The sequence below is a fragment of the Mesocricetus auratus genome, unplaced genomic scaffold (genome assembly GCF_017639785.1).
Source record: "Mesocricetus auratus isolate SY011 unplaced genomic scaffold, BCM_Maur_2.0 Super-Scaffold_100008, whole genome shotgun sequence".
NCBI lineage: Eukaryota > Metazoa > Chordata > Mammalia > Rodentia > Cricetidae > Mesocricetus > Mesocricetus auratus.
Genome location: NW_024429192.1, coordinates 11935160 through 12054906, shown reverse-complemented (window position 1 = coordinate 12054906; position 119747 = coordinate 11935160). Strand labels below are relative to the sequence as shown.

The 119747-nt window shown below is 41.9% G+C and overlaps 3 protein-coding genes across 8 annotated transcripts; 2 read left to right on the top strand and 1 right to left on the bottom strand.

The window, feature by feature from the left end:
* The first annotated feature begins 29885 nt into the window (after window positions 1-29885).
* Jam2 (junctional adhesion molecule 2) lies at window positions 29886-76280 on the top strand. 4 transcript variants are annotated; one of them, XM_013116223.3, is made up of 11 exons: window positions 29886-30397; window positions 51308-51376; window positions 56963-57070; window positions 59109-59261; window positions 61067-61263; window positions 63107-63206; window positions 64541-64648; window positions 67711-67726; window positions 68346-68387; window positions 70742-70784; window positions 72022-76280. In XM_013116223.3, the coding sequence occupies exons 1-11, from the start codon at window positions 30331-30333 to the stop codon at window positions 72052-72054; spliced, it is 936 nt and encodes a 311-aa protein (XP_012971677.1). In that variant the 5' UTR covers window positions 29886-30330; the 3' UTR covers window positions 72055-76280. The 4 variants fall into 4 exon arrangements, with proteins under 4 accessions (XP_012971677.1, XP_005073921.1, XP_040606488.1 ...); XM_040750554.1 differs by lacking the exon at window positions 29886-30397 and adding an exon at window positions 32097-32193; XM_005073864.4 differs by lacking the exon at window positions 68346-68387 and having other exon boundaries at window positions 29890-30397.
* A 1993-nt stretch (window positions 76281-78273) lies between these two features.
* Window positions 78274-84115, bottom strand: Atp5pf (ATP synthase peripheral stalk subunit F6). The gene is made up of 4 exons (XM_005073861.4): window positions 83979-84115; window positions 81148-81325; window positions 79077-79201; window positions 78274-78400 (listed from the first exon to the last, which is right to left on the bottom strand). The coding sequence occupies exons 2-4, from the start codon at window positions 81309-81311 to the stop codon at window positions 78363-78365; spliced, it is 327 nt and encodes a 108-aa protein (XP_005073918.1). The 5' UTR covers window positions 81312-81325; window positions 83979-84115; the 3' UTR covers window positions 78274-78362.
* Window positions 83886-116138, top strand: Gabpa (GA binding protein transcription factor subunit alpha). 3 transcript variants are annotated; one of them, XM_040750553.1, is made up of 11 exons: window positions 84581-84711; window positions 86042-86086; window positions 86676-86778; window positions 89943-90087; window positions 95642-95726; window positions 97634-97879; window positions 105714-105908; window positions 108777-108830; window positions 109633-109773; window positions 109988-110180; window positions 113178-116138. In XM_040750553.1, the coding sequence occupies exons 3-11, from the start codon at window positions 86702-86704 to the stop codon at window positions 113404-113406; spliced, it is 1365 nt and encodes a 454-aa protein (XP_040606487.1). In that variant the 5' UTR covers window positions 84581-84711; window positions 86042-86086; window positions 86676-86701; the 3' UTR covers window positions 113407-116138. The 3 variants fall into 3 exon arrangements, with proteins under 3 accessions (XP_012971658.1, XP_005073919.1, XP_040606487.1); XM_013116204.3 differs by lacking the exons at window positions 84581-84711; window positions 86042-86086 and adding an exon at window positions 83886-84161; XM_005073862.4 differs by lacking the exon at window positions 86042-86086 and having other exon boundaries at window positions 84573-84711.
* The last annotated feature ends 3609 nt before the right edge of the window (window positions 116139-119747 follow it).

Below are 119747 nucleotides of genomic sequence, written 5' to 3'. Positions count from 1 at the left end.
TGTCCTAAACTTTAAGGTAAGAAATGTAAGTTTCGACTCAACCATTTTACTAGGCTATGTCTCATGCGATACCCTGATTAGGCCTGGAATGGTGATGCACCTCATTGCCAACCCTCCTCAAGGAGGCTTAAGCAGGAGGACCTGGCCTGGAGAAACTGGAGCTATTTGGCAGACGTTTCCTCATCAACGACAAAAATTCTAATTCAAACCTGGAAACGTGTACGAATGCCTGTGTGTAAGTGCGAGTACGTGCGTGTTACGTCCTTAAATGCACTGTGGTTCCCCTGGAAGCTTTCAGTTTCCTTAGCCTCTTAAGACACTGTGTCCATTTAACGCCACCTACAAGAGCTATGATTTGAACTCAGAGATCCGCTTGCCTCTGCCTCCTGAGTACTGAGACTAAAGGCTACATGCCATCACACAACTTCAGGACTGTTTCTCCTCCCTGTGGTAGTCTGAATGTAACTGGCCCCAATAGGCTCACAGGGAGTCACACTATTAGGAGGTGTGGCCTTGTTGGTGGAAGTGTGTCACTGTGGGGGAGGGCTTAGAGGGCAGAGGGCGTATGTATATGCTCAAGCCACACCCAGTGCCAAAGTTCACTTCCTGTTGCCTGCTCAAGATGTAGGAACTCTCAGTTCCTTTTTCTGCACCTTGTCTGGCTGTATGCACCATGGCCCGCCATGATGATAATGGACTGAACCTCGGAACTATAACCCACCCTGTAGAAGTGAACCCCACAAAGCTATCCGCCCATGAGGGCGGGGACATGTAAACTGACACAGGTAGATATAAAAGGAAGTGAAAGGAAAAGGAACCTCCCTTTTCTCCTGGAAGCCAGCCATGCTTCTAACTCCTGGTTTGTGCGACTCTCTCTTTCTCTCTGGTAAATAAATGTATTGTTTTCCATATAGCATCGAATATCGTTGATACCACCCAATTAAATATTTTCCTTTATAGCAATTGCCATGGTGTGGTGTCTCTTCACAGTTTAGAAACTCTAACTTAGATACGCCTTTCATTATTTTCTTTCAATTTAGCATACAACATACTGTGTGTGTTACAGTAATTTCATGTCAGTAAAGATTTCCAACTGTTCCCCACGCCCTCCTGTTTCAGACTTGCTGACTCTCGCTCAGATTGCCCACTCTTTGCTAACTCTGTGTTTCTAAGCTGTGTGTGGCTGGGCACCTCTGAGGAACAGCTACAAAGGCAGAGCTCACTGTGCAAGGATTTTAGTAACAGACAGAAGAATTAAGATATAAATACTAAAATGCACCAAGTCCTTAGTAATGTTTAAAATTAAATGACAGTAGGGAATGAAGGAAAAGATTTCCTTACCAAGAAAAAAAAAGAGCTAGATAATAAATGAAAAAGAATCATCGTTCTATAGCTATCCATTTCGGAACCAGTTCAGGTGTTGGAAATTGTTACGGAATGTTAAAGTAAGAGGAGTTGCCAAGCATGTTGGCACACGCCCTTAATCCCAGCATTCAGGAGACAGGGGCAGGAGGATCTCTGTGAAACTGAAGCCAACATGGTCTACATAGCAAGTCTCAGGCCTGCCAGTTACATAGTGAGACACTGTCTCAAAAACGGTAAAATTAAATAGGCAAAGTCTGCTTGGCATCATTCATAGAACCTTTGTGCATGTGTGTGGGCATGCATGTGGGGACCAGAAGTCAACTTCGGGTGTTCCTCGAGCATTACCCAGCTTGTTTTCTGAAACACGATCTCTCACTGGCCTGAGGCTCACCAAACAATCAGGCTGGCTTGCTATCTAGTCCCGGGAATTCAAATCTACCTCCCAGTGCTACACTTAAAAAGATGTGCTTCCAAGCCTACCTGCTGTACATGGATTCTAGAGCTCCTATCAGCTCCTGATGGTTGTGTAGCAATCGCTTTACTGATTGAGTTATCTCTCTAGCCCTGAAATCCACCTAATCTTATCACTTAAGCAGTCACAGAGCAACAGATGTCCATTTTCAATGAGGCAAATTTTGTTTGCTATCTCTAAAGCCTTTCTTTTTTTTCAAAACTTTGCATTTTTAATCCCAACATTTGCTTTTGCATTTTGAATTATTAAGCATTCATTTGAATGAAGAATTTTTAAAAAACTGTTAGAAATGCATAGTGAATCATTTTCATTACAGGTCTTTATACACCACACACACACACCACACTTTTATCTTTTTTTATATCAAGGCTCTATTTCCATCTGATTTCAATGACAAAAACTTCTGTGAAATAACACAAGATAAAAGCAAATTTAAAAATATTCCCTCTCGCTGGCATCCAAATGGACTTTGGGAGCCCATTCCACATGGAGGGATGCTCTCTCAGCCTGAACACATGGGGCAGACCCTAGGCCCTGACCCAGATGATATGACAAACTTTGGAGATCCCCCATGACGGGCCTCACCCTCCCTGGAGAGTCCAATGGGGATTGGGTGGGGGACAGGGAGGGTTTGCATGGGGGACAGGGGAGCAGGGGAGGCAAAGGGAGCTGTGACTGACATGTGAAGCAACCCTGTTTCTAATTTAAATAATAAAAAAGTAAAACAAAAATTTTCCCTCTCTACTGCTGCATGACTCTATGAAGTTGAATGGTGTGGTTCCTCTACTATCTTTCTTTATCAATTCCTTTGAGAACTGAGTTGGCTGTGAACCTGTCTGTATATGTCCAACGTCCCTGGAAAGATAAAAGGCAGTTGAATGTATAAATGTACACAAAGCCTGGGATATAGATGAGTGGAAGAATGTTTGCCTAGCATGCCATAGCTAGGTTTGTTCCCAGCACTGCAAGAAGATTTTTTAAAAAAAGTAAAAAAAAAAAAAGAACAAAGATGCACAATGCAATTGACTCCATCGATTGTCGTTCCTGTTTATATCATGCCTGTTCTTCCTTAAGCCGTAAGAAAATCTTATCAGTTCTTTCCTAATACTAAAGAGGGAATCAAGGGTATAAACCATCAAGGTATAGCATTTCTTGTAGATAGTATTTATTCAGTCTCACTTTACAAAAAGATAGATAATAATGTGCATACGAGTATGTGTGTTGAGTTTTCTGGCATATATGCATAAACATAAATAGTGTTTATTTAAAATGATGATGAATTCAGTAAGTGGTGAAAGTTACAAATAAAATCACAAGTCGAAGAGTAGTGCAGATAACTTATTCCACTCCTCCCCACAGTTAGTAGCCAGAGAAAGTGAATCATAAAGGCACTGGTATTTGGCTCAAGGTCATCCAGAATGCCAGTATGGCATCTGGGTTTCTTGGAAACACTAGAGCATGCCAAAAATGCCAGAACTCCTAAAGCATGTGGCATGTGGTCCTTAAACCATTTAGAATTATCCCAGCGTGTGAAAGTCACATAAAAATCCTTTGCTTCATAGTTTGGAGGGAACATCACAAGAATTCCCACTCCCATTTGTTTAAGATTTCAAAGATGTACTAATTTGTCAAACACATGTTCATAGGAATTTTCTCTGAATGAAAGAGACAAATATATTCCCTTGAGATGGCAACCCCCCACCCTTCTTCAGATTGAGAAAGCCTATCAGACCAATCAGAATACAAGCTCACGAAGAGTCTTAGGATGGAAATACATGGGTTCTGGAGAATCGAGTTAGTTAGAGTTTCTTCTTCTTCTTCTTCTTCTTCTTCTTCTTCTTCTTCTTCTTCTTCTTCTTCTTCTTACTACTACTACTACTACTACTACTACTACTTCTTCTTCTTCTTCTTCTTCTTCTTCTTCCTCTTCTCCGTGTATGTGTGTGTGTGTGTGTGAGAGAGAGAGAGAGAGAGAGAGAGAGAGAGAGAGAGAGAGAGAGAAATATTCCTCTGAATCCCTTTATCTTAGTTCCATAAGGTACCATTTGTCAATTGTTCTTAATGCTACTGGGGTCCTATTAAGAAAGCTCTTTTCTGTGTCAGTAAACTGAATTGTGATCCCTAACCTTTTTTCTTAATTATTCATAATCTCCTCATCATTTTCTTGTTGCTTTAAATTCTTGACCCACCTTTCCTTGTCCGAAACTTTCCTGCTATCCACCCTCTCCCCACCATGAAATTTTGTGGAAAGAGATTAGTGTAGAAAGAGAAGCATCTATCTACAAAAGAAGCTCATTTGTAGGAAGACTGGAAACCTCTACCCACCCGAACTACGTATAACTGATGGAACATTTGAAGACAAGCCCATATTCTCCAAATATTGGACTCTGTGTGAATGACTCATAAAAGGTGAAGATTCCTAGATCAGGGGCTTTGAATTTCTAACCTTTCCCAGTTCTCCAGTCCACCCCCAACCTTGGAAATGCTCTTTAAAAAAAGCTCTCTCTGGAAGGAGAAATAGTCTTCCACTGAGATAAGCTCCCTAACTGGTTATCCAATACCAAGCCTTGAAAACATATATATATATATATATATATATATATATATATAAGAAATATTAAAAATACTCTACCAAACCGTGCATTGGTGGCTCATGCCTTTAATCCCAGCACTCATGAGGCAGAGGCAGGAGGATCTCTGTGAGTTCGTGACCAGCCTGGTCAACAAGAGCTAGTTCCAGGACAGCCTCCAAAGAAGAAGAAGAGGAGGAGGAGGAGAAAGAATAATAATTTGGGAGCAATAAGTATCTATCTGTCCTTCTGTCTATTTTTTTTCTGCAAAGGTATGTTGAAGAGCTTGCTTATAATATATGAACTTACCATTTTGATAGGACTGCCAAGGCAACCATTAAGGGCTTGTAGAGACTGGCTACATTTGCTTCATCTTTGAGTTTGTGTCTGAGGTCCAGGATCACACTCTCCCAGTCTTCCACCTTCCTTATTTCATACGAAACAGAGTTTTTCAAGCCCAGGCTGGCACTGGCCCACTGGGGTCATCCCAGACTGGCAAACTCAGCCTCAGTCTGTTTGAAAAGGTTGAGGCCTATCTCTAGCTCTCCTGTTACATTTTGCGCCACACAATCACACACTTTGGCTAGAATAAACTCACCCACCTGGACTTGCTTAGTACTTTTCTCTAGAGTCTTCTCTATTAAGCTTTTTTTTTTAACTTTTTCTTTGTTTCACTTTGCACAATCACCACTCTATAAAAAATTCAAGCATTAAAACACAGAGAGAGAGAAAGTATGAAACCCATCTTTCTAATCACTTCATTCTCTCGCTGTAGGTGACCCTCAGCCCCAGATTTTAAAATCTAACCACTGCACCATACATTATTTACATCATCCAAGTAAGTCTCCAGGAAGCAGCAAGACAAGGAATTTTTAAGGACATCGAGAATAAAGAAGCAGAACAATTCTCTCTGTGACAACTGTGGGAGTATTTTGATAAGTGTTGGCAGCAGGGCAAGGCATGTGATGTAGAGAAGGAAACCTTGGCATTCAAACAAACAAATAGTTTGGCGACAGTTTCTTAAATTTCTGCCGTGTTTGCAAATGCCAGTAACAATTTCTCAGACTGCAGAGTTGCTGCATGTGACAGGTTCGAGAATGCTTTACACAGTTTTCACCAAATAATTCACTCTTCCAAATTAATAATTCCATGGACCCTTTGAATAATTGGAACTGCTAAAGCTAAATCCATGCTTGGGCTTTCTATATTTAACTTGTGTGTTTTGATGTTCTGCTATAGACTCTGAAACAAGTCAGGCGGCCAAATGGAATCTTATATAACTCAGTGTTTTTGTGTGATTGTGGGGAGGTGTATGCTCACACGGTGTACCTGGGTGCCTGTGGGAGTCAGTGGAAGAGTTGAGTGTCTGTTTCTCTCAACTTTATAGCAGGGTCTTTCACCCAACCTGAAGCCTGCTACTTAAGCGAGGTTTCCTGGCTAGTGTGCTTCCAAGGACCTGTCTATCTCTACCCCTGAAACAGTGGAGTTCCAGGCACACATGGCCATGCACAGCTATTTACCTGATTGCTGGAAATTTGAACTCCAGTCCTCTTACTTTCAAAACACGTGCTCTTTGCCTCCAAAGCCATCGCACCATCCCCAATTCAATCTCTTTTTGCTATGTATGTAGTTAGTAAGTGGGTTGCATGCCATGATGTGTCTGTAGATGCCAGAAGACATCTAATGGGAGATACTTCTTTCCTTCCACCAAATAGGTTCTGTGGACCAAACTTAGGCTTAGTGGTGACTGTCCTTACCCAATGAACCATCTTTCTGACCCCGAATTCAGTCTTCATAGGTTTCTATCATATTATTACATCTTCAGGCTAAAAAGTACTTCCTAAATATACAGACGTACCTGTCTCCATTTTAAAAGCAGGCAAACTGAATGGATATGTGATGAAAATCCTGACCGTTGAAAATCCTTACTGCTGGCACTCCTCTCTGCAGTTCCTCCAGGAATGTGGTATGCCTTGAGTTTATTTCCAGGGAAGAGTCAATTCTAGTGAATTCAATTTGGACTTTCCCATGCCCTCACTCCAAAGGTCATGAAACCAATGGAGGGTTTCTGCATGCTATCAAGTATATCTAGTCCAATAATACATTCTGAAACTGGGGAAATAGCTACAGGATAGACTATGGAACACACTAGGCTCACAGCAAAATGCAATCAAGCTAAAATTCAATTGATTTCCTGACACCATAACCTCCTGTTCTAACCATGGGAGGGCAAGTGTCAGTGTGGAGCCAGTGACCAAAGTCCTTTAGTTCCTCAAAGGTCTGATGACTTATTCTTTTCCTATGCTCAATTCCCTAGTAAAAACACACCAGTTTAAAAACAAAAAAGGCTATTGGTCTTCAGGGTCTTAGCCCAACCACGGAAGGCTGTGCTGGGTCTGAGGAAGGGTAAGTGCACAGCTCGCCCATTCCCCAGCCTCAAGGGATCCTGGAGACAATCAGATGCAGTGGGGAGTCTAGAGAAGCAGGAACTCTTTTATTGCCCCACAGCAAGCATCTTTTAAAGAAGCATGCCACGGAGCAGGAAAACAGTCAGCCAATGGCTTTAACGGTCAGCCTATCATACACCTAGGCGCCTTATGCTTTACCTAGTGAATACAAGCCAACATCTCAGGACTCGCCCTCCTGACTTCCCCTCGGCACCATCTTTAACTGGCTCATGTGCCCTTCATTGGTCCTTTGCAGGAAACTAATGGGAAGATTAAAAGTATAAAGTCTTCGTGTTAGAGCCCTTTATCAAGTGTCGCTCTTGCTCACTGGAAGAGTTGTGGATCTATTGATTGGCTCAAATCTGAAAATGGATGGAAGTTGTGTATTAGTTGTTTTTCTCATAGATGTAACAAAATTCTTGACTTAGGAGAGGAAAGATTTGTCTTGCCTCACAGGTCCAGAGGTTTCAGTCCATCATGATGGAGAAGGCATTATGAAAAGGCGGGGGGGGAGTTTGAATTGGCTGCTCTTCGCATCTTAGATTTGAAAGCAGACAACACAGACAAGAATCAACACTGGGTAGAACCAGGCGTCCCATCCTGGTGACCCACTGCCACCAGGTAGGGCTCATGTCCCTAGCTGGGACTTCAAATTACATGAGCCTATGGGGGATATTTCACATTCAATACATACCAGTCTGTGACTATTTTATGATTTACATTAGACCAAGAAAGAAGGTATACAGATTATGTTTCACTTTCACAAACACCATAATCAACCAGCACCACAGCAGGTTTGAACACGGCAGCTCATTCTGAGTGCTGCTTTGACCCTACTGTCCATCACATAACTGTAACCACCATCTGGCCTGTGGCGACTGAAAGCATCCCCTTAGCCCTGCTACCCACGGACCCAATCATCCTCGCTGCACGGGTTTCCTGAGTCAGTAATTGCAGTTTCCACTATTAAATCTTGCCCACAGAGAAAGGCCATGAGATGTACAAAGTTTCCAGGGCCCCCCTCACAAATATATTTCTCACCGTCATTGTGAAATGTGTCAGGTTGGCCTTCTCGGTATGGGGGAGTAGATCTAAACCGAAAGATTCATTCTAACAGTCCAGTCTTCCTAAGCCTCGCCATCACTCAGCACTAAAAACTGGGGGCGTCTGATCGTCTACATCTCACTCACAGTGGAACGCCTGTGACCCATGGCTCAGGCGGACAACCACGAGGTTGGAGCCCTGTTTGTTCATATACTCATTCATTTGTTTTCTGTGCAACAACGCTTTTTATTCGTCTCTTAATTGACACGTAGTAACTCTACTTTTTATAGGACATAATGTGTTTTAATAGATTTGAAGTGGTCAATTTGGGATGTTTAGATTTTCCCTTACTTGGCCACGTATCGTTTCTTTGTATGAGAACTCTGAAGACCCTCTCTTCCGGTTATGTGAGTTATGGGATACAGCGCTGTTACCTGCGATCACCCTTCCACGTGGTAACACCAGAGTGCATCCCTCCTCTCTGGCTCGGATCCTGTACTGTTAACTGCACCCCCAGTCATCCCGCACCTACCCCACCCCCAGCATCCACCCTGCTGCTCTCCGCTCCTCTGCACTCAGCTTCCTCGGATTTAATGTGAGCAAACCAAGCAGTGTTTGCCCGTCTGTGCCTGGCTTCCTTGTGATCACCAGGACCATCTATGTTATTGTAAATGACAGGGTCTCACCCTGAGAATCCCTGCATTTTGTGCACGCAAACCTTGTCTATTCATCTGCCGGTGGACGTTCCGGGTAGATTATGTGTCTTGGCTATTGTGAACAGTGCTGCATTCAACCTGGGGATTCGGGTATTATTTTGGCATACCTGTTTCAAATCCTCCAGCTATATGTTGAGTAACAGGGTTGTTGGATCCTATGGTGTAGCTCTACCTTTAGCATTCTGCAGACCCCCATCCGGCTTTCCCTCGCTCACTTCATTGATTTCTATTTCCGTCACAGCGTACAGGACCTCCTTCTTTGCATCCTTGCCACCATTTGCAATTTAGTCCCCCTTTTGATTGACATTGGAAATTCTAATTTGGGTGATCAATGTTGCATTGTAGAACATTTGCATCGTGAAGAGGCCTGGTGATACATATGGAGCAAGCTGACATACTCTCTGACTGTTTTCTGTGTGAGAGTCCCTTTGAACAGCCAAAGATACAGAACCTTGTCCTAGAAAGCTCACATTGATAGATTTGGCTGGCTCTAACTTTCTGTTCTTCTCACCACTATCCCGTGCCCTTAATGTCCACATGGTGATGTATAGCTGATGTCCCAATTATTAGTAACTGATTATTAAGTATTTAAACAGCCTTGTAGACTGACTTTTTACTCCTCCAAGTTTTATGAGATTTTACAGTAGTTTGAAGCAGTCTGTCTCAAAATTTTTTCTCATTTTACCACTCCCCAAAATTGCATTATTTTGTAGTTGTGTGTGTCTACTGCTGCATACGCATGAGAATATGGAGAGTGCATGCCTGTGTGTGTGTGTGTGTGTGTGTGTGTGTGTGTGTGTGTGTGTGTGTAATCCAGAGGACAACTTCACCTCCTTGGACACAGGACCTTTTATTGGCCTGGAATACATCAACTAGGCTGGACCGGCTGGCCAGTGAACCCCACGGGTCTGCCTGTGTTTACCCTCCGCATGGCAGGGGTCACAGCAATGGCCACCACACCTGAATTCCTTATGTGGTTCTAGGAAAGGTTCTCAGACATCACTTTAGAAAACAAGATAAAACCAAGGAGAACCGAAGTGTCTGCTTTTTCTCCCCAGTTACCTTGCCCTTCGAGGCTGCCACAAAAAAAGCTGAAGTTGTTTTGGCAGCAGTCATTTGCCTTGGATCAAACAAAGAAGTAGAGCCAGAGATAAAGACAGTTTACTCGTGAAAATAGAGAGCAGTTTGTTTTGAACCAAGTGTGAATATGAGTAACTCTGACCCAGGAACACAGACTTAAATTTCCTGGAGTGACCTACCCCACTACGGAAAAGGTTGCATGAATTTTATATGCGAAGGGAGACGCCATCCATCCTCACACATAAACAAAACACTGATGGGGCAGTAGGGAAGTAGAACCCAGCAGACTTGGAAGCCTCTTCTGTGCATTTTAGTTGCCATGGCATTTTTATTGCAGCTTTAAGGATAGAGGTGTGCTATGCTTAGAAGATACGAGTTTACCTATAAACTCATAAAGTAAGGTAGCATCTGAAAGTTAGCGTAAGCACTTTAAAAGCCCTGAAATAGCTCTAGAACGGTTAAATCTATGGCTCCACAATCACAGAGTTCCAAGCCGAAGTCATTCTGCAGGATCTTTAACATTCTGCAGAGAACTGCAGCTTCATAAACATGGCAAGCCAGCAGATTAGCATAAGGAAGAAAAAGGGGCACCGGGTAATCCAGTATACTAAGGTTTCTTTTTTGATGAAGATGGGGTTAATTAATTAATGATTTTTATGTGTGTTAAATATCTTAGACCTACAGGAAAGGAGGAATAAATTGCATAACCATTGCCATGTAACCACCTGCAGTGCTAGTGTGTGGATGCTGAGCCTGATTCCATATGTGATAGCATCAGGGACAGGACCAGTGGGAAGTGATTAGCTCATTGGGTAGCATCCTCAAGAATGGAACTAGAGCATTTATAAAAGATGCCCTGGGCAGCTGCCTTTCCCCTCCTACCAATGCAATGGAGCACATACCTGGCAACATATCAAACCTCAGCAGCTTCAAAAAAATTGGAATAACTCCATGTATCTTATCAGACCACCATGTTTTAAAGTTGGAATTCAACAACAACACAAATTGCAGAAACCCTGCATATTCATGGAGATTGAATAATGTGCAATTGCACCACTCCTGGGTCAAAGAAGAAATTAAAAAAGAAATTAAAGACTTCCTAGAATTCAATGAGAATGAAGACACAACATACCCAAACTTATGGAACACTTTGAAAGCAGTGCTAAGAGGAAAGTTCATAGTACTAAGTGCTCACACGAAGAAACTGGAGAATAGTTACACTAGAGAATTAACAGCACAGCTGAAAGCTCTAGAACACAAAGAAGCAAACTCACCCAGGAGGAGTAGACACCAGGAAAAATCAAACTGAGAAAATCAACAAGATGAACAAATCTTTATCCAAATTTAAGAAACGGCAGGGTGTGAACATGCAAATTAACAAAATCAGAAATGAAAAGGGGGACATAACAACGGACACTGAGGAAATCCAGAGAATCATCAGATCATACTTTGAAAACCTGTACTCCACAAAATTCGAAAAATTAAAGGAAATTGGCAATTTTCTGGATAGCTATCACTTGCCAAAATTAAATCAAGAACAGATAAGCAATTTAAATAGGCCTATAACCCCTATGGAAATACAAGCAGTCATTAAAAGTCTCCCAACCAAAAAAAGCCCAGATCCAGATGGCTTCAGTGCAGAATTCTACCAGAAATTCAAAGAACAGCTTATACCAATTCTTTTCAAAGTATTCCACGCAAGAGAAGCAGAAGGGTCTTTGCCAAACTCTTTCTATGAGGCTTCAGTAGCCTTGATCCCCAAGCCACACAAAGACACAACTAAGAAACAGAACTTCAGACCAATATCCTTCATGAACATTGATGCAAAAATACTCAATAAAATACTGACAAATCGGATTCAAGAACACATCAAAACAATCATTCACCACGATCAAGTAGGCTTCATCCCAGGAATGTAGGGATGGCTCAACATATGAAAATTCATCAATGCAATCCACCATATAAACAAGTTGAGAAACAAAAATCACATGATCATCTCACTAGATGCTGAAAAAGCCTCTGACAAAATCCAACACCCCTTCATGATAAAGGTCTTGGAGAGATCCGGGATAACAGGAACATACCTAAACATAATAAAAGCTATATACAGCAAACCAACAGCCAACATCGAACTAAATGGACAGAAAATCAACGTGATTCCACTAAAATCAGGAACAAGACAAGGCTGTCCACTCTCTCCATACCTCTTCAATATTGTACTTGAAGTTCTAGATAGAGAAATAAGACAACAAAAGGAGATCAAGGGAAAACAAATTGGAAAGGAAGAGGTCCAACTTACACTATTTGCAGATGATATGATAGTTTGCATAAGTGACCCAAAAAACTCTACCAGGGAACTCCTGCAGCTGACAAATACTTCCAACAAAGTGGCAGGATACAAGATCAACTCAAGAAAATCAGTAGCCTTACTACATACAGATGATAAAAGGGCTGAGAAAGAAATCAGAGAAAAATCGCCCTTTACAATAGCCACAAACAACATAGAATACCTTGAGGTAATGCTAACCAAACAAGTGAAAGACCTGTATCACAAGAACTTTGAATCTTTAATGAAATAAATTAAAGAAGACACCAGAAAATGGAAAGATCTCCCATGCTCTTGGATAAGTAGGATCAATGTAGTAAAAATGGCAATCCTGCCAAAACCAATCTACAGATTCAATGCAATCCGCATTAAAATCCCAGCACAATTCTTCACAGACCTTGAAAGGACAATAATCAAATTTATATGGAAAAACAAAAGACACAGGATAGCCAAAACAACCCTATTCAACAAAGCAACGTCTGGAGGCATCACCAGCCCCTGATTTCAAGTTCTATTATAGAGCTATCGTCCTGAAAACAGCTTGGTATTGGCATGAAAACAGACAGGTAGACCAATGGAATCGAATTGAACACCCTGATATTAACCCCTACATGTATGAACATCTGATCTTCGACAAAGTGGCTAAAAATATACAATGGAAAAAAGAAAGCATCTTCAACAAATGGTGCTGGCATAACTGGATGCTGGCATCTTGAAGAATGTGGATAGGTCCATGTCTATCGCCATGCACAAACTTAAGTCCAAATGCATCAAAGACCTCAACATAAATCCAGCCACACTGAACCTCATAGAAGAGAAAGTGGGAGGCACCCTTGAACGACTTGGTACTGGAGACCGCTTCCTGAACCTAACACCAGTAGCACAGACACTGAGGTCAACAACAAATACATGGGACCTCCTGAAACTGAGAAGCTTCTGTAAGGCAAAGGACACAGTCAGCAAGACAAAAAAGGCAGCCCACATACTTGGAAAAGATCTTCACAAATCCCACATCTGTCAGAGGGCTGATCTCTAAAATTTACAAAGAACTCAAGAAGCAAGGATCCAATTAAAAAGTGGGCTACAGAACTAAATAGAGAATTCTCAATAGAGGAGTCTAAAATGGCTGAGAAACACTTGAGAAAGTGCTCAATATCCCTAGCCATCAGGGAAATGCAAATCAAAACAACTCTGAGATACCATCTTACTCCTGTCAGAATGGCTAAAATCAAAAACTTCAATGACAGTTTATGCTGGAGAGGATGTGGAGAAAGGGGAACACTCCTCAACTGCTGGTAGGAGTGCAAACTTGTACAGCCCCTTTGGAAATCAGTATGGAGATTCCTCAGGAAAATGAGCATCAGTCTACCACAAGACCCAGCAATTCCACTCTTAGGCATATATCCAAAAGATGCACATTCATACAACAAGGACATTTGTTTCACTATGTTCACAGTAGCATTATTTGTAATAGCCAGAACCTGGAAGTAACCTAGATGCTCCTCAACTGAAGAGTGGATAGAGAAAATGTGGTACGTTTACACAATGGAGTACTATTCAGCAGAAAAAAACAATGCAATCTTGAAATTTGCAGGCAAATGGATGGCAGTAGAAGAAACCATCCTGAGTGAGGTAACACAGTCACAAAAAGACAAACATGGTATGCACTCACTCATATATGGATTTTAGACATAGATCAGGGAAGTGCCAGCCTACAATCCCACTGCCAGAGAGTCTGTGAAACAGAACCTTCATCCAATGACTGATGGAAGGAGAGGCAGATAGCCACAGCTAAACACTGAGCTGAACTTGAGGAACCCAGTGACAGAGAGGGAGGACTGATGAGCATAGAGTCAAGACTGAGCTTGTTTAACCTGCATAAACAGTTGACCTGAACAAGGGGGAGCTCTTGGACCCCAGACTGACAACTGGGAATCAGCATGGGACTGATCCAGACCTCTTGAATGTGAGTGTCAGTGAGGAGGTCTAGGCAATCTATGGGTATTTATCCCTGGAATACAAATGGACTTTGGGTGTCTATCCCACAATTAGAGATGCTCTCTTAGCCTAGACTCTTGGGGGAGAATCTAGGCCCTGCTCTGGACGAAATGACAGACTATGGACACCCCCATGGAGGGCACCACCCTCCCTGTGGAAAGGTATGGGTATTGGGGAAGAGGGGATTGGTGGGAGGGTGTAGGAGGAAGGAAGGGAGAGGGACCTGGGATTGACATGTGAAGCAACCTTGTTTGTAATTTAAATTTAAAAATAAAAAATGTATTTTTATCAAAAAAGGTAATAACATAAATAAAAATGAAACTACAACCACCAAGAACAACATCAAGCAAAAAACAGAGAGTAAATGTCCAAGCCATAAGTAACAAGTGCTTTGCCTGCATGGTTCCTTCAAGGTCAGAAGAGGGCATCAGCTCACCTGGAAATGGACTTATGGATGGTTACGAGCCACCATGTGGGTACAGGAAATCAAAACCTAGACCTTGTGCAACCACGGAGACATGTCTCTAGCCCACTTCCTGGTACTCTTAGCCTGGTCAAAAACCACAGCTGGCAGAATCATAGGCCCTAGGGGAGAGCTGACTGCTTTATTCGTTAAATTGCCACAGCATTAAAATGCCTTGTAGACATTTATGTTTATGCACACAGACCACTGCTTCTCTGTCTTAATCAGAAAAGGACCAAAAAAAAAAAAAAACAAGAAAAAATTTTTCCTCAAATGGTGGTGAACATAGAAATTCACATCTTCTCAAGGTGCTGAGAATGAGTGACAGTTATTTATATCACACCCTTTAAGGTTCAGGGGACTCAGAGAGAGAGGACAGAAAGAATATTTAAGAGCCAGAAGATAGGGAGATGGCCGGGCGTTGGTGGCACACGCCTTTAATCCCAGCACTCGGGAGGCAGAGGCAGGCGGATCACTGTGAGTTCGAGACCAGCCTGGTCTACCGAGGGAGTTCCAGGACAGCCTCCAAAGCCACAGGGAAACCCTGTCTCAAAAAAAAACAAACAAACAACAAAAAAAAAAAAACAGAAGATAGGGAGAAGAGTCCGAAGGTCTAGCTTCTAGGCATGGCACAACCATTGCCATTGTGAATTAATAACAACTGTTCCTGTCACTGAACCTGTCAATGCCAGCAATTTCTGGAGTCCTTCTCTGCCTGTGGAACCGTTGGCTACTGAAATATTCTGGGAGAGAAGAGTCACTGCTTTCAGCTGTGTACCACTAGTGAGCCCACCAACCTCTGACGGCTAGTTCCAAACCCACAGCTGCACAGACAGCCTCGATTAAACTCTGCATCACAAAACCAAACCAAAAGATATGGTTGCGACAAAGGAATTTTTAGGTTGTTAACAAGAGTGGAATGGAGACAACAGAGGTGTGGAAGGAATTAGGGTGTTATACAAATGTGTGAAATGCATATGTCAAAGAATAAATCAATTAACAGAAATATAGTTTTGTTATGAGAATTTGATTCTAAATTTGAAGACTCCCGTATAGCAACAGCTTAGTTTTATTCTTGAAAACATCTTTAAAATTCCATCTCTCAGGCCTGTTTCTTACATAAAGAGAAACAATTTTGTGGACTTGCTTAAGGGTGTCTAGGGTATCAGCTTCTAGAGTGTCAAGAAACAGTTAGCATTGATTCTGGAGTGGCCTGTGAATCCTGAGAAGCTTTGATTTTTTTCAGTACTCTAGAATGGCTAGCACCTATTCTACAAAGGGGTGACAGGGACCACAACTCCTGCCACCTCTCTGACCCTGCATCATCACCCCAAAGTAGACTTTCACGTCTTGTGTACAGAAAGCATTTGAATTTCTGTCTCTGACCTTAGCACCTGAAGAATCAACAGACAGGCAGTCTTTCTTCATGTCATCATGCCAGGAAAGAGAAAAGAGAACACTGCAGAAGACTGTCCACCTTCTGACCGTTCACACCTGCAAAGTTCAAGGCAAGCCTTAAAATCAAGTAAGCAAATAAGGAAGTGTTACATGAGAAAGCATTCCCCCTTCATGAAAATATTTTTTATTCTTTGAGAATGATGTACCATGTATTTTAACATGTTCTCTGCCCTTCCCACCATTCTCAACCTTCTCATCCATCCCTACCCATTCATCTTTGAGAGAGTTCTTCTCTCTCTCTCTCTCTCTCTCTCTCTCTGTCTCCATCAAGACCAGTTTGTGTTGTTCATCTAGACTTGGGATTATGGCCTGCTCTGGTGTATGATCAGTTTACCAGAGGTCACATGCTGAGAACGAGTTACTTCTTTTTGAGTTGTTGGCCAGTGGTATCACATAGATCCCCAAACATTTCAGGTTATTGCCAACCCTCCTGGTCACCCTCCAGAACTTGTCAGTAAGACCTCATTGCTGAAGACACCACGTACTTGAATCACAGAACATGGCAACATCGAGCTGACACCTGCAAACTTCATCCCTCCTGGCTAGCATTCATCATACTGGAAGGTACCAGAAGGAGGAAAGCAAATCTCAATCCCATCCAGCTCTGAACCCTGACGGTTACAACAGTAAGCAACCCAACAAGATAGGCTTGCTGGGAAATAGTGGCGCAAATGCTATGGAAGTAACCAACCACTTCCAGTTTGGATTAAGAGCTCACTCTATGAGATGGAATCTATACCTGACACTATTATTAAAGGGGACCAAGACCCTGCAGCTAGATAGGTCATGGATCTTAGGGGAGAACCCATCCCCATTACTTTGCTAAATAGTATTAAAATAAGTCTTAATGTTCTCCCCTTTAACTCCCCCAAAAGAAATAAAAACATCTTGGTTTATGGGGAGAAGAGAGCATTGTCACACAGTTACCAGTCATGAAACTGTTAGTCTTCTGCTGCTATTCTAGTCTGCAATTTTTTCATCAGCCAAAAGGAAGATTCCAGAAAGACTAAAATCATCCACCTGTTAGAGTGGACAGATCCAAGAATGCAGGAGACTTCCTGACTATTTGGGAAGGAGAGGACACCAGTGTGTTTCGTGTCTGCAGCAGTCAGTCCCCACGTATGTCCTGTTGCCCTCTGGAAGATCACTCTTTCAAGGTGAAAATGTGAAGCTGGGATGCTGGTAGGCATTGCTGTTTCACGTGTATATGTACATATTCACGGAGATAAGATTAGAGACACAAATGAACCACGGTTTGTGCTACATTTACCCCTACTTATCTATTTAAGTGGAGATACAGATTCAATTCTGTCCTCCAAAAGAGTGCCTTGAAGAGTAGTTACATGAGAAAAGGGCTCTAGCTTTTCTTTTGTTTTTCTTTTTCTTTTAAAGTTGTGTTTTTCTTTCTTGTTACAGTGACAGAAATAGTCTCTCAGAAAATAGGAAAGGCATGAAGACTCTAGGATGGCATACAAGATAGTCGTCAATCTCATTATCGGGGAAGGACATTTAAGGTAGTCTCTCCACTATTGCTTAGTTTGCCAGTTAGTGTCATCCTTGTAGAGCTCTGGAAATCTCACTAGTGCCAGATCTCTCCTCAAACCTATATTGACTCCCTCTATTATGGTATCTCTCATCCTGCTTTCCTCTATTCTTCCCCCGACTCAACCTTCCTGCTCCCCCATGTCCTCCTCTCCCTTCTCTTTTCCCCCTCACTTTTCTCCAGCTCCCTGTCCCCTTCCCCTATGCTCTCAGTCCACTCAGGAGATCCTGTCCCCATTCCCCTTCTCTGGGTTACCATGCATGTCTCTCTTATGGTCCTCCCTGTTTCCCAGACGCCCTGGCAGTGGGATTGTAGGCTGGCACTCCCCTGCTTCATGTCTAAAATCCATATATGAGTGAGTACATACCATGTTTGTCTTTTTGTGACCGTGTTACCTCACTCAGGGTGGTTTCTTCTAGTGCCATCCATTTGCCTGCAAATTTCAAGATTCCATTGTTTTTTTTTTCCACCGAGTAGTACTCCTGATGGAAGCAGAGGCAGACACCCACAGCTAAACACTGAACTGAAGTCCTGGAAACAAGTTGTTGCAGAGAGGGGGGAGTGATCCGCAAAGGGGTCAAGACCTGATGGGTGAAATCCACAGAAACAGCTGACCTGAATAAGGGGGAGCTCATGGACCCCAGACTGATGAGGCCAGCATGGGACTGATCCAGAACCCCTGAACATGGGTGTCAGTGAGGAGGCCTGTGCAGTCTTTGGGGCCTCGGGTACTAGATCAGTATTTATCCCTGGCATCTGAATGGACTTTGGGAGCCCTTTCCACGTGGAGGGATGCTCTCTCAGCCTAGACACATGGGGGAGGGCCTAGGCCCTGCCCTGGAAGATAAGACAGACCTTGGAGATCCCCTATGAAGGGCCTCACCCTCCCTGGAGAGTGGAGTGGGGATTGGGGAGGAGTGGAGGGTTGGTAGGGGACGGGCGGGGGAGGAGGGGAGGGTGAAGGAGCTGGGATTGACATGTGAAGCAAGCTTGTTTCTAATTTAAATAAAAAATAAGTAAGGTAATAACACCTGTTGCTAAAACTTCAAGTATTCAGGATGCTAATTTAGCCACATGCATAAGAAACTTTTAGAACTGTCTAGCTTTTCAACTTATTGATGTGGTTTAAATAGAATTAAGCATTCTTCCCAAAATTCAGGCTGGGAGCTGGGGGGACATATCAGTAGGTAAAACACTTGATGCATAAGCCAGAGGAACCGAGTTTGAGTCCCCAGGACACACATGAAAAGCCTGGCATGCTGTGGAGTGTGCCTGTGATATCAGGGTTGGGGAGGCAGAGATAAGATTCCTTGGGCTTTCTGGCCAGCTGATTGTGATACAAATTACACCAATAAACTGTCATGTACTATTTGTGACTGTGGAGAACTGACTGTAGGGACAAGACAGGCTACCTTGTCTTAGATCTCAAGCATGTTTAATGCAGATATCCTCCCAAGCATCCTTTCATGGGACAAGCTAGTCACCTGCCCATGCAACAGAGAGAAAGGAAAACAGCAAAGCGTCCCAGGAGTTAACACGTGGTACCCTTGAAAACAGATGGAGAGTAAATCACTTGAGGAAAAAAAAGAAACAAGAAAACCACTGTGTCCTTTAGAGCAGCTAGCAGAGACATCTGTTCCAACAGAGATGACTATTGTTTGTGAGATGGTATAAAAGCTTAGTGGGAACGGGAAGGTGGACGGATACTCCTCCATGGAGGGATGGTTCTGCCCTACCTGGAAATCACTGTTGAGAACTTCAGCATAGGGACTAGAGAGACGGTTCAGTGGCTAAGAGCATTGGCTGATGATCTTCCAGTGGACCCAGTTACATTTCCCAGCATCCACATGGCAGATAGCTCTCAACTGCCAATAACTCCAGTTCCAGGGAATCCAAGCCTCTTCTGACCTCTCTTGGCACTGCATGCCAAACATGCGTATATGCAGACATACATGCAGGCCAAACACCACACACATAAAATGAAAATAAGTTATCCTTTTAAAAGAGAACTTCAGCACAGCCATTTCAGAAGGGCCTCCCCAAGTCATTTCTACTGGATGCTGGAAGCATCTGATGTGATGGTATTTTGCTATGCATATGTTGTTTCTGTCTGCTACTTGGGGACTGAGACAGCTGCAGGACCTAGGCGACTGGTGGGAAGAGTACACAGTACTCCTCTTCTTTATCTTCTTACTAAATTTTATTTATGGTCATGGTGATTCTCAGAGTGACTCTAGATCCATAACACCAGCCTCCAGAACCATGATCAAAAATGCCTTTATAAATTACCCAGAGTAGTCAGTTAAAGCAACAGAATGGAACTAAGGTATATATCTAGTACCCTGAGGAGATATTAAAGTTTAAATTTTTGTTAACTTAAAAATGACATTGTTGCCAGGTGGTTACAGCACATGTCTTTAATCCCAGCACTCAGGAGGCAGAAGCAAGAGGATCTCTATGAGTTTGTGGCCAGCCTGATCTACACAGTGAGTTCTAGGACAGACAAGGCTACAGAGAGAAGCCTTGCCTCAAAAAAATTACATTGTTTTTTTTTTTTTTGGTTTTTTCGAGACAGGGTTTCTCTGTGGCTTTGGAGGCTGTCCTGGAACTAGCTCTTGTAGACCAGGCTGGCCTCGAACTCACAGAGATCCACCTGCCTCTGCCTCCCAAGTGCTGGGATTAAAGGCGTGTGCCACCAACGCCCGGCTAAAAATTACATTGTTATATTAAAATATTATCTTCTTGTTACATCTATGTAGTCATCAGTAGCCAAATAGTCACTGTATGTTCATTAACTGACAAGCAAGTTATTAGACAAAAAGAATATAGAAATGGTCCCAAAATACATAGACTGCCTTCATGGAACAAGTCTATTAGCTTTGGAAAAACTGTGATGAGTTAAATGTAAAGCTCAGCTCTGATAAAAGGGAGGCAGTGGAACTAGAATTTTGAATACCAGGGTTTGATTCTACGGGGAGGGAAGGGTTTCTCCTAAGAAAATAGCTGTTGAGCAGAGACGGGATGCTGAATGGCACTGGTCAGATGTAATGCTATATGAGGGGTCCCTAGAGAAAACTAGAGCAACTGTGCTTTTTTAAAGGTGTATTTATTAGACCAGCTCACACAGTAGGTGCTGAGTAGTCCAACAGTGGATCTGCGTGCTCTGTTATGCCAAGAAGCCACTAGCAGTCCAGTCCACAAAGCTGGGCACCTTAGGGGTCGCAGTCGGCCAGTGGAGGTTTGAAAAATGCTCGTGCGTGTTAGAAGACCAGAGAGCCTGAAGTCTGTCGTCAACAAAGGATGCTGGCAGCAGTAACCGAGTAGTTCGTGGACCAGTGAGAGGTGCAGTCAGGGAAGCAAGACCTCTTTATATATGGGTCGGCCCTGGAAGACGCCACTTGTTGGAGGAGAGTCTTTAGTCCCTCCTGGAAATGTCCTCACAGAGCCAGCAAGAGCAGTGTCTCTTAGTTGGCTCTCGAGCCAATCACCTGATCATAAAGGTTAACAATTACAGATGGACAGAGTCTCGAATCAATTCCACTGAGAGGTTAAACACAGGGAGCTGCAGTCAGTCAAGCATGGTGCAGACCTCTTCAGTCCATTCAGACCACTCTAGCAGAGTGCGGGAGATGGGAGACAGTCAAGCATCAAGACCTTGTCTCTCACAGGTTTGGGAGCTGGTTTGCTGTGGGCCATTTTACACGGCCCCCTCTTCTAAAGGAGCTAATCCTGTCCATGTGGGCTCTACCTTCACTGTGTAACCACAGTCCAAAGACTACACCTTCTAATACCTTCTAACTTTGACAGTCAGAATTTCCACAAACAAATTTTTGGGGAGATGCAAACATTCACCCCTCAGCAAACACCCGCAAGCCATGATGACTCCGGCACGTTGTTCAACCCTTCTGTTCTCCTTTGTTGAATTTGATTGTTATGAAGATTTAAGTTCAATGACATGAAAGAGTTGAGCATCATATCACAGAGTATATGTTTAATAACTGCTAACTGAAGAGTAAAGAGGCAAACAAGGGAGGGAGAGCACGTGCAAAGGTTTTGTGGAACTTGCTGTAAATAAAAAAGGACCAGGGTCTAGTTTGGTTTGATTTCTGCCTTTACTCTAAAAGCTGCCGGGAGCCCCTGGGGATTTCAAGAGGGAGTCTTTTGTAGGACCCACCCTCCTCTTGACTTCATGCTAAAGCTTCTCCTGAGGACTTTCCTTCTCCCGTATGTGTAAGATGGCTGTATACACGGCCATTCTTGTCCATCATTTTCTTTCTGCCCATCCTCTATATAAAGATGCCTGCCCGGCCCCTCTGGGCAGCCTCCTGCCTCCTGTCCACTGAGATTGATTCACTAGATGGTCTATGCTATCCTGGAAGTCATGGTCCTTCTACTTCAGTGTGCAGGGATTACAGTTACAGATGTGCTCTGAGGCTGGGATTACAGTTACAGATGTGCTCTGAGGCTGGGATTACAGTTACAGATGTGCTCTGAGGCTGGGAGTACAGTTACAGATGTGCACTGAGGCTGGGATTACAGTTACAGATGTGCACTGAGGCTGGGATTACAGTTACAGATGTGCACTGAGGTTGGGATTACAGTTACAGATGTGCTCTGAGGCTGGGATTACAGTTACAGATGTGCTCTGAGGCTGGGAGTACAGTTACAGATGTGCTCTGAGGCTGGGAGTACAGTTACAGATGTGCTCTGAGGCTGGGAGTACAGTTACAGATGTGCTCTGAGGCTGGGAGTACAGTTACAGATGTGCTCTGAGGCTGGGATTACAGTTACAGATGTGCTCTGAGGCTGGGAGTACAGTTACAGATGTGCTCTGAGGCTGGGAGTACAGTTACAGATGTGCTCTGAGGCTGGGAGTACAGTTACAGATGTGCTCTGAGGCTGGGATTACAGTTACAGATGTGCTCTGAGGCTGGGAGTACAGTTACAGATGTGCTCTGAGGCTGGGAGTACAGTTACAGATGTGCTCTGAGGCTGGGAGTACAGTTACAGATGTGCACTGAGGCTGGGATTACAGTTACAGATGTGCTCTGAGGCTGGGAGTACAGTTACAGATGTGCTCTGAGGCTGGGAGTACAGTTACAGATGTGCACTGAGGCTGGGATTACAGTTACAGATGTGCTCTGAGGCTGGGATTACAGTTACAGATGTGCTCTGAGGCTGGGAGTACAGTTACAGATGTGCTCTGAGGCTGGGATTACAGTTACAGATGTGCTCTGAGGCTGGGAGTACAGTTACAGATGTGCTCTGAGGCTGGGAGTACAGTTACAGATGTGCACTGAGGCTGGGATTACAGTTACAGATGTGCACTGAGGCTGGGATTACAGTTACAGATGTGCACTGAGGCTGGGATTACAGTTACAGATGTGCTCTGAGGCTGGGAGTACAGTTACAGATGTGCTCTGAGGCTGGGAGTACAGTTACAGATGTGCTCTGAGGCTGGGAATACAGTTACAGATGTGCTCTGAGGCTGGGATTACAGTTACAGATGTGCACTAAGGCTGGGATTACAGTTACAGATGTGCTCTGCTGTGCCCTGCTCACCTGTCTCAGCATTGACATTTTTTATTGGTTTATTTGCTGGGAGGAGGACCTCACACAGCTATGGTACACAGGTAGAGGTAAAGGTCAGGTTTTCAGAAGTCACTTCTCAGCTCCCACCATGCTTTGAAGCAGGGAATCTTCGTTTCTGCTACTTCAGTGCATACTCCAGGATATCTCGCCCTTCTCACCTTTGTGTTCCGTCTCCCGATAAGGGTGTAGAAATCACAAATGCACGACGCCACGTCCAGCCTCTTACCTGGGTTTCAGGGACTGAACTCGAGTCTTTGGGCTTGCATAACCAGCGCCTTTACAAACTGAGCCAACTTTCTGGGCTCAGTCTTTATGCTTTGTACGGAATGGAGATACCTCTGAATGAAATCTTGAGTGACTGTGGTAACAAGGGCATGGGCATGTTGAGGGCAAAGGAGTGACAAAGCCCTACCCGGGTGACATTCAAGAGGCATGGCAAAGCTTCCCTCAGAGGTCTGAGGGTGTGCAGAAACCTAGCAACCCAGCTTCCTCCTCCAGGATGTTTACAAGCTGAGACCTCTTACCTACCCAGAACTCCTACCAAGACTAGCTAGTCCCTCCCGCTGTGTTGCACCCAATAAAGATGCTAAGGTTCTGAGCTGCGGTAGTAGCGGATACCGGCCAGATCCTAGCTTAATGCATCTGTCCTTCAGCAAGCACAGCCAACCTTCCGCCTGCACCGAGGAAACCGTCACCATTATAGTTAAGTGTCCTTCGGAGAGGACCCAAATAGAAGGATGACCAAGCCTACCCTGGATTCATTGCACGTCTTCCTATCTATATTAGAGTCACTCTTATTCAAAGCCCCACCCACACACCCACAACCTAAAGACCTTTCACTGAACTCCTCCTCCTAAAGACCCACGTCACCTCCCAGGACCACCCTCCTCGAACGACTGCACATTTACACGGAAACCTGAGGGGGAAGCCAGGCCATAGAAAGGTCACACAAGCAGGAGTGTGCACCTGTGGGCACCTCAGGGTGGGATGCTGAAACCAGGCACACTTCAGAAAATGGACTGAGGAGATGATGTGAGACAGGGGGAGCTGGGCAATGGGAGCGCTTGCCAAAGACCTTGATCCCCCCCCCCCCCCCCCGCCCCCGTAGAAGGTTAAATTTTATCAGTGAGACAATTGAGAATTCATGTGGTGCTGGAAACGGGAGACTTGCTTTTTGTGCCCTCGAGTCTCTCAATCACAGCGTGGGGCACACTTCCTGGTACCTTCTCCACACCCGAGAGGAAAAATAACCCGTGCAACACGGAAAAAGCAAATCTGCAGCTCTGAGAGAAGTCGCTCAGTTTCAGCCCAGTCCTTTTCTTCATCGCTGGTTTTAGGCGCATCCTCACCTCCTCAACATTATTTGTGTCCAGAATTAGAGTTAGGCGGGAAGGACTAAAAAAAATGGTGATGGGTCCTAAAATACCAGATCTCCATTCGCGTTTACCTGAAGAGCCCCGTTCTTAGCGTCAGTGAAAGTGGGTCTGCCAGGCGGGGTGCGTGTGGAAAGAGTGGGGGTTCCAGGTGTCCCTCACTGCACTACATTCACACTACAGCTTTGTCCCCGCTAGTGCCTTCCTCTCTCCTCTCTCACCCTGACCCACGGCTAGTTGGTGGCATAACCCTGTCGGTCGGGTTTGTGAAATTGCTGACTTTTCATTTACTCACAGACCCCAAGGATGGCTTTAGACTTCCTTAACACTCTCTTCCCCAACCCACCCTTTACATTCTGTGTTGACAGAAGTACTCTGCAATCATTGTTTTTCTATATGGCAGCTCCTTCCTCCCCCTCCTTCCTCCCCCAAAGCGCCTATTGAGAACTACAGTTATGGAAAGCAGGACTGGAAAACTGAACTTTAAACAGACTTAAATTCAAACTTAGGTAGCCATTTGGGCCTAGAGGCTATCGCACTGGATAATGCGGTCCTAAAATATGGATCTCACGCTGATTAACAGAGAGAAGGGGGTTGAAAGTTTGAGGCAGGAGATGGTTCTGGAAGACAAGAAAAGCCATAAGAGTAAATGAGGTCAACAGGAGGGGTTCTAAGCATACATGGCCACCATAAGAACTAGGATGATAGCCAGGTGTGGCGGCATCCAACATCTTTAATCCTAGCCCTTAGAGGCAGAGGCGGAGGCAGGTCTACCTCTGAGTTCAAGGCCAGTCTGATCTACAGAGTGGGTTTCCAGGACAGTTGAGCTACATGCAGATATATATATATATATATATATAGATATATATATATAGATATATATATATATATATATCAACAACAACAACAGAGAAGCAGGATGAAAATGCAGAGAAAACAAGAAAGATAAACCTGAACTGTTTTAGGAGCAAGCCAGCCATCCCAGAATTCCAGGCGGCAATGGTAATAGTGCACGAGTCACACAGGAAGATGCTGCTCTAGTTAGTGTGGATCCTTTGCTCCTCTGCTGCATTGCCTCCAAAGCACTCATTTCTCATATCATAATGTCCAGAGCAAGTAGTGTGGTGTTCAATGGCGTTTGTAACCCAATCTTCTGCTTTTCCACCACGAATGACCTCACAGATACCAACCCTGCGCTTTTCTTTCCTTTCAAATGTTCCATGTTTCAAGGCCTAACAAATAAAGCCCTAACCTCATCCCCATCGGGGAAACCATCGTCTTCTCCTTGACCTTAGGTAAACCTTTGTGGCGTCTCTCAGCCTAGTTCCCTCATCTGTAAAGTGGGAATGATAACATTTCTTCTTTGTGGGAGGATTAAGAATTGCAACTTTTAGACTCCCGACCACCAAGAAAGCATGAAGTAAAACCAGCTGTTACTGCCCCTACCCCAACAGTAATCATGAGACGTTAGAAACAAGTGCAAATCGAACTGTCTCTCTCCTGGAGACTGAATTTCATAGCAACAAAGCTTGGGCTTATTCAGGGCTCTCTCTGGAGACACACTGTAGCCACTGGTCAGATGCCTCTAATAGATGAGTCAATAACTAATTAGAACAAGCTCTGAGTACGCTTTATTTGCTTATCTGTTCATCTGTTTGTTTGTTTGTTTGTTTGTTTGAGATGAGGTTTCTCTGTGTAGCCCTGGCTGTCCTGGCACTAGCTCTGTAGACCAGGCTGGCCTTGTTCCCACAGAGCTGTGCCTGTCTCTGCCACCCGAGTGCTGGGACTAAAGCCTTGTACCGCTGCTGCCCTCGAACGACTTTGTCTTGTAAAAATTTGGGCCAGGTGTGATGGTACCTGGAAGACAGTCCGGTCATCATAGTAAGTTCCGGAACAGCCAGGGCTATGTAGAGAGACCCTGTCACACACACACACACACACACACACACACACACACACACACACACACACACAAGCCAGCAATTGTGATGGTTATCATTACATTTACAAGCCAGGCAGTGGTGGCACACACCTTAAACCCAGCACTCAGGAGGCAGAGGCAGATGAGTCTCTGCAAGTTCAAGGCCAGCCTGGTCTACAAATCCAGTTCCATGACAGCCAGGGCTGTTACACAGAGAAACCCCACCTCAAAAATAAATGAATGAATGCATACATGCACAAACAAAACATATGCATTTGCAGTTTAGATTTACTATGCTTGAGAGAACAAATAGCAAAACATGCCTCTAATGCATAAGCCCTAACTTGTACAGGTTGTACCCTACCAGCCTACTTCCCTTTTTTCCCAGAGTATTCTTAAATTGACTGATCATGTAAAATTCACTGTTCTAGCAAGGTAGTAGGAGGTCATAGACTGACTGCTATTTCTGCTTTTGTAAGCAAACTTGCTCACTCTGCTCAGAAAGATGACTAAGACAACTACAAGGCATGTATGTTAAAATTAGTCCCTGCCTATACATAGACAGAATACTTACAATCTTGTGGGTGTTGTCTTTATAAGCCTTGGGGTGATATGACTAGGGGCTTCATCTTGGGAGTGCTCTCAGGGCAGTCCTGATCCCACACTGCATGCCATTATCTAAATAAAAAGCCCCTTCTTTTTTAAATTAATTTTTATTTAAATTAAAATATTCTTATTTTATATACCAATCCCAGTTCCCTCTCCCTCCAGTCCTCCTATTTCCCCCACCAAACCTCCATCCCACCCCCATCCACTCCTCAGGGAGAATGAGGCCTCCCATGAGGGATCATCAAAGTCTGTCCCATCATTTGGGGCAGGACCTAGGCCCTCCCTCCTGCATCTAGTCTGAGAGAGTATCCCTCCATAGGGAATGGGTTCCCAAAGCCCATTTGCGCACTAGGGACTGGTTCCACTGTCAGAGGCCCCACAGACTGTCCAAGCCCCCCAACTGACACGCAGGTTCAGGGGGCCTGGTTTGGTCTTATGCAGGTTCCCCAGCTGTCAGTCTGGAGTCTATGAGCTCCCACTTGCTCAGGTCAGCTGTTTCTGTGGGTTTCTCCACCATGATCTTGACCCCCTTGCTCATCACGTTTTCTCTACAAGTGGATTCCAGGAGTTCGGCTCAGTGCTTAGTTGTGAATCTCTGCTTCTGCTTCCCTCAGCTACTGGACGAAGGCTCTCGGATGGCATCTGAGGTAGTCATCAGTGCATTATAGGAGAAGGGCATTTAAGGTAGCCTCTCCACTGTTGCTTAGATTCTTAGTTGGGGTCGCCCTTGTAGATCTCTGGACGGTTCCCGAGTGCCAGGTTTCTCGCATAGCCCATAGCGGCTCCCTCTATTATCTCTTTCCATGCTCTCCTTCTCTGTTCCTCCCCCACCCGACCTTCCTGATCCCTCGTGCTCTCCTTCCCTCTCCATAGTGGCATCTTGCCTTAACAGTGTGCCGCTACATCCCTCCTCTTTCTCCTCCCTCCCTCCCCACCCCCACCTTCCCCCAGCCCCTCCTTCGCCCTCATCCCCCCATCCCTGCTCCCACTCTTCTCAGGAGGTCTTGTCCCTTTCCCCTCTGGGTGGGGGGCATCCATATATCTCCCTTAGGGTCCTCTTTGTTTCCTAGCATCCCTGGGCTTGTGGATTGTAGGCTGATTATCCTTTGCTCTATGTCTAATATCCACTTATGAGTGAGTACATACCATGTTTTTCTTTCTGTGTCTGGCTTACCTCACTCGGGATGGTTTCTTCTAGTGCCGTCCATTTGTATGAGTTTTTTGTTTGTTTGTTTGTTTGTTTGTTTCTGCTAAGTAGTACTCTATTGTGTAAATGTACCACATTTTCTCTATCCACTCTTCAGTTGAGGGGCATCTAGGTTGTTTCCAGGTTCTGTCTATTACAAATAATGCTGCTATTAACATAGTTGAACAGATGTCCTTTTTGAATGAATGTGCATCTTTTGGGTATATGCCCAAGAGTGGCGTTGCTGGATCTTGTGGTAGACTAAGTCCCATTTTCCTGAAGAACCACCATACTGATTTCCAAAGTGAAAAGGCCTCTTCTCATTAAAATGTATTTATGGTATGGTGAATCTCTGAGCACCCCAGACCATTAACACAAAAAACAAAAAATTGGCACTTCCTCGGAGGCAGATTAATCAGCCTATGCAGTTTCTTGACTTCTGAATCCTTTAAATGCCAAAGGAATGGCACTTTCCCCAGGAATCCCATGCTGGGAGAAGCAAAGGCACCATCCTGAGGGGCCACTTGTCTCCCAGAAAGAGATTTCATAAAGCTGTAACAACTTGTCGTACTACCCTATAGGAATGGACTGAAGCCCATACAATGATGGGTTAGATATGAACTGCTTAGGATCTCTCTATCTCTGTCCCTCTCTGTGTCCCGTCGGGTCATCGGTCTTGTCCATTCCCCCCCACCACTACTACTTTGACTCTTTTTTAGTTGGCTTGTTGAGGACAGCCGACCTAACCTGCCCAGGAGCACAGGCCATGACCCTTAAGTTAGGTGTGCTTGGACTACACCAGCTCCAACGTTTTTGCTTTTTCTTTTTAACTTTTCTTTTCTTGCCCCCAGGGGTCCTGTGTCCCCTCCCCTTCCCTATGGGGACAAAGCTTCCATCACTGTTGCCAAGGCAACAGTGGGGATGCCTCATTCTTCAGAGCTCTGCATATCTAAGTATATCGTAGCCTTTGTCCACCGAGCTGGCTCAGTTCTTTGTAAGGGCCCCGGCCACTAAAGCAGCTATCTTCTACACATTATTCGATATTTGACCTTATTTAACCCGACCTATTAAACACAAATGTCTTCGCCTGGATAAGGCCTTTACACAGATGGGTCAATTTTCTTGAATGCCCCCAGACATCAGTTCTGGAGAGCAAATGTGGAAATCGCCTTGGCAAGTGTGCGCTTCCTCCGAAGTGCGGGTCAATTTTAAAGCAGGCGCTACAGCATTCATAATGGATTTCCCTTTTGGAAGAACAGGAGACCAAAAATAAACCTGACAAAGGGGCAGCTGTAGAGTTTTAACGTGTGGAAAACTCCACCACAGGCGGCACTTACATAACGGGAAAGAAACAAGATAAATATTTCACACGGTCAGATGAACTTCCAAAACAACGAAAACGCCTAGAACACACCTTAACTCTCTAGGGGGCGGCGTGGGGCACTGAACTGAGAAGATGAAATCTGCGCCCTGACTTGAAACACGAGACCCCTTTTCACGAGCCCACACTTAGGAGCGATTTTCCAACCGTTTTGTCCGCTAGGTAGAAAACTTTCCAAAAAAATCATCTCTCCCACCCTAGGCAAAACACTGAAAACGAAGTTTTCTACGCAAGAGAAGAAAAGAGGCGTGGAGCGACAGACAGAGCCACCCCCACGCCCAACACACACACACACACACACACACACACACACACACACACACACACACACACACCGGTGCCCATCCCACCAGGCTGCGCTCTCCCGCCCCCAGCTCCTCGCTCTGGGGACAGCTGGCAAGCTCAGCGCGGGACCAGACACAAAGCGGATCAGCCTGCGGGCGGGGGCCGACCTGCCGGACTCGCCCTCTCCCAGCAGCAGACTTTCTGCCACCCCTCGCTTAGGACCCTGCGGACACCGCGCCCCGCGTCCACGCCCTCTCCTCAAGCCCCTCCACCCTTAAAAAGAAGGAACGCCCCGGGGACAGAAGACCTGCCACTCGGCTACCCGAGGAGACACCCGGGACCAAGGAGGGAGACTGACATCGACCCTGGACCCGCCCCTCTGCCTCCACCTCTCCGAGACTTTTGCTGCTCCGCCGCCCCGCCAAGTGCTGGGGGCCGGGGTGCCTGTCACGCTCCAGCGGGGGGGACCCTCGGCTGCGCAGCCCGCTGGTGCTCGCGTCGATGGCGAGGAGCCCCCAAGGCCTCTTGATGCTGCTGCTGCTGCACTACTTCGTGGTCGCCCTGGACTGTAAGTCTCTGGGGTCCCGCCACCCTCGAGTCCGGCTACACCAGCCTTCCGGACGCTTGTCCGCAGGCGTGGCGCCACGCTCAGGGCTGGGGATCTGCCACAAGGCATCAGGGTTCGCAGTCTGGGAGCACGAAGGGTAATCCGGATACAGGCAGGCTCTGGGCGGGGAGACTCAAGTCTTGAATGTCTTGTAAATAGTGTCGGGTTTTGTCGGTTCAAGTCGAGGAAAATTCAGCCTCATCTCCTTGCAAAAGTTGGGGGAAGTTTTCAAAGACACACGGACGTGATCAGAATGCAAAACTCAAAAGTATTCAAGATGCAGAGAGCTCAAGAAAGATGGCATCCGGGGTTGGCGCAGGGCACTCTTAAGTACCAGCGAAGGAGGGGGTCAGTGGCGGAGTACCAGCTGTGCTGGAAAGGTGCTTGTGAAACACTTTAGAAGCGCAGGGGTTGGGGGTCTCGGGTGAGCGAAGTTCGAGGCTGCGGAGCCCCAGTAGGTTTTAGCCTCTCTGCCTGCAGATTGTAGTTAGAGAAGTCTTGTCTGGCCACTCTGGCCAGCTGCCTTGTCCTCAGGGAACATCCAGCCAGCAGGAGGATTGTTAGAAAGGCACAGGAGATGAATGAGCCAGCAGGCAGCTGGCATAGCTGGGGAGATGTACCGAAGCCAGTTTCTCTGGGTGCTTGTTAAAGGGGATTTGCACGAATAGCGAGCGGACTCCTGTGATTGGAAATTTGATTTTGTTTTCTTCTCGTTAACTTTTTGGGAAAACAGAGAAAATAACGATAGATTCTAAACAAGGAAGTCTTGGTGGTTTTTTGTTTTTGTTTTTGATACCACATGTGTTTCCTTTTGCTCTGTTTTTTGTTTGTTTGATTTTTCCTTTTGGGAGGGGGTGGTTAAAATGTGTTATTGTTGCCCTTGGAGTTCTCGTCACATTACTAGTATTTACAATATTTTGCCTGAAGAATGTCTTAAGGTCCCAACACCAAGGTTTTTTCTCAGGCTCTCTTAGTCCCAAGCCCAAAATGATATGTCCTTCAGAGTCCGAGCAGGGTGCCTGCTGTCCCAGGGAAGGGACATGTCGAACCAGGAAGTTAAAGATTCACAGGGAAAACTTTATGCATTTTGAAATATCAGCTGGTATCAAACGGAACACACAGGGATTGAGTGGCGACGTGCTCACGATGGATGTCTGCAAAGAATCTGGGATCTGGAGGGAGTATAACAACCTCTGGCAGAGTTGTGTTCCTCAGAGCTCTCAAATCTCACTTTAACATGAGCGTGAACGGTGGTGTAGAATTGTTCATTACAAAACAGAAAACAGTTTTCTTCTGCTATTCCCATTCAGTCATCAAAGTAGAAGCAGTAGGTGCAGTGGGAAATTGTCAAGAACTTACTCTAAGTGCAGAAAGATCTCTTTGACTTTTCTGTCATCTGAGGGCTCTACTAACCCTGATACCTGTACGGAATGAGTCAGGAACCTTTTCCACTGTTCCCCCAGTGCCAGAAAGTCTGGCTTTTCACGGGTGTTTTCTTTCCTTCTAACAGACTTTAAGAATTCAGATTTAAAGAAAAACTGCATTAGTATAGACTGTTCCCATATACTCCATACCTAGTTGCCACCATTATTGTCCTATTATGTCATATGGAACACTCTGCTCAGACTGTTCTCATTCCTATGGAATGTCCTTTTCTGTCTTCGGATTCCACATTCTGCTTAGTAGTCATGTCCCTTTACCCTCCTCTTGGCTGAGGCAGCATTTCAGACACCTCTTGTTTTTCATGACCTTAACAGGTATGGGGGTACTGTTGAGTCTTTGGAGAATACGTTTCCTATCCAAACTGAAAACTGTTATAATATCCTTCCTATCCAAACTATAAACAGTCATAATATCTTTCCTATCCAAACTGAAAACTGTTATAATATCTTTCCTATCCAAACCGTAAACAGTCAAAATATCTTCCCTTCTCCAGTGAGGCAGAATGTTTATGGTGTTTGACTGACATTCTTATGCCCATTACTGAACAGAGTGCCTGACTCATAGAAGGTGTGAGCATGTATCTGTTGATAAGATGGTATCTTAGTCCATTGAGCCTGCTCTGACAAAATACCATAAACTGGGTATCTTATAAACAAATGGGTTTTTTTCCTCTCACAGCTACAGAAACTGGGAAATCCACAATTAAGACAAGAGTATTTCCAGTGTCTGATGAGGGCCCAGTGTTTGGTTCTTATATGTTCCTCATAGCACCCTCATGTGGTGGAAAGGGCAGGGCAGCTATATGGGGACCTGTTTTATAATCTTGTTTGCAAGGGCTCCTTTGTGACCTCATCCCCTTCCAACAGTCCCATGTCCTAATACCACCATCATGTTTGCAATCAGGTTTCCACAAATGACTTTGGAAGACACAAGCGTTCAGGCCATTGAATGGCATAGAGATGAGGTTCAGGAGATAGACAATCGTATATAGAGTGAATTTAGTACCATACTGTGATCATGAAGTACCAACTGCATGTTGAATGAGCTGAGTGTCACATTTCTGTAAAGTGATAGGCTGTTTCTTCTCAAAACAGGAGGAACGAGTGTTCGCTATTGGGAATAGGGCCCTCATGAGTATTGGGGTCTCTCAGAGAGCACTTCCTGACACTTATCAGTCTGATTGCAGCTGGGTCTTCAGCTGTGTACTGGACCCCTAGCCAGCCACCGGACCTGAGTCTGTAATCTCTCCTAAAGTGGTCAGGTCTATGGTAAGAAAGAGAGGTCTCGATATGTCATAGCATTGAAGACTCCAGGGACCAGTGACAGGAAACTTCTGCCTTTTGTAAACACTGTCAGGAACAAAACATCATAATACACTGGCTGAAAAAAATGATTTGAGAACAGTACAGTTTCAATTACCTGAAAAACATAGAGCCCAAAATGGGAGTTTGTTGGTGGACCTGACAACATTTAAAGACTGTGTCTGGGAATGCATTTCAAAAAGTCCCAAACAAAAGCTTTAGCCTTGCAGAGAACATTGAGTTTTCTTTGCCCAAGGACCCTCATCTATCCTTTACCGGTGCATGAGGAAGGGAGCTCCTGGGAGGCTGAGGGTGTGGACCACCCAAGCTTCCTATGCACTGGATTTCCCTAGGGTCTTGTCAGTGGGGAATAGGCAAGAAATGCTGTTTGGGTTGTTGTTGTTGTTGTTTGTTTGTTTGTTTTATCAAAAACCATCAGAGTTCTATTCAGGTTGTCATACCAAATGCCTTTATTTTCTTCTGTCTGTCTATATCTGTCTGTTTCATCACATGGTGTCAGTGGTAAATTTCTGAGCCCGTTCTCCAGGAGTTGTAGAAGAAGGTCAGGGTGAATACAGAGAAGAGGAATCAGGACTGGGTCAGTTGTTTCCTTTGACAAAGCTAGTAAAGGAAGTCTTAATCTGAGTGCTGCTTTCTTGGAAGGCCTTGCTGTGTTCAAGTACAGGACTCACACAACTAACCCAAATGATGAGTTGTCTATTGTTGTGAAGACAAATGGCCATAACAGTACAACACTAATTCATTATGTGAACGTTCTGGAAGTCTGAAATAGACCGCACTGGGATAAAGCCAAGGTGTCAACCAGCAATAGTCCTTCTGGGGGTCACAGTGGAGAACCTGACACCAATTATTTAACTTCAGTTGTCAGTTTACTCATTTGTGCTGGTGATAATCCCCATAATGATCGTGACCGTATGGTAGATGGGGGGGGGTGGGATTAGGTGTGTTGACACAGGAAACTGGAGCTTCCAACCAGACCTATTATACACATGTGGTCACTTAAAGTTGCCTTTGGAAGAGGACAGACATCCTGGGTGGTGTATGGAGAATGCACAAGTCGGGGTGGCTGTCAAGTCGGCAATTGCTTCTATAGTTATTTCTTAATGGATTATTAATATACATGCATACTTAGCTACACAAAGTTATATGCCCACAGAGAATTGTCTTACATTTGAAAAGTAGTTCAGTATAATGAGGGACTTGACAAATTATACTTGAATCTTCATGACTCTCCTCTCCCCTTCTCCTGGTACATCCTCCCACACACACAAGAGAGAGAATATGAATATCCACACATCTAAATACATAAATCTATGTCTCCTGTGCTTTCTGGCAAGACCACCACATTCCAGCCTTTGGATGGGCCAGCGAGTGGGTCGGAAGTGTTCTCTGGTCCGAATAGTTCCTACAGTTTATGAGAAGCTAAACAAAGGACTTCACCACCCTGTCCTGTGACGTATTCAAGAGTACAATCTTAGATGTTCACTGTCTTGGCTCCAAAAGTCCTGAGCAAGAGTCCTTGTGACCTGAATTGACAGGAAAGTTGGCTCTTTATCGGAATCAGTGTCTCCCAGTCTCTCTCTGTCTTTCTCTATCTCATTTCTCATTCTTTCATCATTAACACCCAGCTTTTAATTAGTTTAGCGAGATTTTGTTTTGTTTTAGTTGTTAACATTTCCATTTTCCAGAGGGACAACTTATCTTTCACAAACTGAACTTCTTGATATGAAAATTTTCAGGGCTCAGAACTCTGAAACTTTCTGAGTGCCGACATAAGCCTAGAAGTAGAAGATTTTTCAGTGGACCCGGCACAATAAAATATTGTATAAATTATCTTCCAGTGCATATGAAATAGAAACAAATTTCATGTTGAGACTTGGATCCTTTCCCTATTATATTTCATTCTGTCTGTGCAAATATGCTAAGATCCAAGGCAGTTCTGGTGCCAAGCCTTTCAGACAAAGCGATATTCAGCCTGTAGAGGAGGAAGACACCACTCCTGGTCCCCTTCTGACTTGGCGTGTCCAGTTTGCTTGTTCTCAAGTCTGCTGAAGTGTCTGTTCTCCAGAACTTTTCCACATCGTGAAGACCTGCAAAACATTTCACTACGAACATAAAAGCAAGACTTCATGCATTCACTTATGTAATAAATGTGTCAAATAACATATACACGTAGTAAAGTCACATAGCCTTCCAGGGTCTACAAGGAAGGTAGACCTCCTTTGCAGTGCTTGGCTCCTGTTGTGTGACCTATGAGTAATTGTTATTAAGGTCTTAACTGCATACAGTTCCAGGAAATAGGAAACAATCATTCCTGTGAAATATGAGTATATCTATGTAGTTTCTTTACAAATGAAGGAGGGAAGCATGGTGCCGCACACTGAGACATATAGATCACCATCAGTTCCAGGCCAGTTCGGGTAAGTTAAGGAGCTCCATGCCAGCCAGGCTGTCTGTGGAGACCATCTCTCCAAACAAACAAAACCAAAGGTTGCTGTTTTGCATCCCCCAGCAAGTAAAATTATACTGGGTAGTATGACAGAATTACAGGCAGTGCTCTCTCCTTCCTACCAAAGGTTATTTTTGCTAGTAAAGAAGCACCTATGCAAAGTTAGGTCTCACACTTGGGACTCAGGAGAACATCATAGAGAAGCCTCGAGAATTTTTTATGCCAAAATGCAACAATCGCGTAACAAAACAAGAAGCAATCTCCTAACAAAAACAAATAGAGGAACAGAGCAATTAACAAAATTGGGGGAAATAGACTTCCAAACTAGCCACCAAAGCTAAGGAGGGAAAAATGCCAACCTAGATCTAATTAGAAAGTCCAGAGAGGAGCGTGTGTGCCAGACCCAGAGAGAACATCGGCTCCTGCTAAGACTCACAGACAAGGGCAAACGGCTGCTATTTAAAGAGACCAGAGAAGAAGTAATGACCACAAATAAACAGGGAGTGTGGTGAGCTGCTGGAAACGTGCTAATTTTGAAAGGGAGAGTGGTGTTTATGCTTTCGAAACTGCTCTAGAGGTATTTAAAAATAGGGATGAGTTCTGAGTAGCAGTAGAAGTGACTTAATGGAATGAATTCTGACTCAAATGTCTATTTTTTTTCAGCAAACCAAAACCTGCAGCCCTTTATATCACAAAAAATAACATATTGGATAAATGTATTGCAACTGTGAGATCATTGCAGTTGGGCCCATATAATGGTGGTTCCAGAACAAGTGAGACGTGGTGTGTGTGTGTGTGTGTGTGTGTGTGTGTGTTACGTGTATATTTTAACATTTCTTTTCTGTATCCATCTGCATTTTCTTGTACAGTCTACTTCTGGGCTGACTGGTTTCAAAGTCAAAAGAAATTGACCAGAATGAGTGCTGTGTTTAAGGACCCTATCCACCTTTCCATGCCCTTCCCTCATGCTTATATTGATTGCTAGTCCGGGTGCCACAGTGTTAAGAGAGGCTGGCCTTTGGGACATAATTAGGTTGGGAGGGCACAGCCTTTGGGAGTGAGATTAGTGTCCTCATTTAAAAGGCCTGAGAAGAAGAGGAAAGGAGGGAGAGGAAAGAAAAAACAAAAAGAGATAGAAAGAAAATGAAGGAAGAAGAGAGAGTAACTCTTTTGCTTTTCCCTTTTTCTGTTGGGTGACAACTCAGGGGCTTCTAAGCCCATCTATAAGGAGTTGGCCCTCCCAGCCAACTCTCCCTGTCCTTCTGTCTTGAACGTCCCAGCTTCCAGACTGAGCAATAAAATTTCTCTTGTGTATAAACTACCCAGCCTAAGGTTATTTATCTTACCAACAGGAGCAAACTAACATTGAGCCTGCTGGAAGTATATGAAATATCTGTGTTCTTAAACTCATAGCTTCACCAGGGTTATCTATATTAAAAATTTAAAAAACAAGCAAGCAAACAAAAAACACATGAATTATCTTTAAGTAGCTCTTTTTAAAATGTATTCAGTCTATTTTAGATCAGCAAGAAATTGAAACGCCTTAAAAATACCCAGAATGGTAGTGTCATCAGTTACAACTTGAAGATCCCAACTTTAGAATAAAGACCATTAGTGATTACTGTAGATCAGCTTTTTGCTGTTGATGGTGATGTCATCAGACTTTTCACAGGGGCTTTCCAAAGGGGCTTCCACATCTTATCTTCAAAAAGTAAAAAATATCCATTGGCTGTGCTATGCAAGACTGATGGTGACAAAGTTGAATATTAGGAAGCTGATTTGTTTCTAAAAAATCTAAAAGTGTCCACTTGACTGACTAAAGGCAGACAGTTTGACAAAGCCTGCAGTTGTTCTGATCAATAAAAGACAGTAGTAATAGCAGTCTACAGAGCCAGAATACTCCCAATATTTTTTTTTTTTTTGGTTTTTCGAGACAGGGTTTCTCTGTGGCTTTGGAGGCTGTCCTGGAACTCTGCCTCCCGAGTGCTGGGGCCCAATATTTAACATCAACTCAAGCACATTTCAGAATTATTTATAGCTCCTAAAATAATTTATTTAACATTCAAACTCATTAATACCCAAAGCCTTAATGTTGAATTCCATATGGGACATTTCTTCTTCTTCTTCTTCTTCTTCTTCTTCTTCTTCTTCTTCTTCTTCTTCTTCTTCTTCTTCTTCTTCTTCTTCTTCTTCTTCTCTTCTTCTTCTTCTTCTCTTCTCTTCTCACCCTCCTCCTCCTCCTTCTCCTCCTCCTCCTCCCCCTCCCTCCCTCCCTCCCTCCCTCCCTCCCTCCCTCCCTCCCTCCCTCCCTCCCTCTCTCTCTCTCTCTCTCTCTCTCTCTCTCTCTCTCTCTCTCTCTCTCTCCCTCTCCCTGTGTTCCTATGTGTAAAATGTCTATGTGGAAGTCAGAGGTCAACTTGAACATCCCTGGTCACCAAGAGCTGCCACCCTAAGTGTCGAGAGAGAATCTTTCTGTTGCCCTGGAGCTCACTTATTAGGAAAGTCTGGCTACTGACCACAGGCCCCTGGGATCATCCTGTCCCCACCTCCTCAGTCTCAACATTACAAGCATTCCACCATGCCTGGCTTTTCACGTATGCCTAGGGGTTGACTCAAGTTCTCATGCTTGCACAGCACACATTTAACTGAGTCACACCCCCAGCTCCATATGAGCTCTTTACATGATGTTGATCAGCCACACTTCTTTAACCTTGAAGACACACAAGCTCCTAGGAATGTTCTTAAGAAGACAGTGGGTATGTGTGCGCCTCTGTGTGTGTGTGGTGGTGGGGGGGTGTTGAAGAAGTAGACACATTTAGCTGCCAAATGAAAAGCATCCTAGAGCCTGTGTCAGCCACATGTACACACTCTGCAGTCATTTATCCCACACTGGGGACCACTTTCCTCAAATGCACTGTGAATTCATGAACAAGAGATGTGAACAGAGGAGGAAGTTTCAGTCCGCTGCTGCCTCCATTACCTCATTGCACCAACGTTTTCATAGACTATATATTCCAGGCTTTAGTGATTTGAATGAACAGTCTTATTTCTCTTGCTTTTACTGTATCTTCTTTGTTTTGTTTGTTTGCTTGGTGTTTTGAGACAGGGATACACATGAAGCCCTGGCTGTCCTGGAACTCTCTCTGTAGACCAGGCTGGTCTTAAATTCACAGAGATCCTCCTGCCTCTGCCTCCCACGTGCTGGGATTAAAGGCGTGTGCCACCATTGCCTGCCCACTTTTACCATTTCTATGTTCAAATACCCCTCTTTAGTTGGGAGATACTAAAATCTAATTAACAGCAAGAACACTTGCGAGCAGACTTTTTATTCTGTGGACTTGAACGAATGAGGAAATGTTTCTTACTATTAGAAAACAAACAATAATTCTGGAAGTGAGTAAAGAAACATTGGCTTTATAGAACAAAGTGATTTCACTGATGTTGACTTCCAGCTTGTCTCTGCAGAGGGCTACGGGCACACTTAACTAGGAGGAATACTGGTCCTATCATCTTTGACATGACTGTCTTAGAGTCAGGGGTGATAGGCAGAATCCCCTTCCCTTTTTAAGTTCATTAACTTCATGATTTATATTTGTAATATATACACACTCATTTTTGCCTTATTAAATTAATAACCTAAATGGCTTCTGGAATGTCTCCACTAGATATCCAAAGGACCTCCTTATACCTTCATCATAAATGTGGAATTTATTCAAAAAACCCCATATCAATAAAATAGAACTAACATTCTAAGACTGAATTAGTTCTGCTCCTAGTAATTCCATATATGGCCTTAGAAAAGTTACTTTATTTCATTTGGGTTTTGTTTTCCTTATTTGTACAGTAAGAGAGTTTGATTTAATTTTGATTAATAGCTTCTAACACTTAATTTAGCACTTCTGAATGGGGAAACGAACCATAACCCATCTGTGGCAAGTTCATTTCATGTATAATTGTGAACACATTTTATTTTTAAATCCTAAACTGTCTCCCTCAGAATTCCTATGGATTAGAACAGAGTCTTGGAAGGAAGCAAAAAGTGGGGAGGGATCTCTAACAAGACTTGCCTGGTTTTTGTAGAGTTGGTGCCCGGTATGCTGTAAAGGCTGTTGGGTACAATAGGCAGCAGGAAGTTGCTGGATGTTAGAAGAATGGAGAAATTGTCATAAGTGGTATTTAGGGTAAATAACCATTTTCACTTTGGGGAGAAAAAAATTGTACTGAAAACTAAATGAAGTATTAGGTAATTGGATCCAGGAATAAAGTGACAACTATCCAAATAGTCTTAGCACAAGTTAAAGTTGGTCAGTATCAACTATCCAAATCGGCTTAACACAAGTTAAAGTTGGCTAGGTATTGTGTTGCATGCCTGCAGTCCCTGCTATTAGAAGAATCACAAATTTGAGGCCAGCCTAGGGCTACATAGTGAGATCCCCATGTCAATACCAATAATAACAATAATGAATTCCAAAAACTATTGAAAATAGAAATCAAGGTTTAGTGATTGGTTAGATACCATAGGGGGAAACTCTGATTAAATAAAACTAGTAGTTCTTGGGCTGTAAATGTGTAGAGCCAGAGAAAAGATGGTGCGCATTTAATGGACGAGGAATGAGCTTTTCATTTTTTTAATTTTAGGAACTGGTGAGTCATTGGAAATGAGACAGGATAAAAAGAGAGAAAATTAAGAAGGCATGGGAAAGGAAAGGAGCCACTTGCCCCAGGGTGTGACTGAAGCCTTGGAGGCTGAGAGTCAGTAAGGCAGCAGAACATTTGCTGGGGCTACAGTCACAGGCTTCCTTTTAGACAGAGATATTTCCATTACAAGTCAAAGCTGCAATAAACGCTTAAGGCCTAAACGTATATGACCCCTTCTCCCTTCCCAGATGTAAACCTGTGATTTTCCAAGAATCTCACAAGAAACATCTGGAGTAAAGGACACGTCAGTGCTCTTGTGCAATTCTTAGGACTCATGATTTTACCTTATCAGGCTGCAATCCTATCTAACATACGTTGGGAGCCACCCTGTCATCTCCCTTATGGCAAAGGGAAAGTGGGGTTCTTAGCAATCCTCAAAATGAAACATGAGAAACACCAAAATAGTACGTATAGCTGTGGCTAAGACACTTGAAGCACCATTCTTTTCCGAGAAGACCACGCTCATGTGGGTGTGTCTAGTTTGTCACTGAGCACCTCTCTTAACGGGACAGTTGAACTTAAGTCTATGTTAAAGTCTCCTCACAAACTCCAGCTCTACTTCATATTGGCTTGCTCTGGCATTTTCTACAGGGAAGCCCAGGGTCCTAACTCTACCTGAGATCCCTAAACTGGATTCCTCAAGCCGCTGCAAATGGCAACGCGGAGCAATGTGTCTTTGGGTCTCCACCCCCACTGCCGGGGACACAAGAGACCAAGTGATTGTTCATACACACCCTGTGGGTTGAGGTGATAAATCGCAACAGAAATGTGAACACACTCTGGTGATGGCACATGGGATGATTAGCCCGGACGAACGAAACGTAAGCTCTAGGGAATGTGCTAGGCAAGCAGGAAAAAGGGCAGAGAAATAGGATGCTAGCAGAACCAGGTGTCCTACTCACCTGGGAGGAACTCCGTGAAGTCATTTGTCTGCGGGCCAGGAGAGTGGAGGAAAAGATCTGGCCAAATGAAGTCCTGGGCAACCCGAGAACTACACACAAAATGGACGTCTGTCCCGCTATTCAGAGCACTCTTCAGGGGGTCTTCATCCCCGTTGTCATGCCAATATGCCTGTTGACACATGGAACTATTTGTGTCACGGCTTCACAAGTGAGAAACCCCACGCTCTCCTTTGACCCAGATATGAACAATGTCTGGAAAGCTAAGGGAAGGGAGGGAGCTGAGGAGACTTCAGGGGAAGTCAAAGTGTTCATCTTTGGTGCCCCTTTCTCAGTGTGAAAGCCGTGGTCCAGAGAGAGGAGGAGTCATTGTCATTGTGCACATAGATTTAGAGTGAGCATGAGTATCCTGCTGCATCTCTGTAAGAATGACTCTTGTTTTCAGTCCTGGTAATAGAGTACTCTGCTTAGGAGTGTGGTTAAACAGCTTGCATATCTTAACGGTCCTTAAAATACTGTTAGACACTGAGTGTATGTGGACACACACACACACACACACACACACACACACACACACGACTTTCATTCATCACTTCTCTCCTTGTACTGTGTGGGTTCTTAGGATCAAATCAGGTACAGCAAATGCCCTTACCCAAGATCCTTCCAACATTTTCTTAGGTCTGTATATGCACACATTTTTACAGTAGCAATAAGCTATCTGATGAAAGGACACAAACTATTTTGAAACAATTACCTTGGTCCTATTTCACAATGTCTTTTGTCTTTTTACCACTTCCCAATTTAAGTTTCTATGGCAACAGGACAAATCAGAAAGTATTTGGAACTATTTTAAAGTGTTGTGTTTAGGAGTTATAACTTGGATCCAGACAGCAGTTTAATTAATATGAGTCTCTGTTACCATCTTTTGAAGTAGAGAAACTCAGGCTATGATTTCATAATATGATTGCATTTTCAAAAGTTTCCTTAAAGATTTGTGAGTACAAATTTTAAAATGTGATAGTACATGCTCGAAAAATTAGATATTGAAAGATACAGTATTTCCTAGTTAAACAGATGAAAATTATTTAGCACTTTCTTAACTAAAAGTGTGATCCCTTATAACACATGGTTAGTAGGAAAATTATATTGGGTTTAGATTTAGAGCAATGAGTAATTAAAAATCTATAGAGGTCAGATAAAATAAGGACATCAAAGGCCTCAAACTGTGCAAAAAGTGGCCATGAATAAACTATGTGTCCTCTATAGCACATCTCCTGGAGCTGTGGAAACAAGTAGCGAAGAGGATAGGTTTTAATTTTTAAAATTAACTTTAAAGTCAAGTTATATCACCACACAAGTGAAGAAATGTTCACAAAGCAAAACTTTCAGGTGAAGGTGAAGTCAAGAATTAAATCAGGAACCATCAACAAGAGCGATGCCTACATGGACAGGGGAGATTCCACAGTCTCATTCTTAGACAAGGAGCTACAGGTGGTCAGTGTCTGTGGAAATGGAGGATTATTCTCCTACAAGGACAAGCTCCCATATAGATTGTCCAATCCCAAGCGGTCACCCTTGGGCACAGGTACATACAGGCAACATGAAGTAGACTCAGTATGTTTTCTGTGTGTGTGTGTGTGTGTGTGTGTGTGTGTGTGTTTGTATACATATATGTTGTATACATATGTATATACATCTAAGGGTAATAGCTAAAGAGAGGATCATGAATTTGGGGGAGGCATAGGAGCAGTTGGACAGGGGAGGAAGACAGGAGTGGTGTAGATTCAGTGCTCATGTATGAGGTTCTCAAATTAGAATTAATTTAGGGACTAGAGATATGGCTCCATAATTAAGTGCGCTGGCTGCCCTTGCAGAGCATGGGAGTTCAGTTCCTAGCACTCACATGGGGGCTTACAACCAACTGTAACTCCAGCTCTAGGGGACCTGGTGTCCTTGGACATCAGGCATAACTGCAGTGCACTTACATACATGTAGGCCAAGCACTCATACCCATAAAATGAAAATAAATAAGTCATTAAAATAGTCAATAATCTTTAAAAAAACAATTTTTTAAAAAAAAAGAGGGTGTTGCCTTTTTAGGAGAACTGTTTGATCGTCACCATGACAAATAGATGCTGTGTACTTTGGGGGGTGGGGCAGGGTTGTTAATTAGCATTTAGTGGATACATCTATCAAAATGAAGAATTATCCTTACATGCCCTCCACTTTTCACAACTTTCTGAAATCCTTCTGCATGCTCATATAAGTGGTAAAGTGTGTAATTATCTCAGCCTATAATTCATGCTATTTAACCTATAAGCAATTTTGTATAGCCTTATCTAGATAAATATACAAATTTCCATTCTAATATCTGCAGCAATGAGGCTCTTCATTTTTTCTATTTTATTTGGAAGGTATTTTATCCTCTTAATTACATCTAGGTATAACTTTCTAAGTGTCTTCCAGTGTACTCATGAGTGACCATTTATGTACATAATAAAATATGTACTGTTTTGTTTCCTTTCTATTTCTTAATGTTAAGAAACTTCACATTTAGGCTTCTGAATATATTAACACATTTTGTTTGGAAGAAGGCAGTCAGCATTTTCCCAGTGCTTCTGGGCTGAGGAGATAGCTCAGTTACTAAAGGTGCTTACATGCAAGCGTGAGGACTTGAGTTTAATTCCCAGTGGCCTCATAAAAGTCGGATTTGGTGATACACATTGTAATCCTAGCCCTGGTAAAGCAGAGACAGGAAGATCTTTAGGATTCATTAGTTGATCATTCTAGCTGAATTGTTGAGCTCCAGTTTCCAGGGAGAGGCCCCTTCTCTAAAAACAAGATCTACAGCTCTTGAGGAACAACATCTGAGGTTAACCTCTGGGATCTACAAAATATAAAATATGATATGGGTTTTTATTTCAGAAGTACAGTACAGGCAGTCTCTTGTATAAAATTATAGTAAAATTGGACATACATTTCTTATGTTTTAAAATAAAGGTGTAAATCATTATGTATTTTTAGAATAACTGACAATGATTGCATTAATATAACAAATTGCACAGGATAATCAGGAGGAATGTGACACTGTAGAATTTATTATGAACACTACTTAAATGGCTAGAAAATAGCCCAGTGAGGTAAGGATTAGAAAGTAGATAATGCAGTCATCTCCCGCACAGTCACTCAACCATACTGGATCTGGAGACTAAGAGGAAAGAAAAGAGAGGAGAGCCCTGCAGTGGTGGTGTATGTCTTTAATCCCAGCACTTGGAGGGCAGAGGCAGCCGATCTTTGTGAGTTCGAGGCCAGCCATGTCTACAGAGAGTTCCAGGAAACAGTCCAAAGCTACACAGAGAAACCCTATCTTGAAACTTCCCCTTCACACCAAAAAAAAAAAAAAGGAAAGAAAGAAAAATAAAATGGAAAAAGAGAAGTCATCATGGAATGATGAGGAGGAGAGAGAAAGGGAGATGGAGACAGAAAGGGGGGAAGAGAGCAAGAAAGAGAGAAAGAGAAAAAAAACAGATATCCAGATGTCCTTCTACTCTTGGGCTTTTACATTCTGGCCCTTCCTGATAAGAAGACTGATATTTTGCTTTGTGAGAGAGAAACCACATTGAAATGTAGAAGAAGCAAGCATGCACCTCATGCACTTGACTTTGTAACTTCTGAGGGCTGACATTCTGCCTTTATCTGTTCTGCTTGGCTCCTCCTAAGATGAAGGTGACAGAAAGCAATGGAATTATTTCAGTGGCAGATATCAGAAGTACACCACTCTCACACCATTCTCCGTGATGACGCAGAAGAGGGACAAGTCTGAGCGTCTCCTCAGTGATGACCGGTGTTCTGGAGTGTATCACAGGCACACCTCAACAGGACAAATGGTCCATTTGGCTTTGACAGCCATAACAAAATTATCCATTGCCCTTTACTCTGCAATTACAATCATCTAATTTCTGTACATTGATATGGCTTTTAAAATCCAAAAGTCATGTCAAAATTTGATAGTTATTTTCTCAGTAGAAATGAGCGTAACAATAGAATTAACAGGAGAGAAAAGAATATATCAAAATATATCAAACAAATTAAGTTAAAATAAAAAAACAAGAAAACAGTAAAATTACCAAATATACCATCTTTGAGTCAACCATAGTACATCACTTCTGAAGTTTGATCAGTTTTGGGCAGATGCCTAAAGCCTATGTCTTGAGCTTGAGTCCAAGAAGTAGGACTCTGGTTCTGAGTCACCCATAGCATCTCTGAAAATCAGTATGAAATGTCTCAAAAGCAGATTCAAAAGCTGTTCAGTGGTTGTTTTACTCAGGGGACAGAGAAATGGTTGGCCCACATTTTTTTATATTTATAAAATCGTTTAAGCAGGAGCTAGAGAAATGGCTGAGCGGTAAGAGCAGTGGCTGCTCTGGCGGAGGGCCAAGGCTCAGGTCCCAGCACTCAGATGGTGGCTCACAATTATCTGGAAGTCCAGTTCTGAGGAATCTGACGTCCTCTTCTGGCGTCCACTGGCACCAGTAGTACACACAGTACAGGTACTTAAACACAGGCAAAACACTAGTACAAAAAAAAAAATCACGTAAGCATCGGAAGCAAACTCTCTCTGTCCACACCCATGCTTAGAATTGTTTTAAACTTTCTGTGGTCTTTGAGTTCTACTCGTGTGTCTGTGTCAGCAATTTCAGGGTCACTAGTAACAGCTCAGTGTTCCAATATCTCCAATTTGTTTATAGCAGTCAAGAATACAAATTGTGTTTTTATGAAAGTTAACATATGTATCGAAAGAATTCTCTAATATTACCCCGCTGTCAAACTGGTGATCTTTGGATGAGCATATAACTTTCATTAGCTTTGCTAATGTTTTTAATGTTTTTCTGAAGCGGAAGACTTACAAGGTGGAGTAAATAGACTCATTAAGCAAGGCCCATGCGGCCAACATTGGCCTGGGCATCACCCAAGGTTCTAAACACAGGGTAGGGTGAACCTGTCAATAAGCACATTTTTGTAAAATTTTCAAGAATAGCATTTCTTTCTTTTTTGCTTTCATTGTCCTAAGAATGGAACCAAGGGCTTTGTCTATGCTAAGCAGGCACTACCTCACTAACCTACATCTCTAGCTTAAGGATACTTTCTTAGCCTGTCTTTCACAGAGCATATGATTATGGGCTTGTAAATGAGTTTGTTTAGTTCAATTCTTCACTTTGACTACCATAGAGTTTGGATAAAGGAAGTGGTCTCCAAGGACTGTGGTCTGATAACTCCACCTTTAAAACAGTGAGGATCTTACAGAACCAATGACTTTATGTTCACATTCATGTGCTCTGTTGAATCCCAATCCTTAAAATAGGGGGGTTTATTGATATGATTTTGCAAGTCTCTGGTGAGAGGGTGACTCATAAAATCTGAGCCTTTACATTTCACGCATGTGCTACCAATAATATTCTACTGACATAAACACTAACAGAAGGAATCTGAAAACCAAGGGAAACCTCCCTGCTTATTGTTGCTTCAGGTTTCCTTTGATTAGAGTTCAGGAAGCCAAAAGAATAAGAACCATTTATTTTAAAGGGCAGAACATGGAAACAATGGTCTGGCAGCGTTGTCTGACTGTCATGTTTGTGATTGGCAGGTGAAGATTACTCACATTTAGCTACCCTCATTTCTTGTAAATCCAAGAATTATAATTTCCTTTTTCTTTTGGTAAAGGCGGTTCTCTGCGTCATTCTTATTCCAACACGGGTCCTATACTCCTAACTGTGAGGTCACAGAAAACATACAGTTGCTTGGGTCAGTCACCAAACAGACTTTAAAAATGGCTTTCTGAGCATTTGAATCTCTGGGACCTTTGGATCTGTGTCCTGAAACCGTCAGAGGACATCAGGGTAGTGTGTGCAACTAGAAGGTCTAATTTTTGAAATTCACTCAAATCAAATATTAAAAGACAGTAATACAGTTTTTTTGGCTAAGCATGGAATGTTAAAGTCGACTGTCATAATTCAGGTGAAATGGATGTTTAAGATGTGCATGGATTTGTGGTAGAATCAAAGGGCAATTTAAAATCTGAAAGACGCTGACCTCAGCACTATACCTCATGATGAGGCAATAAAAGAACTCATTTCATATGTATTAGGATAAAGAACTGGGTTGGTTTCCACCATCACCATTGTTGTCAGTTGTCTATTTTATTATTACCTCCTATCAAAATTATAGCACAAAGGACGTCCAGATGGATGGGATGAGTACTGCCTATAAAACACAACCCAAGTCTATTACAGACCAAAATGAAACCTTTGTAGTGTGTGTGTGTGTGTGTGTGTGTGTGTGTGTGTGTCTGTTTGTTCCTTCTATCATGGGATGGATATGTGTGTGTGTGTGTCTGTGATTCCAAAACCTTACACACACACACACACACACACACACACACACACACGACATGAAGTTGGGATGGGAGAGGAATGTGTTTGGGGGACACAGGAGGAGCTAGAGGCGGGGTGAATGAAGATGGATGATCGTATTTCATTTTTATGTGTATGCAATTCCTAAGAATAAATAAAACTCATAATTGAAAATAAAGAAAGAATAAATAAAAGTCCCAAACTTTCAAATACATGAATGTAAAGTTTATTAAAGAGTGAGTACAACTTGTGAATAGTTATTTACCGTAGAACTTTTAGTGATCTTTGAAATTTTAAAAAATATTTTTCAAAAGAAGTTTTGTCAAGTAGAAAATTGAAATTGATAAAAGGGGAAAAAAATCACATTCCTATTTTGAGTCGTGAAACCTAGTTCCCAAACCTTCCAGTCTGAGATTGTCCTCAAGTGTTCCTGGATAGATGGAAACCTTCGAGCCAGCTGAAGAAAATAAACACTCTGGGTAGGTGTGTGGAGTTTGGAGAGTTCAAAGCTCGGGCAATGCGAAAGGTCAAAGATTATCTCTTCCTCTTCTGCTCAGATTTCCCCTTTGCCAGTTTGCAGAGAATATTGGTCTTTATTGTTTTGTCTGAAAAGTCCACTCAAGTACTTCAAAAACCACAAGACTTGTCGGTTATAATCAAGATCTGCTGTGGGACACTAGTTCAGATGCTTCCAAGTGTCCTTTGAAAGTTTCAAAACCTTTCAAGTTTGAAACCCTAATTATTACAGAAGTATCCAAAGGCATTATCATTAAATGTAATTTGACACAGGAAGCCCCTCCTTTTCCGGGGCTTACCTGTGAGAATCTGCTTTTCACTCTAGTCTTGGCCAATCCTCTTTCTAAAGGTGCAGGCTCTGTCTTCCAACTCTAGAGAATAAAACTAAGAAGGACAGAAGAGGGTAGAAAAGCAGCCCTGGGGAAGGGAAGGTGAGCAGTTTCAGAGGAATATGGGAGGAAAGGTAAACAGCTTGCTTGTGAAGGAAGTGTATGGGAAAAGAAGAAAGGAGACTTGAAGAGATGCACTGGACCTTTTCATGGTTCTTGAACTACAGGCGCCAAAAGGTTGTTTTGAAGTGACTCTTTGGTCTCTGTCACTGATGCCTTGGACACCCATTTGCATTTGTGACCCTCAGTGACAAGAATCAGTGGAGGTCTACAGTCTTCACCCACATCATGTTGCCAGCTTCCATGGTGGAGACAGTTGCGATTTGGAATCAAAACCCAAACTGAGGAGCTAGATACCTAAGTCTTGCAGACATTGGGCAGTTTTGATTTGCACTGAGACGTGCTACCATGCATCAAAGAGACACAAAACGGAAAATAAAAATTTCTCCTTAATGGCTGTGTTCCTTAGGCATGAGAAGGAAACACCTACACATAAATAAGGCAAAGAGAAGATGTCATCTCACACGGAAGACTTTTCTCCTTCCCAGAAATATAATAGATTTTCTTTCATCGCTATAAAATCTTGATTTCACAAGAACTTTAAAACCCTGGAGCTCACAATAATGTGTTCTCCTTAAGTCTATTATTGGTGTATTTCTATGCTTGGCTCTTAAGCTAGTCTGACTGGAGCAGGGTTGTTCAGTGACGACTGATTTCCACACCACACTTTCAAGGCACAGTTATTTGTCCATCTCTACAGTTTTAGATGTCAGAGCATGGGCAGGGTGCTTACCTGCATCTACTGGGTAGAAGTCAGAGATGGTGTAACTGCATGATCATGTACAGGACAGCCTCCTACAAGAGACTACCTGACCCCCAACGGTCATAGCATCAGTATGGAAAAACCCTGGTCAAGAGCCGTCTGAGGGTCCTATGGTGTCCGTTATCACTGGGCGTGGTCTCTTCACTTCTTCCTTCCCGTTGGGCTCAGAGCCAGTCCTTTAATTTCATCAATACCAACTTCTCTTCACCCCAGTCCGCCTTCAGTAAAAGAAAGGACCTTCCCGCGTGACATCTCTACTAATTGGCAGTCCTTGTTCATAGTTCAACTTGAGGGAAATGGGGCACTGTGTGTGGTATAGTACAGTACAGTATAATGCAGAATAGAATAGTATAGTACAGTATAAGTAACCACATGGGATTTGGGTACTGTACTAGCTGTATTTGCATAGCTGTAAGAAGATACCTGGAAAAACCTTAAGGCAAGAACATCTTATTTTGACTTACAGTTTCATGCTTGGTTGGCCTAATGAGCTTGGGAAGAACATCATGACAGCATGATGATGGGATGAACGACCTTCTTCACCCTGTGGTGGACAGGAAGCAGAAAGCAGGAGACCAGAAAGGGTCAAGGTCAAGTTAGTTCTAATACCCCACCCACCACAGTGTGTTATCTCCTGCAGCCGGCTACACTTTGTAAAGGTCCCAGAACCTCCCAAAATAAAACTGTGAGCTGGGGACCTATCCTGGGGGAACATTTCATATTCAAGCCATAACCACGGATAATTCTTGTAAGAGTTACGTGAGTACATACTCAGGAAGCACTGGGGATGTTATCAGACACCTAAGGACTTAGACATGGTGAGCATTATTATTGCTGATGCTTTGCATACCAAGATCCATGTTGACCAACTCACTTCCTCCTCTACCACAAGTCCAAGAAGCAGGTGTAATTTTATATTGGTGGTTTCTTTCAAATGAATGCCTAAGCTATCAAATTTTCCATGTCTGTCCTGGCCAGTATTTCTTTTATGGTGATGAGGCAAGATGTGCCCTATTTTTCTCTTGCTTGATTTTGGATATTTAAATACCTTCTTGAGACAAGGAAAATTAATAAATGTAAGAGCAGAAAGGACAAATACTCAAAGTACCATCATGGATGGCAGAATTCCCAGCTGTATTGGTGTGAAGATAGGTGTATCCTGTGAAAAGTGTGAGATTCTGGCATGAATGACCTTGTTCATTGTGATGCCTTTCAACTGTAATGAAATTTGTAGAAATAAAAGAAAGCTTGCAATGAAGCTGGAGCGTTGCTTTTGCCCATGAATTTGTGGTGTAAGTAGAGAAAGGAGATACAGATGTCTAGTAGAAAGGGAGGCTGGCAAGTTTCCTCTCAGAAGAGATAGCAGAACTAGTGATAAGTGTTTATTTCTTTGGTTTTTTGTTTTTGCCAAAAATGGTAATTGAGTCAATGAGAGGATAAAAGACTGAATAAAAAGAAGATAGTTAAGTCTTCCCTGAGAATCTATCTCTGGATGGATGACTAGGTGAACGTATACGTGGATAGATGGATATGTGGGTGGGTGGATGGGTGGCTAGGTATGTGGGGGCAGGTGGACAGATCAACAGATATGTGGGTGGGTGGATGGGTGGGTGGGCGGAAACAGACACTGCATTGCATAATAAGATAAATTAAGGGCATGCTTGTTTCCAGAGGTGCTGAGGACAGTGTACTTCCTGCTGTAGATTCTGCTTGGGAAATACTAAGAGCCCAAACCACCATAAAGAAAATGAAAGTGATATGTGTGGTGTGGTTTCACTACTTTGATATTTTATGTTTTATATGCAATGAATTGTGTAACAACTGTTACTCAGTTTATACAGGCTTGGTTGAATGCTGTGTCCCACTCAAACATTTGAAAACAAGCTCCATTATCAATAATCTTATCTGTTTTACTCTTTCAGATCATAAGGCAAATGGATTTTCTGCATCAAAAGACCACTATCAGCAAGTTACAGTAATAGAGTACCAAGGTATGGCATCTTCAGATTTAACTGGATTGATTTGTATGTTAAGAGAAGCTTTTTCTTTGAGAGAAGCCTTCCCGCCAACCTGGTTCTAGAGCCGCATCAGTCCCAAATAAACACACAGGAGGCTATATTAATTATGAAGCTGTTGGCCTTGCTTTTTTCTTACTGGCTAGTTCTGACTTAAGTAATTACCCCATAATTGTTAATCTAAGTATGTTTCTTACCGGAGAATAGTTCCGGGCTTCCTACCCCATGGCGTCACATGTCGACTCTCTTGTGTTTCTCCTTCCCAGAGTCCTCCTGGACTCCTAGTCCCTCCTATCTAGATTCCCTATTGGCCAGACAATGCTTTATTGACAAATGCACAGGACTTCCCCAACAGATTTGTTTTCATACTGTCTTTCTATTTAAGTCTTCTGCCCACTCCCCTACCCCCCCTCTGTGTGTGTGTGTGTGTGTGTGTGTGTGTGTGTGTGTGTGTGTGTGTGTGTGTGTGTGTGTTTTCTCCCCAAGGTGGGAGAAAACTACTTTATGTTGATCCCAGGGACCAAATGCTGGTCTCCAGCCTTTTAACTGCCGAGCCATTTAACTCGCTGCCTGCTCACACCTTATTTTTCTCCTTGTATGGTCTGTCTGATTCTTGCCATGGCACTTATCATTAGCCGTGAAGCTGGTAGTGGATGCCACTTACCATGTCCTTGTACCTTCTGCAGTGGCCACCCTGGTGGCCATCTAATAGCCAGTTAGGTTTTGGTCTGTCCACTGAAGAAGAACTTTAGGCCTCCAGGTGAGATAAGGGTGGGGCAGAAGCCCCATCTGGTCACGTAGGCAGTATAAGATTAGGGTAGTATAACAAAAAGCACCCAGATAATTCAGTTAAAGACTCTACATTATAATATACCACATGACTAAGCTAGTAAGACACACTTTATTGCGGGTCAGTTTCAAATGAAGGAAGGTGGCCAAGAGGTAATAAATCCCCGAAAGTGACTTGGACTCTGGAGTACTCACAGGAGGGTAAACAGAGCTGGCAACATGCCAGAAGAGAGACTGGGAAGATAGACAGTGTTCACAGCCAGGGAGGACGACCTCAAGAGTCAAAGTGAGGTCCAGCACTCTCCTCGCTTCCCAGAGGCGCTTACTGAGGTCCAGCCGGGCGCAGTGGGTGCACATGCCTCGGTTTTAGTATCTCTTCTAAAATGGCAAGATCGAGTGCTTTATTCTACATTCCTTTTAAAATACTGAAGTAAAATTAACACAGCTTTAAAATCTGACATCTTAAACTGTAAACACTTCAGTGGAACTCAGTATATCCAAGGTGTTCTAAAAGCACAACCCCTCCTCAGACCCAGAGCATTCCCTCTACTGCAAAGTGCAATCCTGTGTCCACTTGGCTTTCCCTTTTTAAGACATGCTTTATTTTTAATATAGAAAATCCTTCTATAATCTATTGCAGTCAAATGCTAATCTCAAGGATGGAGTTATCATGCTCAGTGAGAAATGATGTCGTGGCAAAGCCAGTGCTTACCCATGTACAAGGTGCTGGGTTTAATACAGTGCACACACACGCATGCACAGTCATACAAGATGCTGGGTTTAATGCAGCGCACACATGCATGTAGTCAGTCTGACTCTAGACTATGTTACTATTTTCTTTCACTTTCTTTTACCTAAAGTTTTTGTGTGCCTTGCCTATTCCAATTTGGCTCCCATTAAGCAAATTTAATTAATAGTTTCTTCCACATTTTTGTTTTGTTGTTATTGTTGGATTTTGTTTTTGTTTGGCTTTTTTTATTTAGTTTGTTTTTGCAGCAATTTAAAGTCTGTGACATTTTGTGATTTGTATACATGACACCCATTTCATTCAGGTTTTTTTTTTCTCATATTCCTCTGATGTCAGAAAGTTGTGAATTAATCCCCGATTCTCAGAGCTGCTGGTCGGCCTCACTTCCCTTGGTGCTGCCAAAAGCAGATTAAGCTGGAAATCAGGGCAGCTCTGCCAGCCTTGGACATCATATGAGCAGCTCTGCACGAGGTCCAAACCTGAAAGCTATTAATCAGCGTTTCATAGCAACCATTTTCTTCAACAATGGCCTTTTTTTCCAATCAAGATTCAACAGATTTTCTGACAACATAATCCACATTAATAAAAAAGGCTGGCATCTTTTGAGTATTAATGTGTCTTGTGTGAAGAAATATGATTTATGTCACTACTATTTGTTTTACTAACATTTGAGTTCAGATTTGGGTAATGTAAATATGGACTTGTGATGATGTCATGTGTGGATGTCTACCATGTGGTGGTGAGCTTACAGTCGCAACTACAGAGAATTTCTCCGTGGATGAAAATAACAGACCATTTAAGGAGCACTTGCTATATGCAAGTTATAATGTGCACCAAACATATATATGATGTGTATTTATATATAATTTTGACAATGATTATTTTATTGTTTCACTGATGTATGGTATTTTCATTATCTCAGGCCTAATATGCGATAAAGGTCTAACTTGATGGCCTGTGCTGTAAACTACCACGTCACCATAACCCGGCAGCCAGATATGGGAAATTATGCCAGCTGTGAGTTTTGAATTTTGGCTGGAGAAAGGGGAGAGTTAACATCTAGGTTCTTTATCCTAAAATACTAGCCCCATAATTCTAGTACTTTCCCTGTTTGTATTAATACCTTAGGACTGTCTTAGTAAAGTACTACAGGCTCTAAAGCAATTAGCCTTGCTCTCTGACAGTTCTAGAGGATTATAGCTCAAGATAAAGGTGTTGATGCCTTAGGGCAGTGGTTCTCAGCCTGTTCCTCCCGGTGGGATGGAACAACATTTTCACAGTGTCACCTAAAACCATCTAGAAACACAGATATTTACATTATGATTCATAACAGTAGCAAAATTACAGTTGTGAAGTAGCCATGAAAATAATTTTATGGCTGGGGGTCACCACAGCATTAGGAACTGCATTAAAGAGTCACAGCATAAGGTTGAGAACCACAGACTTGGGGCTGATGGTCTTCACTTCCCTGGGCAGGACCCTTTCTCAAAGCATCTTGGAAAGAAGTTTCCTGTCTTCTAAATCTTTGATCAGATGTTACCTTCTGAAGGAGGTCAACTACGTTTTGTGCACTGTGGCCTTGCCCCAGCAACCCTCCATCGCCTCTGCTGCTTCCCCCTCCCCGGTCCCCACAGCTCCCGATCCCCACAGCTCTCCCCTCCCGGGGTACTTGCTGCCTGCCGGCCTGGCTTTCCCTGCTAGATTGTCAGATCCCAAAGGCCATAGGATCCTTGCTCTGCTTGCTGCTTACAGCTCAAGAGCAATGCTGGCCCCACAGCTTTACAGAACGTATTTTGGAAAACTGGACAGACCACTTCTTCACATTCCATGTGTTCAGTAAGAAGGAGACTAAAGTCAAGTCACTGGGGGAAGTCATTGGTTACATTTTCTAACAGAATTTCCTCAGGTTTTTCCACAAGACGGTGAGGGAGGAACTCGCCAAAAGGGATGCATTTGTGTGCGTGTTTAGTTAAATACATGGAATAGTGTGGTACGGTATAAAATTGTCTCTTAAGATGTAGGAGTAAGATACAGTGAAAACGAGTGTGGGTGTGTGCATAATTGTTGGAAAACTCAACAAAATACGGGAAGGAAGCCTATCTAAAGCTCAAGACTCGGGAAGTTACCACCCTTTCTCCTTAATCAACAGAACAGAACTGTTTCCTCAGACAGGTCCCTTTGCACACATTTGTCTTTGTAGCATAGTTGTAAACACCTCTGAAAACGATCACTCCACGTGGCGTGAAAAAAAAGCCTTAAGCGTTCTTAACACAGTGTAGGGTTCTTTTTTTCCCCCTTGCCTTTCTTTTCTCTAGCCAATTTTGTTTTACCTCTCATTTTCTTTCTATCAATAGAAGCACAGTTAGAATTTAGAAACACAGTACAGGCTACACATGACAACAAGCCCTTATTTTATTACCACTGGGTACAGTTTTCAAACATAGGCCCATAGACTTTCGTAGTCTATGATTATGCATATGAAATATGGTTTTTTTAATGACATTACATGTTCTTAAATGTCATAATCAGACATATGGAAAAGATTTTAACCAAATTTTTTATTCAATGAAAGATCCTCTCCTTTTTTTTTAGGTCACCACATGGTTATGGTTAAACATATCCAGAAATATGAAGTTGTCACTCCAAGGAGCCTAGTTGAAACATACTTTTAAACTGTTTACAGCTGGTGCTTCTGCTTGGCAGCTTGGAGTAATATTTAGAATAGTGTTGGGCAACTCTCCCTAGTCATTTGGTCTGGACAGTCTAAAGAGGTAACTCCCTTGGAGGTTCCAGGATCCTTTAATGATGCAACTATGGTAAATTTACTGTCATAAAACCGATCTTTGCTACACTGAAGTAAAGTTGATATAGTTTTAATAGTTTGTCCGCATTGAGGCAAAGTTATAGGCAGTCATTTTGCAGCAGGAAACTACAATTTACATAAGGCGATATTAGGTGAATATTAATGTCTTCATAGCGTGAGACAAAAGGGAACTGTGTAGCATGATAAATAAAAGACCCAGAAGCTGATATTGGGGTTCAAGCTTCAGGCTGGAGGTCAGAAAAGCAAAGCAGCCAGCCACTAGCTCTTGCCTCTACCTCAACTCAGACCAAAGCAGAGATCCTCTGACTGCTCCTGACTTCACTGCTCCTCCGATTCACTCAGACTGCTATGTTCTCCTCAGCATGGCTAGAGACTAACTCTCAGACTGGATATCTACCTTTTATACCTCTGAAATCCAGGGATCAAAGGTGTCAGCTCTGATTCACTCTCCAGTAGCTCAGGGTGGTCTTGGACTCAGAGATCATCTACCTTTTAATCCTGAGTCCTGAAATTAAAGATGTGTACCACCGCCACCAGGATTCTATAGCTAACTAGTGTGGCTGACTTTGCTTTCTGTACCCTCAGGCAAGCTTTAACAAATCATAAATACTGTATCACTACAGAACTGAGTGGGAACGTAGCCTGTGAAGAACTTCTGTGCATTTCCCCAGCATGCCTGGGATGGACTAAGTGTCTTTCTTAGGAGCAAATGTCCAGTTCACTCCCTTGACTTCCCTCTTGATGCGCATCATCTTTGCCTGAAGTGACCATGTCTTACCTGCATCTTCCATCAAACTTTAGGCTCCCCAGATGCGGAGACTTAGACTAACAAATAAACAATTAGTCGCAGCAGCTTTTTGCTAAGTACTAACAATGTTTAGGCCTGTCTGTTTTGAAGACATTGCTGCTTTTGAAGACTCACAACTGTGTGAGTCACTATCCCATTTCAATGATGGAAACGCAGATTCCAGAACTAGGATTATGTCACACAATTATTGCAGAGAAGAGCTGTCATGTTCCCAATTCATCTTTGGGTGACGTCAGCATGGTACGTGTTGAGGTGATGCATTTACGTCTCAGTGTGTGGTGGGAGAGATGAATAGAGGGATGGAAATATAAAAGAAAAAATTTAAAGTAACTTAAAAGATGTTTTTAAGTTAAAGTATAAGCTCATAAAAAACATATTTTCCCTTGTGTCTAGAGGCTATTTTAGCTTGTAAAACCCCAAAGAAGACTGCTTCCTCCAGATTGGAGTGGAAGAAACTGGGGCGGGGAGTCTCCTTGGTCTACTATCAACAGGCTCTCCAAGGTAAGAAACTAGATTGAAGAGGTCAGAGAGAGAAGACACCACATACAGCCCATATTCCTTAATTTACAAATGGGAACAGGACATGACTGATTACTGAAAATGTGTTTCTGTAAGTGTGAGATGAAATGAATAGTGTCTGAGACCTAAAATACAACAGTTACAAAAACCAGACAGAGAAAACGGAGGTGAAATCCACCAAACATGATTACTTTGCTGGCCTGGTTAATTAAACTGTTAGAGAAGAGAAAAAGACTGATCTGATGTCGGGTCAGACATGGTGGTGCCCACCTTTAATCTTGGCGTTCTAGAGGCAGAGGCAGAGGCAGAGGGATCTCTGTGAGTTTAAAGCCAGTGTGATCTATGTAACAGGACAGCCATGACTACAAAGAGAGACCCTGTCTCAAAAAAAAAAAAAAAAAGCTGAGATTGGGATTGGGGTTGGAAATGTGAGGCCTCACCCTACTTTCCTGTTTCCCTCTAGAAAGCAAATCACTGAGAAGCCTGGAAAGTTGGGGTGTGTGGACTGTTAGTTACAAAAGGAGCCTGGAGAGTTGGAACTCATAGACTGTTATAGTTGCAATAACTGTTAATAAGTACTTATCTTCTTTTAATAAGTACTTTTCATTGTTGTACTCTCTATTCTTCCTTCGGGTTATATAATTTATTATTATAGTTAAAATGTGGTAATGGTGGATGAACTATGGCATTAGTTTGTGTGTTGGTAGCTTTTCTGTTGCTGTGATAAAATACTATGACAAAAACACCTTAAAGAAGAAAGGGTTTACTCTGGTTTACTGTTCCAGAGTCTATCGTAGCAGGGAAGGCATGGTAGCTGGGTCAGGAAGCTCGCTGATCACATTTCCATCTATACTCAGGAACAGGAAGTAGGGATGTACAAAAGGAAGTGAGGTGAGGCTATAATCCCATGTCCAGTGATGTATGTCCTCCAGCAAAGTGCCACCTCCTGAATGCTGTAACCCTCCCAAAACAGAGCCACTAATTGTGGGCCAAATAGTCAAAGACATAAACCCATGAGGGGCAGTTCGAACCACTCTACTCATTGAAGGGCACATGTCTTTAACTCCAGTCACTCAGGAGGCAGAGGCAGACAGAGCTCTGTGAGTTCAAGGTCAGTCTGATCTACAAAATGAGTCCCGGGAAACTTGAAGCTATGTGGTGAAACACTGTATCAAAAATCAAATAAATAAAATACCCCATCTGATTTTACTCCATTCAGATAGACATAAATTCCAATGGCTAATAGAGCAGGTATTTTCACATTAAATTTCCATAATTGCCATTTCACACACTTGCATATTACACAACCCCATTTCATTTTATTTTTTATTATATATACTTATTTAGGGGAATGCATGCCATGTGGAAGTCAGAGGACAATTAGCAGGAGTTGTGTCTCCTTCCATCATCTGGAACTCTGGGATAAAACTCAAATTATTTAACTCTGCAGCAGGCACCATTGCCCAACTAGGCCACTCCACTAGCTCACAAAAGCCCACTTTAATTCACTGCTTATTATTATCAAAATCTAATCAAGACAATGTTTTAAGATCCTTGCCACCTACCTTTCTTCTCTGGTATGATTTGAATGACCATATATAAAGTTAGTGTTTTGAGTAGCTAAATCACTCTCCATTTCTGAAAGCAGAAATAGATACTAGACAGGAGGCAAGGCAGGCATTTGGTTCTTTAAAATCAAACATGGTGCCACATGAAGTGATATACACCTTTAATTCCTGCATTCAGGGAGTAGAGCTGGTAGATCTTTGTGAGTTCAGGACCAACCTGATCTACTTAGAGAGTTCCAGACCAGCCAAGGCTATATAGTGAGAGAAAGGGTGAAATTAGATAGTCTTTAATAGACTAAAAATGTCCTCCAAAATGCATAACATGCACAAGCTCCAAGTTTAAATTTTTTTACCAGGAAAACAAATGCTTTAGTTTTGAATGAAGTAACTTGAGGAAGACTACACCGAAAATTTCATTGTTTGTAACATTATTGTCTTTTCCCCCCCAAAAGGTGATTTTAAAGATCGAGCTGAGATGATAGATTTCAACATACGAATCAAAAATGTCACGAGAAAAGATGCTGGAAAGTATCGTTGTGAAGTCAGTGCTCCATCTGAGCAAGGCCAAAACCTGCAGGAAGACACAGTCACGCTGGAAGTCTTGGGTAATGCGCATGCTCATGTGTAACTGCTGTCAGCTGTCCCACAATCACCCTAGCTCTGGGGGTGGGACACTAACTCAGCCCCAACCAGGACCGCCATACTCTACAAGCTTCTTCTTTCCCAGCAAGACCCGGCTCTTCCCGTTGGCTCGCTAACTGAGGAAATCACTAATTCAGTTTCACAAACCTCCTTGTTTGAGACTCAAGTGGTTCCTAATGCCACTTCATGTGCCATGAACATTTTCCCCAAGACTCTGCTCTGTGTTTGCTTTTCAGGATCCTAGATGGTATCCCGTAAGTTGATGGGAAAGCAACAGAAGAAACAATTGTAGACCAGCTGAAAAATCAGAAAGGATTTGGTTCAAAAGAAATAGTATTTATTTGGTAGCTAACAGATGTCAAGTGCTTTCACATAGTATTTTACTTAATCTTCACTACAAAATTAATTTTTACAAATGAGGAAATATTCTTTTCCCAGTGCCACACAATTAGACCAGGTCCTAACCAAGATTTGGATCCAGATGAGGTTAACTTCAAGGCTAATATTATTAATCAGTGTAAGAATGATGGGTAGATGTAACAGTTCATAATAGCAGTAGGCAGAACCTATCATCTTTTCTATGATGTTAGCATAAGAAGCCAAGACATAAACTCTTCTCTTTAAAAAAAAATGTTGTCCAGAATCTTTTTGAAGTACTATTGTCTCTCAGATTTTTGGCCAAGGCCAAGTGTAAAGTATAGTGACATGCTGGTAAAGAGAAAATGTAATTCAGAAAACCTTGCAGCAGATGCAGTTGGCACGATCATTTTCTATTGCTGCATAGTGAATTATCATACATTAGGTTAAGAGAACAGTCCTTTATCAACTTCTTGTTCTATAAATGCAACCCAGCAAGGCTGGGTTCTACTCAGTGTTCTACAAGTCGGAAATGAAAGTTTTGCGTGGGCTGAATTGCTTTTTCCAGGCTCTGGGGAAAAACTGTGTCCACGCCCATTTTTGGTGTTGGCAGATTTTTACTTCCTCGTGGGTAGGACTGAGATCCCATACCATGCAGTTCCGTGTCACCTCACCCTTTTCATCCTCAGGACAGCAGGGGCAGGCTTGGTCCTTCTTGTACTGTTAACTGCTGGCACTTCCTTCAGTAATCAACGAGAATAAACCCTGTGTTTAAAAGGCCCATGCTAGGGACTGAGAAATGTGCCACCAATGATTAAGAGAACCTGCTGCTCTGTAGATGACCCTGGTTGGTTCCGGTTCATTTCCCTGCATCCACATGGGGAATGGCAAACCTGTTACTTCAAGTCCTGAAGATCTACTACCCTCTTCTGGTCTCCATAGGCATTTTGTACACTTTGTGCACATACATACATACAGGCAAAACATTCACATGCATTAAATATAAATAAATCTTTAAAAGCTTCATGTTGTATGGCCAAATCCACCTTTCTATATTACAAACGATAGATTTAGAATCTTTTTTTGAGACAGGGCTGTCTTGGAACTCACTGTAAACCAGGCTGGTCTCAAAACTCACAGAGGTCCACCTGCCTCTGCCCCCAAAGTGCTGGAATTAAAGGTGTGCAACCCCACACTGTGATTTGGAATCTTAATTATATTTGCCAGATTTCTTCACAGTACTTTTACCTTTTAAATATCCTGTATATATGCTGAAGATGGGACATTATGGAACTATCTTCGAATTCTGCCTACCATTGCCAGTTCTGAGTTTTCCAGGAGATTATTAATAGTTACCTACTAAATTCTGTTTTACTTCGAGCCCCTAAGACCCCCTTTCTCCATTGTGCAGTGGCTCCTGCAGTTCCTTCATGTGAAGTGCCCACTTCCGTTATGAGTGGAAGTGTTGTAGAGCTACGGTGTCAAGAAAAAGATGGAAATCCAGCCCCTGAATACACGTGGTTTAAAGATGGCACTGCTTTGCTGGGAAGCCAAAAACTTGGCAAACGCAACAGCTCATACACAATGAATACAAAATCCGGAACTCTGGTAAGGTCATTGCAGGTACTAAATGCTGTCATTGTGATGAAATGGTTATTAGAACTTAAAATTACAGAGAACTGAAGAGCAACATCATTACTTACTCAGTGGGGAGATAAGTAGCAGGGAAGAGGACAGTACATGTATTAATAAATGATGGAACAGGCTACCATGGGAAGTCGGGGACACAGTACAGGAAGCCAGGGAGCTGTACAAAGGTGTACTGTTTCCTTTAATTCTTTCTACTAGGGCAGTGTGGTGCAAAACCCAGATTTTCTGATGCTGGGGAAAGCACACAATTCTGTAGCCAATGAAAAGCAGGAGGGGCTGCCGCGGAATGAGGCCACGCTCTAACATTTTCCGCAGTCATCAGGAGCAGTCAGCAGGTCCGAGTGATCTTACACTGTGAAATTGGGCACAAAACCTGCTGTCACACTCTGCTATATTTACTCTTCAGATTTATTTTTTTCTGAGTGGGTGATAAAAGCCCCGAGGCAAGTCTGAAACACTGGGATCCACTCCCCTCAGGGAGCCTCAGCCCTGGTGGTGTATGGTAAGCATACCTCATGCCCACAGGGAGCTGAACCTGGGAGTGGGCTCTTTTCCCATCCCTCCAGCTCCCCGCCCCTTTCTGTTTTCCTTCAGAAACTCCAGCGGTATGAATGTACTGATTCAGATTATAACGCCTTTTATATCAAATTCTTACCCCTCATCACTTAGCAGGGAGAAATAGTAAGGGCTGAACTTTTATCTCTTCGGAATTTCCAAATATTCTGAAATTGTTATCATCTACAGTCCTGTAAACATCAGATGAGGTTTTCTGAGCCTTGGAGCTACTTCCTGACCACAGCTCTGGCTCTTCAGAGAAAGAGCTTATGGTCAGTGGACTTACTGTGACTGAGAAAGTGTACTGTAATTGGCTGTTTATTACTCTCTACTCTTTTGGCTCTTTTACTGTTTTAGAGGGCCTGCCACCCAGCTCCCAAATAAATACACAGAGGCTTATTCTTCGATACGAACACCAGCTTTAGCTTGTCTTGTTTCTAGCCAGCTTTTCTTGCGTTAACCTATCTACCTTTTGCCTCTGGGCTTTTTTTCCTTTTCTTCTTTCTGTATTCTTCCTTCTGCTCTTACCCGTGGCTGGCCGGCTGGGTGACCGGCCCCTTGCACCCTCCTCTCCTTGCTCTTGGTCCTTTCTTCCCCCTCTCCCAGATGTCTCCTGCTGTTTATTCTCTCTGTCTGCCAGACCCACCTATCCTTGCTCCTGCCTCACTATTGGCCAGTCAGCTCGTTATTAAACCATCAGGTGTTTTAGACAGGCAAAGAATCACAGCTTCACTGAGTTAAACAAACACAGCATAAACAAAAGCAACACATCTCTATATCATTAAACAAATGTTCCACCGCACAAACAAAAGTAAAACACCTTGAAAAAATATTCCACAGTAGTGCACTAGCCTTTCACTAGGGAGGCCTTCCTTTATGAATGGCACTTCCCAGAAATTAGAGATACTGAGGTGGCTTCCTGTAATGCTGGCTTCTTGAAGGCTAAAGAGGGAGGATCAGGAGTTTGCAGCCAGCCTGGGCAACACATATGGAGGAAGAGAGAGACAGATATTCTTGGATGTACTTTCCTTTTCCTATCAAATTAAACAGGTCTAGCTATTTACTTCTCAAAGTCCTGGAAGATCCTGGTAGATACGTACCACAATTCGCTAGAAAGACATAAAGTTCTGAGTCATTACAAAGGACAGACTCACTTGATGACAAAATGCAATGACATTAGTTATTTTATCAGTCTACTCACAGATTTACAGTTTAAAGGTCTGTTTATTTTTCCTTGTACAAATAGCAATTTAACATGATTTCCAAGATGGACAGTGGAGAATATTACTGCGAAGCCCGTAATTCTGTCGGATCCCGCAGGTGTCCTGGAAAACGAATGCAAGTAGGTAAGCATGGACTATTGAGAAGAACGGGTGTATGAGTAGAATGTAAATGTTTGATGGTTAAAGGAGCAAGGGATGGAAGGGGTTGAGTGACTTGAAGGACAGTTTTGTTTTCAGTCTCCCTCCTACCAAGGCAAGACAATTTAGCTTACACATAACATTTTACTTTCTCAAATAAATGCTTTAAAATGGGCCTTTGTAGGGAATCTGTCTTTCAAATCATGGCCAAGTGTGCTGTAGTATGTGTTGCTGGGGGCCCGCGTAAACTGCTGCCCCCAGCTTGCTAACATTTCACTCTCCACAGTGGCAGATACTTTCTTCACAGGGTTACAATAAAATAGTACAACAGTGTTCATGTGCTGTGAGTATTTGTGTTAGCCATATTGTTAGTAAGTCACTGATGATGGTGTGTCAATGCCCTGAAACACTAAGCTTATACTAATTGTAGGGTAAGTTTTCCAAAAGACAAATGGAATAGTTATGGATCTAGAGTGTTCAGACTGGAGCTACAGTATGTTATATTTCACAAAATGACTTTTAGAACCCCAAAGAATGACAGCTTATGGATCTTTCCTAGGAAATATGAGTTTTAGTGCATAACCTCCGCCCCACCATCACCCATAGGGATCAAAGCCAGGGCATGGGTGGATGTCAGAGAAGGGCTTCAGGGATTGCACTCAGGTGTTCAGGATAGATGGCAAGTGCCTTTACCCGCTGTCTTGCCAGTCCTAACATTTAAGATTTTGGCAAAGCTCGGTTCTTTATTTTCAACCAGTTTTGAGTCACACCTTGATATTAACTTAGTTAAATAGGTTTAGAAAGCACACGGATATCCTTAACATTGCTACCAAGGGGAGTTTTTACTTTATTTATTTTTATTCCATAGCATTCTGACTTAGGTGAATCCAGAGGAAAGAATATCAATGCAATGTAAAAAGTACAAACAATCACATAATTGTATTCTTATGTAGATAAAAAGTTAGAAAGACCCCCTTTTAGTTTTACTACTCTCAAACTATATACATATTTCCTTTTTTGTCAGTCATCTTTGTTTTTTATTTTTTAATAATATTTTTTTTATTTAGGTTAGAAACAATCTTGTTTCACATGTCAATCCCAGCTCCCCCTCTCTTCCCTCCTCCCCCGCCCTCTCCACCAGGTCTCCCCGTTCCCCACCCAATCTCCACTCTGATCCCCAGGGAGGGTGAGGCCCTCCATGGTGGATCTCCAGTGACTGTCATTTCATCAAGGGGAGCTTTTATGACTCTGTTGATTTAATGATGGCATCTGTCCATCTATTTAACATGAACTCACACATGCTTTATTTCACATTCCAGATCTTGTCAACATAAGTGGCATCATCGCAGCTGTAGTAGTGGTGACCTTCGTGATTTCTGTATGTGGCCTTAGTATATGCTATGCTCAGAGAAAAGGCTACTTTTCAAGTAAGTTGAATTCCCCCTTCTCAGATGTGTGATTTCCTAAAATACACAGATTTCTTTTTAAGGTGTACTGTTTCTCCTATGAAGTTCTGTCTACTCTGAAGAGTATTTTTACTGCTACTCTGCTATAGATAATTTCCACAACAACATGCATAAGGGTTTGTGATACACTGTGGCAAACAGAGCAGGGGTGGGGTGAGGTGGAGAATGCTTCCTTTTTGAGGAATTCTAGGCAATTCCCTGGAATGTGTGAGAATCATCCTTGGAATAGAACAGCACAAAGACATTCATTGTAGACAAATGTTTGTACTAACGTATGTGTGACATCCTTATATTTTAAGTTGGAATTACGACTTTCAGGATAGACATTGATTCCTAATTTTACAACCACCAGTGAAATGCTTCAGTATAGAACAGTGGAATGTTGAATGTCTAAATTAGTACAACTACCAAGTAAATTGTCAACCAAAGCTAGAAGCCTAGTTGGGCATGGTGGTATATCTGGGATCGTAGTACTGGGAGCAGGGTAGCGTAGTGAGAATAGCGAGTGAGTCCAGCCTGGGCTGTATAGTGAGAGCCTATTTCAGAAAAAAAATTACAAAGCAACACCAAGGAACACACATAGACCCTACTGAATTAGAGATACTTCCAGACGACGTTTTTAGTTCTTTGTGGTTAGAACTATTATAACTGCTAGGCTGTGGCGGCACACACCTTTAATCCCAGCACTCGGGAGGCAGAGGCAGGCAGATTTCTGTGAGTTTGAGACCAGCTTGGTCCACAAGAGCTAGTTCCAGGACAGCCTCTAAAGCCACAGAGAAACCCTGTCTCAACATCCCCCCCACCCAAAAAAAGAGCTATTGTAACTTCAAAATCCATTTGACTATGCCGTTAGATGGATATACATTTCTGAGATTTAAACACATTTTATTATTTTGATGTATTCCCTCTTTCCCTGCGTCTAAATTTATGAAAGTGCAAGAGCTTCCACTTGCTGCATTGACAAAAGGGTATGAAGTTGAATTTTTAAATGAAATAATAAATTACACTGGGAATGGATTTTACACCCATCGCTTAATAATGGATATCAGTTTTAAAATTTAGGTTGAAAATTATTCATACCAAAATAAAATAAAATCACACCGAGTGTTGGTGGTGCACACCTTTAATCCCATCACTACGGAAACAGAGGCAGGTGGATCTCTGAGAGTTCAAGGCCAACCTGGTCTACAGAGTGAGTTCCAGGACTGGCTCCATAGCTACTGAAAAACCTTGTCTGAAAAAAAAAAAACAAAAATAAAACAAAACCAAAGGATAGCAAAGTAAATCTTTTTTTTTTTTTTTTTTTTTTTTTTGGTTTTTCGAGACAGGGTTTCTCTATATTATTTTGGAGGCTGTCCTGGAACTTGCTCTGTAGACCAGGCTGGCCTCAAACTCACAGAGATCCGCCTGCCTCTGCCTCCCGAGTGCTGGGATTAAAGGCATGCACCACCAACCCATAAGTAAATCTTTTTTTTTTTTTATTTGGGGGGTCCAGATCAGTCCCATTCTGGCCTCCCCACTGTGGGTCTGGGGTCCAAGAGCACTCCCCTGTTCAGATCAGCTGTCTCTGCTGGTTTTGCCAGCCCATTCTTTGCCAATTTGCTCATCACTCCTCTCTCTCTGTCACTGGGTTCCTTGGGTTCAGTTCAGTGCTTAGTTAAATCTTATATATCAGAAATGTTTCCATGAAAACTGGTTCAAGGTAACTCCTTATTCTTAGCTACTGCTGGGCACGGAGCTCACACATGTAATTACAACACTCACGAGGCTGATGCAAGGCCAACTTGGTCTACAGAATACGACCCCGTGTTAAGAAAAAACAAACAGAGTGAACTGTTGTGTGAATGAGGGTGCAGTCTAGCTTAGCCTCGCCTATTTCATGAATAGAATCTAGCTGTGTCCCCCTGCTGGTCACCAGTGAAAGTATAAACAAAATCATCATTCAAAATTCTTGTCATTTTTACCTACTTAGAAAAATACCCGGGATGGAGAGATGGCTCAGAGGTTAAGAGCACTGACTGCTCTTCCAGAGGTCATGAGTTCAATTCCCAGCAACCACATGGTGGCTCACAACCATCTGTAATGAGATCTGGTGCCCTCTTCTGGTGTGTAGATGTACATGGAGGCAGGGTGTTGTGTTTGCAATAAATAAATAAATCTTTAAAAAAAAAAAGAAAAATACCCTGATGATTTTTAGATGAAGAGTCAATAAAGATTCTTTTCTTAAAATACTGAGAGTTGAGACAGGGGTTAAGAGTTCAATTAGTTAAGCTTATTACCTCTATTTTCTTATGGCAGAAAACCTGTCCAAGGGAATTGAGTTTTTGAACTTGTGTTTGAGATCAGCATCAGCAAACTATAACTTCCGGCTAAATCCAGTTTATATCTGTTTTTCTTTTCCTTCTACTTTTATTTCCCTGGTACGAGAAAACAGACCTAAGACTTTGTACATGCCAGAACACTGCTCCATTACTGAGCAATATGGCCAGCTTTCCTTTTGCTTTTTGAATTTGAGACAGGTCTCACTTAAGTTGCCCAGGCTAGCCTTGAACTTGTGATCACCCTGCCTTAGTTTCCCAAGTATCTGGGATTACAGGTTAGCACCACCAAGCCCAGCTCCTACCTCATTTTCTAGAGTTTATAAGCTAATTTTTACAGAGGCAAACTTGAAATTACTTAACACTACCTTGGGAATCACATTTCAAAGAAATATTAGTCCTACACCAAAAGAATCCTGTAATTTTAATTAATAAGCTGATGAGATGATTATTATACTTTAATTTTTAATAACATTTTTGAAATTTTGTTTTCTTCTTGATTATGTGAGCAAGTCCAAAGTATCCTTGATTTTACCCGAGCCCTCAAAGCCCAAACATTTGTTGTACGTATGACCTTTCATAAGAAATTTTCATTTAGAAGGTACATATGTTACAGGTGAGACTCAAACAGAGGCAAGCCAAAGTCATTGTAGATAGAGCGGATATTAATTCTTGCACTAATAATATATACTTGTTCTTTTCCAGAAGAAGCATCCTTCCAGTAAGTATCCTTTCATAATACATTTTCTTCAAATCTTTTATTCTTTAATCATCTGTTTAATGTCAAAAGTAGTTTATTTGTGTAGAGTAATCCTGTTGGAAGTTCGTAAAGAAATACAAACTACCTCTGTCCTTGTGCCTGCTTATAAATGACAAGAAGCATTTGTAGACATTTCCATAGTACAACATTAAAGACACCATTTCTATATTTCACTAAACTGAAATTTTTCAAATAAGCTTTCTCTTAGTAACTTTTACACTTAGCTGAAATTTAATCAGTTTTGTGCCCAACGCTGCTCTAGGCACTGCCATTATATCAATTTCAGGTGTGTGTGGTTTTTTAAAAATTTATTTATTATGCATACACACGCCAGAAGAGGGCACCAGATCTCAATATAGATGGTTGTGAGCCACCATGTGGTTGCTGGGAATTGAACTCAGTACCTCTTGGAACAGCAGCCAGTACTTAACCTGAGCCATTTCTACAGCCCCCGTATCAGTTCTTTAAAAAGGCCAAAACACCCACAAAACTCTATATTGAAAATCATGGATTGAAATAAGTACCAATATGGAGCATACATTCCAGTAGCAGACAGTAACTAACCCTGTACACTCTACAGCTTTTCAGAGGGTGACAAGAACTGTGGAGGAAAAGCAAACAGGTAAAATACGGGAGTGGAGATTATCATTTAAATAGAGGGTCTAGAAGGGACACAGACCGAGAGGAAGCAAGCCAAGCAGATGTTCACAATGATGCTTTCGCAGAAGGGGGAGAAAGAAATGAAAGAGCCCAAGGTCGGGATGCCCACTGTATCAGACGGTATGAAGATGAGATTGTGCTCCCAGCAGTATGGGAAAGAGGTGTAGACAGGAGTTTCTGCCTTGCCCAGTCCCACAGTCCTTCAGTCCCAAATAAACACACAGACGCTTATATTAATTATAAACTGTTTGGCCTATTGCTCAGGCTTCTTACTAACAAGCTCTTACAACTTAAATTAACACATAATACTTATCTATGTTTAGTCATGTGGCTTGGTACCTTTTCTCAGTATGGCATTCTCTTCTTGCTTCCTCTCTGGCTGGCAACTGCTCCTCTGCTGTCCTCTACCCAGAATTCTGGTTTGGTAGCCCCACCTATATTTCCTGCCTGGCTACTGGGCAATCAGCATTTGATTAAACCAGTATGAGTGACAAATCTTTACGGTGAACAAGAGCGTTGTCCTACGTCAGAGAGGCAATGAGCACACAAAAGCATTGGGGGAGAGGTTATACAGAGATGCTGCCAAGCAGTTTTGAGGATTTTTTTTTTTTTTTTTTTTTTTAGTTTTGAGGATTTTTGAGGCATTTGGTTTTGGTTCTAAGTAACATAGGACATCTATGAAGGGCTGTACACATCTTTTAAATGTTTAATTCTTTAATGTTTATCTTGGTTTCTCTGTTAGGAATAAGCTTTAAGGGGGAAAAAGAGTGATAGCAGGTAGACCAATTAGAAAACGAACAGTAACCAAGACAAGACACAACACAGCTTATGGTGTGGGAGTACGTGAGGGCTTATAGCATAGTGGATATATTTTCAGCAATGGAGTGATCTAGAAAGGAAAGTGGGAGGTGGACTCAGTTAAAAGAACATGCCCTCTACTCGCTTCTGTATTTGATAAGCACGTTAAACTACTAAGCAGACATAATCAGCAACAGAAGGTATATGAATCTGGAGTCTGGGAGAACATCTTTTTCTTTTTTAGTCTATGTGTCTGAGTGTATGTCTGTGTACCAGTGCATACAGTATCCATCGAGGCTAGAAGAGGGTGTTAGATCTCCAGGAGCTGGAATCACAGATGGTTGTGAGCCACTGACTGTATAGGTGCTGGGAGCCCAGTTTTTTTTTTTTACAAGATTAGTAAGTGCTTTTTTTTTTGGTTTTACGAGACAGGATTTCTCTGTATTGTTTTGGAGGCTGTCGGTCCAGCCTGGCCTGGAACTCACAGAGATCCACCTGTCTCTGCCTCCTGAGTGCTGGGATTAAAGGAGTGCGCCACCACCGCCCAGCTAGTAAGTGCTCTTAACCACAGAGACATCTCTCTAACCCCTGGGGGCAAATATCTCAATTGCTAATAACAATCTTGGAGTCACGAATAAGACATGGATAAGATCATCAAAGTCCCAGTTTTGTTCCACTTGATCTGTCTGTGACTGACCTCCCTTTATAAATGGGCATGGCCATTTCCCCTTTACATAGTCCTCCCTCTCCCCAGCTGGCATGGCTTCTCTTAAATCCTTTGAAGACTCATCTGTCATTGAGTTCTGATTCCCAGATGCCTGCCTCAACCCCAGTGTCCCAATCTCATGGTATCCAAGGTCAAAGTCTAAGATGTCAGGATTAGTGAAGGGGAAATTAAGAACAGAGCAGCCTGGGTATGGAACCACTACCCACTCCCACCCCAACTGTGAGCATTTCAATGTTTTATTAAGATGCAGGGTGATTGGAGGGTTTTGAATAGAGTGAAAAGGGATCTTAAATAGAATGAGGGAGATTTATACTCTCTTAATTTGAGCCTCTGTGGAATCTGGCAGGAGTCTTCGTAATCCAAGAAGGAGCATTTTATTTCTTTACACCTTATGTCTACTCATGAAATTCATAGTCTTCAAACTCATTGAGCTTCTACAAGAACCCCAATCAACACATAAAACTATCCATGGACAAATGAAATTTTGGATTATAATAATTGAACTTTTAATAATTAATACATCAGGCTGAAAATAAATCTTTTATCTTTGTATTCAACAAAATCATTTTAGCATGTTAGCCTTAGGCTGTATTTTGCTGCTCAGGGTTTCACACGAACCTGCAGTTTGTTGCATGGCTTCTCTAGTTGCTGTCTATAAGTGTCAGGAACCCAGTCTGGGCTGCTGGTTTTTCTTCCTGCCTGGATAAGATAGATAGTCCTGATGAATGAGAATGGGTTTCGGGATTAGAAGTAATAATATAGTAAATACTGTCTTTATGTTTTACAAACAGAAAGGGTAGTCCTGCATCTAAAGCCACCACAATGAGTGAAAATGTGAGTACCATTAAAGCATTTTTAATATTTAGGAGAAATGAAACAAATGTGTGGATATTGTGATTTCATTTTTAATACTTTAGATTAGTGTCTACCAGTGGCACACTAAAGGATCTAGTAAATGTTAGAGCTTCCTTTCCATCTGGGTTGGCATGGTGAAGATGTCTGGCATTTACAGAGCAAGTGATTTTCATCATATTTCTGTTGTGACTGAGTCTGGCATTTTCAGTCATTTTTGATAGATGAGGAAACTGAGTACAAGTTCTCACAGGCTAACACTGGTGGAGGTGGAGCCCAGGTAGCCTGTGTCTTTGAAGTCTGACCCAGTAGATGGCTACTAGCATGCTATAGTTCTAGAACTTGCTTATCCAAGCATTTGGTAATGTTAGGGATAGAAACTAGCATGTTACTGCAGTAAAAGAAATTACCATCTATTTGAGATCACTTAGAGAACATCATTTGGACCTGCTGGACTACTTTTTGGTAATATAATAGAAGGGAGACACCCAACATTCTCAGAAGCTTAAGCCCTTTCCTGAGAAGAGGATTCCAGAACCCCTTAGAACGCTAGGGAAGGGAGTCTCAGCTTCTTCCAGAAAAACTCGGGCATCAGCACCTTAAACATTTAGTTGATTCCAGTAGACAGCAGTATTTAATGCCCACTTACTGCTCTGTAAAGCTTAGGATCTATGACAGAAGTCACCATATTGTGTTTACGATACTGTTCTTTAATTAGAGGATCTGTAATTTACAAAGACTAGCATTAAGATTGGGATAAGGTCATTCTATCCTGTCAATGATAAAAAGGACTGTGTCTCTGAATTAACAGGGACTCTTTCTCTCTCTCCCCTCCCTCAACCCCCGCTCCTTCCTCTCAGTTACCCTCATCCGCTCAAGTCTCCAGTTCCGTTTGGTTCTCTGGTAGTGTTCCCCACCTAAGAGCTGGGCCACAATGCTCTACTGTACGCCCTGTGCACTATTGGATGAGCAGCAACAGTGCCCTAGCACATGCCCAACAAGCCACACTCCTCTTGCTCTAACTCCCACCTATTTACTCTCAGAAAAGCTCAAGCTACCTGGCTTCTAGCTTTCACTTAATTGTCCATAAAATTAGGGTTAGTTACATATATGCTAACTGTAACTCTAAGAATCTTAGTTTGATAGTCTTAGGATTTATATGAATGTATTTATATATGAAGTAGCACATTATATTTAGAATTTTTTATTTCTTTTCTAGGATTTCAAGCACACAAAATCCTTTATAATTTAAAAGAATTCTACTTTCAAGATGCACCAAACCACAGTTGTCACACATTTGCAGAGATGGATGAGGAAATGACATCATAATTTTTATGACCTTTAGTTCGTTCACCTGAAGTTGTTATTTTAAGCAAAGATTTCTTGTTATCACCTAAAATATAATCCGGCATCTTGTGTCTGACCCGAAGAGAAGGGAAATAGCTGGTAATATTCAGTTTTGTGAAATGCAAATGAATGTCCTAAGTTTTAGAAAGTTTAACATATCATATTGACTGTGACGCTAATCCAAGAGGCAAGTGCACACTGCATGTGCTCTCTCTGAGCAAGAGTGGCCTGTGTTCAGGAAAGACTCTAAAGAATGGAAACTCTGGTCTCAGAATTCCCAGCAGGACCTCCTTTTTCTTACCTCTAAATAACCCTACTGCTGTGGTCCTTTTGTCTCTAATGTACTCACGAGGGAAGCCCCGGGCTGCATCTCAGGCCCAAGGATTTGCACTTTGTTTACTTCCACTTCTCAGAACCAAAACCAACATGGATGGAGCTGCTTGCTGCTATTTCCATTTCCTGGGACTCCTTTGGAGAGGTTCAGTGACCTGGACATCAGAACACACTACGAGAACCTACACAACTTTGTAGACACCTTTCTCTGCATGAGTGGTGACCTTACATCAGTCTCTAAAAACAAGTCTGAGCTGAGCTAGTCCCTCCCTCACTGCTGAGGACAAGGGGTTGCCAATCTGCTTACAATGAAAAGGGGGCATGGAGGAGAGAAGCATTTGCCCTGTATGCAAAATGTGAATGAGCGAGGTCATTCTGACTCCCAGCTTGCTCGATACAGCAAGGGCACACGAGGAACTCTCATGTTTTCTGAACTGTTTAACCACAAAGGGCACCAGCTGTTGTCAGAATATGAAATTCCAAGGACTTAACAATAAAAACCAAACCTGTTTGGGACAGGCTTACCCCTATTGAAAACAAAATTTAAGTAGGAGTGTCTAGTTCTAGGTAATAGCCTGGAAAGGTCATTCATGTCAGCTTTGAACATGGTCAAATTAGCTTCAAAAGAATTTGTTCTTTCTACCTGAAAGGCAAAGCAGATTCAGGTCTCCCTGAACAGATGGAAGAGGTGGTCACTGAGTAGTGATCAGGTCACTGAGGAGTTGCCCACTGCCATACTGCTCTGCTGTAACTTTGTGGCCTCGAATCCTTCTCAACAGACTCCTTTCTAAAAGTCTAACTTCTGTGACATGGCTCTGCTCTCAAGGTCAGATTCACACTGAGTCGAGCCAGCAAACTCTACAAAGAACAAGACAGTAGACATTTTAACTCCCACAGTTCCTGTTGCAACCACTCAACTCTGTCACACGATGTAGAGAACAAGCAAGCAAGTGTGCCTCTGTTCCAATAAAAGTTTCAGGTGGGAATTGCCCACCTGCCCAATCTCCTCACTCCTGGTACCAAATGACAAAGAAACACCTGTGGTGTATAGGGAATCAGTGGAAGTGTTGCCTATGCCATGAGAATGAGATTTGCTTTGGTAGAAGGAATGCTGTCCTTCTGCAGTAGATATATAACTTTCAAGGATGCCTCTTCAGGCCATATACCACCATCATAAGATCAACCCTTTAACTTAAATGACACAAATCCATAGTGTAAGAGAACAATTATGTAGTGCCTTAATTTTGCTAATAGGTATAAAGCTTCCTTTTAAGACACTGAAGCCTAAAGATTCACTTTATGCAACGTAAAAACCTAAAAGTCTGTGCCACATACTTGTTATACATTATTAACTAAAACACTATACACAGCTAAGCAGAAATCATTGACTAAAGAAGATGTTCTTCTACACAAAGGCTGTAATTGCAAGCACTAATTTTCTAGATAAGTCTATCAGGGGTCACTGCCATTCATACTTGTCCATTTGCAGTTTTCTGAATCTTAAACATGAAAAGTTTAACAACATCAAATTATAGTTTGTAGCCATTTTGATTGTGTTTTTCTACAGTGGACCTGTGATAGGGCTCTCGAAACTATGGTCACAACTTTTGTTTTAGTACTGTTGCTACTGAAACTAGAGCCAACTTATTTTTAGTTAGGGTGGGGGTTAACTTACCTAAGTATGAGTGTTTATTTTCAATACAACTTTACAAAGAACTTCCTTCATTCTACAGCTCACTCAGGATTAAAGTCCACATTACAAAAATAGCTACAGGCAGTTCAGCTTTTAAGCTCCATTCAACAGAGCAGGAGGAAGTCACTCACCTATTGTTCAGTAAAAGCCAGGAAACCCCTCCCTCTTACCACCTGCCACTGTGAGGTAGCTCTTCAACAGCTTGAGATGGGAATCTCACCATCGCTCAGCTTGGATACCTGCCAACTTCTAAGGCAGAGAATAAAAAGGGAAAACTACTTAGTGGATGCTTTGTGTGTGTGAGGTTGCGGATAAGGAGTGCAGTCCCATCCTCTTCTCAGAGGAATAAAGAGGAGCCTCACGTTTCAGCGTTGGTGACTTCGCAGGGTTGCAGTGCAGTTGCTGGAGGGGTTGGGGTCTTTGTGAACACATGTCCCCCTGACCCACGGTTCACACTTTTTTTTCATTTTAAATTCTCCAGTCCCTCTACTTTCTCTTCATCCCAGCAACATCTGGCTCATCCACCCTTCCCTGGTCCTCAAACATAGCTTCATCACTCTGATTTCCAGATTGCTGACTTGGTATTTTAAAATGTATCTTACAAAGTAACATTTCCAATTATATTTCATTTTGGTGGATTAGTTGTCTCCTGCCCCCTTTCCTATGCAAGGCCATCATGGCTCTCGGTATTCTCCTTACATTCTGTCCAATGATGGGGGAGGTCCTTCTGTATGCTGTGAGTATGTTTCTCTTATTGGTTGATGAATAAAACACTGATTGGCCAGTGGCCAGGCAGGAGGTATCAGCAGGGTTACCAGACGGGGAGAATTCTGGGGAGAGGATGCACAGAGAAGATGCCAGAAAGACGCCATGTAGCTGACGAGGGAGCAAGAGGGCCAGGTATCACCGTTAAGCAAAGACAAAGTGGAGATAAGTAGATTAATAGAAATGGGTTGATAATTAAGAGAGAGCTAGCCAATAAGATTGCGCCATTGCCAAAAAGGTTATAATTAATTTAAGTCTCTGTGTGTTTATTTGGAACTAGAAAGCTGGGCCTGCAGGACCAGGAGGGACAGGAACTCCATCTTCGTTCCTATCTTCCCCACCCGACTCTTAAGTCTATCTCATCTCATGGACCCCTCCCTCCCTGGATTCTACTCACATCCCCTCCCACCTAGATACACACTCAGTAGCTGGAAGCTAGAATTCAAAGCTATGTGTGGCATTTGTGTTTGAGCCTAATCCTTCCAGTTCCATCCGTTTTCTGGCAATTTCCTTTTTCTTCTAATGCTAGTTAGTCATCAACAATGTTATATGTAAATCCTAGCCACACAGCCACCCCATCCCATCTCTAACCTCCTCGTGGTGCCATTAAAACTGGTCTGCCAGGTTTTAGTTATTTCTTTCTGGGGCCTTCTCTCAAGAACCTCTTTCAATCACTTACCCTCTCCTGCTTGCTCTAAGGCATCCTTCTCTCACCCCATCTGACAGTTTGCCTACATACTGTGGTGTCTAACTCCCTTCCCTCTTCCCCTGGCTAACTATCACTCTTCCTTTATCTAAGCAAGTCTACATTGCACAGCTGGGAATCCTGTCCCCTTACATGTAAGTTCTCATATTATATCCCACTGTCTTCATTGGTTGCATTATTTATTATTCACCGATCAAACTGAACTGTTTGTCTTTACAAGGTATTCTGCCCTTTTGAATACATTTCTTTACAGTACTTCCCTTAGAATGCTAGTCCTCATTACAAGCTATGGAAATTCTATCTACTCCTAACAGACAAGCCAGATTCAACTCTCTAGCACAGCCTTCTCATTCCCTAACTGCAAGTTTCTTCTCTGAATTCCCAAGGTATTTGATTCTTTTGTGATATTTATTTGTTTCTGTGTTATAGCACAGATAGGTATGGACATATCTGAACCTCTCTACCAATCTGAAACTCCAAGAAAAGACCAATTCATGCTGTACAGGTCTTCATAAACCCTAAGGTAGTTAACAGTATCTAACATGAAAACATGCTGAATACTTGTTAAGCACAAGGAATGGTTAAGTGTAAGCATCTATTTAGGATATTAATAAAACATTATATTCTGATACAACTCAGTTTGTGGTCTATGAATTATTACTACATGAATTTACAATGACAGAAATTATTTTCCATTCTAACAATTAGGTCTCCATTTCCACACAAATTTTTTTACATATGCGAGTAGCTGCCTACATGTACTGTGCACCACACGCATGGCTTGTGCCGTGAGACATCAGAAGGAATCAGATGTCCTGGAGCCAGAGACAGATGGTTGTGAGCTGCCATCTCTCCACAGACACACCTCTTTAGTCCCATACACACAATTCTTAGACCTTTTTCATCGCGCTTCTTGTTCAGCAAGGTTTGGAACATTTTAGCAGTAATAAATGGTCAAGAAATCTAAGTGAACTATCATGTTTGTTGGTACCATTATACATGTGTCATATTTAATGTGTCATTTTTAATTTACCAATTTAAATACAAAGGCACATTATAATGTCTTTTTACTTTCTATAAAATAAAATGCTCTCAAAATAATGTGTTTCAATGACGGGCCCATTTAGTTTAAGACTAAAGGCAGATACTTTCTAATACCCTTTTTATGATCAATTTTTTTGCTTTTAATGTGCTACTGATAAATGTTTTTAAAGATATACAAAGTTGAGCATATCTCCATGATCTGTAGCTGGATTTCTAAAGAAATCACTGCTACTCTACTTCTGTTTTGAGACAAGGTCTCAGTATGTAACTCAGGCTGGCCTTGAACTCCCAATCCTCCTGTCTTCACTTCTCAAGTATTGTGATCACAGAACCATACTATTATCCCCATTTTTTTCATTTGTAAACTACCGCTGAACTCCCTGAAGTAACTGAAGATGCAGGAATTTACCTTTCTATATTTTTGGTTGTGAGCCTCGCCTTTAATGGATGAGCCATCTCTCCAGCCCAGGAACTTATCTTTCTAGACTTTAGGGCAATACAGAGAAGAGAGGAAAAAAGGTTTATTCATAAAGATATACTTATGTAAGGGGCTAACAGGGCAGTTCTGCTCAGAGACCAGTGTTGACTTTCTACAGAAAATGATGACTGCACTGAGTATGATTGCTCCTTACTGCTCAAAGACCGTGCCATCTTAAAATTTCCAGTCCCCCACTCGTGCAGTCCATGTAAGCTTAAGTGAGTACAAATATATTAGTGATGGCAAGGAATGAGACATAGAGACAGGCATAGAAAAACAGAGAAGGACTTGGCCAGAGAGCATCAAAGTTATGAAATATCTTATTCAATTTGCCCCCAAGGAAGCTAGAGGTTTAAAAAAACAACTCATATACTGACACGTCAGTTAAAAGATGACAGGGCTATTCACTTTAAAAGACTAACTTCCTTGAGCGTCACCCACAGTTTTGAAATATCCTCAGGATATAGCTGCTGGCTCTTTTACGGTTGGATCAAAGAACATTACGTAGTTCTATGTTTTTAGAGCCTTCTGTTCCAAACCACCTTCCCTCCTGAATCCACACATACTATAACCTGCAGGTAAAAATGAGGGACATCAGTCTGAGCTAGCAGTGATTAAGACACAACCGACATCTCTGTGCATAGTAAGTTACAGAGTTTCCTAAGAAAGCCATGATAAAGGATATAGAACCACTCCTTCAGGAAGGAAAAGCTGAGCGGTGGTGGAACATTCCTTTAATCTCAGAACTCAGGAGACAGAGGCAGGCAGATCTATGTAAGTTTGAGGCCAGCCAGGTCTACAGACATCCAGAACAGTCAGGACTAAAGAGAGACCCTGTCTCAACAACCCCCCCCTAAAAAAAAAAACGTAACTATAACATCCTTCCCTTCACAGCAAGCATTCCCTTAGGTGATGGTCTCCACTATGAAAGAGGACAGCAATGCACACTGGGGAGTCTAATAGGAATAAGGCAATTCTACCCAATTCCTCCAAAGTCTCCATCTCCTTAGTCTAACAAAATGAAATTATTTACAAATAACCCAGAGACAAATCAACGCCAGGCACATACTCCATATCACTACTAAATAATTTAAACGACATTTGATAACAGTGAAATGAATGTTTATTCGAATTTTTTAAATTAGTTGTATAACTAATTCATGACAAATTACCAGACAAATTTTATAATATCCTTCAGGACTGGGGTTTATCGAAGACTTCAAATGTGGGATCTAAAAAGAGGGAAAAGTTTCAGACTTAGCCATACTATAATAACAAGATTAACTACAAAGCTTGAAGTTTACCAGTTTTAAGATTTTTTTTAAGAAAATATTTGTTTTTCACCATGTATAGAGAAACCTAACAATCACCAAACTTTCAACAGGTTCTGTGATTAGGGCTCTCTATTACTCTATACAGCATAAACAGGGTTGTATAACTGGACCAATCAAATGAGAAAGGTATCATAATTCCTGTACTCTCCTGCACCCATGTAAAATAGTGTCCCGAGTGCTTTCTTAGGAACACATTATGGTTGTAGGGACTTCACATGTAATTGTCACCTAACCTCCAAACAATCCAAAAAATACTCTCAAGAATTAAGTACAGCTCAGTGACAGCATTTGCCTAACAGAGGCAAGGTCCCAGGTGTGACCCTAGCATAAACAACCAAAAGAAAATGTACTCGGGCACATGTCTTTCATCCCCGCACTCGGGAGGCAGGCAGATCTCTTGAGTTCGAGGCCAGCCTGGTCTACAGAGCGAGTGCCAGGATAGGTTCCAAAGCTACACAGAGAAAACCCTGTCTTGAAAAACCAAAACCAAAACCAAAAAAAAAAAAAAAAGTACATGAATATACATACTCAACCTACAGTAATCCCCCAAATTTAGTTTGTGAGTAGAACTTACCTTCAAATTTGAAGGTAGGGAACGTATTCATGTCTCCTTTACCAAACATCTGTTTAAGCTTATAAAGCTCTCTGTCCAGCTCTTGCTGATACTCAGGGCCAGTATCAACAGGTCCTCCAGATGCCCTAGTGTGCAATTAAAAAGCGAAAATGATTTTATGCGCTATTTAGAATACAAAACATAATTAAAATTATACTTTACCATCAAGCTTTAAGAGACTTTAAAGGTACACGTATGAGGAGAAAGAAAATTTAGTATTTGAATTTTAGTTCAAACTTGTTTTAGAACAGGTCTCAGAGATGAGGTAACTTCAAACAAATCTCTAGCATTCAAGGTCTGTTAGCGTCAAAGATAAGTATTAATCACACCCTCTTAGGATCTATGTTGCAGTATATGAAAAATTATGCAGTTCAAATAAAAAAGCCCGAACCAGTAAAACAAAACAAAAACAAACCCCCAGCAAAACGCAGACCCTGGACGCCTGATATGTTACGCCCGGGAGCTGCTAAGGACGGCTTGGCAGTTCGGAACACTTGACTTACACTTCATTCATGTCACCTTCAGTCCATGGTGGCCCAACCCACCGTGCTGTGGGCCCTTCCACATCAACCACCAACTAAGAAGATGCCCTGCAAGCTTGCCTATGGTTCCATCGCAGGGAGACGTTTTCTCAACTAAGGTTCCCTCTTCTCTGATGACTCTAGCTTATGTCAAGTTGACATAAAATGAACCAACATAACATTTTAACTGGACACTCATCTACAAAGTTCATGCTTCAATTGAGCATACTCTTCCTATGCCCTATACCTCTGGGATCAAAAGTGTAACTCAAACTAATTTCATATTTTCTAGTTTTCATACCTTAATCTGACATCATTTTTCTCTAAAACTGTTATTCTTGGCCAGCCTCATCTATAGAGCAAGTTCCAGGGCAGCTAGGGCTACACAGACCAACCCTATCTTGAAAAACCAAAGGGAAAAAAAAAATCTGTTATTCTTAACCTAGTATAGTCCTGGGTGTGTCTTCCAGGTGATTGAGAACAGCCTATAAGCAAAATCATGAGTAAATTCTTTTTCCTTTTTATGCTGGGAAGATGATTTACAGTTGTCCATGAGACACTCAAAAGGGCAGAATGAACCCAAACACGGCCTTCAAAGCCCTAATGTGAACTTTTCCAATATGCCTTTCAAAAATGTCTCCAGCTACAAAGAAGTGTTTTTCCTTTCAACTCTTCAAACACTAGATGTCACCTAGCATCTAACCATTTACTCTTTTATAAGCTTTCTACTTCTGTCAGGTTTTAAGAATCTACATTTTGTAAAAACATGGCCCATAGCAGTTAGCAGCCATGTTCTTTGTATATGACAGACAACCAAAGAAAAGAATTACACACGGCTGTGTATCATTTTCCTAAGATTTAAGGGTTGAACCAAATGATGAATAAATTGGACATTCATCTCAAATATGTGGTTTGCAATTATGGCTTTGTTTTCTAAGTCCTACTTCAGGTTATTTTAAGTCCTTTGTTCTTTGATTTTTCTATAGGTATATCACCATGAAACATCCTTAAAGAGAAAAATGCTGTTTATGCACACCCCCAAATCATGTCATAGAAAAAGCCAAAATTCTTTGGAATTCTCTGTATGATATGTCCAATCATTCTTAGTTTTTTTTTTTTTTTTTTGGTTTTTCGAGACAGGGTTGCTCTGTAGCTTTGGAGGCTGTCCTGGAACTCACTTTGTAGACCAGGCTGGCCTCGAACTCACAGAGATCCACCTGCCTCTGCCTCCCGAGTGCTGGGCATTCTTAGTTTTAGGATGTTAAGCTAACCATTGTTTACAGGACTCCATTTTCTTAAATAGCTACTAAATTATTTCAAGAAGCTGTGTACTTCTGTGACTTGACTTATTTCATTGTATTGACATTACTGTGCTATACTTCAAATGACAACCGACGTACTGGAATTTTCCCAGGAGTCTTTGAAAGAAGACACAGTGAGAAATTACATCTTGGAATTTACAAACTTGGAATATTTATATTCACAATGTGCTTCGTCATCTACCCACTTACTGTCGCTTTGATTTGTACTCTCTTATCTTGTCCACGAAGAGTTTCTGAATGGGATCAAGTTCCTTATTAAATGCCACCGCTGTAACCCCAATGTTCCTCCTCAGATGCACAGAGACTGCCGAGCGGAGGACAGAGGAGAGCCTGAAGATCCTCTGAAGAATCATGGCGATCCCTGGTACTAGACAAGCATCAGAAGGTTAAGGACTTTTCACCAACACTTCATATACATCACGTGGCCAGACACAGTTCTGTGATTAAGTTAGAGAACCACATTACACCAGAACTTGGCTATGTCTGGCCAGGCAGACATATGCAATGGCCCTTCCCTTACAAGGCCTCTGCTTCTTACCAAAAGGCTCTGGGACACAGGAATAGCTGAGAGTTCTACTAGGTTTAAAGCAGAGAGAAAGCACCAAATCTGGGGTGGTGCTTTTTCCTCCCAGGAACTTAATCTTGGACCTGAGGAAGCAGTGAGGTGAGGCTGATCAAGAACACTATTTGTCTCCAGCAGGAAAGGGCAATTTGTTCATAATGTGCCAGCTTCCACGACCTCTAAGGGCCACGGGGAGCTGGACAAAGGGAGTAAGGACAGTTGTCTTAGCCAGGACTGAGAGGCCGGAAACGTCTACTTCATAGGTCCACAGGAAGGAAAAGAGCTCTGCCTGCTAACAACGGCAGGACCCTGGTCACTTAACATTGTAACAACCAAATCGACTTCCAAAAGAAACAGCAAAGAAAAACAGCAACCACACCAAGCGAGCCCTGCAGTTAACAGAGAGATCAAATGACACGAGCTCAGCAGAGGACATTTGCAGGTCAAAGTGAAAAGTTTAACAGTCAGAGCTTAAAGCTGCTCTAGTCCATAGACCTCCTGAAGCTAAAACAAATTAATTTTCTAGCTGAAAATGTTGATAGATACATTAAAGGACAGGGAATTCTTGTTGAGACCTGAGTTAACCATTTAAAGGTTAAACACAAAAATATTACAAATCACAACAAATACACCCAAGCAGGAAGTTCAAAGCCAGGAGACAGTGAGGCTGAAACCTAGAAGAAAAATTTCTCCAGATCTAGACTTAACTTATAAAGTAAAAGGGCTCACCAAACCCCAGTAATTGAAATGGCAATAGAAGGGCCACATTTCAATGGATAGTTGTGTAACATTTCTTTAGACAGTAAAACTACCCTGGGAAACAAAACAGCTCTCTCCTACCTTACATCTGTTTAATTGTCATTGTGCTATAGTCTGTTGTCATACAGTTAATGCTTCTCAAACTGTCAATGAAAAGGGCCACTCAAATCCCTGAAGAAAACCTGTTAAGCAACCATGCTTCTCATGCTCACCCCAGATCTCATCTGTATCTGCCTACTGACACTTGACTTCTACTGGACTGTGAAAGGACCACTGGCATGGGGCATACTGCTACTGTTTATGAGTGGAGAAACTAGGAACGAGGATTTTTAATCCTCACAGCAATTTGACAAATTAATGTGTCTCTTGAACCTAGTAACAATGACAATTACAAAAGCAGCGGTGAAGGAATAGCATTTGATCCTCAGAGCCTGTGAGTTCTGTTTTGTTTTTTTTTGTTTGTTTGTTTGTTTTTTGTTTTTTAAAGTCAGGACTGGGAGCAAGCTTATGTCAGCACTGGGGAGGCACAAAAGGGCAAATGTTTGGGGCACACGCACCCGTACTCACATGTGTATACACACACACACACACACACACACACACAATTGCATGGAAGGGTTGGAGTAGCCCTTTATCACTGAAAGTTTGATTATCATTAACAACAAGCCAGCAGACTGACACAATGGTTACTAAACATGTACTTTTCTCTCCCAGGGCACATTTGCTGTGTGAAGTCAACTGTAGTTGGATGGGTTGGATGCAGGCAGCCTTTAGTGGGTAGAGACATCAGGCACACTTCTATACTCCCTACAACAAGCAATATAACAACCCTCTCCACTCTCCTCACTTCAAAGAGTTATCCAGTCTAAAGTGCTGACAGCTGCAACTTCTATAGTGACATCCAGGACTGCTCAAGGAAGTCAAAGAAGCACAGAGATCTTCACCAACCAGGATGCAAACACTTGAAGAATTAAAGTCTTCATTAATGTGTCACTCACAATCTACCAGCGAATTATACAGGTGAAAGGTCAAATAAACAAGAAGGCCTTATACGGACGGCTCAACTACCACATAGCAGGCAAACATGACCCGAAGTGTAAAACGTCATCGGGAACAAGAATCCTGTGCTGGTGTGCTGTCAGGAGCTCGCAGCCATACTGGGGAAGGCGTGGGGGCTGGGGGGAGATTAGTGCAAACCCAGAGGCTTAGCCTTGGGAAGGAGCCTGGCTTCTTTGCAGCGATGACCCAGGGGCCCAGCCGGGGGCGAGCCCGCGGGCTGCCCGCTAGTACCGACTCATCGAGTGCACCCACAAAGCTGTCCGCGTCCCGTCGTGGCCAGACTGGGGGCGAGCTGCGGGGACACCGCCTCTTCCGAGGCCTCCAGGGCGCTCGGGCAGCTCGTGCACCCTTCTCCAGCGGCCCTCGCGGGGCTGCGCCCTGGGGTGGCCCGGGCGGGCTGCGGACCCGTCGCCACCCCGCCTTCCGCGCGGCTGCCCGCGCTGCGCCCCAGGCCGGTGTGACACCCGGCGCACCGGTGACCTCAGGCCAGGCCGCCGAGGCGCCAAGGGCACGCGGCTCCCCTCCCCGCCCAGCCCCCGTCTCCCACTGGAGCAGAGGTGACGGGCGGCCCCGGAGCCGTGAGGAAACCCAGAACCGCCGTCCCCAGAGGCCGGGCCAGCCCGGCTACCCTCCCAGTCACCTTGCACCGCGTCCCAAGCTGCCAGAGTCCCCGCCGCCGCCGCCGCCGCCCGACTTCCGGCCCTGGCCCCGCCTCCACACGCCTACCCGCCGGCGCGGTGCATTGTGGGCGGCCGCCGCAGTCGTTCGACGCTCACCGGACAGGAAGCGCCTGGGAAGACGGCCTGCGACCGGACGCCTCTAGGTGAGACAGAAGCCAAGCGGGAGGAGGAAGTGGAGGGCAAGTGCTTCCGGGTCCCTTCGCGAAGACTCCGCCATCTTTCCTTCACTTCACTTCGGGCCCCTCCCCCCACCCCCAGTTCCCTCTTGGAAACAGTGCGCCGCACGCATGCGTACTTTCGCTCTCTCCTAGTTCAAGCTCCCTTCGGAGTCAGCGTCTTGTTCCTTGGGGCGGGGGGAAGGGGGGAGGAAAGCGAGCGCGTAAAAAAAAAAAAAGCCAAGCGGCCTAGGAGGGGGCGGCGTTTGTGCCTCGTGAGCCTCCGTTGCGGCGGGCGCTCGTGCCGCGCACCCTGCTGGGAGTTGTAGTTCCAGGCCCGGGGGTGCCTGGGAGGCGGGAGAGGGGCTGGGGTTCCTGAGCGCCGATTCCGCGGGAAGGGCCCCGGGGCCGGAGTCTGCGAGTCGCGGGAGCGGCGTGGCTTTACCCGCAGAGGCGCTTGCACGTGGAGCCCGCGCTGCCGCCGTTCCCAGCCGGCTGTGGAGCGCGGCCGAGGGCCACGGGGCGGATTCCGGAGCTGGTGAGTGCGGCCGCGGGCTGGCGGGGAGAGCGGGCCCGCGCGGCCGGCCTGGTTCCGGGGCTTTTTCTTCCCCCTCTCCCCGGCGCGGCCCCCCCGCGGCCGCCTCTGTGTTTTGTTTCCGCTGGTCCCCGGCGTTGCGACTCCCATTTCCGTTCGTGGAGACTTGAGGGAGCCGGGTGGGGAGGGGCGGGAGAGGCTGTGCGGGGAGCCGAGGGGAGGGGCGCGGGAGCGGCGTGGGCCGGGGCCGCGCGGCGGGGACGCTGGGGACGCGCTCGCTCGGCGCTCCCGGGGCTCTGCCGCCCGACTCCCCCGTTCCCCTGCAGTGCCGCCACGCCGATCTTTACGGTGACTTTGTGTTGCTTAGAGGAAGGACTCAGTAAAGGTTGACGTAGCCTGCCCGCTTTTTCCCCCCTACCCCGCTCGTTGGTCCCTAAACACAACGACGGCTTTTAGGGACGCCACCCCGGGGCCAGCAGCTTAGAGAATGGTGCCGATGCGTCGTTCCAAGATGATGAGTAGTCACTGGAAAACAAACCCACAGGCAGGCCAGCCAGCGACGCGGCTCGACAGGAAAGCCACTTGCTGCCAAGCCCGACTGACTCCCCAGAGTTCAGCCCCGGGAACTCGAGTGCGCCAGCCGCCCTCTGCGGTCCACGCGTGTGCGTGCACACACACAGGCGCGCGTGCGGTCCACGAGTGTGCACACACAAACACAAAACATGCCTCCCCATCTAGCCCCGGCTGACCTTGCTATTTAGACGAGGCTAGCCTACAACGCAGGGTCTGCGTGCCTCTGCTTTTCTGAGCGCTGCATTGAGGCGCACCACCACCACGCCTAGCAATGAGTGAATGCGATTTTCAAAGACCCATGGGTAGTTTGAACTAATGATGGGTCTTGAGTGCTGGCAAGAGGGAAGGATTTGAAAGATTCACCGCTGTCACGTACCCCACAGTTGTCTTTAACTCCACCTCTTTTTTTTTAGCTCCTTTGCTTTTTTTCTTACTTGTATGCATACCCAGGTGCAGAGTGGACGTAAGTCCGTTTTACCTGTGCTTGAAGTACAGACGTGTTTCTTAGAGTAGTGAGTGAAGTACTGAGATGGAGGTGGAAAGAGTTAGGAGAGCAAGTAGGGCCAAGTACGGAGCTAACACTTCACCAGAGTCTTTTGGCTGAAAAGAAAAATGATAGTTTTGAAAAACCGTACGCCCTTCACCTGAAGAGGGGTCTTGGGTTTTTAACTTCATCAGATTTGGTTTTTGCTCTTCACACACACGCACACAACACAGATGTACATGCTGTACTTTCCCTAATGTTGGCTGTCTTTTCTAGGAAATGCACGACACAAAGTGAGAAAATGTCATTTTGGAATGATTGGTACCTGTGCATTTCTTCATACCCTGAATTGCTGTAGTTTGCTTTCGTGTGAATTTCCTGTGTCTGCTATGCTTTGCCAACTTTGTGTAGTTTGCTCCACATTTTTTTTCTCTCTCTTTGGTTATTAATTAGCAAGGCTTGTTCTGTTCCACTTAATAGTCACTTTCAGGCTGTAGGTATCTTTACTGCTCTGTAACTTGGGCATTATACAAGACTTTTAACCTGTGTAATCGGATCAGATTCTTAGCTCGACAGCTGTAATCCATCTCCATGTTAACCTTCAGGTTTGAATCCGCGATGCTTCAATATACTTGCTGTAACTTCCATTTACTTTTGTAGTGTCTTGGATGAACTTACTGACCTAGACTGGGCTAGCAAGTTCCAGTGAATAAAGGAATGAAATTACTAAATCAAGCTAATAAGTGCCGGTTTAAACGAAACTAGTCTAAAAATGCTGAGCATGAGCCTTCACATATATAAAGAGCACTTCTCCCTCTGCTTTAACTCAGATTTGCCCATTTTCTTGCATATCCTTTTTGTTTATACATACGATGTTTTAAAAAATCTCTCTAAAATTTAACTTTTCCAGGACTGAACATTTGAAATACTTCAGCCATGACTAAGAGAGAAGCAGAAGAACTGATAGAAATTGAGATTGATGGAACTGAGAAACCAGAGTGCACAGAAGAGAGGTCAGCATTTCTGAATTGATCAGTTTTTAATATTTTTGGTATACCAGGTTACAGTCAAGGACTGGGCCAAATATGTTTATTTTTGGTTTTCCCTCCAACTTAATAGAAACAAAGGCATTTTTTGAAATATAAGCAGTAGCAAACGTAGTTGATAGTGATCATAGCTATAATAGCTGGCCCCTACCCCCTTCTAAAAGGCATTTCCTTATTTCAAAGACAGTTTAATTCAACCCGAATTCAGCATTGTTTATGAATAGCTGCTATATATTGGTAACCGACAGGAATAAAATGGGTAAAATAAGACATTTTTAAATGTCCTTACGAAAGTTTTATTGCGTTTGAGGAGACATACTGTTCTAGAAACACTTGTGTGCACAGCACTGAGCATAACAGTGAAAATGTTGCTGCTTGGAATGACAATGGGGTCTTACTTGAAAAGGGGGTAGTGATGAATTCAGAATCAAGGGAGAGAGTCTGATAGAAACAGATTGAGAAAAGTCCAGTGAGGAGGTTGTGGGAGACAAGCTAATACGCTTAATATACTACAGGAGACAAGATAATATACTGGATCTAGTTGGGGCTGTGAAAGGTCATGGTGGGCTCTGTGGAGTAGCAGAGGACCAGCAGAAGAATAGAATGCATGCTTCTCTCAAATACAGATGCACGATAGCACACAGATACACACACACACACACACACACACACACACACACACACACACACACTACTGACAGGTGCTTCAGAGAGTCAGGAACCAGGATCAGCGTCACTGGGTGGTTTTGATCTGGGTCTACAGTATCTGCCCCAGAGATCGCTCTTGATGTGGTTGGCAGGCAGCCATAGTGTGTCCAGTGAGCCTTTCTCTGGGGCTTTTCAGATAGTCTGAGAGGGTGTCACGGTAGAAGCCACGGTGCCTTTTCAGATAGTCTGAGAGGGTGCCACGGTAGAAGCCACGGTGCCTTTTAAAGACTCAGCCTAAGAAACCTGTACCATTTGCTCACACAGCTCAACCCCTGTTCAGGTCAGTGTTTGTCAAAGGCCCTTTGCTGTGTCTGGGTGGGAGACTAGCAGTGTACAGGAGGCTGGCCATAGGTGTTCTTCAACTACAGCAGTTAATTGCATTGCAGGAATTGAGGAACAATAATGTGAGATCATTCACGTATACGTAAGGAGCTGCTTATTAAGATTTTTAGATTTCCCAAGGTTTATAAGTTTACAACAGAAAACGCTGAAAAACTTAATACTCAGTATACATAGAAGTGAAATTTTAGAATCTGTTCTAAAGTAGCATTTGGATCTTTTAAAAATCACTATTACTAAAAAAGATAGGCTTCTGTGCTTATAGCTGAAAAAATATGCTGAAAGTGCTCACTTAGTCAAAAAATAACCTCCTTTATATTATCCAAGAGTGATCATTTGCTATTATTTTAAGATAATATTATTTTTAATAATGAATGATTCTGTTTTATGAATTTTAACTATTTTAAGAAACGACTTGTATATGCTCACTAAATATATGTATGTATATATATGTATATGTATATGTATTATACTTGGAAAATAATGTAAAAATAAAATGACAAATTGTGTATGTGTGCACACTCATGCAATTTTATGCATGTTAGTATGTGTTGAATGTTGATGCCCGCATGCCACAGTGTGCATGTGGAGGTCAGAGGTCAGCCTGAGGTGTTGGTCCTCACTGTCCAGCTTGTTTAAACAGATCTCTCTCTCATGTTTGGGGCTGCACAGGCCCACCCAGCTGGCCTGGGGTTTCTGCTTTCTCTCCCATTCTCCCACAGGACACAGGTGACATGAGTGCTGTCATATCTGGCTTTACACGGGTGGGGGGGGCAAACTCTGGTACTCACTGAGCGCAGGAAGTGCTATCCTACTGAGCTGTCCCTAGCTTTTATATGTCTGAGGGTGAGTATGTGCGGATGAGTTCAGGTGTGAGCGGAGGTTAAAAACATCAGATCAGCGTGCAACTGGAGTTTCAGGTGGCTGTGAGTCACCTGAGGTGGGCTCAGAACCAACTCAAGTTCCAGAGTGTTCTTAACCGCCGAGGGATCTCTGTGGCTCCCACGTCATACTAACGTATTTAATACATATTTTATAACTATAAAGAGACTTAAGTCATATTTAAAGTAAATGTGTTATGAAACATAATTCAGTAAATACTATTTTGTCAGTCTTTGATTTACTGTACACATTTACAAGAGATACATACAATTGCTTATCAAGGCTTTAAAATTGGAATTATGAAATAACAATGCAGAGACAGCTCTAAGTAAGTTTTAAGAGACAATATAATTTTCTAAGACCAGCCAGGCAGTAGTGGTGCAAGCCTTTAATCGCAGTACTCGGGAGGCAGAAGCAGGTAGGGATTTGTGAAGTCCAGGCAAGCTTGGTCTATATAATGAGTTCCAGGACAGCCAAGGCTTTGCAGAGAACCCCTGTCTCAAAAAACCGATAATAATAATAATATAGAGTGAGGCTAATTTGTAATAATTGGTTAGTATTCAAGTTAAAGTGGAAGTATTTATATTGTTATACCTTCTCAATTTATATTTACTAGATTATATTGGGAAGGAGATTGATTAGTAGAAATGTATAAAATTTTGGTTTGATATTTTTGTTTGTTTGTTTTGTTTTGTATGGGGTTTTGAGATACGGGCTCATATATCCCAAACTGGTTTCTGTTTCTCCAAGAAAGTAAGGATGACCTTGAAAGGATCCTTCTGCCTCTGCTTCCCAAGTACTGTGACTATAGGCTTGCGTGGCATCCAGTAGGTTTCTCAGCATTTTAAGAACACAATGTATTGCAATGTTTCTGGGCCCTAAATTCTTGAAAATAACTTGAGATGTAATAAAGGCACTCATTTCTGCCTAGATAGCATACATTCAGCACATATATATGTATGCATAGCTAAGCATGTTTTCAAGAGTGCTTAAAGTTTCAAATTAGCTATGAGACTTAGTGTTCATATTGACAACGTTAGTTGGTCAGTCTAACACAGCATTAAAGAAGAAATTAGTTCAGAACACAGAAAGGAGTTTCAAAGACCTCAGGTGTTTTTGGTATTAAATTTGTTTTGAACATTATGTTACCTTCACATCATGGTGATGTATAATTATTAACCTTCATCTCCATTAACATTTAGCATCGTGGAACAGACCTACGCTCCAGCTGAATGTGTAAGCCAGGCCATTGACATCAATGAACCAATAGGCAATTTAAAGAAGCTACTTGAACCGAGACTACAGTGTTCTTTGGACGCTCATGAAATTTGCCTGCAAGACATTCAGGTAAGGTTTATCTCTATAGATATTTACGAATAGACTAGACCTATCATCTAAAAAGTGAGCATTTAGGAATGAAGATTCTTTCAGCAAACTTCCTGTACCTAAAATTGAAAAGATTGGGTAATAAAATTAAGCCGAATGAACAAGTCACTCATTCCCTTTTACTTTCCTGAGTATGAAATACAATCAGACTAAAAACAGAGTGGTAGGAAGCATTGAAGACATTTGTGCTGGCTGACTTAGCTTATTTCTATATGAGTTTTCTTACCTTTAGAATGAGGTCCATTGACTAAACTGTATTTCCTTTGCATCTCCTCTGGTAGTAAATTTGAAGTATTTCCCAATGTAGTACTATAGTATGTTTGAAGCATCGTCACATATTTATTTTACAATTTTTTTCCAGGAGATACTGCTTTAATGTTTAAGAATAGTAACCTGAGTAAGATTACAGACATAGGCCGGGCGTTGGTGGCGCACGCCTTTAATCCCAGCACTCGGGAGGCAGAGGCAGGCGGATCTCTGTGAGTTCGAGACCAGCCTGGTCTACCGAGTGAGTTCCAGGACAGCCTCCAAAGCCACAGGGAAACCCTGTCTCGAAAAACAAACAAACAAAAAAGATTAAAAAGATTACAGACATAGTTTTCATGACTTTTCTTAAACTTACAATAACTACTACTAGCATTGTACACTTTTCTCACATAATATATGATAATATATAATATATTTTGTCATCTTTTTTAATTGTTTGCTTTGCCTTATTCTTTACTGTCTGCAATCTTCATGCCTGTCTTGTGATAGCATTTTTGCATGTATTACAGAACTTTGCCTTGATGTTTTAAAAACTCAGGTAGGCCCTCAGCAGTTACTATTAAACAAGACTTTGTTACATAATAAATTGAAATGCTAGTAGAATTTATGCATTAGTTGCTTTTAACCATATTTTTTTTCTCTCAATATACATGTAGTAAATGTTAATGGTATTTGAATATTGCTCTTCTAAAATTAGCAACTATGGTTGTATCTACTTAAAGCAACACGTTAAATTTTCTTCGTAGTAATGAGAAGGTAAATTAGTATGGAATTTTGAAAGCAGTTGATATTTAGTATCTTTTTTTTAATTATAAAACTGTTGGCCATTAGCTATGGTTTCTTATTGGCTAACTCTGACTTAATTATTAATCCATGTATTTCCACATGGTCTTGGCTTACCAGTTCTGCAACTCCTTTGCTTGCTACATGATGACAGCTAGCTCAGTGTCTCAGCAGTGAAGAGAAGAGAGCGATTTTCTGTTTGTCCCTGCTTATATTCTGAGTCTGCCCAGCTACGTCACTTCCTGCCTGGCCAATCAGCCAACTGGTGTTTTATTCTTTAACCAATAAGAGAAACACATACACAGAAGGACTTACCCCATCATCTCCTCTTTTCTGTCTAAATAAAAAGAAGGGTTTTAACATTAACATAGTAAAATTATATATAACAAAACAGTTATCAAGTAAGAACTTTAGTTACAATATTTAGTTCATTAACATTTAGCAAGATTTATACAAAATATCATCTCTCCTATCTATGTGAGTCTAAAGTCTTATATGAACTTATCTTTAATCCTAACTAAAGAAAAACTATAACCATAACTATCTGTCTTCAACTCCATCAAAGATCACAGAGGGATAGTATATAAACTCTAGAATTGACAGAGACATCTCGGTACCTAAACAGTCACCCAAAGTTCCTCTGAAATGTTGGGACATCCAACTCCAGCCCATAGTCCGTAGTGTGGCTGGCAGACTTCTCAGCAAAGCAGGAAATTTTAAACTGTCTGCCTGCATTGGCAGTTTGTCAGTCATTTTTCTGTGTCCTGCAGAATGTCTGGCAGAGACTTCTATGAAGCAGGAACCCTTTAGGACTTTCCCATCAAATTGAGCAGTCACTTCCCTGTGGGTTCTGCATGTCCAGTTTATCAAACAGTCCTGGCAAGAGCAGTTTCTTGCCCAAATGACTAATCTTGCCGGGTTGAAGGCAAGCTCCATATTGAGTTTCTTTGATGCCCATCCTCCTTTCTGACTTAATTGACCTGTCAGGAGCAGTTGTGTATCACTGTCATGAAAAACCCTAACCCATTTTAAACACCGTATTCTGGAGGTCTTTGGAAGGTTTGAGAAATATACATCTCTATCTCTAGAAAACCTAAGTAAACTAACTGTACGTTTTGACTGTTATAGGTGACTATATACAATCTGTACTTAATTATGCATTACATTTTTAAAAGATCTGTATAAACACAATACCTAAACAAGAGGAAAAATTTACTTATAACAAAATTCACCTTAAATTTGTGTCAATGAATGAAAATTCATACCAGTGCAAAGTATTCATTTCTATATCATATTCCCCTTTTTTCCTTTAAAAAGATATTGACTGTGATCATTATCACTTGTAACCAATCAAATGTAAATGAAAACAAACACTTACAAACAATATTTGGGTATGTGGTTGTTATCTGCAAACTGTTTCCTGTTGTTTGGGAGTGCTATCCTGGGGATCCTAAGGAGACCCAGAAATCCTGGCTGTGATGGTCTGTAACTACATCATCTCAGCTGTTTTTGGATGTTTGATCACCTCGGCCACTGTTTCAGAGGGTCTTGCTTGATCAAGCCATATTAGTCTGGAAGGAATCCACAGCTTTTCATTTTCTGTGGAAACACAAATAAAATCTCTTTTCCAAAGTAACATCTACTTAAACATTGAAGTCAAGGCATTTTTAAAATATGTAGGTTGGATTAATCCAGCAGCGTTTCTTTCAGCAGTTGTTGCTGATTCCTCAGCAGTGAAACAATTCAAAGACAACACAATAGCATACAGCATCCAAACTCTGTGTGTTTTCCATCTTTGCATGGCTTTTTTATTATTCTATTTCTTTTTTATTTTTTCCTTTTTTGAGACAGGGTTTTTCTGTGTAACTTTGGCTGCTCATCAACTCACTCTGTACACCAGGCTGGCCTTGAAATCACAGAGATCCGCCTGCCTCTGCACCACCACACCCAGCTACTCCATTTCTTTTTTGTTTTCCACTTTATCCTGTTTCTTCTCTCTCACAAGCCTACATATGTTTTTAAACACTCGGTAAACCTTTTAGAGGTTTTCATTCATCTGAATCTGTCTTTACTGTAAATCTTTACCTTTTTCTGGCCACATGTCTTTTATCTGCTAAACAACATGGCTAAAGTTAAAGCCATGGCTGTTTTAGCTGCAGGCTTTCCAACAAGGCGGGCATAAGTTTTCTGCCAGCACTGCCTCCTTAGTCTATGCCGCCATCAAGTAGCGTGCTGCTGGCTTGGAGATGTGGTCACTGCCACTGCCATCCGCACCACTCTTTTGTTAGCAGGGCCACTTAAAAGAGCCCTGCAGCTTTTTGCCACTTGGACTGTCAGGAAACCTCCCTTAAAGGAGCCCCATGAGTCTCTGCTTGTCTCTAGCAAAACAGAGACCATCTGAGAAAATGCTGCTACCAAGAAGCTGTGCTTGTCTCTGTTCTTTTGTTTCTAAAATCCCTTTTTAAGCTTTTTTTCAGGTTTATGTGGGAATTCATGTGCTATTTTGTACCATGAGTTTTTCTTGGCACAGCTATGTCCCGCAGCTACCTCAATCCCAAATAAACACATGATACTATATTAATTATGAAATTGTTGGCTGTTAGCTATGGTTTCTTATTGGCTAGCTCTGACTTAGTTAGTAACCCATAACTATTAGTCCATGTTTTTCCATGTGGTCTTGGTTACCAGACCTGCAACTCCTTTGCCTGCTACATGATGACAACTGGCTCAGCTTCTCAGCAGAGAAGAGAAGACAGATATTTAGTATGTTAATCAAATATGTAAAATACCCAACAGCTCTCCTTTAAGGAATTCTTATGTAATGCTCACCTGCGTGGGTAATAATAGTGTATTTATAAAGATCCTAAAAGTAAATCTTTAAAAACAGAATATTCAATACATAAATTCAAAATAGTCATTAAAAGTGGTTATCTAGAGCTATAAAGACAGTGCATTGAGTTAAACACTTGCAAAATACTTCCAAATGATCCCTTTTAGTTGTATCAATCACTAAAACTCATCGTTTTGTTAATTATTACATTCTGTAATGATAGATAGAATACCTGGCCTCATAATGCAATGCGGCCTGCGAAGTGCCTATTCATTCTATCACAGTTTCTCAATGTGTAAATCATAACATCATCAACTTAAGAGCTGTGCTTGGATCTGTGGGCATTTTAGATCCCCCCAGCACCTTTCTTCGACTGAACAAAGAACATGAGCATGGCAGCATTGGCTTCCCATGTCAGTGCAAACGTGCATTTGGCATTAGTACCTGCTGCTTCTGGGAATGCCTTGGCTTGGTCAGTAAATGCCAACTTGAAAGCTGCTGGAGCGATCACTGAGTTGTATGTCCTTGTATGTCCTTGCCTCAGTGTGCCGCCATATTCAGGACCTGGGAACTAGCTTTTCAGCATATGTAGGCCTTAGTTACTAATGTCCTCCAGACCTGGTGTTCAGAGAATTTTTAAATGTCAGGCAAAGATTTACATTAATGAGTAGAAACTGCCACATTTAGCCATTCCTACCTATATGTTACAGAGTTTTGGTCCTGCTCAAGTTGGATATAGTCCACTTAATACTAAAGATTTTATGTATAAGACATTGTACATAATTGAAATTGTGATTGTACCATGACCAAATCTTGGTAATGACAGTAAAAGGGGGATTTGTGTGTTCAGCATATATGCAGACACATGGGGTATTTATGATGGAAGCCTGTTCCAAGCTAGTGACACAATATCAGAGGCAAGATTATTATTATTTCATTAATAAGCCATGGTAGGAAATTTACTAGAAGGAATATGAAGGGAAAAAAAGCACTGATGTCCCAAGGATATGGAATTATGACAAAAGTAGGTCCAATAGTCAGATCATGAATTCTTTAATTTTATTAACTTGTCATCAGAGACTTTCAAGTGAATCCTAAGTTTTAATATGTAGCATTAGTTGCCAGGGCGATATGGCATGAATATGTTAGCAAATTGACAGCTACTACTTAATATCCTTCCTCATCTGATAGACTTTCATTGTCTTGTACTTTAAATGCATTTACAGAGTGAAAAATTGCCTATGTGCGGTACTTAAACTCTCAGCTGAGACTGCAGAACTCCCATAGAAAACTGCCACTTGAAATAATTTTGCAACATCAGGGAATGGCTATAAAATGCCTACCTGGCATACTAGAGGCCTTCCCTGACTGTAGTACTTAGCACCAAAAAAAAAAAAAGAAAAAAAGAAAAATTAATTTGGTGGGGTTTTGCTGTCTTCGTTACTTCTTCAGTAGTGAAAATATTTTTAGTTTTAGCAAATCAATAGTGTGACAGCTTTGATAATTAAATATATTCTTATAATTTAATTAGTATGTTCAGAAATTATTTTTTGGTACATTGATTTATACTAAACCATAGATGGTAACCTGTCTAATAATTGAGCTAAAATCTCACTTACTCTTACCTATGTCTAGCTGGATCCAGAACGAAGCTTGTTTGACCAAGGAGTGAAAACAGACGGAACTGTACAGCTTAGTGTACAGGTAATCTCTTACCAAGGTAAGTTGCTTTCATTGGCAGGTATCTAAAACTGGAGCTCATGTTTTTCTCATACGATAACTTTAGTCTGTCTGTTTACAGTGTTTGACTGGAGTGATCCCATACTTAGCTTTGTTCAGGAGTTCTGTGTCTTCAGGGAAAAGCTGAAAAGTAGTACCTTTCACCTAAATGAGATAGTGGTGTATATTGAACTACAATAAATACCAGAATCATACCATAAAGAGCTATTTCTTCTAACATTTTTGTTCTTTGAGAGTTTCATTTTTATCATATTCACCCTCACTCCTGCCCTTAACAGTTTTAGTTTATATACCATTGTTCTTAGGATATAATTTCTAAATGTAACTCTGATTTCTGAAATAGCTTTAAATTTTTGCCTGACTAAATCTCCATTGATGAATCTCTGTAGTGATAAATTACTTACCTCAACTTTATTTCTGTCCTTTCCACAAGAATGGAGTTCTAATAATAATATAGGACTTGGATGTCTTTAGGGTTTGGGTTAATTGGTGTGAATTTAATTGAACAAATCAGCACATGTTTAGGATAGAAGACAAGGGTTGAGGAGATGGCTCAGTTTGCCAAGTGCTTGTGAATGAGCCTGAAGACCTGAATTCAGATCCCAGCACCGTGTAAAATTGGACTAGTGGTTCTTATCTGTAAGGCCAGTGTTAGGGAGTAGAGAAGGGAAAATGCTTGGGGCTGACTGACTTCCCGGTCAGTGAAACATCCTGACTCAGAACTTAAGGTGGAGAAAGAGAGAGGAAGATGGCCCACGAGAACTCTGGCTTTCATGTGCATGTATATATCCACTTACACACACACACACACACACACACACACACACACACACACACACACACACACACACATATGCACGTGAGTAAAAAGAAGGCAAACAGCCAAACATAGTAGTTTGTAATCCTGGCCCATGAGAACTCTGGCTTTCATGTGCATGTATATATACATTTATACACACACACACGCACGCACGCACATACACACACACACACACACACACACACACACACACACACGCACGCACGTGAGTAAAAAGGAGGCAAACAGAGCCAAACATGGTGGTTTGTAATCTTGGCACTTAGAAAGCAAAAACAGTGGGATAGGAATTTGAGTTATCTTAAGCTCTGTAGTGAGTTTGTTGCTACTCTGGGCTTCATGTGATCCTGTTTATTTAAGAAAGAGAGAACAGAGTCTCATTTTAATTTTCTTAGAAAGTTTGTAAAATCTCGAAGAGTGTTTAGGTACTGTTATACACTCTGTAGTATAGTGTCTATGTTCTTAATTCATGCCAATACATTCATCTTTTTTATACTACTGTTGTAAAAAGTGGCACTTTTTTCCTACATGGCATTTTATAGGTAATGTTTATCAAGTGTGCTGAGGTGTGAATTATTGCTGAAGCTTAGAACACTTGGCTAAAGAATTTTTAGATACTGTTTGCATAGCTGTTAAACTTTATTACATTTGCTTTTACTTCTTCAAGCACACGTTTTATTTCAACTATTTCAGGATAAATTGCAGACCTGATTATTTTCTCTCTCTACATGTACTGTTGGTGTCTATGTTTCCTTAAAAATCAAGGGTCCTAGACTGGAGCTAGAGCTCAGGGTTAGAGTATTTTCCCCTTCGTGTGGCCCTGTGTTTGATCTCTAGCACTGCAGTAAAACAGTGCTCAAGACTCTTCTCTGGAATCACAAGACACAGTACTGCTTCTGTTCAATTGTATGTATTTAGAAGTGAGGATCTGCTCAGTTTCTCACTGTTTCAAGAGCATCAGTTTGTTTTTCTCATTTGGAAACATAAAACTTTACTCTTAGCTCTTTGTGTCTTGTATTAATTTAATACAAATAACTTAAATTTGCATTTTTGTTTCTATCCACTGTTAGGAATTGAGCCAAAGCTAAACATTCTTGAAATTGTTAAAACTGCGGAAACGGTTGAAGTGGTCATTGACCCAGATGCCCACCATGCAGAAGCAGAAGCGCATCTTGTTGAAGAAGCCCAAGTGATAACACTTGACGGCACCAAGCATATCACTACTATCTCTGATGAAACCTCAGAGCAAGTGACGAGATGGGCTGCTGCCCTGGAAGGCTACAGAAAAGAGCAGGAACGCCTCGGGATCCCCTACGGTAATGAGACAGTTGTTGCTTGGGTGCAGAGAGAGTTAAATTAGAGTAGAAAATACCACTCGGGTCAGATACAACAGATTACTGATTTTTATAAATTTAGTTTTGTAAAGAACTCATGATGAACAAACACTATGCTGATTGCTTGGAAAGAATTATCGGAATTATTAGGGCATTGGTGGCACACGCCTTTAATCCTAGCACTTGGGAGACAGAGGCAGGCAGATCTCTGTGAGTTCGAGGCCAGGTGGGTGTACAGAGCGAGTTCCAGGACAGCCTCCAAAACAATACAGAGAAACCCTGTCTGGAAAAACCAAAAAAAAAAAAAAAAAAAAAAAGAAAAAGAATTATTAGAAGAAATTCTGCCCATAGCTTGTTCACAGTGTAGTTGAAGAGAAGAAAAAAAAAGCGGTGACCGTCATAGAAAGTTAAACTGTCAATAGCTAATACAAGCAAAGCGTGCCTGTAGAGCCTCAAAGAGACCAAACTGAACTATCTGAGGCGTGCCGAATGGAATTGAGGCAGTAGTTCATGACTTCAGGGCAAGCTTAGGCTTTTATGTAGCAGGCAGGCCCTTTCCCAAAATGACAGACGAGCATGCCAGGGGGATCAGAGTACTCTGAAGAAGGTAGGAGGAGGTTTATTTTGAGAGACTACTACACTACTGCCGGAAGGTCAACTTCAACAGGAAACATCCAGAACAAAGCTTAGGCCTGGGTGACTACAAGAGTTACTTCTGACGAACCGGTTTTGATTAGTAAAGGTTGTTAGGAATTATCGTGAGGAACCTTGGCGGATTCCCTGGCAGGCGAGAGTGACTAAGGTGGGGGTGGGGGGGCGCAAACATGTCAGACAGACAGAGCTTTAGTGAGAAGTTTTAATAGAAATGGGGGGGAGGAAAGGGAGAGAGACAAGAGACAGAAGAGAAGAGGGAAGACAGGAAAAGTCCTGTCTGCCCAGGGGAACAGCAGGAAAGAGCGCATAAGTGAGCAGAGGTCTTTTTAAAGGGGTCTTTTGCACCTGGGCTGACCAGGGTACTGCCTGAGTGCATTCTGCCAGGTGACAGGGGCAGGGTAGCATAATGCCTGAGTCCTTATAAAAGTGATAGCCAAACAAATGAATGTTGCCCAGGTGTCCCATAAGGCACGTAGTGGCTGAGTGAGAGAAACCAAGAACCTATTGTTTTCATTTGTACAATAGTAATATTGTCCACATTAGCATAGACAAGGTGGTTTCTTTGGCTGTAAAAAGGGAGAGATAGGTGAAAACTGATAAGGTTGGCAAATTGTGAACATGGAGAGAGGACAGTCGAGTTCTGACCTAACTTTGAGAGCTTGACTGACGAGGATGATAATTTTGATACAAATTGGTTGCATCTTTGTCATAATGGTGCTATATTAAATTCTCTGCTAATGACGACACACAAGAACAGAGCGTGCCTGAACCCTGGAAAGGACTTGCCTCAATGCACTCTGCTAGCTAGGCAAGCGCGTGACCTTTAAACTAGATTCCTAATTGCTGGGCAGACCTTTGAAAGTCTTTTGGAAGAAGTAGGGATGGCTGGTAAAAGAGAGTTTTGATAACACTTGACTCTGAAGTAAGTACAAGATCAGTTTAGGGTAGCCTTAACAGACTTGTAGGAGCACAAACTCTCAGACTGGAGATACAGATATTGTGTGGAGCTCATTCCTATCAGGTCTCTATTTGAAGACAAAAGTGAAAGTCTTTTGAAAGAAACAATATGGAGAACACTTTATTACTGGTTTGGAGTCAACCTGTAGGGCAGGGGAAGGAGGAAACAGGGAAACATTAATGATCCCAGGTGTAATATCTTTAATCCCAGCACTCCAGTGGCAAAGCGAGGCAGATCTCTTTGAGTTCTGGGCCAGCTAGGCCTGCATAGTAGACCCTGTCTCCAAACCCCAAGCCAATGGTATAACTGAAAACAGAAGGAAATGACTATATGGTATTGCTGCTATTGAGGGAGTGTTACAGGTGGTTAAGACTCTTGAAATATTTTAGAGACAGTCAGAAATGTGAAGTAGCATCTGTTTGGTAGTCATAGAATTATTGGTTAATTTGGGTTTATGTTAGATAACACTGAACTGTAGGCAACAACTTAGTAATGAAGAACATCCATTAGAATTTTTTGAGGCAATAGAGGAGAAAAGCATTAGGGAAACAAATTATCATACAGTTGGAGAGTTGGTAGTATGCTCTTACCACTATTTCCCCAATAGTAACAATTTACAGTATTCACATTGCATTAGGTATTTTATTTAGAAGTAGTTTAAGTTATATGCATTCATCCCTTATGAGTATGTACAGCACTATTTTGTAGAAGATTTAGAGTCTGAGGAATTTGCTATACCTGAGGACTGAGGGGATCCTGGATCCTATTCCCCACAAATGCCAAGGGATAGCAATATGCAATTTCTTATTGTGACATGTAAAAGTTTACTTTTGGCATGTAGAAACTAGTGTGGATAGATAGTGTGTTTGACCTTTGTGATCGCAAGGTAGAAATCACTTGGGAGGAAATGCTGAGAAGGGAAGAAGGGGACATGAAAACTCTAGTGTTCTTGCAGCTGTTTGCAGACATCTTCAGGGTTAGAGTTAGAGGAAGTAATGCATAAAGATACTTCGGTAGCAAGATGACTGATTGCCTGTGGCTCAGGGACCTACCAAGAATGTCAGTTACTTCACAGTACGTTTAAAGTGCTTGAGATCATCGTTGATGAGATTCTTGTCATGAAATTTTTACCTATTAGACAAGTGTCTTAGTTAGGGTTTCTATTACCGTGAAGAGACATCATGACCACAGCGACTCGTATAAAGAAAACATTTAACTGAGGTAGTGATTTACCGTTCAGAGATTCAGTTCATTATCATCATGGTGGGACATGGTGGCGTGCAGACAGCCATGAGGCTAGAGAAGTAGCCAAGAGTGGTAGAAAGTTGACTGAGACACCGGGCAGTACCCTGAGCATAGGAAACCTCAAAACCTGTTCCCACAGTAACACATCCTCCAACAAGGCCATGCCACCTAATAGTGCTACTCCCTGTGAGATTATGGGGCTCAGTTATATCCAGACTACCACATTCCACTCCATGGTCCCCATAAACTTGTAACAGTATCATAATGCAGAATGTATTTAGTCTAACTTCAAAAGTTCCCATAGTCTACCACAGTCTGAACAATGTTTTAAAAGTCCAAAGTTCAAAGTCTCCTCTGAGATTCATGCAATCTCTTAACTGTAAAACTCAAAAAAGCAGATCACATAATTCTGGCATGTAATGGCACAGGACACACATTACTGTTCCAAAACACAGGGAAAGGAGCACAGAGAGGAAGTGCTGCACTAACACAGGACTGAAGACCAGCTGGGCAAACTCCAGACTCTGCATCTCCATGCCTGATGTCAAGTGCTCTTCAGATCTCTAACTCCATTCAACTTTGTTGACTTCGACACACTTCTTTCTCTTGGACCGGTTTCACTCCTTGTTAGCAGCTCTCCTCAGCAGGTTTTCCCACAGCTCTCAGGATCTTCAGCAATTTGGGGTCTCCAAGGCAATCCAGGCTTCAGCTCCACAGCCTCACACTATGGCTTCTAATAGGCCTCCATTCAGGGACAGCCCTGACACATTTAATTGCATTCAAAATTCCACAGCAAGCTTACAAGTGAGTAATATTTTCTAAGAAAACTATTATTTCAAATTTTTTTATCTACATGCCGTTCTTTGGCAAATTTATTAATTATAGTCACCACTAAAATACGATTATTTATTGCTACTTTAAATCTCTTTGAAATGCTGACCCACGTTGGGAAACATTAAAGTTCACATTAATATAATCAAATTTTCTATCTTGACAGTTTAGACACTTCTTCATTCATGTGGTTGTATATGTGAATATTTTTTAGTGTTACCTATTAAACTAATCTGAAGATGAAATTAAAAACTGTATAGTAGTTAGAAATCTATCAAAGAAATGGAAAGCAATAAAAAATTCAGAGTCAAATGTGTTTTTTCCTTTATGAAATATGCATATTGAAGTGATAGATTGTGATTTGCATTCTTTTTTTTTAAAGTTCATGTTTTGCAGATACATTTAAGAACATATGTGGAGTCTTAAATATAAATAATATTCATACAAGAAAAGTATTAAAGGTTGTGTCTGGCTGACTGTCCAGTTCCGTAGCTCTGTCTTCTCCTCACTGGGAAACTCCTTTTTGAACTCCTCTCAAGGTCTGATAGAAGAGCTCTCAGGAGCCGCTCTGCACCAGCTGTCCTGTTGTTGGTCCTCTTCTCTATCCTCCTCTCTAGCCACAACTGTGTTACAGTTGCTTTCATTCATCGCCTTGTAGTGAATGAGGCTTGTCTAGCTTCTGTGTACAACAAAGTAAGAGTTTCTCTTTTTCATTTTGGTGTCTTGATTGGTGGGTGTGGTGTATATGGTTTGCGTTTTTCTTTTTTTCTTTCTTTCTTTTTTTTTTTGAGACGAAGTCTTGCCCAGATGAAGTTTATTGGCGTGTGGTCATCCAGCCTAAGCCTCCCCATCTGGTGGAATTGCAGTCACCTGGCTTCCCTTTCTGTTTTACAAACTGCTTTGTTACTTTCATTTAAGTTAGTCCAATCGTCCTAGGACTGCTCGTTTGTTGTAGAACCTTGTTAGACAACTTTTAGGTTTCCTGAGTTCAAGTTTGACTTCTTTTTTGCTGTTTGATTGGTTTCTTGTTGGTTTGTTATAAGAGAGTCTCATTCTAGCCCAGGCTATCCTAGAATTCTCCATGTAGCCCAGCTTATCCTGGCCTTGTCCTTGCAGCAGTCTTCTTGCTTAACCTCTCAAGTCTTATTTTTAGTTAGCAGGTTGTGTATATATACACGTCAAGACTTTCTTTCTGCTACTTTGAGAGATCAGCTGCTCGTTTTTCTCGTTCTCGTGTGTATCTGGAAGCAGCTCCACACCTGGAGCTGTTATTTAGCCTTTATTCCACTGTAGTGCTGGTCCGCCTGTTCTGTTCTTGTAGCTTCAGCCTGTTGTTTTACTCGCCATTCTTGCATTCTGTTTAGATTCTCTAGAAAGAATATGCTCTGCATATGAGAGTGTCATAGCACATTAAACTTTACAATTTTCTTCTAAGTTTGATGATCCCAAACCCATTCCATTGCTGTTGTCGTATAAAACATTAAGAGGCACCTTCATTCAAGTTCTTGAGTATTGTGGCTTTTTTATCTGCTCTTTGTGTCTGGTCTTTATCTTAGTTTGGTTACAGTGAGCATCTTTTCCTTCACTGTGTTATGCATGAGTATTTATTCATTATAATATAATGTATATTCTTTTTTTTTTTTCTCGAGACAGAGTTTCTCTGTATTGTTTTGGAGGCTGTTCTGGAACTCACTCTGCAGACCAGGTTGGCCTCGAACTCAGAGATCTGCCTGCCTCTGCCTCCTGAGTGCTGGCATTAAAGGCATGTGCCACCAATGCCTGGCTTATACTGTATATTCTTAAAAGAATAATCCAACTCTACATTAAATGTGTTCCTCCTCTTTATCCTTCTGTCTTTCTTGCTGCCTGCAGTCAGGTACAACCTGAGCAATACAAGTTCTGAAGGGAGGAATTCTCACTTTACACTGGGCAGACTCGGGCATAACTTCTCTTTACTGAGTAAATTGGTTATTGCCCAGCTTACTGTTTTAAGAACTGAACCTCCCCTCCGACTCTGTGACTTTGTATCTGGGTCGTTGTGCTTCTCTGTCATTTCACTATTACCTTTGAGAAAAGCAAATACACAGCCAGTTAGGATAGATTAATGGATGTCCTGATAGTATTTCATGAAAACAAGAGAGACTGTTTTTCCTTGCCTTACCTGAGCTTGATAGTTACCTGTACATTTGTATACAAAATGAGCTTGCTTTCTTAAATGTTTTAAAGGGAGGTGTGGTTCAAGGTAACTTGGCTAACTCAGAGCCGTCTTATGTTGGTGTGGGGTAACATCCAGAGCTGAGCAGCTTGCTCTCTCAGCTCTTATCTGTTGCCTATTCATTCTCATATACTCCATCCCTTAATCGTCCCCCATACCATCTCCCTTCCTCCCTTTCCTGTTTTGGCCGTAATGGAGGTTGAACTCTGGACTCAATGGATGCTTTACAGGCACTCTACCACTGAGCTATATCCTCAGCCCTCTTTTCAGTTTTTTTGTCTTGAGACATGGTCTCCTTAAATTGCTCAGGCTGATCTTGAACTGTGAATGACCTCCTGCCTCAGACTCCAGGTAACCGGGGTTATGGGTCTGCACCATCAGGCCCAGCTCTGTTTCATTATTTGTTCTTTTGTTGTTTCCTTCCTAATCTGCTTTTGCCTGGGCCTCTTTCTCTGTGCATTTCCTTGTTGTCACGCCCCATGCTTCTCACGATTGTTCTGTTCCTCCCTGGACCCCGCATTCAGCTGCTGCAGCACTAGAACTGTGCTGTAGCCCGGGCCTTTCCTCTGACCCGCTGTGCTTCCAGCGACTGCTTCTTGCCGGTAGCCAGGCATCCTGCGCTCAGAATGCAGCGTGTCATTTTGCTCTCCTTTGCATTCTTCTGCAGTTTGTGTTTTTACTGCCTGAGATGAGAGCTGGCTGTTGGCCAAGCTGCCCTCAAGGCTCCTTAGCAGTTGGGGTTACAGAGTGTGCCACCACACCCACTATTTTATAAAATTGACTTTGTCTTCACCCAGGTATATTACGGACTCTGGTAGATATTTTGTCACCTGGGTGTTGCTGTTTGATTTTTGTAAGCATTTATAGGTTTCTGGTTTTAACCTCAGTTGCTTTCCTGTCTTTGTTTGTACATTCAGAGAAATCAAACTTAATTCCTATCTTCCTAGACTTTCCCCTTCTCTTATTGCTTTCAATCCTGTACATTTATATTTATTATATAAATTGTTCCTTGAAAAAACTGTTACTTCTTCACATGTTTTCTTACTGAATAACACATTTATTGGGTATATGATCAATATCATCATCTTTAAACAAGAGGGCCAGTGCCAGAATTAATCCAGCATTAAGTTCCCACAGATAACATTTTCTGTTAGGTGCCAGGAATATAGTCATGTAATCTTTGTATATGCTGGCAATCCTTTTTTTTTTTTTTTTGTCTATTTGCAAATTCATTTAACTTGTAAAAACAAAATAACAGAAAAGATGAAATAATTTGGGTATTCTTTGTGTAAAGTCAACAAATGTCTGTTCAAGGCACCGTGGTAGACTCTGAAGTCAGATTTCGAGACACAGTCTTTGGAATTACATCCTTGATGCCAATGGGGAAACAACTGAGTGAACAGGTAGTTAGAATACCATATCCTAAGTGCCACCAAGTGTGAGGGCAAGGTAGCTAACCTTTTATTGGAAGGGACGGGGAACAGGTGCATTGTGCACAATGTGAAGAGTAATGCTAGCTCCCTAGGATCCCATGGAATTTTTTTTTCAAGGGACCAAACCATACAGTGCTACAGAATAATATTTTGAGCTTGGGCAGTACCCTCTATTATCTCCAAGATATATTTTAGTCATTTGGCCCACCAGAGAACACTTTAATAGTTTGGTTTTTATGATAAAATTCCAGACTAACTGATAATAGAACCAAGTGACTCCATTGGTAACTTAGATTGAAAATTTGAAAAAGCATTGAGTAGAAAATGCAGCATCAGCATAAAATTTACTCAAACAATCAGTTTGCTTCACTTGGGAAAACATCTGTCTGGATTTCATATTGTGTATATATGTGTATTGAGAAATTAACTGTAAATTTCTCTACGATGGAACTAGGCTAAAGGTGATATTTTTCTTTCTAGATCCTATACAGTGGTCCACAGACCAAGTCCTGCATTGGGTAGTTTGGGTAATGAAGGAGTTCAGCATGACTGACATAGACCTCACCACACTCAACATTTCGGGAAGAGAATTATGTAGTCTCAACCAAGAAGATTTTTTTCAGCGGGTCCCTCGGGGAGAAATTCTCTGGAGTCATCTGGAGCTTCTTCGAAAATGTATAAAATTAGAGTATTATCTTTTGCATTGTAACTAAAGCATAATTTTATTTCTTGTAACTTTGTTTTCATTTTATTAAGTGTTAATAAGCAAACGCGTGCTATAGTAATTAACATTTATTGTTATAGGGAATTTTGTGAAGAGTTCTTTATGTATTATCTCAGTTCCTATAGTAATGCCATGAAGTATTTCCTGATTTTACTTTCTGTGTGAGAAACTGGGGCTGTAAGATCCCTACAGAGTGTTAGACCTAGAAAGTGTCCAAATAAGATTCTAACTGGGGCTTATACCGCATTGAAGGTCTCTGTTTGTCTGTTTTTCTTTTTGAGGCAGGTGTTACTGTGTGCTGTGTCTAGTAGCCTCAGGGCTTGACCCCTTGCTGCAGTCTCTCCGGTGGCTGGGATTGCAGGTGCAAGCCTGACTAGAGTCCAAGTCTTAAATCTCACACGATGCTCCACCCCTAGCTCTCTATATATTCTAATCGTTGCCTTCTCTTTGCCTAGTCATTGCCTGCATTTGATCACAGATTTCCTTTCTGGTCTCTTATTTGTAGGTTAGGCATTTCTAAATGCCTTCCTTAGTTGAATAAGTAAGATTTTTTTAAAGAGAGCTGCAGAGATGATAAGGGGACTATGAGGAAAACTTGGAAACTACCTAGCTGACCAAAGAGTTCATGTAAATGTAATTTTTTTGTTTAATCCATCCTGTATGTTAATGACTTTTATGATGGCTGTTAAGCAATCTTACCAGCAGCACATCCCCTCATAAGTTTTGCATGTCAAGTGATGTTACAGACTTGTAGTTTTCAGTTTACAGGTAGGTAGACTCTGTTCTTTTGTTAGCATGAAGGATGGAAATGTCACAGCTCCTACTTTGTTCTACTGTACACCTGGTAAGGAAAGAGGGTCTTACCCAGTAATTTGATGCTTCGCATTTTCACCCAAGGTTCCTTCTGCTGTTGAGAGGTGAGCTCTGGAAGGAAGCTCTGCTTGCTTAAACCTCATGGATGGTTCTAAGTGTTACTAAAAGACTGTGCCTTGGCTGTGGAGGGTTATTACCAGCTTCACTTCTTACAGATGCGTAAGCCAAATGTCTTGGTTCTGCTTTCAGAGTCTCAACTGAATCATGGCCATTCAAACATTTTCATGTTGGAATTCTTGGAACTACAACAATAATAGCTCTTCATGTACTCTCTTTGGAAGCCATGGTTTTCCCAGTCTCTCCCACATCAACTCTTTCTTGTGCTTGGCACAAGTTGATTCACCTGATGGTTCTCAAACTGTAAAAGTTATTACTCACTTGCTTTTCCTAGTCAGGGGGCAAGAACCTTGTTTGTCCTTTTCTGTGCAATGGAGTGAGCTTTCCTCAGAGAAGCTCCCCTCTAGCACTGGACAGCCTCTGTAAACGTCTCACAATTACTTGCCTTCCAGCATGGGCCTTTGCTCTGTTCTAGTAAGGAAATGGCATTTGGTTTTAGGGTCTAAGGCCCGTTCAGCATTTACAGAATGGGCGTGATAATCTGTAGGCTGTTTCTGACAGACTATCTGTAGTTCCCAAATCTTCTCAGCACTTCCCAACTCTGAAAGGTACTGTTTCCTAGGACAGCACTGTTACTGAGAAGCCCGGGGCCTACTCAGCCCTAATGCTCTCTTCTGAAGCCATCTGAACAGGGAACAACTTTTGTACCCTGATTATAACTCGGCCCACTTGAATGCAGCTCCTAAGTTAGTTTCTTTCAGGTTCTGTTATATTTGGGGAAGATAAATAAACGTTTCAGGCATGCAGATTCTTCAGTGTGCTTTTGGTGTAAACATCTGCCTTGTCACCAAAGACCAAAGTCTTTACAGAAAAGAACTGCTTCAGCTTTATAGTCTTAGGGCCTAGTGTTTCCTCACCAACTGCTTCATGTTCCCTAGGACTTTGATTTTAAGCATTCTGTTTCCCTCACGGGTGGCTAAAATGTGGGGGGCTTTATATTTCTATATTTTCTTAGATGAACCATTCAAAAACCTATCACTTTGTGTCTTCTGCTTTGTCTTGAGTCTCAGAAGCACACCAAACTCAAGTCTCTGAGAATGAAGGTTGGAACTGAGTTTCCAGGTCGCCGGTATCTGGACTGTGTAAGGGCTCCTTCCTAGTATGTCTCCTTTAAGGCTATGCCACTTCTAGTCATTTAGTTACAGGTGGAGTAGTTTAGCTTTAATGACAGTGAGCTGTGTGAGACCTCACTTAAACGGGAAGAATGTCCAGAGGTTGAGATCTTACCTAAATGGTAGTGATTGCTAAGATCTAAAGCCCTGTGTCTCTGAAGCAAGTCCTAAATAATTAAAACCTCAAACTTAAGAGCGTCGAAGAAAGTTCCATCTGGTGGGCAGGATCCAGACCTTGCCTTGGTTTCCCAGCCCTTTGCTGCCCTTGTATTTCAAACTGGACGCAAACAGCACCACCTTAGAGTTCTCAAGGTTCCTGTCTCACGACTCTCAGACCCAGGATGATCACTGACAGGTTCAGTTTCAACAGACAAGTGTAGTGCCCAGAAACTGGGATGTGTAAGATCACGGTAAGAATAGCATCTGATCTGGGGAAACTGACGAGTATTACTGAAAGTTTTGCTGAAATTTAACTTTAGGAATGTTCTGAAGTTAAGGCAGGTTTATTCAAAAGTGAATGTTATAATTGAAGCATCTCAAGAGGGTTTGGATTTGTTATCCTGCTAAATTTCAGTTAATACATATCTTGTTTGTCTTACTGGTTTTGGTTTTAACTGTGGGGCTTTTTTAAAAAACATGTTTGCTGAATTCAGTTTTACTGGGTTGGGAATTATATTTTTGGTTTTAAATGAAAATGAATTTTCTTGTGTTCTTCAGATGTTCTGGCAAGCCAAGAACAACAGATGAATGAGATAGTTACAATTGACCAGCGTGAGTATTCATTCCCATAGAATTTGCCCACTTACCAGAAAGAAATGCTCCTTTGTTAGATAACTTCAAGTTAAAAGTTTCTACATAGCTTTCTGACAGAGGAATGAAGCGTCATAACTAATGCCTTGTGGACCAGGAGATGAGCCTGTGTGTTGGATGTGCTTCCTTGGAATCCTGCTTTTCCCTCTGTAAATTGAGAACTGATTATTCACAACTGCTCTTTTTCAGAGTTTTTTTCTCTCTGCCAACTGCCAGCCTAAATACTCCATAGCATTATCCTGTGAATGCTTGAGACTTGTTACCTGGATCTTTAATAAGCTCAGTTGTTATTTAACACTTTGTTGATACTTGGAACTCTGTTTCGTTCATTTTCACTACTGATAAAAATGCCCCAAATGTTACCAGAATAGTAAGTGCAAGAAAAATCAACAGTTTATATTTCTACGCTGTCAATTCCAATGAGTTCCAACTTTTCTCACAGTGCTTATGAGTTTATAGTCTTATAGACCAATTTGAGTTCTTGGTAGTCTAAGTTTTCACCATCCTTTAAACCATTTTCATAAAGAAATGAATTGTAACTTCGAAAACAGACATACACCGTTTAAGTTGTTTCTGGATAAGGAAGATTAACTGTTTCTAAACTAAGATTTGCAACCCGCAATGGAAACAGCACAACTTTATTCTCTACCTAGGTCTCACGTCTTTCTTGACATAATTAAAGGGCATTTATTTTATTGATCTCATTTATTTTTACTTCCTATAATAGAAGGAAAATATATTTTCCTTTTTGCCTTTTCTTTAGCTGTGCAAATTATCCCAGCATCAGTGCAGTCGGCTACACCAACTACAATCAAAGTTATAAACAGTAGTGCAAAGACAGCCAAAGTGCCGAGGTCCCCAAGGATTTCAGGGGAAGACAGAAGCTCCCCCGGAAATAGAACAGGTACTTTTGCATGGATCGATAATATAAAACGTGTCAAGTTAGATATCTGAAAGTATAAATGTGGACTCTCTCTGGCAGTGTGTAGTTCATATTTCTAAAATGCAAAGTTTGTTTTTGCCTTAACTAAAATTGAACCAGAGGACTTGTAGTACTGCCTTTGACTTGTGTTAGCTTCTAACGTGATTACCTGTGCTTGTTCTGCTTATGGATTTAGGAAACAATGGTCAGATCCAACTGTGGCAGTTTCTGTTAGAACTTCTCACTGACAAGGATGCTCGAGACTGTATTTCTTGGGTTGGTGATGAAGGTGAATTTAAGCTAAATCAGCCTGAATTGGTTGCACAAAAGTGGGGACAACGTAAAAACAAGCCTACGATGAACTATGAGAAACTCAGCCGTGCGTTACGGTAAGCGTTTGTAGTTCTTGCTTGTTTTCCCTGATACCAAACTTCTACAAAATGTAGCTTCTTGTTCTTGATATAAGCCTGTTAAGTAATGAAAATAAAATACTTTTTCATAAGATAGTGAGTGTGAGTTGGGCTGTGGTGGTACACGCTTTAAATCGCAGCACTTGGGAGCAGGGGGAGGCAGATCTCTTATGAATTGCAGGCCAACCCGGTCTACAGAGTGAGTTCCAGGACAGCCGTGGCTACACAGTAAAACATTGTCTCAGAAAACCAAAAAAAAAAAAAGATTGGTAGGTAGGTAGGTAGATTGTGTGTGTGTGTGTGTGTGTGTGTGTGTGTGTGTGTGTGTGTGTGTGTGTGTGTGTGTGTGTGTGTAATGGGATGGCTCAGTGGATGAAGATGTTCATCACAAGCCTGCCCGGCCAAGGTCCTTCTCTGAATCTACATAGTAGGAGAAGAGAGCCAGGTTCTCACACACACACACTAAACAGAATGTGATTTTAAATTTTTTTAAATGAAAACTTTTATGCATTATGTTAGAAATGACTTTTAAAATAAAATTTTAATTAAAGTTAGAATGATAATTTTGAAGTACTTAAAGTTTTTTTAAAAAGATTGATAAGATTATTTGTTTTATGTGATTCAAAACCATATAATTCTCTGTTCAAAACCAGCCTGTTTATTCATCTTTAATATTGTTATAATTTGCATTACAAAGGTGCTACTTGCATACCAAATTGAGTGTGTAGTGCATCAAATATGTGAATACTGTCTTCTGCTTTTTATAATTATATTTACAGTTTTTTTTACAACTACCTAAATCCAAATAACCAAAAGTAGAACTTAGAATGATTTTTCCTAAATACTACAAATACTCTAAATCAAAAGCCCTGGACTACCTGTGTTATTGAGGCTGTGAGAGTTACTTCCACACTGTGGCCAGAGGTGGGCAGAGTTGTATCCAGTGAGGAGTGCACTTGTTTCCTGCTAAGTTTCCACACTTACAGTGTCCTAAATCAGACACCATCATGTGTCCATCAGCAGAAGAATGGATAGACTGTGATACATCTGGGTATGAAAGATGAACTATTGCCACAAATGATGATAAGTAATGTTCAGGAAGGGGTCTATATACCAAATATATATATGCATGCACTTACAGTATAGTTTTATAAAATAGGAAAAGCAAACTATGTGCATTTCAGGAAAAAAAAGAGATCAGTGAAATTAGTATCTTGAAGCAGACTTACGTTTTCCCTTTAGAGTGAGAAGGTTGGATAAGAACATATGGGGCCCTAGGTGTTAACAGAATCAATGATTAGGCCTGAGTGATACTGAATGGTAAACTGGCATTGTATTACACACAATTAAGGCTTGTGTGTGTGTGTGTGTGCATTTTTCTTTTACCAAGAAGTGATGATTATACCAATTCTAATTACATTCTGGAAAGATGAAACCACTTTCTTTTTTCCTTTTCCCAAGTGTCAGTTTATCATAAACTTGTATGTTTAAACTGCATGGCAAGCAATTTGGTGGTTTGTAAGCTAAGATTCAAATTCTTTGTTGATGTAAAGTCTGTACAGAGTAGCTAAAACTCAGCTGCTGCTGTTTCCATAGAAACTAGTGCGTTAGCCTGCTAGGGTGGACGCTGGGTCTGCTCTGCAATCATAGACTGGGCAGCTGTGGTTCCTTATGGTCCCTTACCTCTTCCTGTAGTCTGTTTGTTCTGACCCTTGTATTTTTTATTCTTTTGGGGCCCATCTTAGTGGGTTTCTGTTGCTGTGAAAAGACACCATGACCACAGCAATTTTTATTTTAATTTTTATTTTCTTTAACTTTTTTCCCGATTTATTTCACATACCGACCAGTTTCCCCTCCCGCCTCTCCTTCCATTCCCTCCCCCCAAATTCCTGTCTACCCCGTCCCGTCCACTCTTCCTCTTCACTCAGGAAGGGTCAGGTCTCCCATGGGCTTTAACCAAGCATGGCACATTACCTCACCCCCTGCATCGAGACCGGGGAGGTAATCCAGCATGGAGAGCAGGTTCCCAAAAGGACCAGGAAAACATTTAATTGGGGTGGCTAGCTTACAATTCAGAGGTCCAGTCCATTATCATCGTGGCGGGTGTGGCAGCGTGCCGGAGAAGGAGCTGAGGCTGCTACGGCTTGCAGGCAACAGGAAGTGGCCTCACACACTGGGTAGCATCTTGAGCATGTATGAGACCTCAAAGCCCACTTGTGCAGAGACACACTCATCCAGTAAGACCACACAGCTGGAACAAAACCACACCTCCTGATAGTGCCACTCCCTTCGGGGGCCATTTTCTTTCAAACTATCACAGGACTCCATAGTGGTTTGGAAAATTTCTCCAAAATTTGGGGAGCCTTTACATAAGTAAATAGAAAAGATGACGGGTATGATGGTATTATATTAGATATATTAGATTTTTTATAAAACTAGAGAAGTGGACTTTTTAACCATCTAAATTTTTGTTTTCTGGATTCTTACTAGCTTATAAAAATATAAATTAATAAATTTATTAATTATTTATTAATATAATATATTTATTATTAATATAATTAATATACTATATTTGTTCATATAAATAAATAATAAAAAATATAAAAATAGAGATTCAGCTGTGGCATTCATTGTGTGCTAAGCATTTTATAAAGATTATCCCATGAGAGTCAGTACTGTTTCACCTCATTTTCTAGGTGAGGGAGGAAGGACAGAGGAAAGGGGCTCTGTGGCCACAGAGGCAGCAAGTCCAGCTGCAGGGCTCTCACACAGTCAGTCTCGGGTTTAGAGTAATTACGTTGTTACTAAATCAATGTGTTATCACAGTCATTAAAATTTTATTTTGAAAGTTTCATGTCATTGACTATTTCTGGTGAGTACAGAACTCTGTGGGCTTCTATTTGTAGAAAAGTCTAAAACATAGGAAGTACAAACTTTATTTTTCACAAGGTCCTAATGTGGTTTCTCATTTTAAAGGTATTATTATGATGGAGACATGATCTGTAAAGTTCAAGGCAAGAGATTTGTGTACAAATTTGTTTGTGACTTGAAGACTCTTATTGGATACAGTGCAGCAGAACTGAACCGCTTGGTCACAGAATGTGAACAGAAGAAACTTGCAAAGATGCAGCTCCATGGAATCGCCCAGCCAGTCACAGCTGTAGCTCTAGCCGCTGCCTCTCTGCAAACAGAAAAGGACAATTGAAACCTGGGACCTCCCAGGCGTCTAAGGCTTTTCTTAATATTTGGAGCAAGCTTTGCTCTCACCTTTATTATTGAATTTGAATCTTATTTCTAGACTGTTCAATCTGATGCATGATTTTTTATAAATATTTCATACTCTTGTGAATTTGGATCTTTTTACTTTGAGCATATATTTTAGAAAATGTGTGTTAAAGAATCTCCACGATGCCTGAAGTGTGAGAGCAGGTTCATCGTGGGATAGTTTGCTAACAGTCAGGAAAGCTAAACTGGTCAGTATTAATGTCTAGCCCTACCAAAAACAGCCAGTAGCGTCTGAAGATGACAGTAAGGAAACTGTTTCCTCTCTGCTGCTTTCCATAGAGCCTGAAAAAGGAAATTCTCAGCTAAGCATGTGTGCCTGTTTCACCTAATCAAGCAGAGCTAAATGTTCATGTCAAATAAAATTATATTGATAATTACTATCAGGTTATTAATTTATATATTCACAAGTAAAGAAGAGGTTAAGTAGCAGAAGAAGAGAGTGTTGATGAGACCCAGTTCTAAAGCTGGCTTAACTCAAGCCATTCTTAATGCTTTTCTGTATCGTTTATCCATTATGTCAGGCCGAGGATATAAATTATTTTGAGAGAGGCGTTTACTTCTTATAAACCAGCTATTGCAAAAATTCCAAAATGACATTATTCTTTCAGATTTTAAAAAGCATACCTCAGTAAGAAAAACTTGGTTTAGTTTTACTTCTTTTTTTTAAAACTAATCTATAGTAGCAGATTATTATGCAGTACCATTTATATATTCACTTTTGTGTTTGGTAAAATGAAGACTTTAGATCAGACGAAAGTACTTAACCTTTGAAGATGTTAGTAAATTACTAGTGAATAGTTATAAAAGGATGTTTGACTTGGCGCTGTCAGTGATCTTTAAATAAACTTCCCCACTTGTTTCATTGTTTTCCTTTTGAATATTGCATATGTGTCTCTAAAAATATTAGATGTAGCCAGCTAATCACTTCCTGCATGTATGAAGTGAAGACATAAAGATGTTCAAAAGGGAGACTTATTTCTAAAATCTTTAAATATTATATGGGATGCCTTACTGCTTGCTAACACTAAGAAGAAATGACTAGAAAAATCTTTTTTCTTTTGTTTTAAAATAATATGCATAAATCATGATACAGAGACTAGCAAATAGTTTTCATAGCAGAAAGGTGTTCTCAGAAGAGTATAAAGGCTACTTTATGCAACTCTTTTTCTTTCAGCTCATGCCCAGAAATGGCTTTAAAAGAACCCATTTGAGATTGCAGCCTGGTGGTATTGCCAGAAGTAAGCAGTGGCCTGGCGTGTCAGGGACGAGAAAGAAGGGTAGCTCATCCCGCTGCCAGACTTCAGCGACACTGTTAGTGCGTGTGCACCAAGTCCTTTAAGGTTCTACAGTACATACTTACAAGCAATTACATTTTTACTTTTTTAGATAAACAGGCTGGCAGATACCATTACAATTTGATCTCCATGATTTTAAGACTATCTGAGTGTAAAAATGGTCTTGAATTCCTGACTTAAGATAACAAATGAGCAGCTGTAAAGGAGGCTTTTCCCATTTTGGGAAACCAGTCACTGTTTCAAAACAGGATGTCTCCATAGTACATGGACAGCTTGAGGATTTACAGGTGCAATGTTGAGGACAGGCTTTGTGTTTCTTTGGTAGAAATGTAGATTTTTAAGGAAAGGAACGTCTGCATTTCTAGATCCCAAAAATCTAGTTAAGCGTTTTCAAATGTTCTGTTTTGTTTTGTTTTTTTTAAACAACAGCAACTGTTCTGTAGATTTTCTTTCATTGGTAGATTTTGTTTTAGTCATTATTTGAACAGAGTTCTCAGATGTGAAATGCTCATGTCTCTTCACCTCCTTCTATGCACCCCACGCAGGAAGTGAGAGGGTTTCTCCTTGACTTTCTCCACTTAGATAGAAAACATTTGTTGTCCTTATGTGGCCACAGTTTGCTAGTCTTTTATTAAAAACAACTCATGTTGTGAGAGAAAATATTAATTTGTGGTATTCTTTGCTCAGTATTGTCATACACTTTTCATAGAATTTAAGATACAGTGGGATAAAAAGAAAATGCAATTGTTTGACCGTCTTTTGTACCTTGTAAGTTCACAAGTGATGAAATGTTCACTTTTGTTTTAAGACAGCTTTTCCAGGGGATGTTTTCACAAAGCTCATTTCTCTGTGTGCTAGCCTGAAGTTTGAACATTGTGTTGGCCTTGGAAAAGTCCAGCTGGTCAGGCAGAGTTGCTGTATGTGCTTGATCTCTGCATGATCAGTTAACTGGCTACATTCATTTTGGTGTCAATCTATGTAAATAAATTAGGAAGAAATATTTAATTTTTCTCCCCAGATATGTGGTGATGCTCAAGTATGGTTATTTCTTTTAAGGAGTGTACCTCCAAATATTTATGGCAAGTTCCGTCGTTTCTGCATTTGCCATTTATCTACTGCTTTTTATAAAGAACTAGTGTATCCTTGAGATAGCACAAAAACGTTTTAAGATTTATAACTGCAAACTAAACCTGTGACTGACTTAATGTCTTCGGATCTATAGGCTATAAAAATGTTATTTCAATATTTCACTTATTCCCAAGAAAAGAAGTATTCTCAGTCTTTTGTAGAAGGGAGGAGAATTTTTGCATACATTTTTACTCTTTAAATAAAGACACTTATACTATCATAATAACAATTATGTATTTCTTTGGTTTTTTTGTAATTTTACATAAAACAGTTATTTTCTATTTTTACTCAGATAAAAATATTTGTGCATAAAATGTAAAAATAGTAAATGAGAAAAATAAAACTATTATACAATAAATTTTTATGTTGGAAGTTTTTGGTTTTTGTTTTTTTTTTTTCTGAAAAAAAATTTCAGTTACCTGGGACTTTTAGTTGGTTGAAAATCTTGACAGTCACTTCTGGTAAGCATCCATGTGTTCCTCTGTATATCTTTTCATTACTTAAAACCTATCAAAGTAGTGATACCCCAGGACACACACACACACACACACACACACACACACACACACACGCACATACACACACCATCACACATACACATGAAACAAAACATTATGAATTTGGGGAGAACAGATTCCGTTATTTGGTACAAGATAGTTGGTAAGAAAAGTAATGTATTCCCATCCACAGAACTAAGGTTTTAGAGTAGTATACCAGGTTGAACACTTGACAAAAAGGCAAGGAAAGGGCTGGAGAGATGGCTGGGTAGTTAAAAACACTTACTGCTCTTGCTGAGAACCCACACCCGTGGCTGCTCATGGCCAAGGGATTGCTAGAGCTTGCTGGCTTCCACAGGCACCTAAGTGCACAAGCACACACATGTACATAATTGAATAGTCAAAATAAACCCTTTTGAAAATGGATTCCTTCAAAATGGTTGTTAAGCTAGTGTATTCCCCCCCACCGACTACCCACTCCTTTTAAGTCAGGATCTCACTATAGCAGTCTGAGTCCTGTGTGACAGGATATTTCAGGTAAGACCTAAAGGAGGATTCGGGCCTAGAAAATAGTCATTTGTAGCCCAGCAGTGTTTAAGTTAAGCATGCTCAAATAAGAAAACTAATATGTATGAACTACATTGTTATTAAAACACTGTTTGCCTTTAGCTGGGAGTGATGAAAGCCATTTCATCCTAAGCAGGGATTGCTTACAGCAAATAATCTTAAGGGCCTATGGTGAAAAGTATCCATCAAGAATATGATTTTCCGGGCTGGAGAGATGGCTCGGAGGTTAAGAGCTCTGGCTGGTTTTCAGTTCAATTCCTAGAGACCACACAGTGGCTCACAACCATCTGTAGTGAGATCTGGTGCCCTCTTCTGGCCTGCAGGGATACATACAGATAGAACACTGTACACACATATATATATAATTTTCCATAATGGAAATTTGGTGCTCATTTCATGTAATAGTAAAACAATAACATTACCAATAAAAAAGTGCTAAGTTACTGAGTGCTCAACCATGATAATTTCATATCAGATGTGTCAAGCATTGTATTTACCGTTCCACTTATTTTTCTTAACCCTCTGATGTGGATCAGTACTGTCCAGTTTACAAATGGAGAAGCTGAGGCCTAGACTTTGTCAAGATGGCATATGTGTGGGCAGGCTGGACCTGAAACCAATGCCAGTATTTTCATTAGGATAAACCTATCTCAATAAGACTACTAAGAGTCTCACTAACAAGGGGAGGTATGGTCAATTTGTTGAACAAATACCTCACACACCAAGTACCTTTCTTGTGTCACTTGGCTTTGTCCTATCTAAATTGAGATGTTTTCATTAAATTTCCTTAAGGCTTATCCAACTTTAGTAAGTAGAAGTTTTTAAAAAACATAACCAACCTTGAGTCAAATAATGGCCATAGGTATCACCAACAGTTACTAAGTGAAAGGTTGCTATATTCATTTTATGAGGGCTGAATGGATTTGTCTGATGATACCTGAATACATTCGTCAGCTTTAGCATCCATCGTGTGACAAAACCCCCAGGGGAGACAGAACACACACACACCTACTCCCCCAAGACGGAACCCACAACAGACCAATATACGGCTGTTCCAACTAGTCAACAAGAATATGGGTTAGGCATGTAGAGGAATTAAGATAAGAGGTGGTGGGTACCTGTCATTGGCAGAATGCTTGTTCACTATATTGTCAGTTCTGTCCTCATGTCAGTAACATGAACGAGAAAGGAAGGGAGGAAGGAAGAAAGGGAGGAAGGGAGGGAGGGGGGAGGAAGGAAGGAAGGAAGGAAGGAAGGAAGGAAGGAAGGAAGGACAGACGAATGGACTTGTTAATTCTAAAAACAACAGCTCTGCCTTTCAGTGAATAATCTGTTATAAAATGAAGCAGAGCTCTTGGGGTTAGGGTAAATGTAAGGACATGTGATATGTGCTTCTTGGTAAGGGAGTTAATGGTAGAGAGGGGCTTTGAGCTTGTAAGGATTACGGAATTTTATCCTGTGAAAGCAGCAGTGCCCAGGAGAGAACTTAGCTGCATAGACTCTCAAGTGACTTGGAGAGAAACTACTGGACTCTGAGGTTGTTCTTACCTTAAAGCTCGTAACATCCTCAGTTAGTGGTGACCCTGGAATACCTAAGTACCTCATGGGCTTCAGCATAAAGTTGTTGTTTGCAAAAGTTTTAAGTTTCAGAATGGTACCAACTTGCCTGTTAAATAAAATACCAATTAATTTGAAAAAAAAAAGAATATGGGTTAGGGGTTATTACTTACAGGAGCAGAAATGACTCAAAGACAGCGGCGTCAGCAAGTTCCACCCCGGCATGTGTGACAGCTCACATCGCACAGCCTACAGGCAGCTCAACAAGATGGAGAGTGCCCTTCACAAGGTTAGCTGGGTGGCCGTGGTGCACACCTTTTCTCCCTGCAGAGGCACAGACAGGTAGATCTCTGTTCAATTCCTGTCTGCTCTACAAAGCAAGTTCTAGAACAGCCAGGCCTACACAGAGAAACCCTGTCTGGAAAACAAAAGAAATGGGAGCCAGTTGGCCTAATACTTGTCCAGGCAGCTGGACTGGCCTCAGTAAGCTTTTTCCAACTCAGCTTCCTCCCATCTAAGAGGCATACTCAGCTTTTATTGCTTATTTTGGCAGGGAGGAGCCTAGCGAATCTTGTCATCTTCAGGGACTTCAAGAAGCTATTTTGAGCTGTTTATCTTCCTGGTTAAGTAGCTTCCTGCAGGATGGAAAGCTTCAGTCTGGGAGGAAATGGTTAACACAGCAGCATTGCAAACACAGGCCAAAGGCTTGGTGCTCATGAGTGTGCATGCACTATGTGCTGCCTTTTGAGAGGAGCAGAGTTCAGTTCATCTTGTAGCTGCCTGTAACTCCAGCTCCAGCTCACCAGTGCCCTCTTCTGGTCTCTGCAGGTGTATACACACACACACACACACACACACACACACACACACACACACTGGCCTCTTTAAAATGCTAATTATAAGGATAAAAGATTCTCAAGTCTTTTTAAATAACCAAATAGCATGTGACCTTTGGATACTAATTATAATAAGTTATAAGTGAAAGTTGAGTAATTAGGGAAATTTGAACACTGGATATTTGAGAATCCTGAGGTTTCTGCACATGTTTTGGGCAGTGATAGTTGTTGTGGCTATAGGGAAGGGGAGGGAGAGGGGAAGAATATCCATTAGAAATGTATGCTGAGTAAAGATGAAATGCTATGATGTCATCTATTTGGATCTCAGTGGTTCAGATAATAGAATACAAATAAAAATAGCAGTTCCCAGGGCTGGAGAGA

What these genes read in the sequence shown, in the direction of transcription:
- Jam2 (XM_013116223.3), top strand. Translation starts at nt 30,331, where the DNA reads ATGGCGAGGAGCCCCCAAGGCCTCTTGATGCTGCTGCTGCTGCACTAC. An exon ending in AGTCACGCTGGAAGTCTTGG is followed by an intron (nt 59,262 to 61,066) that starts GTAATGCGCATG and finishes TCCATTGTGCAG; the next exon opens with TGGCTCCTGCAGTTCCTTCA. An exon ending in CCACCACAATGAGTGAAAAT is followed by an intron (nt 70,785 to 72,021) that starts GTGAGTACCATT and finishes TTTCTTTTCTAG; the next exon opens with GATTTCAAGCACACAAAATC.
- Atp5pf (XM_005073861.4), bottom strand. Translation starts at nt 81,311, where the DNA reads ATGATTCTTCAGAGGATCTTCAGGCTCTCCTCTGTCCTCCGCTCGGCA. An exon ending in GAGTACAAATCAAAGCGACA is followed by an intron (nt 79,202 to 81,147) that starts GTAAGTGGGTAG and finishes ATTGCACACTAG; the next exon opens with GGCATCTGGAGGACCTGTTG. An exon ending in CCCTACCTTCAAATTTGAAG is followed by an intron (nt 78,401 to 79,076) that starts GTAAGTTCTACT and finishes CCCTCTTTTTAG; the next exon opens with ATCCCACATTTGAAGTCTTC.
- Gabpa (XM_013116204.3), top strand. Translation starts at nt 86,702, where the DNA reads ATGACTAAGAGAGAAGCAGAAGAACTGATAGAAATTGAGATTGATGGA. An exon ending in TCTGGAGCTTCTTCGAAAAT is followed by an intron (nt 105,909 to 108,776) that starts GTATAAAATTAG and finishes TGTGTTCTTCAG; the next exon opens with ATGTTCTGGCAAGCCAAGAA. An exon ending in GATAGTTACAATTGACCAGC is followed by an intron (nt 108,831 to 109,632) that starts GTGAGTATTCAT and finishes CCTTTTCTTTAG; the next exon opens with CTGTGCAAATTATCCCAGCA.